Source organism: Pseudopipra pipra, chromosome 3 (genome assembly GCF_036250125.1).
Source record: "Pseudopipra pipra isolate bDixPip1 chromosome 3, bDixPip1.hap1, whole genome shotgun sequence".
Classification (NCBI taxonomy): Eukaryota; Metazoa; Chordata; class Aves; order Passeriformes; family Pipridae; genus Pseudopipra; species Pseudopipra pipra.
Genome location: NC_087551.1, coordinates 42945257 through 43089435, shown reverse-complemented (window position 1 = coordinate 43089435; position 144179 = coordinate 42945257). Strand labels below are relative to the sequence as shown.

The window sequence follows — 144179 nt, the reverse complement described above, 5'->3', positions numbered from 1 at the left end:
TTAAAATCAGGCCACTAGCTTAAGTCCAACACATAGGTGTCCAGTGTCATTTTGGATGTCTTCGGGTGTCCAGGACATCTAAGGAGAGATACACCCTTTGGGAGTGTGATTTGGATGCTAGGTAGATACAGAGAATTGCACTCTGTGTACGTACCTCATTTCTTCCTCCCTCTCAGCCAAACTACCAGCCTCTAAGTAACCACATTTGCTTTTCCTACTCTAAAAACATTGATATTGTCTTTTAAAAAATACAACTGTACCTCAGAATAATCTTATTTTATAGACCTTCTACAAGCCCTGATTAAGCATTTTCTCAACTGTATTACTGCGAAAAACAGTAAATACCAAGAGGGCAAGCCTCAAGACAAAACCGCAGAATCCAGCTATGGAGCACCCAAAATCCCCATCCATTTGACACCAGTCCTTTTTCATTAACAATGAACTTTTCTCTGTCAAATCTTTAAAATTCACAGTACTCATAACAATGTCGATTATTACTTAGCAATGCATGAGGAACCAGGGATTGATTATTGCAATATAACTTATCGCCAGCTCCCTCTGCTAGGGAAAGGGAAGCATCTCTGCTAGGGAAAGGGAAGCATCACTTAAAAAGCTGAACACTGTGACATGTGGACTGGCAGGGGACAGTCTGGCTGCCTCTTGCTTAAGGTTGAGCTGACTGATCAAGTATCACACCCAAGGTCACCCTGCAGACCCATGGCTTAGGAGGGATTACAGCACAGCGAGATCCTTAGCGACACCCGCTCTTGCCCTCTGAACTCCAGACCCTATGGCTCCTCATCAAAATGTGACCTGCTTAGATAAAAATATCCAGTATTTTTTCGCTCTGGAGCAACTGGTATAAAAAATAACTACAGCCTAGTCTTGGTTTTTTTTCAGTGAGCAGCACAGGCTTTCTGCTCTGTCTGTGTTACTTTCAACATGCTACTACCGGTAAAATTAAATAGCTAACTTGCTAGCCAGGATCACTGGAAATGAGAATGTGTCCAATCAGTATATATTGACATAAATATACCTCATCATATCACATTTGGTAAGATCAGACCAGTCAATCCTTTCACTTGCATCCAGAAAAATCACCATCTCCCTGAGAGCACAGGAGGATACAGGCAGCATGCCAGGCCCACCAGAGTTCGTGTCTCTCAGAAAGTACTGGCTGGGCATCACAACTCATGTGCGTGTGTGGTGAACAAATCAGGTTTTGTGAGCAAGCAGCTCAAGGGTTCAGACACACAGCCTGTGTGCGAGGCTTATGGAATTGCAAAATGTCAGTCAAACCTCTGTAATTGTCCATGTCTGCATTTTTAATCTGTTTCAGTTTAAGCTTCTTTCAACAAGTTTTCAGCTAAATGGCATTACCTCACATCTAAGGCAGACCAAAACCATACATGGCAAACAGCTACCAAGGTTGCCACAGCCCAGCTGACACGTGGTGGCTTGCTGTGCTGCTGCTGCTTGCTCATATACAAGAGCACTACATAGAGGAGAATCACACAATCAGGTGAAAATGCAGAGTGATGGGTGAAAACTACCTCGGTCCTTTAACATTTTCTTTCTGAATGCACGGAAAGTTTCTTAACAAAGTAGAGTTTTGGATGGGAATCAATCCTCAGTTTGCCTTATTAAGCTGATGCCACTGAGATATATTTTCAGTGTGAAGTCTTTCACTGAAAGTTGTGCTGCCTAGAAGTAAAGAAACCTAAGAACTGAGTATGAGTAGTGAGGTTTTCCCTGACTCAAAGCAAAGCACAGTTGGTGGTGTCTTTAATGATGTTATAGGTGACCCTTACAATGAAATCATAAACCTAAAGTCACTGAACATTAGGGCTGCACAGTCCTCAAGATACACTCATGGCTGATTACAGAAAAGAGCTGATGTCATGACATTTCCAAATTTCTCAATAAGATATTGAATATGCTCGGTTTTAATTAAGCCTGTAATACAGCCTATGCATCATCAGTGACTTCCTGCAAATGAGGAATATTCATGGTAATTCAAAGCTCAAAAAAAAGCCGAGAAGTCTGCCAAGAGGAGTTCAATAGAAACATGCTGCTATCTGAGGACAAGGGAGTTGGGACAGGCCATTTAAGCTGGAAGGAGATTGACCATATTTCCAACACAAAATGCCTAGGACACTCGGACGTGGAAGTCTCCTTCAGTTTCATTTCCCATCAAGTCTCACTGCAGTCACAGTTCCACAGTACAACTTCAAGCATTTGATTTTTCTGTATCTTGACACCCTGTCTCTAAAGAAAAGAAGTAACTCTAGAATTCATCACTGGAGGTCTTCTCAGATTTGTTTCATGACTGGTCGGCAACTGAAGACCTTCAGAAAGAAGGTGAAAAGAAATGCAAAGGAGCTTTATTTAGTATTTATTATTAGTATGGTCCCCAGGGATGAGAATATCTTCTGCTACAGAAAAAAATCTCTGCATTTTCCAACTGTTAATACTTGAACTTGCGATGTAGTGTGGAGCTGCCGGTTTTCTCAGCAATTAACAGCTCAGCAACATTTCCATGATGGAAGAACGAACACAAGCACACAGTGCTTTACCAGCAGCAGAGGAAGCATTTGCAAGCAAGGCTTAGCACACTAGGCTGAAAATCTACTTGATTATACCAAGACATAGTAGTGTGATAAAGACATGTTCAGTAACTGAAACAAATGGTCTTTTTTCCATCCCATTTAGGCCTGCCCATTCCAGTGACAAGGAAGTCATTTGGGATGAAAAGTGTCATAATTGGGCCTTCATTAATTTTGGATTGCTGACCATTCTATCACTCTGTCTCTTCCCTAAGAGAACAATGGGGGACTAGCCCAGACAGTGGGTTGTGTCACAAGTCAAGTGTTTGCTAGAGAACCTCAGGTATACTCCTGCAGCATCCTGAGCTGAGGACTCTGCTGGATCTAGTTGTCCAAGGCATCAAAAAGAGATCTTTTATCAAAGCACCTGGTTAGCAGACAGGTGAACCACCTTAATTCCTCAGAAAGAGCTCTTGAACACTGTATTGGGATATCCCAGTGTAGGTTTCTGTCTGGAAATGAAGTCACGGTTTCTTTATACCTCATCAAAAATGTGGCCTCGTGCCACCAACGTTGTCAATTGTCCTTTTCACTTCAACCAGGATGGGCTAAAACATGCAAAGAACCTCTGTTCAGCCACTCTCTCTGCCCCTCTCTGAGGTGGTCACCCACCTTTTCAAGCATTTCAGGAACACATTAAGTCATTCTAGACAAGCCTTGCTATGCAGCTAAACAAATGACCCTTTCTTAGCATCAAGCAAAATAAGGGCTTGGAAACAATTGGAGGAAGTCAACCAAGCAGACGCTCCTTCAGTGATTATCAACATTCACTTAGGGAAGAGGGGGAGCAGGAGAGCACCCAAGCTAGGACCACCCTCTCCTCTGAGGCTGGGATCTGCTCTCATTGTTCTCACCAGAAGCCATACCATCACCTCCAGTGGAAGCGGGACTGGATCTTTTAATCCCCATTTCCTCTTGGCCAAATGAACTGCAGTGTATGCCAGTGACAGCTAAATGAAAGATTCCTTTTTCCAGAGAACCGGCAAAAGCTCTTAACTCGTAAACTCAAGGTAATTGACATTACAAACAAGCTTTACCCACAGGGACCCCAGAGCAGTCAACAATTGTGCTTTAATGAGTAGGAAGGGAGAAGGGGGGAAGTATTTACACACTACAGTAGGACATTCTAAGAAAAGCTCTTTCCCTTTTCCAGGCAAGGCAATGATTAAAGTCTGTGCGCGAAACTCAGCAAGGAGGGAGGCCTTGCTGAAAACGCCTTTCTTCCTGGCTTTCCTGTGGAAAAACAAGGGGGATGAAAAATGGTTATTGGGACTTGAGAATGACAACAGCAGCCAGTTAACAAACCCAAACAATAAAGGAGGAAGCTAAGCTCAGATGAAAAAAGTTGAAGAACCCAGAGCTCTGGAGTTTTGCACACAGAAGACTTTTAACAGAATTCAAATACTAGGATGAACTGCAGCAGAAGGGCAGAGATTGGGGTGGAAATGCCAACCCAGGTATTACATGAACTCAACAACTTAACAAACCTAACAAACTTAAGAGTGAATCCTGCCTCATGTTCTCTCTTCTGTTCAGTAAAGCCATAGTCAGTTGGGAGGACTGCATCAGCGCTTCACAGAGTGACACTAGTCCTGATCACAGAGGTGAAATGGAGTAAAAGAGCAGTACACAAAAGCATCACTGTTTGCAGGACTGTGCTTGTCAGTGCTTATATGGCACTGCTTAATATTCACGTTACCTCTTGGGCACAAAATGGCACTCATACACCATAAATATATTTTATGTTTGAATGGCTCCTTCTTCTGAAAGTCTAAATTGAAGGCAGCTGACCCAGAAATTGATTAAACCTTTGTGCATATATTATGGACAGCATAATAGCAATTTATTGGAAAAAGAATGGCATAATGAAAAATCCTTTTATCAAAATCCCCTTTATCAAAATGTTAGTGTGGCTGATCATGTTTCTAATAGGAGATCACAAAGCCAATGTTCTACAAAGACAGTAAGTAAGGATGGGCCCTGCCCAGCCAGGATTTTCACTTAGATTACGAACAACAGGGAGGTACAGTCAGAGAGGCAGGGAAACAGAGAAAGTCAGGGGTAATGGGCACTGGCCTCAGCCCACCAGCTGCCCAACAGTTATTGCACTCTGAAGAAAGTGTGTTTTTCTGGAGAATTAACAAATATTCAGTCAGGACAAGCTTCACTGAATGACATAAGTTAGATCTGGTCACATCCAGGGGCTGAGGGGCAGGGACAGACCATGCAGATCGAAATAGCATGGGCTGTTTAAGGAAATAGGGAGCAATCCACAGCTAATACAAGTGCCGTGGAGTGGCTTATGGTCCCAGACCAATGCCGGACAACTCTGGTCAGTAACAACAGTTTTATGGGTTGATAACTCGTGGGGAAATGATTGCAAATAAGTAGCAAAGCCCTAAGATGGAAGAAAGGTGTTAGCCTGTCCCAAAAAACCTCTAGCAGAGGGTCAAAAGAAGAGACAGGAACAAGCAAGGGCTGCCCCTGGAAAGAGGCAGAGCCAGCTGCTGTCTCAGTCCCCGTGCACCTCTGAGAGGTATCCCATCCTCAGAGCGCAGAGCAAGTGCAAGTCCTAGGAGGTCGCTCTAACAAACTCGGGAGATTTTTAGTTTCTGTACACTGTTGTTCTTGACTGATTGGCTGTTTTTCTTTTATTGGATCTTTAATGTGGGACAGCTTGAATCCTGCATCTTTTGCTCCATAAATCTCTGGTTTGTGATGGTCCAGGTGAAAGGGACCATCTCACTGGTGGTCCTGACACCCAGTCACACCATAACAAGCAAACTGTGAGGGACTCAACAGCAGAGGAGTTATCTGTGAATCCAGCAACTGAGGAGTTAACACAGTTAAGTGTAGCACAGGTAAGACATTACCTGTGGGTTTGGATTATATTAAACTATCTGTCATATCCATGCCTTTGGTCTGCTTTAATAATATACACTGCCATAGCTGGGTCCCAATAACACTATTCAATGATGAAACTTAATCATTTCGATTGAGTTTGAACCTTTTTCTTTCATTGCATGCAGAGTTGTCAGTTTTTGCTAGTGGCGGGACCATCATATTCGCTGGAAGTAACTAGGGCTGATGTAACACCACTCCCTTGCTAGAAGTGTGCTCTTAATACAGTAAACCTGAGCAGGGCAAAACAGAGACAAATTTACAGAGTACAAACTGTTGTACAACATGGGCTGTGAATTGCCTAGACTGGAAATATCATTTTGTTTGAGACCTCAAGGTGAACCCAGACCACGTTCCCAACTTTGAAAGGCCAGTGCATTATCTGCTAAGCCACCCATCCTGCTGGAAAATCTTCTTCATGTTCATACAAAAGGAAAATAAAACCCAGGCTGCTCTGGGCTCTAAGCCAAGTCTGAACACACATACTCCCCAACAGGCAGGGAAAGTGCTGCACCAGGGCTTGGCAATTATGAACAGGCACCAACAGTTGCAAACTAGGCTTTACCACAAAAGTCTTTATGCCAACAGCCTTGGGTATGCTCGGTTGTTTGTAACTGCAGGTACATTTCCTTACTATTGCTATTGCATTCCTCCTGGAAGGGAAGGCAAAACTGGATTATGCTAGCCCTCAGCAAAGCAGAGCTATTTGCAAAGAGACTCTTGAAATGCAGAACATCACTGTTTTTTTCTTTTCTTCTCTGCCCTTCTACAATTCAAACACCTTTGTTTCACCAGAACATGTACAGAGAACAGCTAGGCACTCAGATCAAGATTTTCTCCTATCTTTTTCTTTACTTTGAAATGTCTGATCACTGCAGTCTCCTGTGAAACGTGTCCTACATTCCATGATGGAAACTTCCGCTTAGCTGATGTTCAGTTATTCTTCAAGAGTATGCCCCATGTTAGGTTTCATCACACTGTGGATCTGTTGCTACTGACATGTAATAATTTATTGTTTTGTTCCATGTCAAAGCCAGGCACCACTTATTACCCTTTATCTACATGCAAAACTCCCCCTGAGATCACCAAAAATGTGCCAAAATGTGCCTGCTGATACAGCACCAATGCTTTAGTTATTGGCTAATAGTTCTGACCTGCCACTTACAGAAATGGATTCTGAAGAAGGTCCCAGGGTGTCCTAGCTAACCCTCAAGTGCAAAACTGAGAAGTGACTTAATAATGAACAGTTCCCTATGTTAACTGCCCAAACTGCAAGAACAAGGTCAATAATGCTGATCCACCCCAGAGTCAGGGGTCAGGTTCATCACAGCTGGAAACATGGGTTTTAGTCTTCACATGAAGGTTAATGCAAGTATGTGAAGATGCTACTGTCTATCCCTGTCAGGACAATGAAGGAGTCCCACAGCAACGTCAGAGACTAGTTTCCCCAAGGAGAGTGACAGCTTCTCGGCAGCTGTGACACACTGAAAATCTATTTCGAGGGAATATTACTGGACATTAACAAGGGATTACCACAACTTCTGCTTCTGAAGAAACAGCCCCGTCAGCCTTTCTAGTGATATATTCAAGGAAAGCAGCCGCAGTGCTGAGGAATGGCAACAGTCCTGTGGGATAGTGCAGTGATTGCACTAGGCTGAAGGCAGAGCTCTGAAAATAAGCTGTCTCCACCGGCACCAGGGGATACCCTCTTCAAGGTCACACAACTACTTCTGATGGTATTTTTTTTATCATGGAAAGGCTTTTCTGAAAAAGTAAATAAGATGTATACACAGTGCTGGAAGAGAGCGTGACAGCATCACAAAAGATAGGACAGAGGGGCAATTTTTTTTCATCCATGAATAAAGACCAATATGGACATGGAAAGAGGAGGAGCTGTCCATGTCTTTGAAAGAACTGCAATGCTATTCTAAATTAATTATTTTTTACATTTATAAAGCACAGACATCCTGGGAGGCTTGAAAATTCATGTACAACATTGCACACTGCTTATCAAGAAAGCTAAGGACCTGAAGTCAAAATGCATGCAACAGACAAGCCGGATTCAGAGAAAAGGAAATTTATGCACAGTCCTTCTGAGTAAACCCCTACTTTTATAAGAAATACCACTTCTTCATAACAAACTGCTTGGTTTATCAGTTTCAGAGTGGTGGAAGGCAGTATCAGTTCTGCCTAGATTTGTATCTGAAGTCACAGAGTACAGAGATAAAACAAAGTTGTATTTAGACCACTAGGCCAATACTCTTACTCCCTTATTAAGGTTATTGGCTCTTTTACCACTCAGGTGTTGCATGGAAGAGATAAACTGACACTACTTCACAGAATCACAGAATCACAAAATGGGTCAGGTTCAAGAGACCACAGTTTGGTCCAACCTCCCTGCTCAAACAGGGTCATTCTAGAGCACATGGCACAGGATTGTGTCCAGGCTGTTCTTGAATATCTACTGAGAGGGAAACTCCACAACCACAATGGTTTAGAAACTATTAAAATGCACAATACTAAACATGGTGCAGCATCACTGAGGCTGTAACTGTGGACTCCTTGGTTGCACTAAAGGAGCAATGTGGTACTTTGAGGCTTGTTAGATGATCTGAGGTGCTTCCCAGCCACTTACCCTTGGAAGGGCAGTGAGTTTGCGTTTGGCAGAGTGAAAATCTTCCTAAGCCTTGGCATTTGGAAACATTGACCCTCAACCAGATTTTTGCTACTCACTGGGAAATAATTCTTAGCCACAGGAATTGCCACAAATTACTCCTCAAAGCTCAGTTCCTATTGGGAGTATCTTCAAATACTACCTTATCTAAATTTCTTGCCTCCTTGGAGACCAAGCGTCCTATGGGTGAAACTCACCTGGCCTAACTCTAGCCACCAAATCTGTTTCGTTTGGCCATGGTTCCAATGTGAATGCCCTGGAGTTTGAGAGAGCCCATAGCTCTTTGACCTTGACAAATCCCCAATCAGTGCCTCACTCAGCCAGGCCAAGCTGCCATCCTGGTCTTGCAGAAAACAGCAAGCTCTGCAAGTCGCTATGCCGCTTGCATGTACGCCCAGCCAGGCTTGAAAACAGTACCAACCCTCCCATGATGCAACAACAGACTGCTTTAGATGGGCATGATCATAAGAGAGGGCTCCCTTTCTTCTCCAAAATATGGCTTGTTCCATGAGACCATAGGCAGGTTCACAAGACTACATGTGAGACCACAAAGCAAGTTCTTCATCTTCATGCCCATCACTAAGTGATCCTGTGGTTACCTAAGAAAGGCTTCGATTTTCCAGACTCACTGTCTGGAATAGCCCCACTGTCTGCTCAGAATAATGTGAGCTGTAGGCACTCATCATATGAAACATATGGATTTAAGTGTCTAACCTTTATTCCCCATGATCAATCATTTTAACTCCGCCACGGTGTTTAGACATTTAGCTGGAGGGGGATGCAGCAACCAGCGATCAGACTTCTGTGGACTGTAGCCATGTAAACGTCTTCTCAGCTATGCAGGTATGTAAAACTGATGCAGACATTTGGACAAAAAGAGAGGAGCTTGAAATCAGTATCTTCTGCTCACCAGTTTGACTGGCTCAGCTCTGATGCACGCCCCACTGCTGCTCCATCAGCCACGAGACACACACACTGCCTGCAGCAGCATCTGCTATTCAGAGAGATGGAAGGAGCCATTTTTTTGTCATTAACAAAAGGCAGAGTGTCTATTAAAAAATAAAAGGCATCACAAAACAAACAAAATGATTCATTGGGATTTTAGAACTCACCTCCAGACACAGCAGGAGGGGAAGAGCCTGCCATTGTCCATTCTGGCTGCAGAATGGGATCAGCCCAAGAAAAAGCATGTTCCCACAGTAGAGAGTTTGAGCTTGTTTTGTCAGACACTGAGGTTCAAATGACCTTTCTTTTTTGGCACAAGGATTTTGGCAGCCTGGAGAGTGCTGGTGCTAAATAACAGTAACGCCAGCTTTTCCTTGAAACCACATACAGTAAACAATGCAAACAGTGTTTCAGGGACTTGGTGGGGTTGAGCTGCCGATTGGGATGCAGAGACAGATGAAACTTTGGTGAGAGAATGAATAGCTCTTATTTACTTGTAATACCCACCTTGATGGGGGGCACAGACATGCATGTGAGAGCAACTCCTTTTTCAAAAAGATTTTTCACCTTTCTTGTCTCTGTACTCTGCTTCTTCCAATACCTTCTTGGATGCCATCTCTTCACCTAATGTGTCATGCAGAAGAGGTATCCAGTCACAAGAACAATATTGAAAAACAAATGTACAGTATTAACAGCTACAGAAAAAAACAACATAATCCTGCACTGCAGGTTCTCTACCTCAAGTTACCTTTTAATCCAGCTATTTGTGACTTTGTGTCATTTTTTTTGTTTAAAAACTTTTTAATGCATAAGAAAATTTCAATGAATTTTGACAGAAGGATAGAGATATTTGGTACTTCACCTTCTCACAAGGTTTGTGAAAGGCTTTGTGAGGAAAGAGTCCCCCTTAAGTTCTGATACAGATGGACTCTGCTGTCTGGAGTCTCTCAGTCATTGTTAGACATAAAAGAATCCAAGCAGAGGCTTGGCTGGATTCCTTCTTTAGACCTGTCTGGTCTGCATCTTACTGAACGACACTCCACCTAAAAGAGTGAGCATGCAGGTATCTACAGCTCCCTTCAACTTCCTACTAGGAGCGGACTTCTCAGAATACCAATAGAAGACAAGAACAGACATTTCAGTTGGGGAAAAAAAAAAAAAAAGCAATCCAAAAAGCTAAGTATCACTATCTTTTGATCAGCTTAGCTTTAGAATCATTCTAGGCAGCAAGGCAGAAGGCTTGCAGGGAACTCTCAAAGATACAAGAAAAGTATTACAAGGCTCAGTATTACCTGGAAATGTTTGATTTATTTTCTGAAGGCACTATGCCTCTCAAATGCTCCAATAGGCTTACTTTCTGTCTGGCTGGTTTTCCTCTGCTCCACTCCAGACCATGCTGTTAAAAGACATCTTTCAAATTAAGTATTTTACACATTATTACAATATTTAAATGAATCCAGGTGGTAGTTTTCAAAGGAGCTGAAGGTAGAAAGTCAACATCTCATTTCCTTTCAGAACCTTTGAAAATCCCATTTTTAACTTCTATCCCAACTCCCTGCAGCAGTTAGTGTAGCAATTCATGCAGGGAGGACATGCAGGGAGAGTGCAGTCACCCACCAGTTCGAAAGATGAACTAAGCTGGTGGTCATTACTCTCTCGGAAGGCGCTCAGGTATGGTATCCATTTGGCAGGGACCTATGTCCTCTTCACTCACCAGAAAGGATGTGGTGACACAGACTGAGCTCCCACAAAAACATGCAGCTGTCCAAGTCTCAGGCTGCAGGGAGTGCCAGAGTCTGGCACTGGAATTGGATAACAGCAGAGATGACAGCTATGTGACATGCGAACAGGCAGATGATCTGCTCATCCTGGTGGCAGAGCTGAGAGAGGAGGTGTAAAGGTTAAGAAGCTTAAGAAGCATAAGGGACCCAGAGGAGGAGATTTACTGGTGGAGCCACTCTACACCACTGCTGTGGCAAATGCACCAGCCGACTGCATCACAAGAAGTATAGGATCCCCTACCATCTCACTACCAGGCAGAAGAAGGGGACCTAAGAGATGGGGGGAATGGAAATAGGCAGCCTACCTCATCTTCTCAGGTGCCCTTATACAATAGATATGAGTCTCTGGGAACTTGAGTTCCAGGCACACATCTGGATGAAAGTCCATCCAAGTTGGGCAAATTGCATAGGGCAAGTCAGCCTACCCCCTGAATTACGACCTCCTCAATAAAGAAAAAAAAGAAGGGTAGTTGGCATCAGTGACTCCTTCTGAGTGAAACAAAGGGCCAACCAGTCCCAACCCATAGGGAAGTGTGCTATCTCCCTGGGGACTGTGTAAGGGCACTGCCAAGAAACTCTCTTGTCTGGTATGGTCCTCTGATTATTATGATTTTTCAGGTGAGCAATGGTGAAGTCCAAACAAGAAGTCTGAGAACAAACAAGAGGGACATCAGGGCAGCTGGTCAAGGAATTTTGAGGAGAAGTAATATTCCCCTCTATCTTGCCAGTTTCAGGGAATGATGGGGATAGAAACAGGAAAATCATACAGATAAATATATTGAGGTGCTGAAGTGTGTCCAGAGAAGAGCAACAACAAAAGCTGGCGAAAAGTTTAGGGAACAAGTCGGGTGAGGAGCGGCTGAGGGAGCTGGGGTTGTTTAGCCTGGAGAAAAGGAGCCTCAGGGGAGACCTTACAGCTCTTTACAACTACTGGAAAGGATGTTTTAGCCAGGTGGGGGTCAGTGTCCTCTCCCAAGTAACAAGTGATAGAAGAGGAAATGGCCTCAAGTTTCACTAGGGAAGGTTTACACTGGATATTAGGAAAAATTTCTTTGCTGAAAGGATGATCAGGCATTGGAATAGTCTACCCAAGGAAGTGGTGGAACTACAATCACTGGTAGTGTTTAGAAGGCATGTGAATGTAGCACTTAGGGATATGATTTAGTGGTGAACACTGTGATGCTGGGTAAACTGTCAGACTTGGTGATCTTAGAGGTCCTTTTCAGCTTTAATGATTCTATGATTATAAGGGGGATTGAGAGTTTTAAAAGTTACCAAAAAATTGAAAATAATCCAGTATACTCTCAAAAATGCTAGAGCCTAGAAGGCTCAGTACTTGAGTCCTTGACTGACTTTAGGAAAGTGTCAGAGAACACAATGACAGCTATAGTCTGTCTGCATGTGGGTTTATATCCTGTTGTCTAAAGTTTCCACCTGGCAGAAAGATCACCACCTTGTATTTTTGGTTTGCTTTTGCTATAAAGTCACAGTGGTGTGAAAACTCAGCATCCTATGGAGTCAGTCCTGGAGATGGGACCCATAAGGACATACTCAGACCTCTTCTAGAGAGACAGACTGTCATCCCCACCATAGCCATCACCTATCCTCACACTTGGTGCCAAGATAACTTGGTACCAGGCAGTGGTTGCAAGACAGGTCTACCTTTCCAACAAAAGATAATCAGGGCCCTTGCCAGCTTTGATCAATGCTAGATCAGTGCTGATGACCTAATCTGCCAGGCAGAGTTGTCTTCCTCACACCTCACATCCTGGGACTCTGCTGCTTCAGACATACCTGCACATTTGGGTCTTCTGTGGGGCTTGGCAGCCGGAGATGTTTGCTAAGTGGTTTGTGACTGAGCAGTTCTCTTTATTATACTTTTTGTGTTGGGAATACATAAAAGAAATTATTTCTAGTGTGTGGTACTTGGACTTCTTCACTCTGAATTAAAAACAATATGGTCCAGCACCATCTGTCTGGTTACTTCTAGGCAGAGAAGAAAGCAGAAGCAAGGAACATACCAGCATCTTCTGCTTTCCATAGAAAAATCTGATATAAAAGTTCTTTGAAAGAGAAATTTGGTTTTGTATTGACCTGAAATATATTAAAAAACATGAGGAGATGTTTGTCTTCCTCTGAAAACTGATTTTTTTCACAGAAAAAACGTATGTGTTATTGGTTTTGATCTGTTCAAGTATAACAAATACTGACTTAACTTCATGAAAGCAAAAAAGTCAAGATTGAGTCAAGAAAAACTTGCACAGGATCAAACCCTACTACATGCTGATTAACATCTACTCCTAAGGAAGATATTTATCCGCAATATGAAACTATTTCTCCTTTTCACAACACAAAATTATTTTTCTGAGAATAGTGGGTGCCTGGCACTTTTTTATAATCTGACCATAGATTATCCTTCTGTATATCTTTCTGTCTGTCCATCTGCTGATCTATGTGGTTCTGTTCTCACCACAGAGATACCCGTAACACCTCAAATATAAACAACTTCAAATTCCTCGGAAAGGTGAGAGCAACATGTGCTCTTTCTTCATGCAAAATACCACTTTCTCACCAAGGAAATGAGGTGGAGCGCTGAACAGAAACATCCAGGGGTCCCACCATCAGTGGGAATCAGAAGAGAACTAAATTAAATTATTTATTTTCCTATTTATCTGATAGAATGCAGAAGAAGGAAAGGCCAGAGGCTACCTACAGGACCTGCATGCATCAACGCAGCTAGCAACAGGTATTTGATCACCTCAAGTAGAAATAAGTCATTTATATTTAGAAACATAAGCAAAAGCATCATCTGTTCAGAAAATATCTCCCTCATTTAACTGTGGTGGAGACACAGTGTGTCCACACAGATGTCAGTGGCACAAATCCTATTTTCTTGGGTCTGGTTAGATGAGTTGGGAGTATGAACAGCAGATTTTCAGAACCAAAGGAGTATTGGAGATGGCTTGGTCAGCTACCCGGGTATAAAGCCACAGCCCATCCAAATGCCAAGAGAGCTGTTAAATATTTCTTCCATTAAACTCAATCAATGCTACCTCTGCTTTCCCTGTGGGCAGATGGTCATACCACCCAAACCCAGCCTGATCCTTCTTGCACCCCTTATATCCAGCTCTGTTCCCAGCTCTCAGGCCTTTCCTCCTCACCAAAATTAGAGTTCTGTTTCTCTGCTTCAGCCTCTGCCCAAGGCAGTCTGCCTGGCTGCTACTAGTGATGCTCTCAGACTGGAGTGGATGGTGACCAGAGTTCCTTTCTGCTTCTGCACTCCTGGAATGAAGTGCTGCATCTTCAAATCTAGACAATGAAGTTTAGCACCCTGACCCTGCATTACGTTCTGCAAACGTCTATTAGATTAGTAAAACAGGTATTTAGGGACCAGTGCACTCATTTGAATGTTCAGACACAGTAATTTGGCACCTTATCCTGGTTTGAAAACTGGGTCAACTGTTAAGTTTCTCCTCTGATCTGCCTTCTTTCACTGGTGACAGTCAGCAAAAGCTACTTTTCTAATCTGAAACAGCCTTGCAGATTAATATGTCAGAACATTCTCAGAGAATTAGCATCTATTGGGCTGCGAAAGTATGTGGTGACTTTCTGAAAAGGTAGACTCTCACCAGCCTTTGTAGAATTACATCCTGAGAGGTAGGAAAATTCTCCCAACAAACTTACGTGTCCAATGTGAGGGAGCTCTAATGTGTCTTCAGTCCTTGAAAAGTTTTCATAGCCAAGGCCAGGTGATGCTGTGAGTGTGTTCAATAGGCATAATTTTCAGCTTCCCCTGAATAGATGCTTAAGTAAAAGACTATATGAAGGACAGCTGGAAAGACTGAACAGGGGAGTGTTTGTGAAAAATATATTCTATAGGCTGAGTGGATACTGAGTTTATATCAGTTTCAATTCTGATCACCTGTCTGCCAATGTATTAAGGAGGGCTTGCTGATGCTTATTTCTCAATTTTATTATTTTGTTGTGTCAATCCTGTACACAAAGCCGCCCACAACCTGAAAGCTTTTGTTTCTATCTATTTCAGTTTAGAAATTACCAAACTGAGAGCTGATGACCTCAAGCTCTTTGTTTACTAGAACAAACCCAAAAGTCTACAAAACCACATTAACTCACTTGGATCAGCTACACAGAAAAATCATGGTCAGGCTGGGCTCAGTGTTTTACTGGGCTGTGCCAATCCTGAGCCCCATCCACTTCCATGGAGCCTGTGAGAAGGGATGACTGAAACAGGAAAGCAAATCACAGATTCAGTCTTGCTGCCTTTCCATCAGAGAGACCATTGTGCCTAACCCCCAGCCCAGCTTTTCTCACCTGAAAGTGATCCAGTCCTGGGTGAACACACAAGCACCATCACTCTTTAGCGTAGTTGCTACCTGGGAATTTAAGAGGCAGCCTAGTACCCAGTGACATCTTTTCACCCTGATTCATTAATAATAACTTCCTATACACCATAATTGGTGGGAGTGACATAATTGTATCCAATCCCTCTGGTTGTTGTCTGCAACCTACCATTCCCTCTGTGTCATCTTGTGTGAACTCCTGCCAGTTAACCTTCAGTCCAGCCCAAACCTTCTGTAAATATTAGATCATCCTTTCCACCACACCAGCAACACCAACTGTGGTGAAAAAATCCCGCTAGGTTTCAGCCCATGCTGCAGACACCACCCTTGGAGTTTTCTGGCTCATCCTCAGAGATGGGACACTTGAAACCTCTGAGATCTCCAAAGGGAAAGAGATAGAGGTGACCAGCTGTTGATTGGCTTGATTGTAGCTTTGGGTATTATCATGAGCTGCTTACAGTGACCTTGTGCTGGCCTCTGTTATTCTCAGTATGCTGGACACACTTTAATTCAGATTATCATTTATACTTAGTGTTTCAGCATCACCCTATAAAATTCAAGTTCCCATTTTGAGCAGCATGCTTCATGTTTATGGTGATAAATCGCAAGACACTCATCGACAGATGCTTGTTGCTCAGGCTGGCAAATTATATCTGGGATCATGTGCTGTGTTTTGGCTATGATTTTTTTTAAGTCTCAATTCAAGACAATTTTTTGCCAGTTTTAAAGCATAGCTGAACTACCAGAGGGATTCATGCTTAGCTTGGATGTGTTTACTATCAAGTGTATCATTACAGCTCCCCTTTTTGTAAATTCACTGACCTTGTGCATTTCCCTTGATTAAGGAGCACACCTGACTATTTTTCTGTTTTGAAAGAGATGCTCAGGAGAAATGGGAGTTCCTCAATGCTCTAGTGAGACCTATCCATCTCCAAGCCCTACTTAAAGAAAGTTACCCTGAATACTCTCATGGTGTTGGCAGAGGCTGGCTCCAGCGGTGTGTCACCCTGGCCATCCCTCCCAATGATAGAGCCAAAGCAGGGAGTTGTGAGGGCCAGCTCCACAGCCAGGAACTTCCAACTAGTCATGTCAGGATTTCTCCAACAACACACAGAACTGGAGAGTAACAAAATACTGTGTCAGCACAGGGCATGTTTAAGTCTTCCAGAGAGTTTGTTTAATTTTTACAATTCTGCTAATATAACATAGGGAGTTGTTCACATTTCACATTGTTTCTTCTTTACTTTACTGTTTCTTCTATATTTTTCTTATCAATTGTTCTTCCCATAAATGCTGCTGCTGGAGAGGTGAAGTTTCTCCATTAAAAAAAATGTCATTATCATTTCTGCAGCCTGACCAGGCTCCTCTCTTTGTTACACTGTACGCCACTATGAGCTGGGAGGATGAGCTCCACGGCAGGACCCCCACTTCGAAAGCACTGGGGTGCGCACGTGCGTGAGCGTGTGCGCGTATGCAGAAAGGGAATGAGAGAGGGAGAGAATGTGTGTGTCCCTAGTTTAATTAGAAAATTTAATTGGATGGAGTTTGGGTCATTTTTCCCCCCTCCCGTTTAGAGCTGGCTGCAATAAACAGACTTTTCTCTTTCCCTTTCATCCTTCAGTGGTTTGTAGTTCTGCATCTGCTCTGCTGGCATTGTCTTTGCTAACGGCCATACCGATCAGGAAGCCAGAGCCAGGAGGCAAATGAAGGGACTGCATTGATACCACTGATCACTGAGCCCCACATAACTGGCAACTGTTTCTGTCTTTTACCTCTGGAGATGAGTTGAACAGATTGTGTAAAATTTGGTGGCTTTCAAAAAAGAAAGGGGGGTGGGGAAAGAGAGAGGGACATCTTATTGCTTCAGCCCTCTCTCTACCTGGTACCCAGGGGTCTGTTGAAACAACATCCTTAGCACAGGAAGCAAAAGTGAAAAATTCGTGGAAGTGAGCAAATCCGCTGATTTCAGGGAATGTTTGTACAAAAAGACTGAGAGACTAAACACACTGCTCCTTTTTCTCTGTGAGCAGATGCTGCAGGCTTGAGTCCTACCACAGAACCCTCCACCTCTCGGCTTTGGCTCTGCTGTGGCGAGAGAGCAGGCAAAGCCTCGCACCATATGCTTGGGAAAGTGTTCATCTTGGACACAGAGGAAAGTGCCAGGAACAGCAACTCGCATTCGAGAGAGTCTGAGGATATAGGACATTTCTTACAGATGCTGTTTTCCCTTGCTCAGCAGCATCTCATCACACAGGATATGGGCCACAGTCATAAGGTGAGATGGGTAGTTGTCATCTCTACCCAAAAGAAATGGCCTGAGGAAGATGACTGATGCCTTTCTTGCTCTCCTCAGCTCATCTTCCAAGCGAGACAGTGAAGATATTCTCCCTCACCATATTCTGCTACCTTTCTGCACACATCAGCAGCTCTCCTGATGTTTGCTATGTGTTTGAGAATGCAGATGATTTACATGGAGGTGGATGTTTGCCCATCCTTGTCTAGCATTGAGGAGGACTATGAAAAATAAACCTCTATTAGAGGATAAAGTTTTATGCAAACAGTTCCTTTCTCTGAATTTGAAGACTAAAACGACAAGGTGGGCCCCCACCATATCATCCTGTTGGTTCCTCAAGTGGATCAACTTCAAACACAGGCATTATATGGTCCACACACCCTACAATCTCTCTCTCTTTTTCTTCTTGCTCTCCCTGCCCCCTTGCCACCACATTACAGAGTCAGGCTGGGATCAAATTCAGCTTACTTGAATGTATATCATTTCCAAGTTGAAGTCTAATCTGCAGCCTTGTCCCCAATGAGATACTCAATTTACTACTCCTGTAACTAAAGCTCATTGTTACGGCTATAATAATCAAATGTATCACTTTCCTAAAGGATACTTCTGGTCAACATTTTGCATTTTTTAGAAAGTTCTCTATAAAACTCTTCTCTTTGTTATGCCACACGCAGGCTTCCTGCTCCATTCAACCTTTCCTTTTCTTTCTGTGTCCTATTCATTACACCAACGTAGAGGCAAAAAAAAATTATATTTCCCTTGGAAGAATCAAAATTGTTCATGTCTATGAGAGAATAATAGCATGACCAGGGGACTACAGATCAATGTTATCCAGATCAGCACTTAAATGGAAATCACTCTGCATGAAAAATTCACGATGCCCTCTATCCTTTACATGGATAATGGGGACATCTGGTTACAGCAGACAGAATCATTTTACGTACATATATATGTGTGTACGTATTGTGTGCTTTCGGTGTAATCCAGACAGTGACTGACATTGCCAGAATTAGTTATTTTGTAACTATTTTGAGGAGACTAATAGACCTTTTCCTAATGAATACGAGTTCCTAGTAGAATCATTATCAGGATAGGACAATGGGCTAGATAAGATCACTGCTGAGACCCCACGATGCCTGCAGGTTACCTGCTGCTATTTTTTAACTGATATTTTTCATATTGATAAAAGGAATGGTGGCCAATCCTCTAGTCCATTCATTTCTCCTTCTTTGATCTCAGCTCTGCTGAGGTTTCTGCAGCCCTGGAGCTCTTGGCATCACCTGCATTAAGGAGGAGGAAGTGCAGAGCCTCTCCACATTCCATGCACTTTGCACACTTCTTGCCCACCAGTGTCAAAAGCAGTTTATTCTGTGACAGCCTCATAGAGCAGCCAGGGGAAAACTGTGTCTTAAATCTCTGACCACCCTACTGAGGACTGTACAAACCACTCACTTATCTACCACACTGACTCCTCTTCTGAAGGCTGATGCCTCAATGTTTTACATCCTAGGACTGAACAGGACCCTCTTACCCTTTAAACACAACTGGAGGACAAATGTCAAGAGCTTCTCTGGCCTTATAATGTGGTGTACTTGGGCTAGAAAGTGGAAAACCCAGACTTGATCCCATGTTCCCACCAGTCTGCAGAGGGAGTGCCTTGAGGAAGAGGCTGGGAATGGCTGAGTGGAGACGCAATGCCTCCACCTCCCCTCCCAGAAGTGGCCACTGCATGGAGGCTTTGAGGGCCAGGAGAAGCAATGCCAACATAGCCCTGTGCTGCAGTCTCCACATTTAAAGGCAGACACGAGTCTCAATTTCTCAGCCCTACCCCACTGTGGATTTCACTTAACATAATCCGGCCTTTGGATGGAAGTTGCTCATTTTGATTTGTGATGGGGATATCTCTGTCTTTAGTTAGGCTTTTGAAAAGAACATTAGGCCTATATTGTATTTCTTCTCAAAAACTCTCACAGCTGCTTCAATTTTGCCTGTAAACACATCAAAAGTTTAAAGAAATCAGTGAGCTCCCCTCCTCTTTCTTGGGAAAGTCAGGGGTCAGTGTGCAGTGTTGCACAGCACCCCAGAGTCCACAGGGTGCATCCCCTGGCTATGCCCACTGGTAGCCAAGGCCAGAGGACAGGAGGGTAAGTCCAGGGTCTGCAAAGGGCAGCACCACGCTACTCACCAATGTGCAGTAGCATAAAGGATGGAAAGGCGGACAGCAGTGCTGCTTTTAATTGTTAGGCCTCAACATCAAACGTAAAGGAAGAGGCCAGCATGGAGAGAAGACCGACCCAAATGTTTTCAGGATACACATATACAAAGGTGCACGTATGTTAGCATTAGAGATTAAGAAAAAACCTCTCTTATACCTGGAGAAAAGACATGAGCAAAAGACATACAAGACCAGCAATCCAGAGATAGAAATGATAACAGATGAATCAAGATTATCTCCCATCACAAAGGAAAATCGAATAGTATATTAGCTGTTCAAGTTAATGATAAGTCAGCATATGCTTTTATTATCTATATATATTTAGCTGTCTTGGATAATATAATCAGATGAGATCAGCACAAGAGGATCCTATACTATGCACTTATATCCTAATAAATATGCACAAGAACTACTTCACACACTGCTCAGGCCAGAAGCTGCTCTCTCCATTGCCATTAATATTGATTGGTGTTTAAGTTGAACTCGCTGTCAGTCCATTGCACCAGCTCTAATGTGACAGCCATGGTTAGTGCAATTTCTGTTTCTAACACAAACCTTAATCTTTCTGCGCTTTCTCATTCCCTCAGCATCTGCTGTCTCCTCAGTTGCTGCCTCAATCAAATAAAGGCCCAAGATGGGGTTTACACGGAGGAGAATTTTTCGTATATTGAATATAAAATTTTTCCCCATCATTCACACAATTTTAAACATTCAAATGAGGAAATTAACTGTTGAGTGGTACAGACTAGATCTAATCTCATTAATCCTACAATAATTGAAATACAGGACTTCCCCTGAGGCCATGGATTAATGACCAGCTAGGTGGAGCTGCTGACATGAAGCACAGCCAAGTGCTATTAACCCCAGCCAGGCATTATTTGATCCCAGAGGAAACGTCCTGTGCAAAATTCGTTAGCACTTGGGCAAGAGGAAGAGGGAGGAGAAGGGTGCACGTGGGCTGGGTGGGTGGAGGACGCCCTTCTGGCTGTCACACACAGGGCATTCCTGCATGCTCCCCTCACCTCCCAACTTCCATTCATTTCTCCTGCATCTGCCCCAACCCATGCTGACCAGTGGACACATAATTAAGATGAATTAATGATCTGAAGCAGAAACTGTGTTTAATGAAGCCACACTCAGACTTGTGTGCTAATGCCAGCCCTGTTTGCCTACAAATATTTACTAACCCTCTGTGCATAAAGTGACGAGCCACCTGTTCTGCTCTCTCATTATGTCCCCCAAAGTCTAAAGGTAGCACTCTCTGGTTAGACCTGCAACTTCCAAGCCACTTGAAAGGCTCATAAATGTCTTCAATAAAGCTGAGCCAGATCTGCCAAGATCTGTTTGTTTCAGTTTCCCTCTTTTTTTAACTCCAGACGTTGTTCACTTCCTAGATGCAAACTCAAGTAAATGTTCTTGCCTCTCTTAGCATAAGAGATAATTTCCTGGCTAAAGGTTCCCACCAAATAATTTCTGTCTTTTCAAACAGAAATTGGAAATCCTTTAGGCTGTATAGGTTGCTCCCAGCCTCAACAAAGTGCTCCAAAGGGAAAGATATAGGCAATAAATAATATTATTAGTAGTAATAATGATACTAGTAATACTAGTAATAGGAATAGTTGTAGAAGACATAGTAGTCATAACAGTAGTATTTAGCATCACTGTAATGTAATTAATAATAGTAATGGTTTAATTGTCTAGTCTTGTTTTCATTGAACTAAATGGGAGTTTTGGGATTTACTTCAATGGGAACAGGGTCAGATCCTGAACAAGCAAGGGTTATCCTATGGAAAAAAAAAAGAAAAAAGGAAGCAGTGTAGGATTAAGCCTCCCTCCCCTTTCCACTCCAAGTAAAAGAAAACCAGGAAAGATTAGAAAGCTGTAAGGGAGATAGACAAGCAAGAGACAAGCAGAGGTTAAAAGCGAATGGAGCTGCACAAATAGCACTGGATGGTGCCCCCATTCACACCATCAGGGGACTGTCCACCTGAGCAGTCCCTTACCAACAGGAGTGAGGGACTCCATGCACAGTTTCTCTGGAAGAATTAAAATGTGCCTCACATTTCACCTCTCTGCTCAGTGGTTTACGCTTTGCTACTGCACTGAGGTGTTAGGTGCTCCTACATGCTCAGGCTACCATCTATCCCAACGCGTGAGTGTGGGAAACTCTAGGATTCACGGGAGGAGACAATGTTCCCACACAGGCAGGTAACTCTCCTCCTTTGGCACACAGGATGGAGGCTGCTGCACACAGACAAGCTGGCACACTGGTGTGAACAACCACAGCTTGAACGTTCAAGTGACACTAAACACGTCTTTCTCTACAGCAGGCCAAGTCTGAGCTCACAAGAGCCAAAGCTGAATATATCATACCCTGTCAAAGGTCAGGAAAAAGGGTCCTAGAAACAGCCCTTGCTCACTGTTCATCACAGTTTTTGGGAAGTTAGACCCAGAGGGGCACCTCTGGCTATGGAGGTAGGCTGAATCATGCACTCCTAGTTAGAGAAGGAAGAGTGGTTGTGAGCACAGATACACGCGACATCTTTTTTCCACCTCTGCCTCCCCTGATCCTGCCATCGGCCACAAAACTTTCTGTTTCACATCCATATTTTTCTGGAAATGCCATGACACAAAGCAAAACTCTGCAGTATTACAAGGTCATGAAAAAAAAGGGAAGGAAAAAAAAAAGAAGGTACTGCCTGCTTGTTCCTCCATCTCACCATAGCCAAACACTAACAACTGTTTGTTCCTTTGCAGATAGTTGTCTGCTTCCAGTCCTGACATGTGCAATTGCTTTCTGGTGTCCCACCTGACAAAGCACAGTGTGAAAGGATGTACACATGAAAGCTGGGGTAAATTCAAAAACATCAGTCCCAGCCTGCAAGGCAGCTGAATTCAAGATCAGCAAAACATACAGGAAAGGACAATGTATAATGGAAGTAGAGGGGGACAGAGGGGAGGGTGTGCAGGGGGAGGGGATAACATAAACATTCACGCATGAAAATATTAGATTATTCTTGTTGCACAGTGACTTGAATTCAAAGTATTTATGTGGTCATTTCCATTTCTTTTCCCAAGAGGGTGCTGGGACTGGCATGGCTGTCATAGGAGTGTGAGAAGATGCCAGCACAGGCAAGCAGTTTCCAAGGCAGAACTACAGCAATGCCTGATATTGTATTAATGTGAGTGCTGGCCATCTGGCCATTAGGGACAAGCTGCTGCCAGGGTGTCTCTCTTTTTCCATCTCGTTTCAGAAGCTCTGGAGCCTGGGACTGAGATCCCTAGGGAGATTCTGGCTAAAGATCATTCCAGCATCCACTCAGATGTTGTAGAGAAAGGGCCAGAGAGCTGATAAGGCAGGAGAATGTGCTCACACCCACACAGAAAAAAACAACAGAGAATAACACTGAATGGGGGGTTAGAGGCAGAAAGAAAATGAGAGCAGATGAACAAGGGAATGGTTTAAACAAATAAGAGGGAGGAAGCAGGAAAAGGAAAAGAAAAACAAGAGGCACAGCACTTACTCAAAGAAGCCTTTAAAGGAGGAGAGAGGAACACAGAAGAAAAGGTTCAATAAGGAGAAACAGCTATCATTAAAAAGGCAGGGGCTATGAAAGGACTACTAGCACAATGCACCTTTTCGGATTTTAACTACTGAGGGCTAAAGTAAAGGCTTTCAATTTGCTCTCTTGTCCCAGGAGCCTACTGAAGCCAGTGGTTGGGCTAAGAGATTAGGGAGTGCGGGTAAAGGTGCCAAAATTTTGTCTTGTCAAAATAAATGCTCTTCCTTATGATTATTTATCTACTTTTTAATGACCATTGGAGCTGCTTAAACTGGGAATTTTTTCAGTTTATAGAAAAATAAGTACAAAGCCCATAGTCACCATTTTATATCAATATGGAAAATTGCATTTCTGGAAATGTCAGTGGCTTTACTGAATTGCCGCTAAATCAGAAAACTGAAAGAAAGAAATGAGGGCATGTAATTCTTCTGTAAAAGACAGCAAAACATCTCCCTACAAAATAAATCTTGGGCTAATGGGCAAGGAAGTGTCGTGGAAGATCGAGAGTACTAGAAGGACAGCCTGTGAAGCCTCACTTTCTGCAAAAACTACTCAAGAAGCAGCGCTAGAGTGTGATTTCCTGAGTAAATTACTGAAAAGTAGGCATCATACACAACTGTTATTATTACTATACTGCTGTTATTTGGGTCCAAGAGCATCTGTGGGCAGATCTGGAAGTCTGAAAGTAGGATCCCTTCTGAGATCTCCCATTCTTCCTCATTTTACCTAATGTGTCTCTGATGGCATTTTAGGGATGTTTTTCAAGAACATGCTTCTGGCATGAAAACTGCGGCATTAACTCCTCACAGAGGAACCTAAGTCTATCTCTGGGTCATGCCAAACTAGGAGGGGGAATCTGAACTGCACTGTGACACAAAGGACATTTGGATCTGGGTGGTGAGTTTGGTGTGGGTCTTACAGCTTGGGGTTATCAGTAGCTCCAGAGGAAATGGATTACAAGAAAGGGGAACTGGGAGAGCATTTTTCACTGATGTGGATCATCCAGGAGTGGTCAAAGAGGATACCAGTGCCCTGTGGGTTAATCTGGTTGGACAAAGCAAACAGAGAGCCTGAGTCTCTGCTGCTCAGTGGGGCTAAAGATGAGAAATGAAGGTGTTCCCTTCTCACTGCAGATTACATGGAGAAGTACAATCTTCCCCAGCTCTGAGAAACCTGAGACCATTACTTCTTCCTCAGGGAGGTGACTTGGGTCACAGCCTGTCCTGGAGCAGGAGAACAGGGGATCTCTGTATGGCTCAGAGAGGTGACACTCAGCAGAAGGCTTCCTTGGGACACCACCTGCACACGTGCACTCATGGTGCTTTTGCTTGGTATTCTGAGGCCACCAGGCAGCCACTACTGCTCTGTGGCAGCAGTCATTCGGCTGGGGCATGGATACAGCTACTTGTTTTGCCAGGAGGGTATGCTCTTGCAGCTGTGGAGGATATGTCTCTTTCTTGCCTCATCTGCTTGAGACAATGGAGAGAAGTAACACAGGAAAGAGTAGGAGTGAGATGAAGAAAAAATTGTGGGAAATCAGACCAGGACCCAGGACAGCTGGCTTCTGGAGCCTTTAGAAGGAGATAAGAATCTGAATAGCCCTCCTGTAATCCAGGAGGAAACAGTTAGCAACCTGCTGAGCCACTTGGATCCCCACAGGTCTATGGGATCAGATGGGATCCACCCAAGGGTGATGAGGGAGCTGGTGGAAGAGCTCACCAAGCTGCTCTCCATCATCTACCAACAGTCCTGGCTCACTGAGGAGGTCCCAGATGATTGGAAGCTGGTGAATGTCACGCCCATCCACAAAAAGGGCCAGAAGGAGGATGTGGGAAACTACAGGCCTGTCAGCCTGACCTCAGTGCCTGGCAAGATTATGGAGCAGATCATCCTAAGTGCAATCACACAGCACCTACAGGATGGACAAGGGATCAGACCCAGCCAGCACAGGTTTAGGAAGGGCAGGTCTTGTCTGACCAAACTGATCTCCTTTTATGATCAGGTGACTCACCTGGTAGATGAGTGGAAGGCTGTGAATGTGGTCTACCTGGACTTCAGCAAAGTCTTTGACACCATCTCCCACAGTATAGTCCTGGAAAAGCTGGCAGCCCACGGCTTGGACAGGGGCACTCTGTGCTGGATTAGGAACTGGCTGGAGAGCTGAGCCCAGAGAGTGGTGGTGAACGGTGCTGCATCCAGTTGGCAACCAGTCACTGGTGGTGTCCCCCAGGGATCAGTGTTGGGCCCAGTTCTGTTTAATATATTTATCAATGACTTAGATGAGGGGATTGAGTCCACCATCAGCAAATTTGCAGGTGACACGAAGTTGGGAGGGAGTGTCGATCAGCTGGAAGGCAGGAGGGCTCTGCAGAGGGACCTGGACAAGCTGGAGAGTTGGGCTGATTCCAACCAGATGAGGTTCAACAAAGCCAAGTGCCGGGTCCTGCACTTTGGCCACAACAACCCCATGCAGCACTACAGGCTGGGCACAGAATGGCTGGAGAGCAGCCAGGCAGAGAGGGACCTGGGAGTTTGGATTGACAGAAACCTGAACATGAGCCAGCAGTGTGCCCAGGTGGCCAAGAAGGCCAATGGCATCCTGGCCTGTACCAGGAACAGTGTGGCCAACAGGTCCAGGGAAGTGATTCTTCCCCTGTGCTCAGCACTGGTGAGGCCACACCTGGAGAACTGTGTCCAGTTCTGGTCCCCTCAGTTCAGGAAGGATATTGAGGTGCTGGAGCAGGTCCAGAGATGAGCAATGAGGCTGGTGAAGGGACTTGAGCACAAGTCCTATGAGGAGAGGCTGAGGGAACTGGGGTTGTTCAGCCTGGAGAAGAGGAGGCTCAGGGGAGACCTCATCACTCTCTACAACTTCCTGAAAGGAGTTTGTAGCCAGGTGGGGGTTGGTCTCTTCTCCCAGGCTGCTATCAGTAAGACAAGAGGGCATGGTCTTAAGCTGTGCCAGGGGAGGTTTAAGTTAGATATGAGGAAGAAATTCTTTACAGAGAGGGTAATCAGGCATTGGAATGGGCTGCCCAGGGAAGTGGTGGATTCACTGTCCCTGAAGGTTTTTAAGATGAGACTGGATGTAGCACTTAGTGCCACAGTCTAGTAACCACGGTGGTAGTGGATCAAGGGTTGGACTTGGAGATCTCAGAGGTCCTTTCCAACCCAGCTGATTCTATGATTCTGTGATTCTATAGCCAGCACCTACCAAGACAGGAGTTTGCAATGGGCGTTTCACAGAGAAACCCTAGAAATGATCATGAGACACTATCAGTCTGGTTCTGTGATCTCAGCTAGACAGACAAGCAATGACACAGAAATCTATGTCAAGTTTCCCACAGTGTCAGTTCCATCAGGCTCACAGCACACGAGAAAGCTGAAGATCATTCTGCAGGAAAGCACAAGCCTCTACATCACAAGTAGTGTTGAACCCAGCTTTACAATATCATGATTATGATATTCCTTGGTCAGAAGAACAACTAGCTAACAATAATGGATTACACATGTTGTTTGGGATTTTACCATGTTTCATGAAGGCAGAAAAACTATGAAGGACTTATTGTTCACAAATAATATAATTCAGACTCCACAAAAATCAATCCTAATGCAAACATTTACAAATAAATATGACCTTTTTCATAAAGTGCACTTTGACGTTACAGTCTAACATTGGCATGTCCTGATAGACCAAGTTCTTCAAAAACTAAAGGTTCTCATTATCTTTCAGGACCAGTCCTTAACCTCAGTGTCTCCTTAATGTTCATATGGAACTTTCTTCCCTTTTTAGGCTTATTTTTGTTTTTAACCAAGAGCCAATTAGACAGATTTTGAATAAGGTTGGAGGACTTTTTGTTCAAATGAGAAATTTTTAGCCCCTTGAAGTGTAATGAGTTTTCAATAGAAATCCTCTCCTGCTGTGCATTGATCAGCTATTGATTGGTGAGAGTTTAAACTAAATTATCACTGCCAAATAAAAGACTTTCAGGATGAAGGAACTGAGCTGAGCACAGTGTTATATGAAAAGTAAGCCAATCCTTTGTGATGGAATCGAAAGGCCCTGGTCACTCTTGAAGAAAAATATGTTAATTGAAAAATTCCTTAAATAGGTAACAGCTCTGAAAGTCTACTTTACATAAAAGATATGAAATCACAATCAGTCGACACAGAGAAAAGGATCCCGCAGCTCAAGTGGTTTTTCTCTCTAAATGGTGCTGATTACTTTCCCATTCATGGATGAGATGGAGTGATGGAAATTAGTCATTTGAGAAGAAAGGACTAATGACAGCCAAACCTGTGGGCACTGGAGGAAGTCTGGTGATTGGCTCCTCAAGACAGAAAGTTAAAACAAAAAACTTCCTATTGGGTAGAAAGATTTATCCCAAACCTAGCAAGAAAACAAATACACAAGCTTGGTTAGGCTTCAAAAGATCTGGTTTTTTTAATTTTTGCTTTCACTAGCAATCACAAGAGTTTCAAACTTTGTCGAAAGAGCAATGGAAGAGAATTGTGTTGAGCACACACAATTGGCTACTAACAAAAAGAAGTTCCCAAACAAGACTTCTTCTTTACAATTTGGAAATTAAAAGAATAGATCTTGCTGATTATCTGAGGCAAAAGTGAGAGGTCAGAGCTCCATCCAGTTGTTGGAATTTCGATCAAAGATCTGATCTACAGGGGCACTAAAAAGCTTTTGGTAACCCCCATTTAAGTTAGAAGGGAGATCAGTATTCTTAAAGTCAGGGTAGATCTTTGAGAAGCTACCTCTAGATACCTGTATCTCAAAATGTGAAGGACTTCAGCATCTGCCAGGATTGCACCCTGCAGGAGTCCCAGAGCACTGCAGTCCAAGTTATTCCAAAGTTTCCAAAGCTGCATTCCCATATCCCTGCTGGAGCATGGAGATGTCTTGCCTTGGCCACCTCCATGCCTGCATTCAGCTCTGTCTCCATGCCACAAAGCCTACCTGCACAACCCTAGACATGGCTCTGTCTTCTCTGCTGGGAACTGTCTTTGCTGCCAGTCCTCAATATGTCTTTTTATGGACCAGGTAGCATGTATTTAATACTGAATATCTTTCTTATCATGTCAAGGAGTAATATGGAAATCAACACATTTCAGCATGTCATTTTACTACAAGCAAAGAAAGTTATTTCAGGAGAACAAATCTATAACAATATTTGAAAGATTTCAGTATCTCAAAATTCAAGATTCAGGACAATTTTTTTCCATTTCTGAATAGCTGGCTCCACAACTCAACATGGATTTCAGAACATCATCATTCAAATTCATATTTACAGGGCTCTGTTGTCTCTGGTTCAGGGATCAGTTTAGCTTGTTATCCAGATCACTGGAAAAGAAAAGTCTGGTTTGAACTCCACAAAAATTCATTTTCAATGTGGCACCTTGCACAACAAAATCATGTGCATTTCAAGACTTTGAAGACGTCAGAGCCAATGTGGTTGCTTGGTTTCTTTTAGTCAGAGAAACCATATCTATCCAGTAAAAGTACTTCCTTTGATTATGCTACTCTGTAGACATTTAGCTGCTGGTAGTTGTAAGCTGAGTGCTTGCCCAGATTTTTATACAAATATTTCCTCCAAAAAGAGCCAGTAAAGGTCTGCCATATCTTCTCAGTCAAGCAGGATATCACAGCAGTTACAAAATAAATATTTCTCTCCAATAACTTTGCCAATATCATAAATATAGAGGCCAAAGCCAGAACCTTAAAAAGAATAATAAAATGCTTCATATAATACTCAACATTGTAGCTGTAGATACCTTGGATGTTAGTGTTCCAGAAGAGCCTTATCATTCATAATCAAAGACTGGATAGCATTCATGTGGGTAATATTTTTATCCAAGCAAATGTCTAGTGCTTTTTCTTTATTTTTTTTATTAATATCCCAAAGCTGTGAATTTCATCAGATAATTTTGTGTGCATCAGGAGAGCACAAGTTATGCTTTAGGCAAGCATGCATTCAATCAGGCATGAGAGAAACATAACTGGGAAAAATGTAATTTTTTTCTGACAAACACAAGGTGAAACTAAATTTTCTAATTGTCCCATCTGGCTCACAGCTCTGTGAAACAATTTAGCATAAAAAATCATTCCCATCTCTTCATTTTACACCCTCTGCCTTTTAACTGAGAGAATTCATTTTCAGGAAGTAACATCTATCTCCAGTGCAATCTCCTGTTGAACACACAGATTTCCCCCATTTTTTATTAAATAATTACAACAGAAGAGTATACTGAATAATGAAAGCTCAGTCTTCTTACTGTTTCAGTAGGATGAGTCACCTGGCTTTAGCAGGAGAAAGACCAAGCCATAGACCCTGAGGCAAATGAATCTGATGATGCTGAAGATAGCAGTCTGAGAGAAGGAAAACATGTTCAGAGGAGACTGCAAATATTTTCTTCCCCTGCTCCGCATAAAATGTCTTCTTCATTCTTGCTTATCCTGGCATATTTATGCAACAGATAAATTTATAAATTAAATAGTGACTCCCTAATCTCCAATCTACCCTCAGTGTACAGATACACTGTGCTTCAAATCATAACTCAATAATAAGCATGAATTTTAGATTAAGAATTAAAAGGAAAACCTCTAACAAGGATGTGAAAGTTAATCATCAATATAGCAAAAATTTACCAAATTATTATAATGAAGTAGAATTCAGTGGTTTTATTGGAGGATTTGACCCACAACATGTTGCCAGATTCCCTGTTATGTCTCTAGAAAATCAGTGCTTTGGGTGGCGAGCAAGGTCCACTGGCCTCGAAAGTCAGGGTGTGGGGACAATGCTGGGTGTCTTCACAGAACACTCTGAACAAGCCTACAACCAGAGTTTCAAAATAGAAATTCAATAAAGGAAAGTCAGCTTTCACCTCTCCTGCACTTTGAATTTCAGAACCTACATTTTATGTGTCAACAGTTCAGGTTACAACGACCTAACTGTCAGACTTTGGCATCTGACATAACATGCCTACTGGGCATGTTTTTCAGACTCTGCAAACTCACTGGGAAATGAAGAATAATTTGTTTAACCATCCACACTACTCCTTTGATGCGGGTATAATGAAAATGTCTATTTCACAACAGAGAAAACTGAGGAATGGAAAAAATATCACCTACCTAAGGTGAGGAAAACAGCATCACAGACAATGCTAAACTGCAGATCCTCCAATTACGTGACTGTGTTCTCCTAATTGCCAAATAAACCCACAACCCTAGCAGTGGAATCATTATGCCATCATCACCATCCTGTTTACTCAACAATCCAGTAATAGAGCAACAACTGGGAGAAAATACATTTTGGTTTTGAAAAATTATCTCAGAGGTTTGACAAGTCCTCACACAGAGACCTGTAAAGAGTTCAAACCACTCTTAAAATAAAACTAAAATCTAAAACAAGCTTCTGAAAAGGAATCTGTGTCACTTTCTGAAATGAACTGTTCATTTACATTCCTTTAATGACCTGACTGTATTGAACCCAATGCACTGAGCAGCCCATGCAAGAAAGCTCATTTACACTTCCAACTTTGTTTTTCCAAGGGAGCTGTATTATTTACCTCCTCATTTCCTTTGGAACATTTACAACAGGAGCTATAAGCTAAATGTTTCAAGCAATAGATGGAAGATGAAAGATGACCAAATATATTCAAGCAGATAATAAACAGAGAGCATTTGTAGGTGAAAACAACCAGCTTGGCATGAGAGAGAGAGAGATAATACAGAGGGTTTAATAGGAGGCTTTTAACATTTCCTGTTCGGGATTGGCTGGCTTATTAATGATTTAAGCACAAATTGAATTAACCAAATATTGAACATATGTTCTTTTAAACTCTCTTAAATCTACCAGAGCCTTGCATGAGAGAGCTATACAGCCATGCTGTTCAAGTAGGGGGAGGATGACAAGGGGGTATTGAGGGTGACTGGGTAAGTAAAACATAACCTGAAGGTGGTCAATTTAATGCTGTGTTAGTGGCCTGAACTTTCAGTTCCCAAAGGGAAAGGATGATTAATGCCACTACCAAATGTATACCCATACCTGACCCTGATCTCATCAAATCCTGCTGCCACCATCTGCTGTTTTTAATTCCTCTGCAATATTTGTATTTGCTACCTCCCTCCTACAAAGGGAGGGAGGAAAAAAAAATGTTCGCTGCTTATGAATGGTGTGATCTGGTTGTACTGGCTGAACGCTGGCCAGGAGGCATCTGTTGCTTATAGTCCTGACAGCATCTGCTACTATTTCTCACTTTTCCCAGCATGCTGTGAGATATGGTTTCTCCCAAAGGTGGCCTTTGTATGCACCATTGTCAATTCCATCATTGTCTGCCACAGCCTGTTCCCACGATGCAGTGGTAGTTATTACCACAGTGCAAAACCTTTTTTTGCAGGCTATCTGTAATCTAAGATATTATGTGATTAAGTTATGCAGTTAACCCTTTTCCTATGCATCAAATCATTAAAATAAAAAGAAACAGGCTAGACCATTTTTGGTAGGAAAACCTTCAGAGATTGCAATGGATGGGAAAATGAAGCAAATTTTTTTTTTTTTGTTAAGTTATTTTGGTTTGGGTTTTTTGGTTTTGTTTTTTTTTGCTTTTCAAATAATGAGAGTGGCATTAAGTCGAGGTTTAAAAACAAAGAGACAAAAAGCAAAAAATGTCCTAACTAGTGGTTTTAATTCCTTTAAAAATACTATAAAGGGTGCATTGTTTTTTCTCCTGATTCCTGATACGGCTATTAAGCATTGTAACCAAATGTGTGTGAATGCTATTATTTATGTGTCTGATCTTTAAATACCTTCTGCTAGTGGGATACAGGCTGCGACTTCTGATGGACATAGGCGTCCCAAGCTGTCATTTTGCCTTGTCCTTCTGTCAAACAGTTAGTGTGTCAAGCGCTTCTCCTGGGAACTTTTAGAGTGAGAGACTGTAAGCGCAGAACAGTCCAGTCTCCAGAGAGCCACTTTTAACTCACGACAATATCCTTGGTGTCAGCTCAGAATAGCCCGCTATGGGGCAAGGAGAAAGAAAGCGCAACAGATGTTACTAGTAAAACCATGTTTACAATTCTGTAAAGTTATTGCCCTTATGTACCTTCTGACCAAAACCCAATTAAAAGATGACTAGGTTCCTAGCAGTTGGATTTTTAAGTCAATTCTGTTCACATAAATCTTCACATAGAGAATTGGTGCGATTAAAAGAGACATCACGTCTCTCATATGTATGTGTCCTTCCCAGTCCCCCCAAATAGTTTGTAAAACTGCGTACTTTCAAATAATATAGTTATCACTTACATCTGTATTTATGGCAGTATCTATATCCATATAAGCAGTGTAAATATCTCTTCCTAAAATACATAAATCACAAGTGATATTTTATCTTCCCAAATGCATTCATGCACCTTTTACCCTCTTTTTTCCCTTTTCTTTTTAACTTTTCATTAATTTGGGTCTACTTGCTACATATCGAATCATACCTAAATCCCCTCATAGCTGCTCCTACAATTTTGGAAGAGTTAAAGTAAGCAAGGTAGCTGACTCTGGAAGCAATAATGATGATTACCCGATTTTTAAAATCCATTTTAGAACAGACAAAATAAGGGAGAAATGGAGGCGAAAAAACAACCACGGACTGTGGAAGAAGTCTTTTAAAACTAAGCCCCCCCACTCCCCAAATCTTCATATCTCCTTCTGCCCAGTCCTGTGGAACTGTCAGGCAGTGCAACACAGCACATGGTGACAAAGCAAATATCAGAGAAGCATTTACAAGACTACATTTGGCTACTGTTCCCATTAGTCTCATTTGTATTATATAAAAACTGTGGTTTTACCCTGTCAGCTCTAATACAGCCAACCATAGAACCAACATGGAAGGAACCTAAAGGACAAATACTGTAAAAATGTACTACGCTCTTCAGTACCAGTTCCTCTTGCCTTCACACTTTTGCTAGTTATTCAAAGTCCATTTTCAGTGTTATCATAAATTTACATGAGCACATGTAAATTGGTTTATGTTCTCTCTGTGCATGTACAAGGGTAAGGAGAGTAAAGCACTTTACAGGCTAAGCCAGGTTTGATGTTAGATCTGCTGAGTTGCTGCTGGTTAAGACCATTTCAAATATATTGCTGAATCCATGACCACGGCCCTCTCTGCACTCTGAAATCCTTTTTCCAGAGGCAATGTATAATAGAAGGAAAATCATGGCTGGGTAACTTGCAGCTTTTCTACCACAAAATGGGATGAGCTTGGGGAAGCAAAGAGGGTAATCAGAGCTAGACCTTTGGACTTACAGCATCTAGTCTCCACGATGGCTGAAAAATCTGCACAGGCCCACTTTCATGGAGAAATTCATTATTTCTTTTTTAAAAAATGAAGGAAGATGAAGTGTGCATGTGAAGGAATACATTTGTGAAAATCGTGTGTGGTCCACTTATAAAAATTTTATATCCATAGGCAGAAATAAAATTATCCTAGCAGCCAGGTAACATGACTAGTGACAGAATCATTGAGCAGGATTATAATATACAAATGCTCTGAAGACAGATTTTCAGCCTACCCATTCCTCACAGGTTGGCTGTGGATGCTTGGTTCCTGCAAACCTATCACAGTTTCTGAGTCTGTACTTCCCTGAGGCACCACTGTATCCTCTGTTATTTCCATTAATATATAGGATCCTTTACTGCTATCTTTTACAGGAGAAGCTGTGTGTTTATTATTTCCTGTAATAAGGTGAACCAAGGTAAGACCTGCTATGAAGGGCATTATGACCTTTCCGAGATCTTCAGTACAGCACAGCAAACACCAGGTGTGATGTAAGTAGGCACAAGCACAAAATCACTACTTTCAACAAAAAGAGATTTGCACATTAATGGCATAACATGGCTTCAATAAGCCTCACTGGATATTTTTTCCAATTTCAATCCAACTGTAGCGACTCTGATGCTCTTTGTTTTCACCGCTCTCTGCTCATGGTCTGGCTGAAGTCAACAAATGGCTCCTGTGAGAGGTGGGGACACTTGGCCCCTCTGATGCCAGCCAGGGGCAAAAGCCTCACCCACATTAGGAACCAGAACTAGTGTCAGCCTGCCAGCAGCTTCCCTTAGTGAAGAGCAGCACTGGCATGTTTACAGACAAGCTTGTGTATAAATGTTTTCCCGAATCAGGAAATATTGCAGGGAGGCAGTAATGTTTTTTCTGTGTTGTTTCAGCAGCAGGAACAAGTATGGACAAAATTTCTTTTAGGATGGGTATGCAGTGTATTTAGGCGAGGAGCTGGTATTTAGGTGAGGAGCTGTTGTTTTTTCTCCGCTCTCCAGCATTACTGTCAGCAGATCCCTTTGTAAACCAGAAAAAATCTTCTGCTGCATGCAGGCAGGTTTGGATAGCAAGAGTGAGCTGCTGGTTATGCTTGCTCACCCACTCCCTTTTTGGTGTTGATTTAGCCAAGCAGCTACAGCTCCCACCCTGTGAAATTGAGACTAAAATACAGTGCAGTAGAGGCAGGAGAGGCCTGTACTAGATCAGGAAGAGGTCACTGGAGCAGCAGATCGTGGTCCAGGGTTGATTGACCACCCCGCCTCATCACCAGTGTGCTGCTAAGGTGCTCAGCCCAGGTCTCCCAGCCGTGAGCGACCTCCTTCCCATCACCTGTGAGGCATCAGCCCATGGCCTCTACCTAGCCACCCTGCATCCCAGTCCTCCTCCAGCCTCCTCTGGCCTTTCCCGGCCTTCCCTGGCCTCTCCCCAGCCTTCCTTCCCCGGCAACAGCGGGGCAGCAGCCAATGGGGCCATGCCGGGTCAGGGCGGCACGGTGGCGGCCGCAGCGGTGGCGGCGGCGTGGGCCTTTGTGCGGGGTGGCAGGTGACCACGGCAGGGGAACAAAGCAGGGTCAGGGCGGGAGCCGGGTCCCTTTTCTCAGGCCCATGTTCTCCACTCCTCACAATCTGTCTGAATTTAACTTGCCATTGAGGGCCCTGCCTGTAGAAAACAGCTTTATGTCGACTAATCCAGGCAGAAGTAAGGATAGACACAGAGACAGGTTTGAAGGCGGGGACGTGGCTATTCTGCTGCCTCTTTTTTTTTTCCCTCCCCCTCCCTTACCCTCTGCCTCCAGTGAAAAGTTTTCTGAACAAAAAAAAAAAAAAAAAAGAAAAAAATGGTGACAAGATTAATCAGCCCGTGGAGCTGAAACACATGCTTGACTTAAACAACCTCTTTGCTGTTATTAACAACTGCTCCAGCATTTCTCTTGTTATGCTAATGGTACAGATTAGAGTAAAATCTATTCCTTCTTTGCTGAACAGGCCAATTGATAGAGGCCGATCTATTTTTCTCACCCGTTTTAATTCTTTTTTTCTCCAGGCACAAGTGTTTGCAGCAGCAAGAACAACAGAACATGAGGAAAAAAAACCCTAAAGAGCACATAACAGTGACTAGCCCCCACACACACTAAAATCATTAATAAATACAAATCTATATTGGTCTCCTCTACAGCCTGGAAACAATGTCTGAGTATTGTAAGATAGGCTAACCACAAAAGACAGGAAATTCAACACAGTGTCTGATGTCCTGCCTTTAGCTCATTTATTTTATTTAACACACAGACACTGAGCGCCTAGTAAAAGAGATGGCTTTGAGTAGTTCTAACACCTTGCTGGGATGAGAAATGAAGGAGAAGGGAGTGTTGCTGGCAAGTCCTGGAGAGGGCAGCTTGACTCAACACCACACCATGTGCTGGAGCGTCATTTGGATGGAAGGAGACAGTCCTGTCACCAGCACAAGTTGTAAGGCCATTTGCTCTATGGCATCAGGGGGAGCAGGGTAGATGTCTGTGTGTCAGTCTGGGCTTGGTGGTTTGTGCCTCCTATTAGCTTGGGCTGGACCCTAAGAGCTCCTGAGTTTTACTATATTTCCAGTCCCCAGCTTTTAAGTAATCAAAGACTGGAACCTGTGTCACAGGTAATGGCAAAGATGACATTGCTATCTGAGTTCACAATAAGCAAAATATTTAAAGGCCTACTATGTCTGACATGTCAGAGAGGAGCTTTCAACAGGTAATAGCCACTGAATGAGAATGAATGCATCATCAACTTCTATGTGCACTGTGTATATAATATTTACATTAAATCCTGTATCACTTCCTCTGGATTTGAACTCTTCCTATTTAAATAAGTGGAAATACCATGATTCTGGTTCTGCATAATCCTAAACCAACTTAAATCAGTGAGACTCCTGCCATTGATTTTGCTGGTTTCTAGATTTGTCTCTATCACTGTCTCTGTCATATGTATACAGTCGCTGCCAAAAGGTGAACTGCTGCTGCCTACCTCCTCCTTCAGCCTACTCAGACCCACTCACAGCTGGTAGATACTGTAAACTTACCCAATTTCAATATTCCATTGCCTCAATGAGTCCAAAATTCACTTGTGATGCCCTCAGTGACACCAGGTTGACCTGCCCGTGTCCAAAGACATTAAAGACAGTCCTGGGCAAGCCTAGATTTAGAGATCAGCACTTTGCTAACACTAGATTTAATTGGACAGATTTCATAATTGCACAAAGACCACAGGGATTGTTAGATCATCTGCTCTGACTTTCTGCATACCATATGGCATCATATTTTTCCCAGTTATTCCCATATTGAGTCTAATAACCTGTACTTGATTAAAATAGATCACCCATCCTGCTCTAATGAGATGAAATAAAAAAAAAAAAAAAGGGAAACTGCTACCTCCTGTAGTAGTTTGTGCCAGTATTTTAATGACTCTTCAAAAACATATACCTAGTTTCTCATTTGAGTGGGCCTGGCATCAATGTCCATTTTTGCTTGATTTGGCTCTACTGGAGTAAAAAAGCCTTCCTGAACCTGATATTTTCATCTTGTGAAAGTATGTCGTATTCTTTGCAAATGTTGTGTCTTTATGTCTTTTTTTTTTTTTAACAATATAAACTGCTTAAACTCCTTCAGGTGTTCACTGAAAGCCACTTCCTTCATCTTTCTTGGCTGTTAACTGAGGACTGACTGCTTTCACTTGCTAATCCTGTGCAGGCACTCAAGGACTGCTTTGACACCTTTGCCATAGCCATGCTCAGGAAGCTTTTCCACTGTGAGTGTCAACCCTCTCCAAAATTGCCATATTCTAGGAGGAAACCTCACTTTTTCCAGGAGTGGCCCACCTACTTTGCTCCTAAGTATTCACCATTTTGCAGTTTTAAAGACATTTTGTTTGTCTGACATGATCACGTTGCCTCATATGACTGCTGTATCCTCAAGCATTCTACCAATCTTTTTATGTAAATTTATATTTAGAAGGGCAGTTTTTTTCCTCCAAGATGAACAGGATTAGGCATGCATCTGGCTGCTATCAAACACACTACGAACAATCTCACTGAAAGGTAATTACCCAGGGACACCTTCTTTTCCATACAGGCCAGTATCTAGCTATTAATCTATTTATCACATGATCTAGTGATATTTTAAAGAACTTTAGTCTTTAGTCTTATTTAGTGTCCCATAGCTTGAATGCTGTATGAAATATATTGTATCTTTGTAGTTATCTGTAAAAGCTGAACTCCAAATCTCATTGAAGGAGTTGGCAGTTGCTTGACAAAATCAGCTTTCCTTGGTGTCATTAATACCAAAATATATCAATTTTCTAATTCTTTATTGATTAAAATCTTTACCAGTCTAAGCATTATTTCCCCTCAGATAAATGGTGGGCTAACTGGGCCATTGTTATTTGGATCATCCCACTTGCCCTCTTGATTATCAGCAGGCCATTGGCACTCCGTACAGCTCAGATATCCTTGGTACTCTGAGATGAACTTAAACCGAACATCAACAAACTGGAGATTTCATCAGTCATTGGTTTCTGAACTTCCATGTATAAGTTACTGATCCCTGTTGTTTCAGAAATGATTATCACTGAAAGATGGTGTCTTGTTTTTCTTCCAGTAACTGTGTCTGAAAGGAGCTTCTATGAAAATAGGGGTACAATGAGAACAAAAAAACCCAAACTGTGAAATACCTCTTTTTCCACGTGCAAGGAATCCATTTGTGTAATCTCCATCTCTTAATATTTGAATCCCATCATTAGGATTTCTTTTGTGGCTACTGTAGATTAAAAATTCCTGTTCGTTGTCTTCAGCAAATCCAGATAGGGATTTATTAAACTTTGGCTTTCCCTTATCAATTTTCTAAATTTCATCCCTTGTTATATCATTTAATATGGAATTTAGCTTTTTCACTACATGTTCTTATTTCTGACTGCTGCTTTCAATATTTTGCCAATGCTTTGTTGTTTCTTCTTTTAAGTGCATAGTTACCATAAAACACCACTTCTATCCAGAGAAAATGTAGAGATGTATTGCAAATTGAGCATATCAACACTATGACAGACTCCGTAACAGAAACCTAAGAAATCACAAACTCTTTGTTAGTCCATGCAAAGCAGTCCTCTTTCCAAGAGGAAGGAGATCTATACCAACATGCCAATGACTTTGATGCAGCTCCAGTCCAAAGCTGAAGGCTGCACCACTGCGTTCTCATGACTGCATCACATTGGTAAGAGCATGCACAGTAGGTATCAAAACTAGTTCAAGAGTTCCCAGGTAGAAACATGGATGCATGTGGCACGTGGTAGGTGTGCAGGAGTGCACACCTGCAGTATTCTGTAGCCTGTGAGCAGTGGCCTGACAGCTGGCCAGAGGCACTGCTCTGCTTGGCCTGATGGACATTGGACCCTGAATTCAAAAGGGTCTGAGAGAGACAGGGTCTACAGCTGATTTAGGTGCTTCCTGGCTCCTTCTTATCACCCTGCAGGTAAACTTGGGTTCCCTGGATAATTCTGTGTGAAATAAGCACAGGAGAGACAAATCCAGGCATTTTGAGACACCTACTAGGCAAAAGGATTTCTTACTGCACTGAAGAAATAGTTTCCCCTATATATCCCTTAGTGAGAATTCATCTCTACACAACACAAGGCCTGTCAGTCCTACTATAGGACACTTTTCCCCCCTTTCACTTGGAATATGGATGATATTTTTATTTCTTTCAGTTTGGCTGGTGGGGAGCAGTAGGAGAAAAGTGAGAGGAGAAACATTTTGGGCTCTGATACCAAATGCTTGAGTTTGAGTTTCATGAAAACAATACCAAAATGCGGATCAGGCAATATAGGAGCCAGGATGCTGTACAGGAACTCCTTGCCAAATTTTAAATAAAACTACTGTCCTTGGAGAGGAAGCTATTAGATTTTAAGAAGAGTCACCACATTGTCCAGCACTAATGCCTCTTATACAAAAAAACTGCAACCCAACATAGTATTATAAAAAGGAATGAAGACAACTATTCTTTCAAATCAATGAGGAAAGAGTAGAAGTGGTATAGTTGCATTATTATTGTTATTATTACCACATCATTTTTATTTCTACTACTTCAGCAAGAGACAGTGAACTTCCTGTCACAGAAGATAGCCAAGAAAACTGAACAACACTATAATTTCAATTTACCAACATCCATAGAATTTGCTTTGGTCCAGATACCATGCAATCCCTGGTTTACCAAAAAATATCTTTGTAGACAGAACCTGTACCTAAAAATAAGCCAACAAGGGAATTAAACTCAGTAATAAAGAGATGTTCATGATATGTGTACATTTTTCAGAGAATTGCACAACATCTAGCAATAAACACTTTTCCAAGCTTTAACTACTTCATCATTTGTTGTGTGCACTGCCTCCTCTGTTGTTTATGTTTCTGTAGCATCACAGAGCCCTATTTGTGGACCCATTATATTTAGGCATCAGTACTCTGTTGAACAATACCAGATTTTGTGGTCTTGCAAACCAGCTACTGGTTGGAGAAGAAGAGATACAGACTCTGGAGATTTTCTCAGTGTGGGAGCTTTCTGGATCAGAGACTCGTGATAGCCATTCACATTTCTGTCAGTCATGAGGTACCTTAAGCATTCACATTTTAGCTGAATGCACTCCAAAAGTAAGATTGTTCCATAAACCAGCTCCTTGGATGGCTGATAGTGTACTGTGCTCAGGCTGGGAAGAAACTGGTTAGGCAGTATTTCGTAAAAGCTCCAGGGGACAGAGTTTTTGGAGTGAATCAGAGCATATTAAAGAAATGCCTAGACTCTGCATCACTATCTTAGGGTTTGGCTCCAAAAACCTTTGTAGGCTGACACAAACTTACTCCGCCCACACTCCAGGCAAGCACAAACTCTTTCTACCCTAGTCAAAACCAAAGAAACTTTGCTCTAGTGGCCATGCAGCTGTATTAGTGCTGCATGGATCCAAGGTGGTTTCTTCTGCGTCTCTCGACAGGACCTCTTAGCAAAGGCTCAGCCTTCCTCTAGCCACAACTTTTGTTTTGGAGTTGCCATGGGTCTAGTTACCTCACTGAACAAGCAGACTATCACATAGCATCATACAATAATGTATTCTCCATACTCTCATGTGCATGAGAGGTGGGCAAAAAACACTCAAAAGTCCATTGCGAGACCTCTCTGCAAAAAATATTACTGTACAGTCCACCAGAAATCAGAAACAATCTTGTCTAGAATTTGTTCTAGTTAGACAAAAACAGGAGTCAAAGTCTTCTAATATGGAAGTGAATTCTCCGGGAAAGAGACAAAAATATTTAGTCTAGCAATTATTCAAAGACAGAATAGTGTTCTTCCTAAGAAAAGCAACTGGTAAAGCCACAGGTACTGGCCCATGCCAGAACTGTGCCAGACTGCCGTTATTGTACACTCTTAATGAATGATGCCACTGCTGTGTTAATTTGGCTTGTATAAGAATATATTCTATTTTCATAAATATGTATAACATTATAGTCTATCGTATATGTTATACACATATATTGATGTTACAGCAGGTATTGTCAGTGTATGACAGTCCTATACTTAGCTCACCGTTGGTCTTCTGTGCAAATTTGAGTCTAGCTGTTGAAGCAAGATGCACAGAAATTGGAGAAAACCCAAAGATGAGAGAAGGCTGAACAACTTAGGGTGGTCACATTCAGAAAAGTCTGAGAGACCTTAGGATGACAGTCTTCAAATATACGAAAGGTCTCCAGTAAAGAAGAAGAGATAACCTGCTCTCCTTATCCACAAGTCAAGAATTCATTCAGACATTAGCAAAACTTTCTGACAGTCATGACAGTGAAGTACCCAACTGGATCACTGGGAGTGGTTGCAGGATCTGTGTCACTGGAGATCTAAAAGAAGCAGATAGAAAATATCTGTCAGGAAGGGGGATGATCCTGCCTTTGTGCAGTGCTATGGACTTGAAGACCTTCAAAGGTGCCTTCCAGGACTATTTTTCTGGAGTTCGTGTTTTCAGTTTCCCAAATCTTGGTTCGTGAAGCCTAGCCATGATGATGGTGTTTTCAGTATTACCATCTGAATGAAAAGGGCTCACTCTCAACCGTAGAGCAAGAATTGTCCCTCTAAAGATGCAAATACCAGTGTTAGCAAGCTCCAACTTGTAAATAGTAAAACCTTCAGAATAAGGTCTAGTGCCTGCAGATTTCTGTGGATTAAATGCAAGTGTCTGGAGGAATTAACTACTGCCTGTTCCTGATTTTCAACCATCACCCATGTACTGGAAATGCAACTGCAGACATGACAAAGAAGCAATTTTCCCAACAAAATCAGTTATTACCAGTGATTCATATGGTAATGATGGTGGTGAGGATGATGATGATACTGCTCAGATATAGTGAGGATGATAATAACCAGTGTTTTACGGGATGGATTACAGGTTTAATCAAAATGAATAGTTTATCACAGATAATGAATTTTACAGAGGAATATGGAATACAGGGGAAATGCCATGTTCTGAATGCCTGAAAATTACGTTGATTAAAGTAGTGGGCTACCATATTTGCACTATTCATTTAGGAGAAGAGAGAATGTAGCATTTTTATGTAGATATTCTCTGCCATCCTCAAAAAATGGGTATTTATGTCATGATCATGGTAAGGAGAGTCATTACAGAATCCCACATCCTTGCTAGTATTGCTTTTATAAGCTCTAAAATTTTGCTTAAGTCCCATTGATTTGTTTTGTCCCTGACATAGAAAGAAAAAACTATCCACATGCTAACATAAAACAAAGACTTGTGAGCATCTTGTGAAATTCAAAAGCAACAAAGATCATAATTCAGGAGAATGTTGACACTCCTGTTATTACAGTGGGACTTAAACACAAGCATAGATGAGAGGGAAGCTCTCTCAAACAAAGAATAAATGAAGAAGGTCTGGAACAGTATATTATCACCAAAAAATCCCAGCACAGGTTCTTTTTCTAATAATAATTTAAAAAAAAAAAAGGTTCGAAACTTCATATATATATATACTGTAGGGGGTGGCTAAGGATCAAAAAAATGAGAGACAATGGTGTGATAAGATAAAACTAAAGACTTGTCCATGTTTTAAAAATGAGTAGAGACATTTCCAAGCCAAGAGAACATTATTCAACAAACAAAGCAGATCTGGGCTACTGGTGTGTCTCCTTTCCCATTCATTTAACTTTTCCTTGTATTGCTTGAATGTTGAATTCTCTGTAAGACTGATCCTGATTCTTGTTCATGCTATTTTGCTACCACTGTTGATTTCAAACTAGGCTCTGCTTTACTTCACCAAATGCCCTCCAAATTCAAACAAGCTGCAGAAATGCTGAAATCAATACATGCCTCTTGAAGGATAGATGTTTTGTAACACAAAGGGGAGAATGACTAATAGATTACTGGAGCCTTAACAAAACCTTAACAGATCTCCATATGGTGCATTGCAACTAAAAGAGTAGAGAATGGATTTATAATTTTTTGGGTGGAGAAAAGGAAAAGAAAAGAAAGCGTTTTAGACAAGAAAATGAGTGAGATGGAGACAGAAGTGATGTGTGACCATACACCAGATAGAAACCCTTCTTTCTGAGCCTTTCATCTCGGGTCACTGGTTCCAATCGAGCCCAGGTCGATAGCGAACAAAAATCATTTTAATCTGATGGCTATTTGCTGACCTATGTGAAATGAATTGGTTGTGTCAGTCCACTTCCCAGCTGACAGCTCTCCCCATCATCAAGGCCATTGCTACAGGTGGCAGTAATTGGTGCTTTTTTGATGCTAGATCAGCTAAAAGGCTGAAGAATGGAAAAATCAGTAGGGCTGAACCACCTCCTCCTCTTGTTCAGCTGCTCCCTTCAGGTGAGTGCTGGGGGAAGCTGGAACTGCTGTTGCCTGCACCACATCTGCTCTTTGAGCCAACAAAAGACTTCGGGGCAAAGGGGAGCCCTCTGAAGTGGTAAAGACCTCTTGTGAACACAGATTTCTTGGGGAGGATGTGAGGTAGTAAGGCCCCAGGCCTGCAGTGCCCTGCAGGTGGATACCATTGTTTGGTGGTGGCCCTAGGGGAGGATGTCAGTGCAAGCACAGGGCTCTGAAAGGACCCATCAGGCTATTGAGACCAATCCCCAGGGCCTAAGGGTCTATAGTTACAATTTTGACTGCAAAATGAGAGCAAGGAGGCCTAAGTCCAACTTTCACTGCTGTCAGTGGAAGAACATCCGGGGCTCACTCACATGTAGATATGTCCAAAGGATTTAAAGAGCATTTTCAGAGAATTTGAGTTTTTAATGAAACAAGTTCATGTGAGGGGGGATCTGAGAAAGTGAATTGAATATAAGATGTTAAAATAATAATGAAAGAAATAAAATATGAACTTAGAGAGCTTAACAAAAAATACCTAGAGAGGACAGTTTTAATCTTTAATTTTTTCAGTGTTTCGCTGAACAGCTGATACCTCCCTTGTTGTGCAGAGATAATGTATTATGAATGGGATATTATGAGGAGGACTTTGAATTACACTTTAGGCCACAGCCACCTACCTTGTGTTCCCCAGATGCCTCCTGAAAACAATGATTTTCTTATGGGACACCAGAGATGCCAGGATGGTCTGGCTAACTGGGATGCCAACAGATGCTCCAAAGTCAGCCCACATGGTGCTGGCCAGTGATGTTTTCTACAAGGTAAATCTGTGCCTGCCCCACTGCAGACAAGAGGGAAAGTGGTGAAGAGTGTCATAACTGCCAGCAAAGCTGTGAAACAAAACCTCACAAAATGGGAAATCCACCTTGCAAGTATCTGTTTTCTCTTTCGGGGATACATACAGAACTATAAGAGGATGAGGTCCTATCATGTACTCGCCATGTGGAAGGATCCATGCTGTAAGTGGATTACCTGGCATCTCCCAACATTGCATTTAACAAGAAGATTACGTGATTGCATGGCTATGAGACATAAATGCATGGGATAGGCACAAGGAAGGAAAGAAGCCTGAAAAGATAAGGAGGAACCTGTGTTTTGCACATTATGCCTTGTGCAAGTAAGTCTTTGCTCAATGTGCTCCTCTCACATATACACAAATGTCCTTTTCAGCACCCACATCAAGCATCACCGTTATTTGGCAGACTGCACACTAAGGAAAGTAACACCTCAATTCTCAATGTAGATTCAAGAAAAAGACAAGATGGCCCCTCATGTGGTGCCCTCCTGAGCTCCCACCATTCCTTTTCTGTCATCAGATGGACTGTGGCTAGGGGCAGTCTGTGTGGAAGGCTGCAAGTGGTCCTTCCAGTCTGAAGAGGGGGAGTACTCAGGGTATCTTCGAAATCTGAAAGAAAGCTGCTGCCTTACTGCTAGCTGAAATTATTTGGAAGGCCATAGGAAGAGGTAATGCTCTAACAGGCACTGGTCTCACCTCATCCTGAGGAGGATGAAGTGCAAGCACTTAGAGGACTGCAAATGAGAGATACATATTATGACAACTGAGCTAGCTGGGCTTTGGCTGGAGTCTTGTACTCCCTAGGATCCCTTGTTTAAACAAAGTTAAGCTTGCTTTGCTCAGAGGTTTACCAGTAAGGTAGGTGCAAGATCAGTTTTGCTGCCAAGGATAAAGAGTTGGAATGAATGATCTGCCATGGGCAAGGAAGAGAAATGGCAGAGCTGAAATATTGAGTTTATGGAAGAGTCCATCTCCTTAATAAGCTGTGGGATATACAGTTTGTGATTCACAGAGTGGTGAGGATTTATATGAAGATGAATGTCTTTCATATGGCATTAAATGATAAACTAAAGCATCCATGTATGTTATATGATAGTCTTCATCTCAGAATACAAACCAGAACAAAATGTTCTGGGGCAGGTAGAAACATCATCCAGAGGTGAATTGTACCTGTGAGGTTTCCAATCTTCCTCTGAATTATTTGATCTTTTCATAAATTAGATCAGCTACATAAATTTTTCATATATTAGATGGGCTACAAATGGAAGAATGGTGTTTCAATTGGACACAGAGAAATTTCCACAGTGGCTCAGACCTCTGGTCCATTTAATTCAGTACTCCAGTAGAGTCACCAGCACATGTTTCTTCAAGTGCTAGAAGATATAGCTTAATAGAACTGTAATAGACAGTTCTGTGAGGATATACCTGTTTTGAGCTGTTTCTGTCTAAATACTGCAATATTGTCACCTCCTCAGAACTTGGGTGAGCCTCAGTGAATATTCGTAACTTGTAAGTTCTGGGATTTAGAGCATTGGAGTTTTGCAGTAATTGGGAATTACATGAGACCACCTACTTCATTAAAACAAAATGAAAGACAGAGTCAAAGCCAGGCCTGCAAAGGTAAACAGTGCATGAATTCACTGCCTCCATATTTAAAACCTTCAAAGCCTTTCAGTTAAAATCCTTTTCCGCTCTGGATCTCAGCATGAGTCTGGCTGCGGGGAGGTTTTTTGTGGTGGCCTGTCAGCTTCCATCTCCAACACAGTGAAATTCAACTAATTGTAAGTGCACATTGCTTCAGGCATACACTGCACACTGCCACTCGGGCCATGCACACGCGCCATGACCCCATCTACCTACTGTAGAATGTGGTATTCTCTCCCCACACACACACACTTTTCTTTTTTATTACTTGCAATCACTGAAAAGATGACAGCCAGAGCAAGGAGCAGAGATCCCTGTTGTGTTTCTGCAAAAATCAATATGGAGGGATTTATTCCCACAATTGCATATGTGCCAAGAATTGCAGCAATCATTGAATTGTGTCTCCATTAATGAAAAAGCGTTGGCTAGAGAGCACAGTGTGAGGCTGCGCCTGCCTTTGGGCTTTGATCTTACCTGCTGAAGCTGACCTCACTGCCATGTCAGGCTCTCTGCATTGCAGCTGAGGTTCAGAAATCATCAAGAGAAAAAGAGGAATAGAAAAACTGGAAAGACCTCACAGCTGAAGACCCTCCATGACCGAAAATGGCCTCTGTTAGTACTAACCTCAGTTGCTTGTAAGGTTCTGCGAGGTTCATAGGAATGGTATAGTCACAGATTATTGGTAAGCTGTCCCCAGCAGGCCTTTTTCATTCTTCAGAATTTGCCATCTGAACTTCACTGAAGTTATCTGAGCTTGTTTCTGTTTCTGTTTTGGATAGGCCAGGCTTTACTTCTGTCAAAGAAGGGTTTCTTCCCTCACTCCTTAGTCTAGAGTCTTTTTCAGCTATTTCACTTCAGCTATTGCTTTGACCATCACAGATTAGGAGTGATTGCAAGAACACCATCATCTTCAAGTGGACTCTCTTCCAAGGTGGGACAATGTAGGACTATGTTCGCCTTCCTCCCCCTGAAATTTCCTAATTCTCCAGCTGAGAGGATCATTTGTATCTGTTCTGCTGCTGCCAGTTAATCAGCAGTTATGGCTGCAAATCATACATTTTATCCTTCTATGCTCACTTTTTGTATATTTGTGTGCTCAGTGAGTAGCAATCACCTGCTCCACCCCAACGAGTATCCTTTGTACTGGTCTTGGGGTGCATTAAGATCCAGAAACCCTGGGAGATCAGTCTCGTTAGGGTACTCAGACAGAGCACAGATGTCTCCAAAGTTCAATGAGCTTGGAGTGGAGGCAAGGGCCTCCCCCCAGGATCCTAAAACTCCTGTAGCAGTGGGGGATATTTAGGGAACATTTTGATCCAAAGTTCAGAAGCTGCATGATGCTAAGTGTCTCCCAGCAATAGGCAACTGGGTTTCTGAATTAATCTCTTTGTGCCTTAGACTTGTTTAGTTCTTGTATAAGGTCCTGGAAGGGGTCCTTTCAATCCTGCCTTATGCCTTTATTGTGTGTTGGTACCTGATTTTTCAGTGGTGACTCAAGGTGCTACAGTTGAATAAGTCATGTAAATAAGATCAATATTTGGTTAGTTGTTATCGCAATTTTCAGGCTGATCCTCATAAAGTTAGGTTCAGTTCTGAGCAACCTTCCTGACGTGACTAGCTTTTTTTTCTCTTACTCTACTGCAGAAGTGTTTCTTGTCCTTCAGATCATCTGCTATCTCTGCTCTCATGTTCAGTTGACCTGTGACACTATAATTCAATGCTTCTTCAGTGACAATAACATTGAAATTCAATCACACAAGATCAACAATTTAAATAAATAATTCTGGCTGCTCTAAAAGAACTCATAATCCAAAAGGCTTTCACTGCCACTCACTGCTGAACCTCACCACTTACGCTCACCTAATTATACAACACTTTTCTTCCCAAACCATTGCACCTGAAGTGCTGATTATACTGTACTTGGAGTGCTGTGTGTTCTCTGAAGGGCTGTTTGCCATCTCTGTGAGGTTGCCACTTGGTTCCCGATACCAGTGATCCTATTGCTATTTCTGCTATGTTTTAGAGGGAATAACTGAAGTGCTAAGGTTCAGGGGTGAGTCCACAACACTGCAAGCAGTACAAGTGCAACAATTCTCGTTTTGGAGATGGGAAAGTAAAGCAAAGCAGTTATCCCAAAATCTTGTTCTCATTTCAGCCTGAGAACTATGATCCAGGTCAAGAGGACCCCTCTCCTGACTGTAAGAACACCCTTCTCCAAAAATAAATGCTAGTCATGGGAGCTCTGAGGAAGATAATAGCTGCCACTAGCTCTGTCAGGAATTCATTTGTTAAAGATAAGACAGTCTCAAAAATATTTGAAGGCAGAATTCAATTTAATTAAATAAATTTTAAAAGTCTTAGAGGAATTCATAGATACAGATATAAATATATATATGTATATAGTCTCACCCTAACCAAAGTACTCTCACTAGTTTTATTGCTTCATTTCTTTATTTCTGGATGCTAAAAAAAAAGTCCTTCCCAATACTAGAGTCAGGGGTGACTTTTTCTTGAACCTTTTGGTGTTGATATGGAATGTACTGGATTTTTCTAATAGAGCAAAGACAGCCTCTGCACATACAGACATAAGAAACACATTTGCCAGTGAATTCTTGTTTTGATGACTTAAATGCTAGGGACCTATGGCTTTTTACTGATCTTCTGCAAGACATGAGTTTCATCCACAAGGCTCCAAGAGGTAAAAAATGGCACCATAGCAAACTGGAGGCACGAGTGCACCTCACTTGGCCTTAAATGTCTTACCCATTTGAACTCACATTTCCAAGAAGAGATTACAACTAGGAAGAAGCAGATTAGATAGGATTGAGTGGCTCAGCTGATCCTCACATGTATTCTGATAGGTTTTGTGTTTCTGGAAGTAGCTATTCAAGAGAGTTAGAACTCCTTCCTTTAAAGGAGACTCTAGGTCTGTCATATCAAATGGGTTGTCTCAGAGCACCTCACCCACCTTGTGGGAAGTGTGCCAGTCTCTAACGCCAAAGCATAGGGAGAAATATAAGAAGCATGGCCCAAAGCAATGAAGAAAGTAAATTGCACGTCCTCACACATCCTTCCTTACACAGATCCTTGAGAAGGGCCAGACTCACTGTTCTCACAGATTTCTCGGAGTCCTGACTCTTGTCTCCTGCCTTAACATTGATTTCTGCAAAAGAATATTAAATTTGACCAACCAGGAAACTCTCAGAGGATGTCTTCTTCTGACAGCTGAGCCAATGCAGGGGAGCAAATGGTTTTCCACTCTGAATTCACAAATCTTCTGCCTATGGTCAAGCCTGGATTTTTCCTTGAGCATTCTGGATATGAAGGCAAAACATTTTCTCACAACAGGGCGAATTCACTTGCCTGTTCCTCCCTGCAGTTGCCCTATGGTTTCTCTGAGAAGTCTAAAATGCCTAGAGTGATTGCTAGTATGGTTGATTTTTTTCCATGTTGGCAGTAAGTGGTAGTCATTAGAAGCAACTACTAAATCCCATATGTTGTGTCTTTCTCCTATAGCTTAAAGATATTTTTCATCTCTGCCTTTCCTGCCATGCTTCTTCTAAGATTTCCATATAGTGCAAAACTCACAATTACTCCACTACTCTTCTATTCCTAATCTTAATAAGCAGTAATGGCTGAGGTATAGGGATTACTTTTACTGACAATTCAGTAGGAGCTGTTGGTTTGAATTGCAGCAGAAAATTGTTAACCTTCAGCTAGTCATTAATCCCCAGGAAATGTCTACCCTGCAGATATTTCTGCTCTTAGAATGAAAAGTGTTATATAAAATCAGAGTATAATTATGAGGTGGAAAGCAGAGGAAAAATTGTTTTTCTGAGAGTAAGTGACCTCCAAATTTTATTTGGTTTTGATTTCCTTTTCCTAACAGTGTTAAACACAAGCAGAATGAGTACTGGGTTGCTTTAAACTGTTGCTTCCCTCCTATGTAATTCAGTTTGTAGAGGCAAGGGGTTTTTTCTTTTTGTTTCTCTGAATACTGTTTATTTAAGTAATTGTTGGCTCTTTTCCTGTCCTTTGTTGACCCCAGGAAACAACTTTTTTTTATGTGTTTCCATTCTGGGATTTCTATTATCTACTGACTTGAGCTGGGTGTACCTCAGTGAACAGGCCCAAAAGAGAAGGAGAGAGCTGAAGTTACTCTTGAACTAAAGTCAACTTGTCTTCCTGTCTGAGGCCTAAGAAAACCATCACTTGAATCAAAGCACTCAGAAGGTAGTTTACAAGTGTACTTCCCAAGAACAAACCAGGATGCAGTGTTATCACCTTCATGAAGTTAAAGGAGGTGGTGTTATGACTTAGTGGAAAGAAGCCACGCTGTTAATTAGTCACATTTATTTGACAAAAAAGTGGAGGAGGGTGAAAAGGGGAAAGGAAGTTGGGAAAGCAAAACAGAACAGAAGGGAAAAAATCTTTATGATGAGGTACTTGGCAGGATGAAGGAACAAAAGGAAGGCTTTCTGCCTGTCTCCTGATATTTTCCAACTCAGCAAAAAAATCCATTGTGTAGCTTAAGGGGGAAAAAAAAGTTAAAGTTGAAAGCTTAGTGTGTGAAAGCAACTGCTCAACCATTGTGTAATATGGGCTAATGTAATGTCACTGTTTCCCCATGATGTAAGTTGCAATTTTTGTTCCAGTTGCTGTGGTCAATGTTAACGCTTTCACTTTTCAAAAGGGGGCAATGGGATGCATGGAGATGGTATTTCTCCTTACCCCCACTGCCCCTTCCCCACCCTGAAAGAAATACTTCTGTTAGGACATATCAGTGCTGACCAGATGTCACTGACTTTTTTTTTTTTTTTTTGCATGTGTCCCTTAACAGCTGGCAAGAATATCAGCTCAAATTATTCACCACAAGCACACTCTTTCTGTTTGTCTCCAGATAAAGGGATTTGAAATCCTGGTTGTCAGAGAGGGATGCTGAAAACTGTGGAATGGATTTCTTTGGGCAGAGGGAATACTTTTTGGAGAACTTTAGATTGATCGAGGAGAGTCATGACTAGCATGCAAAACCAAAGATATCCCTCAGCATTGCTACTTCATGTTTTCAGAAAAGGTTTTAGCCTGGGATGGTTTTTTGGAACCACTACGGAGTGGATTGTTCATAGCAATCAGTAATTCTAAATGTAGAGACACTCTACATTTGGTTATGTCAGATGAAAAAAATTTAATCTTAAATGTGGTTACAGAGGAGAAATACAATGGGTCAATGGTAGATAGAGTTCGCTGTGCATGGACACTCTGGAGTTGCTTGGGACTATATCCATATTTTTGCTACCTTGACCTACAATCTCTACATCTTGCAAATGGGCTGAGGGCACAAGGCAGTGCTAGGTTTGCAGTGGGACCACACACAGCCCTGGTGTTGCAGGGCTCAGGAGGCAACAGTGGTGATGCAGCAAGTGGCACCACACCCAGAACAACAGTCGGTGGGTACCATGGAGCACAACACACAACAGGGGCTGATTTATCCTCATAGATCATAATCTAATGGCCCTTGTCACCTATGCCAGTGAGGATCACTACCTCCTGCCTAATCGTAACCTTCTTCCATTTCCCTCTTATTTAGAATTGTGTCTGCTTTTCTCTTCAGAACTGTCATAGGTAACTGGTGTTGTACAGAATAGTGCTGTGTTCTCCCCCAGTAATGGCTCTGTTGCAAAATGAGTGTGTTTTCCTTATGTGAGCAAAGTTAGTTAAGTGGCTTGGTGTATGTAAGTCACAGCATGATAGAATTATTTTTAACATTATCTTCAGACAAGTGAAAAAAACAAGATCAGATGAAGATAACTAGGAATTTCTGAACACTCACAGGCAGTGGGGATGCAAATCAAAGCTCTTCAGCTCTTGTCTCTAAACCAAAATGAACCATGGTGTTTATTTCATACTGCATCTTGTCTTTGGTGATGGTTTTAAATAACCACTTTAAATAAAAGAAACAAAGTATTTCAATGAACAGCAAGGACAGAAATAAGCCTTGGAAGAGTATGACATGTCCCAGCTATCGTAATGTTGTGCATCAGCATATTAAGGCTTTTATTCTATTACTTATTGGCTCTGCTGTTGCTGTAGAGATCCTCAGTATAGATATGAACAAGAATGGTTTTCTAAAGCATGCTAAGCTCTTGAAATTGTGCTTAAGTTGTTCATAGATGCTGAATTCCACAGGTGAACTACATGTTGTGTTTCAAGTCCTCTTACTTTTGATTTTTCGAGCAAGCAAGTAGAAGCTGATTTACTGTTCCATGTATTATCATGTTCCATATTTACCTACCCCTTAGTAAGGAAACCCTAGCATTTTATCATGACATGGAAGCATTTCTATATGCCTCATCACCTCCATCAGTCTCTGCAGTCCATTCAATTATGAGCCTACCTGTTTCAAAATGCAGAGATGGGAACTGACTTTGGATTCTATCCATTTTAGGATGACAGGAGATGAGGCTCTAGAATACTGGAAAGGGAGTCTTGGGTGACCCAGGTTTCTGTAAGAAATTCTAGCTCCATCTGAGTCAATACCAGCATTACTATTGGCTTCAAAGGGGCCAGGATAACAACACCTGTGCCTTCATTTTTGTGCTAATAATAAGATATTATGGTACTTACCATTGTTTCTGAAGTGGTTTTAGATGCATGTAAAATTAAATTATTAATTAAGTATTAATTATAGTTATTGCTGTATTTTCCATATTATTTTCCATCACATTATTTTGTTTGCTTCTCTGATGGCCCCAGGGCACAGAACAGATGTTTTCACTGAGCTGTCCTCAGTGACTTTTAAATTACTCCATCATTGAAAAATGGCAACAGTGCCAGTCTTTCTCGTGACATTCAATCTCATTATCCTTCATATGCTTATAAAAAAATAACTTCAGGGTCAAATATACACAGCATTGGAACCACCATCTCCAGATACCTCTGATACAAAGAAAGAGGAACATGGAGAGGTAAAGCAGGGAGGAGGAGGGGGAACAAAAAAAGTGAGAGAAAACAAGAAGAAAATGGACAGAAAGAAAGAAATGAAAGAAAGCATACAGTAATTCATGTAATTGAGAAGAATTATAGTTTAGATTGTCCTCAATTATTGATGGCCTGACTCTCAAATATTAATTTAGCTTGATTCTTGGATCCATTTTGCCTTGGAAATAATTGGGTAGTACACTATTACAAAAGGAAAAAACATTCCTCAAATGTCTTACATTGGAGCATTACTGAAAACTTCTGATTCCCCCAACAGAAAACCTATTTAAAAAAAGACAAGTCATTAATCAGTAACAGCTGCTCCCAGCACCTGTTATTTATTCCCGTCATTAACACTTCCTTTAGCATTTCTGACAGAAATGGGTATCTTTCTTAACTGATAGAAAAGTGATCTTTGGAACATCTCCAGAACTTGGTGGCTACATTTGATCTACAGCGTGTGTTTACATCTTACCCCAGCATGGTATCGCAGCTTTTCTTTTTCACTTGTGGATTCTTTCTTTATTTTAGATGTAGGTTTAAAAGCACTGAATATCCCATATATTTTGCTAACTACTTGGGCGTCCTCTAATTTTTTTATATGCCCTGGTTAGTCAGTCACAGGGGTAGAGGCACACAGTAACTGTGGGGTGTATACAGGTGCCAAAGGATTCCCAACCAACAGGGGCCCCCACTGCCCAGTTCTCACAGAGGCAAATGGAAATTCAGAGGGCTTACGAATTGGTGTTTCAGTGCTACAGGTGTTGTAATGTTTTTGTGTTAGTTTTGTCTTCTGTCAGAGCCTCCATCTCCCTGCTCAGATTAAGTCCAATCACAGAGCTATGAAGGAGGTTCCTCACCTACCTTCCCCCACCTTACCCCTGTCTGGAGGAGCAGGGTTCCCCAGTCAAAACCATGCCCTGACCTACATGTTCCTGCAACAACCCTTGTCTGCTTCTTGCTCTTTCCCTGACCAGTGCAGGAGGCATCCAAACCTCTTCTCACGTAGCAGAAGAAAGCAAAGGAATGAAACAGCAACAAGCATTATTTAGAGGTACTTTTTCTTTACATCCACTACCTGTAGGCTTCCAGCACCAAGGTTAGTCGTGGGAAGTCCTACTTTCCACAATCATCCAAAACCCTCCTATGCACGTGCAGAAGTAAACTCTGAAAGTCCAACAAGCTCTGGCAAGCCTGTTTGAAAAAAACCTTATGGTAAACATTAATGTGTAATATAAAATAAGATATAAAAGATGTGTAGATGTGATGTCTGGAGACATGGTTTAGTAGTGGACTTGTCAGTGCCGGGTTGGACTCAGTGATATTAAGGGTCTTTTCCAACCTAATCAACTATGATTCTATACTTCTGTGCGTAGTTAAGCAAAGCAGCAGTGGAGAAATGCATGCATACATGTAATATTGCTGCTCTTTGACATCTTTTTCTTCTTCTAGCACTCTCTTTTTACCTAATAAATGTCTCTCTCAAATCTGTTTCATGCTTATTCGCAGTCAAAACATTGAGATTTGTACTGGTTTCCTACTACCTTTTGATAATGCTTTTCATCTGAAAGCCACTGTTTTCACTTAAGACTGTTGAAGCTGTGGCAACATTTCTGTTAGTCTTGGGGTTTATAATGTTGTTTTAGTAGAAAGTATGCATGAAGTTGGCTTTAGGAGAACATTGTTTCTTTAATACAGATAGATAAAGAAAGAAGTGTATTGTATTTATCGAAAGGAAATGTCAGCAGAACTTTATAGTCTGGTAATTAGATAACACAGATAAGTCTGCTGAGTTTGTGTACTCACAACTGCCATTCCAGATAACACTTCCTGAAGTCAATTAGAAGAACTTACACAATATCATACATTTTTCATAGTTCCTGTCTTTAAACTGATGAAAGGAAAGAAAGAAAGAAAAAGAAAGAAAGGGAGAAAAAAGAAAGAATTAAGATACAGACTACGACAAGCATGATATGTAGTTGTTCCATGTTAGTTTTTACTCTGAACAATCCCATTGCTTTAAGTGAGAGTAATGGGCATCTGACTTTTCCAAAGACGCCCACAGTCACAGAAGCAGCAGCTGTGCCAAACCATCACCACTGTAGGGCAATGGAGAATTCCAAGGGCCCTTTGATTCAAACTAAGGTAAAACCAGACTGAAGTGAGAAGCTTACATTTTTCAGACAGGTGGCCTTTGTAAATACTCCCGTTCACATGTATGGAAAACCTTGTAAGGAAGAATCTCTTAGTTCCTTAAAAAGATAGACACACAACTAATTGCCAAATTATCTTAAATGCAGAACTTGGATCATGCTGATCGCCTGACTCTCCTCCATACATTTTTTATTTTAATGTAGATGGGATATTTTCACTCTATGCCTGTTGAAAACATTTTAATTATTTATATTAATGGTAAAATATTATGCTAAAGGTTCATACCTCATAACACTTCTTGCCTCATATAATTAGTTGTTCTTGGGGATACCAGTTTTTCCTTATCAAGGCTACCATACCAAAAGTATTTTCTGATGTATGGCCAAAAATGCAGTTTGCTTATACTAAATACAACCTTCCTCAAGCCACCAAAGTGCTACTTAGGGCCAGAAAACGGGATAAGAGGGAGAATTTATCTTTAAATATGTTTATATTCTCAAGCAAAATCAAAAGTAAAATATACAACTTTTTAGTGAGACAAATTCTCAGATCACTTCTATTTTCAGGGGAAAAAAAAGAAAAAGAAAAAGAAAGGAAGTTTTCAGATAATTTATTGTCTACTGGGAAACACTTACTTGTCATTTTGCTATCATGCTTCACAAAGAAAGCGAAACTCATAAGAGTTTTTCAAGAGGGTATTTCAGTTTACCATAGCTGAAAAACAATTTCTCCACTGGAAATCTCCTTTGTAAAAATATTGACCTGTAAGTCTCGTGGAAAAACATCATTTTCTGGTATGTAAAAATTTTGATTAGAAATGATCATGAACTGCCTCCATCATCAACATCTTCGTAATGGTGGGAGCAGAAATGGCTCTACAGCAAGTGTCCTCCCTGCACTAAGGGCTGGTCAGAGTTGGCTATCTGCTTTGTCCTTTCCCACAGAAAGTGCTGTCCTCACAAAGTTCCAGTTTCACATTATGAAAAAGAACAGAGTTCATCCTGGATCTGATCCTTTCTCTTGCTCAGCCTTCAGCATCCTGGGAAATTACCATGTGGAGATTACACACACTAATTTGCTGTAAGTACTCAAACCTTGTCCCAACAGCCAGGTATTTTTTGAATGATAGGCCGCACAACCATGTTCTGGAGAACACAATGGTATAAAGTTGCTTTTACTAGAGTGCTATAGATAAATAAACAAGGGAAGAGAAGGTATCTGCGCTGATGTATGTGACCTTTCTTTCAATATAGCTGCATCCACACTGGCCATTCAGCTGGTATAGTTTTATACCATAAAAAAAATTGCCCCAGACATATATAACCCATGCATAGAGCATACTTTAAAGTAGGAAATACCAGTTGATATAGTTGCCCCTAGCAGGTGACATGGGTCACTGACCCTCACAGTTACGCCCACAGCTGATACACAGTGTTCCTCATCTGTGTCAAGTTGTAAGGTATTTCTGAACACGGCACTAAGATGCTCTGGATGTCCCTGTCCTGAGAAATTAAGCAGCTCTTGGTCTCTACAGTACAATGATTTGTATGGTTGCATTGCTGCGGTGGCCCCTGCCAAGCTTTTACCCCTACAGTTATCAGAGTCCCAGGCTGTTGTTCCTAGGCACAAAGCAGGAGCCATCCCCCACAGGAAGTCAGTTTGGAGGAGTAAGGCAGTTTGACACTATGGGTGCAGACCAATCAATACCGACTGGCTGAAGGGCCAGAGAGCAGCCCCAGCAGTGTTGAATTTATTGATGCAGGAGATGAGGCTGCAGCAGCCAGAGAAAAGGCCAAGGATGTTTCTTCCTAAGAAAAAAGCCAACCTATCATGAGGATGCTGTGACCTCCAGTCCCATCTCCAACACCTCCCCACCCTACAGACCAGGAAGCAGACTCTACATGGTGGTGGGTCTGTTGTCCACCTCTGCTTCACTGAGAGCAGTCAGATCAGCTATCGTGTTGTTACTACAGTAGGCTCCATGTTTCATCTGAAAATCTGCCTCACAAGCACATTCGGTCTTTTCCGGCCCAATTCTTGATTTCTCTGATTTGTATAGTAGGTAACACAAACTCAGGTAGAAAGCCAGGTCTTTACAGCCAGGTGAAAAATGTAGCTCCCAAGGAGGGAATGGAACAGAGAGGCTCCTCATTCACCTGACACAAGTAAATGTCAGGCATCAGAAGAGATTGGTTCTCAGTTTGGGATTTGGCTTAGAAATAGTTCTCAGGTAATTTTCTTCGAAATACATGACTTTGGATGTTAGGTTATAACAACAGAGTTTTTCCAGGGTCTGTCAGTAAAGAATTCCCATCTGTATCATTTCTGCAGCTTTCCTCCTTGACCCTCATTGTTCCAAGCTGAGTTTAATCTGTATTTCTACCTGTAAAATGGTTTTGCTGTAAGTCAGACTACCACAGCACAGAGACAACTACGGACCTTGATTGCAGGTGCTGATCTGCAAGAGAAGTCTGATGTCACTGTGCCCCCCCATGTTAGCACTATCATGTGTGGGTGTCCTTTCTGGGCCATGGACACACAGCTGTATCACATCCCCCCTGCACACACTGCACACACACTTATACCACCACAGCTGCCTCCCTCCCCCCACCATTTTGTCTCTTCACTGCCAGCGCAGGGTTTGCGTATCCTCTCTGAGATGATGGATGTTTCAATTGTGATAGGGGTCTCTATTCCACACAAGCATCTGAAAGCACTTCGCAAAAATAGCTCACCACGTCTCAGACAAGCAATCTGACATGCAGAAATAGGAAATAGCCTTACTTGCCTTGAAGGGTATTTTAACATTCCCTACCACTGTGCTATTCTCTCACAGGCACAAATGACCTTCTCCCTGTTAGAACAACCAGGAGGCCCCCATTTTCCTAAGGTCCTGGAAAGATTAAGTGACACAGGTCCAAGGTTGCACAGGAAGTCTGGAGGGAGCACTGGAAATAGAAGGGGGCCCTCCTGAGTCCCTCCACAGTGCTTTGACCACAAGACCATCCTTCCTCTCCCAAGGTTACACATCAGGTCTGTGGTAGAGACAGGAATAGCATCCAAGTTTCCTGACACACAAGCTGTCCTTCTGTGCTGTGTACAAAGTAAGCACAAATATCAATTTATAAACATGTGTCTTGCAATTAAACTTAAGACATGCTGTCTGAAGCCTAAGTTTCCTACGTATCAAAAGCTGTGACACACTTCATTAACAAATCCCCTTCCACAACCAGGGCAGCTAATACCTCCCAGCAGCTAACCTCTTCTGCTGCTTCAGTGCCTCTAACTTCCTGACAGGTCTTGTCTGTGCCAACAATGCAAATGCTGCTTGCCACAGAGACACAGGTTTGCTGGCAGAGGTGTAGACTGAGGGGCGCCCTTTCTGGCCACTGTTGAGACCTGCTACCGAACAAGGAGATCAAGTCCTCCCTGGCTGCTGCAGGGTGGAAGGGAGGAGATGTTGCAGGCTAAGGTGGGGGCATGAAGAGACGGTGCCAGAGTGGCAGCGTGAGAAGGGACCCTAGGCCCCCAAAGTCCTGGCATAGTGCATGGGGCTGGCACCAGAGGAATGAGTTGCCCAGGGGACAGACCTGGTTAGGCCAGCCACAGGCTTTCATATTCCCCACCCTTGGGGGCACACACTGCATCAGTACATGTAGCTTCCCTGGGGAGAGACAGAGATGTGCTGTGTCAGGGGGGGCACGGTGCCATGTGTCCCTGCAGTTCGCTGGAGCCTTTCCATTAATTTAATGGGCTTTGGATCAGGCCCTGAATTCTCAGCTGTCCCAGCTCAATGGACTCCCCAGGCAGGCTCTCCTCTCATTTTAGATAGAGGATGCCTTTCGGAGACCCTGCTGACCAGGAGGTTCCTGCCATTCTTTGGCAGCAGAGGTCCCGTCCTGGAGTGAGCACAGCCCCATCACTACCCCCAGCCCACAGTGTACACCACCTGCACACATGGCTCTGCACCTGCATCTGCTACCCTCTCTCTCAAGTAAAGACATGCACAACTTCCACCCCCTACCCAGAATCATCCATTTTGTATCCCAGGAAGGCCCAGATACAAAAGGCAAAGAGTGTGGATTCAGTGCTCCAAATTGCATACCTCAACCTTCTCTGCTCATCAAGAGCCCCATATACACACCCAGTCAGGTTTGGGGGACGTAGAAGAAATAAATCTTGCATGTGACAGTAGCCTCAACCCCGCTCAAGACAGAAAAGGAAGAAGCCATTGGGCTCATCTGTGTGCCCATCATTTCAGAATCTGCTTCAGAAGGGTGGAACCATGCCTTTCCCGTTGCCCACAGTATGTTTTCGCTCACTCTCCAAGCTCAGCACTGCTGATAAATAGCACATTTGGACAAACCGAGCTTTCCAAAGCTGTTTTATTTTTAAACAAAGATAGGTGGATGCCAGTGATGTGCCTCTTCACAAAAGCAAGAAGCTGCGTGCTTTTCCAAACCTTTACCTGACACTATCTTAAAGTAGTACTTGCTGTAGCACAAAAGACCTGACATTACAGAGATACTCAACCACCAATGGCCTTCCTTCCATTACTGCTATTTCTACAGCATTAAGAGGGCCCAGCTGAGACCGTGGCACTGACTGTGCAAAGTGCAGTACATCGTAAGAGAGGAGCCTGCTCCATAAAGCTTGAGAAGAAGAGGAAATACAGAGAAATAAAATTATTGGCCTCTGCTGATTAACATGCAGCATAACATGAAAGCAACTTAGTTAAGGCAAACTAAACTGAGGAAATTGCCTGAACATTCAGGGAGATGGGGTCACACTGTCCTACTATGAAGGCAACTGGCACCAGGAACAAAGCAGAAACCAAAGATGCAACTAATACTTCAGACAGGTACCATAGCAAGCAAAGTTGTGGCTACCAGTCAATTCATTGCCATTCTTTCCTGGAGAGGGAAGTGCCACTCCCTGGGAGGGATGACTGAGAGAGCTCACATCCCAGGGATGCGCATCAAGGACCTGAACTAGGGGCCCTCACTGGTGTGTCCCAAACTCCCCTGGACTCCAAACAAGTGTTTGAGGTTGCAAGAAATGAAGAGTTGAGTCATGACAAGCCCTATATCTGGATTGCAATGGAGTGCATTTGACTCTTGCTCCTCCTCAAGAAGTGATGCCATATGCATTTATATACACATATAGCTCAACATAACTGAGCAAACATTACTCAAGGTTTTGACATTTGTCTTTGGGGTAAGAGTGAGCAGAACCATGGGGTTAACAGTTCAGAAGGTTAGGAGGGAAAAGAATAGGGTCTACACACAAGTTGTTTCCCAGCCTTTGTAATAGGTTTCAGTCCTACCCAATGCACCTGTGAGTCCACAGAAGCCTGTCATATGCCTGGTTGCAAAATTCAGTCAGTTCATCACTGGTTATTGAATAAACATGGCACTCTGTTTATCATTAATAATATTTATTTTGGAAAAATATTTTAAAAATGAATTTCTTCATTAACAAAACGGTAAAAAAAAAATCAAATAACATTTGCACAATATTCCATAAATACATTTATATACAAAAAAATATAGTCACATAGACCCGAAGTGCCTTTGTACATATTTACCAAAAATTTAAATTATAAAAAAATGAACATCACAAAATACTCAAGCTTTACAATTATCATGAAAATATTTTTACAGATTAAAAAAAATAACACACTTTTTCTCACCTAGTAAAAACACATTTTAGTATCAAAAAAGACAATAAAGGCAGTGTTTGTGTCTCTAATCCAAGAAAAGACTGGCTCATGATAATCCAAAATATACACTTCAGGCAGTGCATGCTTCTTATGTAGTAAGTAAGTCCATTCATTTAAATATATATAGAAAAGCAACTGACCATAGTGCAATGATAAAATTCATAAAAGGCAGTGCAACAGTAATCCTTGAACACAGACCCTTGCCTGGTGTCCATCTTGTTTCTTTACTTTGCAGTCACTTTGCTAACTTCAGTAGAGAACCAGCTCAAGCCTGAATTTAGTTTCTCAGCAGCAGTCAGTGAAGGAATCTATCTCCCATTCCTCTTTCAGCAGCATTCATTGGGGCACGTCTCCTCTGAAATTGTTCTGAACAACCATTTTGCCATATCACCTCTGTTTTACACCTGGCAAGAGAAAACACAGAGATCGGGAGAGGTTAATGAAAAGCACAAAGAGATTTGTAAGGTTGCAGAGGGACAGAACTCTGAATGAAGCGCACTAAGAGGTAGGTCAGCAGACAACAACCACACTGTCGTTGTACCCTCATCTACAAAACTTGTCAAACCCACAACATCCACAACAGCAAGTCACTGAGCTTGTCTTTACAACATCCACAGCATGGCAAACTCAAGCTGGCTGGATTTCAACAGGTACAAACCACTATGGCACCGTGAAAAATTTTAGCTACCCTGACGTGTTGGATGACAGTTGTGAACCAAGACTTTTCTCTACTGTTCCAACCACCAGGCAGTATACTAACCTCAGTTGCTATAATGCACTCATCTTTCTCTTCTGATATGACATACACTGACTGGTATTTTGTGTCCTTTGAAGTGGAATATACTGAATCTGGTCGCTTTCTTTCAGAAGAATCACTATTGAAGACAAAAAGAATAAGAACAGGTCAGATGGCTGTTGCTTAACGCTACCCATGAGAAATACACACCCCCCATCAAAGTCAAGCTGCACCCCATGCTCAGATGTGAGATACCTCTTTAGTTGTACTGCACTTTTCTCCTCTGCTTCTGAATCATACATTTCACACTTGGCTTCACATTTGCTGTGCTCCTCCTTAACAGAGTCCTCATTCTTGAGTTCATGCACCAAATTGTAATCCACTGATGGGTATCTGACTTTGTAGCCATTTTTATCAGAGTTATCGCTGTGAAAGTCTACTTTCTTATTTGTGTTTTTAATCTGAGTGGCACCAATTACACTTATGGAAATGTCCTTCTCGCGCTGGCAGTTTGCCAGGTTATTCATGGTCTCAGTCTCACTCCTGCAGGCATCAGGCTGGTGGTGCCTCTTCTGCACTCTGAGCCTGATGCAGACGACCACAGCAGCACACCCCAGCAGCAGCATAAGAACGAGAATAATTCCAGCGCAGACGGCAATCCAGGGGAACTGGGAGTTCTGGCCTTCCGTGTACTTCTCAGTGAAGTCAACGATGACCGGTCCCTGAGGTGGCTCAGGGAGCAAAAATTGGCAGTTGAGCCCGCCGTACCCCCGGGCACACTCACAGACATAGCGGTTGTTTCTTTCATGGCAGGTGGCCCCATTGTGGCAAGGGTTGTGCTCGCATCTGCTCACCGGGGTGCTGCAGTTCTTCCCATTGTATCCCGGGGGGCAGGTGCAGGAATAGTCATTGACGCCATCCTGGCAGGTCCCTCCATTGACGCAGGGAAAGGAGGCGCAGTCATCCACGTTATCATCGCAGTGTCTCCCAGTGAAGCCAGCCTGGCACTGGCATATATAGGAGTTCCCCAGATCGACACACTGGGCTCCTGCAAGACATCAAGGGGGACGAGCACTGAGTGGTGGGCAGCCAGACGCAACAGCTTCCCACTTGCTGTTTCAGGGCAACTGTCACAATCAGCTGAGGAAAGCTTTCTCTTTGAGAGTTAGCTCAAACTTTGCCAAATCTGATCTACCACAAAAAGTACATTTGTTTAAGAAAGATTCTTTTGCAGATTTATTTTTCATTCTCAGTCCTATTCCTTTTTTAATATTTCACTTTGTTTTGGACAACAAAGCTGGTCCAGGTCATGTTAACACCACAGTCTCATGTTACAGAGTTTGAGTGTCAGTGAATGAGGAGGACTATAGTAAAGAAATTCTTCACTAGTTTAATCAAAACAGGGAGATTACTGTTACCAGATTACAAATAATAAAATTTAACACTAGTTTGGCATTTGCATCCGCAGATCTCAAAGACTCTTAGCGAAACATTTGCAAATATAATCTTCCACGTTTTCATGCATGAAGCTTCAGGCCAAGTTACCCGGCCACAGCCATCCCTTGAGAAAATGCAATCTGCAGCAGTGGCCCAAACCACATCACTGCTTTCTTAGCACAGATCCTCCACCAAGTCAACTACTGACATGACAAGGATCTTTTTACAAGAGCATATAGTGATAGGACAAGGGGGAATGGCTTTAACCTGAGAGAGAGCAGGTTTAGATTAGATATTAGGAAAAAATTCTTTACTATAAAGGTGGTGAGGTACTGGAGCAACTTGCCCAGAGAAGTGGTTGATGTCCCATCCCTGGAAGTGTTCAAGGCCAGGCTGGATGAGGCTATGAACAACCTGGTCTAGTGAAAGGTGTCCTTGCTCATGGCAGGGGTTTGGAACTAGATGTTCTTTAAAGTCTCTTCCAAACATTCTATGATTCTATGATTGATCGGCCTTGTTACGAATTTCAGAACAGAAGCCAAAGTAAATCCATACTCAAAGTATGGTCTCCTTTCAGAAGACTACTGTAGCATGTTTGGCCTTACCATTAGCACAAGGGCTGGAACTGCAGTAATCGATTTTCTTTTCACAGTTGAACCCAGAATAACCCAGTGGGCAGCGGCAGCTGTAACCCCCATCAGGGTTATCAGTGCATCGCCCACCATTGAAGCATGGTCCGTCAGCACAAGTCATTGCACTCAGCTCACAGTTTTTCCCATAAAAGCCTGGGGGGCAAGTACAGGAATAGCTGTTCTCGAGATCCTGGGGGGAGGAAACAAGAAATTATCAAAATATTTATCTGAAGTTGCTCTGAAATCCAAAAAGGGATTTTGAAAATTAGTAAGACTGCCATTAACTCCTCTCTTGGAGTTTCAGATGACACAAACTACTCAAACTTACAGTACAGCTTCCACCATTCTTGCAAGGGTTGGCGTCACATTCATTGATTTCAATCTCACAATTGGAGCCTGTGTACCCAGGGCGGCAAGAACAAGTGTAGCTCCCCTGACCAGTGTTGGTGCAAGTGGCACCATTCTTGCAGGGCTTGTGATGGGTGCAGTAGTTCAGGTCTGAAAAAGATATTTTTTTTAAAAGAAAGTAGTCAAGATACTTTCTACTTTGCAGGGCTAGCACAAGGGTGGGTGAGTTAGAAATAGCCACTGGCTTTCTGGGTTTTAAAACAGACACTGAGGGAAGAACTGAGAACTCACCTTGATTGCAGAAAAGGCCACCCCAGCCTTCCTGGCAATTGCACTGCCAGGGCTGCTGACACGTACCATGGAGGCAGCCTGGGTATCGGATGCACTCATCACAATATCGCCCCTGCCAACCCACTCTGCATCTGAAAAAAAACGACAACAAAGTCTGGTCAGATTTAGATTTCTCACAGTTGGAAACCCTATCACAAACTCTGCAAACACATTGATGTCAGGGATCAAGTTTCCTAAAAGCCCTCAGTGCTCCTTCATCAAGGAAAGTCACCAAGTCCAATCGTAGCATCAGCTTTCATTGGTCCCAGCTATTTCTTCCACTTCCTAAGATAGAGCCATGGTTCCAGATAATTTGTTTACTCTAATAACAAACAGCTAAACCTTAGGCACTGTAAACTCATTAGGTTATTATTAATAGTACTGATGTTTGACTTCTAGAATTATACTTTGATCTGGCATCACCTGGATTTCTCAGATTTCCATTTAATATGAAGAAAGGCCTTTAAACTGACCGTTCAAGTGTTCAGTGGCTTACTTAACACCAGAGCATCAACATTAAAAGACAAAGAAGAAGGCAGGAGGGGAGCAAAAAACTTACTTGCATTCCCCAGGTTTTTCACAAAATCCATGTTGCTCATCACATCCAGGCAAACAAATTGCTGTAAACAAACCAAGCAGGGAAAGACATCAGCACTGGTGCCAAAACAACTCTCTTTTACAAGTCTGATTAGGAGAGCACCTTGTGGGTGGGGAGCGAGTCCCTTTTACTAGGTCGGGGCAGTTAAGCACAGCTGAATTAATCTCTGGAGTCTGCAGGAGTATTGATCTCGCCCCGTAACTGGGCACTTTACTTATTACCGGGGATGAGCATTCTTCTTAATACAGTTGCACACAGACAAAAGAGGGCTCACAATTGCTCCCTTCCCCACAGCCCCTCACCCCCCTTCCCTTCCCAGTGAGGGTCAGAAGTCCTTTTTTCCAATTCTATGCACACAGCTCCACCTCTTAATATCCCCCGAAAGTGTGTGTGCAGATAAGAGTGGACAGCTGGTGTGCAGGGTGCCAGTGCAAGACAGCTGCTCTATTGTCTATTCTCTCCCAGCAGCTGCCCCACTGCAACAATACCCCGGCCCCGGAGCCAATGGGGCCGTCGGCCGGCGACCGGGCAGCCTATCCCTGCCCACAGCTAATCTATGGCACGCGCGTGATTTCGCTGAAAAAAAAACTTTTTTTTTTCTTATTCAAATAAATAAGTCTAAAGTTCTTCCTCCCTCCTTCCCCCCTCCGGCCCACTCCGAAAAGGGGCGGGCGGGTGGGTGCAGCCCTGGTAAAAGAGGTAAGCGAGCCAGCGGGAGGGAGGATGAGAGAAGGGAAAAAAGGGACTTCTGCTCATTACTTCGCCTGGTTATGGAACTCATTAAGCAGGCACTGCAAAGTTTTAATTCAACAAAGCCAGCCGGAGACAATGGCATGCGAGGGGAAAGGCGGGGAGGGGGGGAAGAAAAAGAAAGAAAGGATCGGCGCTGATAATCAGATCGCCTCCAAGTTGGAAAGAATGGAGCTAGGGGCAAGGCAACGGGAAGCAATCTGCAACTGGCTGCTCCACTCACTAACGGCAAAACATTCTTTTTGCATGCACACATAAACACATCTCCCCTGCTAGTACGTTTGCGTCGGTGTTATAATCTGTTTTTTTGTGAGAGGGAAAACAGAGAAGAGTGTACATAATGAGTCAAGAAAGATGGACAGCCTTCTGCTTTGCTGTGGGAATAGCAGAGGTATAGAGGCATCTGAATGTGCTGACAGCCCCAAAAGAGCTCATTATCAAAACGCTTCCTTTTCCCCCACCCCTTGACACAACTGGGCTGGGCACTTTTGATCATGGGAAAGGTTGTAGCTCCCATTTAAAACACTATCAAAGGAAATGCAGCCCCTCTGCCTGCTGTTTATTGTGAAACATTGTACCATGAACTGCTAAAAGCATCCTAGCAGTCACTAACGGTGTGAAAAATCAATCTGGGATTGTTCCATACCACAGTGTAGGTGTGTTTAAACAGAAACAAAAAGACAAGAAAACTGAGTGGCTGCTTTACAGCCTGTAAAACTGTTTTCTCCCTTCTTGCCTGGCCCTTTGATGACTGGAGAGGAGCACTCGCCCAGTATGTCATCTGCCAGCATATTTCAGATCCACGTATACACACAAACAGAGAATGCCATCGCAAGCTGCAGCAGGAGCTCTGTGTGCACATTTGGGTGTACACCTCTGTGTATCTACAAAGGGTGGTAATCTTGTACAACCTGAAAGAATCTGACATCCCTGACTATCCTCTCTGTGACCTGACTACTGTCCCAGATTTTCCTTCTGTATCAACACACCATACTCCTCAAAAACTTCAAGCTCAGGAGTATGTTTCCTGTCCCTCACTACTTTATTAGTAGCAACAAACACAGCAATGGCAGAGAAGAGAGATGGAGAAGTTGAATGTTTTTATGGCCCCAGGTGCAACCATCTCTGTTAGTGGCAGCATATGAGTACCCCAAAAGACAGTCTAGAAGCCACAGAGGAATTATCTTGGACCTCCCAATATTTTTCTCAATACAAAGATCAGTCTGTAACAAGCCTACCAATAAGCCTGACATATGGATATTGTCAAAGCCTACCTCCCTCCCCTGAAGCCATGTACCCTGCAGATGGTCATATCAAAGTCACATGGTTGAAGGGGTGGATAAGTATTAAAAGTAGTCCTGATATATTTTAATAAACCCTCAAGCAACTGCTGAACATTTTGTTATCCAGGCTAAAGCAAATGAGCAAGAGTGTAATGTTGACACCAACATCTTTTTGGCTTGAAAAGGGGCAATGCTGAGGATCTCCCATGCCCCACACTGGTAAGGCCTGTGCACAGAACCAGACTTCAACAACCATTGCTTGATTCTCCCTCTCCTGGGAGGCCTGGGGGCCTGAAGTTAAGAGAAACATCCTCTCTCTGCCAACCCCAAGAGCTCAGGGGACACTGCTGCAACTGGTACCCAAGGAGACAAGAAAGCGGATACTCACGCTCAGTGCAGTACTGGCCTTTCCAGCCCGGGTTGCAGACTTTCTCGCCACGTTCTCCACAAGTGAAGTGACCAAAGGCATCATCCCGGGGGCGGCAGAAGACAGAACAGCCTTCTCCGTAGTAGTGCTCGTCGCACACAAAGCGATAGGAGTACTTGAGGTCAGTGCGGCCACTGCTGTGCAGGTCCTGGGACCACTCTTCACCCACTGCCAAGTGTCTCTGGGTGGCCAGGCGGCTGATGAGGCGCTCGGGGTTTTCTGTGTGAAAGCGGAGAGGAGATGAGAGGAATGATTAGGGAGCCCAAAGCAGGCAAGGGCATAGGAAGACACTCAATTAGGGTTGTCTGATGGGAAGGGAACTGCAGAGTCAGGATGACACTGGCTGCATGCCAACAGGTTGACCTCTCTTGCCATGGTCTACCAAAGAGGAGAATGTGCTGCACACTGCAGAGAGAGGGGCCAAGTAGGGCTGCAGGGCTGGGATTTTTCTGGGGAAAAGTGTGTTTTGGGACACTTACCTGTTGTGAGGTCATCAGGTGAGTCCGTATGCAGAGCCTCAATGATGAGCGAGAAGGTGCCCTGTGGAAGGAAGGAACAGAAACAACCCACCAGGAGAGCATGAGAGCAGGTAGGCCCAAGGGGCAACACCACCAGTCCCCGGGAGTTATCAGTCGTTTTCTCTCTCCTACCCTGACACTTCAAAGGGATTGGTAGCCCCTTGGAAAGACACTTTCCCAGCTGGGGTGGCCAGGCACGTGGGATGGGATGGGATGGGATGGGATGGGATGGGATGGGATGGGATGGGATGGGATGGGATGGGATGGGATGGGATGGGATGGGACGGATGTGTGCCACCCCCTCCCACATCTCCCCCGACTTACAGGCCAGGTGAAGCCGAAGGGGAAGCGGATGGGGTTGCTGAAGGCAGGGTCAGCGCCGCCCGCGCCATCGGGAACGCTGAAGGAGTTGGCGCCGAGGACGGGGGTGATGGCGCTACCGTAGGTGCAGGGTGGCTCGGGGGAGACGCTGGCCTGGTAGTGCTTGAGGCAGACGCGGAAGAAGGTCTTGCAGTCGCACTGCTGGAGCCCGCCGGCGCCGGGGCCGCCCCCGCGGCAGCAGTTGCGGTTGCTGAGCAGCCCCTTCTTATTGACAAACTCCTGCAGCTTCAGCTCGAAGACCCCGGAGGAGCCGACCTGCGGGGCAGTAACAGCGGCCGTCAGCCCGCCGAGCAGCTCAGTCCCCCGCCCTACCCCGACCCTGACCGGCCGAGCAGCGGAGGGACTGGAGTCCCATGCCCCTCCCCGTTTCTCCCGGCTGCAACAGACAGCGACAGTCCCCGGCACACCCGCGGGACCTCCCGGTGTATGAATCCCCCCGTGCAGGGATCCCTCCCCGGTGCAAGCATTTCTGTCCTCCACCCCGCGGGCACTTACCTGGCAGCGGCTCAGCAGCACCGAGAGGAGGGCGAGCGTCAGCAGGAACCGACCTCCCATTTTGGAGGTGCAGCTCTGGTGCCCTCGCTTTCCTCCCCCTTGACTTCTCGTCAGAGAGAAAAGGGGAAAGTGTCTCTCGGAGTAAGGGAAAAAACACAGCGGCCAAAGCCGCCTGCCCCAGCAGAGCTGGAAGAGTTAGTGTCACGGTCTCCTTCTTTCAGGAGTGTCTCTGACTTTTTTTTCCTCTCTGTCGATACCTCTAGGTGTAGCCTGTCGGCAACTGACAGATCTTTCGGGTGGCAAAAGAAAAAGAAAGGAAAAGAGGACAAAAAATATTTTTAAAAAAGGGCTAAGATTAATCTGTTAAACTCTTTTTCTTTCGCAATCCACGATGCTCCTCCTTTTCTCCAGGAAGAAAAAAATAAAAATAATAAAGTAAAAGCAACTTAATTCCCAACAGAGGCAGAGAAAAGACTTCCCAAGGAAGATTAAAAATTGGCGATCTGGAAATCCCTGCAGAGGCAGCGGCGGAGGCAGCGGCGATAATTCCCGGTGCGGTGGGATGCGGGAGCGGCTCTGCGCGGTCGCGCTCGCCCTGCGCACGTCGGGGCTGGTGGGTGTCAAACAGCAGCGGCGGCGGGTATGTCACGTCGGAGCCTTGAACCCCTTCTTTTCTTTTCTTTTTTCTTTTTTTTTTTTTTTTTCAAAGGAAGCGAAGTTCTCTTTCCTTGTTGTGGGTTTACTTTTGTTTTTAGAGGAATCCCAGCCAGCAAAAATAAACTCGTGTCTCAACAGCAGCGCACAGAGCGTGTCTGGGTGTGCTCCTACGGGGGAGGGGGGTGCCTGCTCTGCTCTAGTCCGCTCCGGTCCGCTCTGCGCCGAGCGAGAGTGGTCTCGGCTCGGCTCTGCGGCTCTCTCCGAGGGTGAAGCGCTAAGGATCTGCCTCTCCTTGGGCGCCTGCCGCCCTTATATCCCGCCGGCCGCCTGCATGCCTAATGAGATGCAAATGAGCAGCCCCCCAATCTGGCTAGAGCTGTCACAAAGGAGCCACTTTTCCAAACCCTCCTCTCAATGGATCGCCAAATGGTCAGTGAGCTGTAAAATGTGCAACCCTCCTCCCCCTCCCCTCCGCACTCACAAAACGTGTTCATTTACATTCCTGCAAATTTGGTAACCGCAAGAATCCCCCTTCTGCTCCGGGGAGAGAGTAACACCCCCTCTGCACCGGAGAGAGGCAGTGCAACACGCTCCCGCCACAGAGCAGCCCCGGGGACGGCGGGCTGTAATTGCCTCTTGGAACGTGCAAAGCAGCCGCCGTGACCCCAAAAAGTGACTGGGTGATCGTGATCACTCCAAGGGGCATATCCGGCCTTAAAGGGACGAGGGAGGTGGACGCCAGCGAGCCACAACGAGGGGAGTCCCATCCCATGAAATTCACACCGAATCTACCCCGGCATAACCGGGGTAATTGGGGAGGGGGGCAACGAATGTAGGCGAAGTGAGCCGAGGCTCGCTCTTGCCGTCACTCCGCTCACGGCGTGCATTCCGCCTGCGGAGGGACGGGGGAATTCCTGAGGGTCCCGGCGTCGGGGGAGCGCGCGGGCGGGTTGGCGGCGGGGACCAGTGGAGGGGACCCGTCTGCGGGGCTCCGCGGGTCTTGTCCCCGTCACCACTGCTGCCGGAGAGAGCGATTCACTCCTCCCGGGTCCCGCACCCCTCTATGATTATTATCATCACCAGCAACCTCTCCCTCTCTCTCTCTCTCCCTCTCTCTTTTTTTCCTCCTTCAGCTTAGTAAAAAGTGAGTTTGGTGTGTGTCGTTCGCGTGGCTGTCATTAAGGCCGTTTGTTATTGTGTGAGGGCTGAATCAGTTAGTTCTTTGTGCTCTCAGCTGTATGGTAATGTAGACAGCACCTGCTCCCTGCACAATGCGAGGGAGAGAAAGAGCTCCCCTCGGCGCACGCTACTGCCTCTACAACAATGTCCGCACATTTTTTAAAGAAATCCCTTCCAGCACTTCCCCCCTCCGTAACACACACTCTCTCTCACACACACACACACGCGCGCACACACACACACACAAAATAAACCAGGCCAACTTTACACCAGCCATCACCTTATTATTTTTTTTTACATATCCACCAGACAGTACAACTTTTGTTTTGATCTCAAAAGCATGGAAAGGAATTTACTGATGCGGTGAAAGGAGGATAGAGACTATTACCATTTGAGTAGTTTTTAAACGATGGGTGGAAGTGGGGGATAAAAGTTGGAGGGTGACTCTGGCATGTCATTCGAAGCAATTTTTCACTTTGTTTGGGCCCTCTGTTTAAACACCTTTGGTAGGCGCAGGCGCATTCATTAGGATGCAAGGTGTAACTGTCTCTGTAAATGTCATTTTAATTGTAACAGATCATTTCAGCACAGATTAAGCTTGTATGCGAAAGGAAAGGGTTTGGCTACAATAACCTCACTGTAGGTATGCCATGCTAAAAGCCTTATTATGGTGACTTTATTGGGTTGAAACGTGCATTTGCATGGCAAAATGTGACTTTCATTGAAGCAGATGTCTTGATCACAAATTATCTTACAATGCGCTAGAAAAAAAAAATCTTAAAGACTTCTGAAAGTAAAAGCATTGAGCAATACCAATTAAAAGAAAATCACTAATGAGTTCATTCAGCTCAGCTCTTCTCAACTGTTCCAGGACTGTAGCTGCCCACGTTCATTTAGTGGGGGTTTGTGGCACCTACCCCAAACCCAGACAGGTACCCCCGGCACTTAAACAAGCATCCAGATATTTGCAACATTTCACCACTCAACACGTGTCTTTTATATCTAATTGTGGTCGAACGAGCCATCCACATCCAGGTGCTCTTTTCCTCCCCTCCAGTCGAAGCATAAGCGAAAGTTTAAATGTACAGGAATGTTTGAGTTTATTGGGTTTTTTTATCCGGGAGTTGTATCTGGGCAGAGAGGGGAGCAGCCATCCCGCAGGCACCGCGCAGATGTAGGGATGTACGGAGGGAGGCCCAGGAGGGAGCGGAGCCCCGGCCGTCCGCCCCCACGGTGCCCAGCCTCGGCAGCGGGAAGCGGGGAGGCGCATCCCGCAGCAGCGCCGGTTTTCACTGCACATTACTTTTGCCACCTAGCGTCAACATCTTTTCAAGTGGCCTGCGCTGCTTCGCAAACTTTGCTGTGGCGTTAGCGCCGGGAAAGGAAGAGAGACAGGAGAAAAACATCACTTCATATCTAGTTTACTAAGCGAGTGGGGCGGGGAGAAGAGAGCGGCAGAATCTGTGTTGAAATTTGGGGGTGGCCCATCGGTGGAGGCGAGAAGTGATATATCACCGCGGATCTTTTAATCTGCGCGAGATAGAAACTTGGTCCACTAGCATTCCCTTCCTAAAAAAAAAAAAAAGAAAGAAAAAGTTACACACGCGAGGGCTTTAACTTAGTGATAGGGGGGAAAAAAAAAAAACAAACCACCAAACCACAAAACAACCGAAAAAACTTGCCCCCAAATTCTTAACAACCCCCCTTCGGTACCGGGTATTTGTTAAATTGACGTGGCACAGATTTCTCGATTACCGCTGCTGAGCGTGACTGAAAGGCGCCGTGAGAGCCGGCAGGATCCTGCCCACGGCGCTCATTCTTCTCCGGCTTAATTTATGCCACGCGATTCTGTATTGGGGAAATCAAGCAGAAAGCTCCTTTTTCTGCTTTTTTCCCCCCTCTCCCTCTCTCTTTCAGATGCTGGGCTAACGGGGAGACTGTTTAACTTAAGTGTTTCTATAGGAGGCTGTTGTAGTTTAACTCCTGCCCACCAGTAGCTGAGGCGAACAAAGGAGGGACTCGAGGTCTAACTATTCATCCATTCTCTGCACTTTAATTTTCATTGATTTCGAAGACAAGGGGAGCCCTTAGGGATTCTCGCTGAAGGGGGATGACACGCCTTTAGACGCGATCAGCCCCCCAGCCAGCCATCTGCTCCCAACCAAATGGCGCTTTTTCGCTCCCAACCGCGTGTCTCCGCACCGCGCTCGCCCCCGGCCCCGCCGCCCCCGCGCTGTTAAACCGTGCCCGCGCACTGACACCGACCCCCGCTGCCGGGGATGGACGGACGAACGACCGCCCGCTCGCTCCCGTCCCGTCCCGTCCCGTCCGGCCGCCCTGCCCAGCCGCACCCGCCCAGCCGGGGTGAGCCGGCAGCGGGACCCCCAAAGGAGGGCGCGGAGCCCTGGGCCCCTCCAGGGCGCGGTGACCCCGCGCGGCCGGGACGCTGCGGGCCCGGCCCCGCCTGCTAGCGGCTCGTTGGGGCTGGTGGAGCATTGTGCTTGCCCTCCCTGCCCCTAATTGTTACCCTTCCCGCAACGCCGGCCCCCCTCTCCCGCCCAGGCAAGGATTTACGGTGGCGCCGCGCAGCAGCGCCTAGAGCTCCCCATCAGCCGCAGCTTTTATTTCTAAGCGAGCCAGATTATGGGAAAAGTCACTTCAAAAGGGGGAGTGTGGGGTGTGGGATATGCGTGTGTATTAATTAGGGCTACGCGCTACCATCGCTGGCGCGCAACCTTGATTTTTCCCCGGACGGAGGGCTCCGGGCATATGGCGAACGGTGCGTCGGCGGAGGGACGTGTACGTGTGGAGCTATGTGTAGCCGAGTGTGCATAATATTTTAATTAGGTCTATAGTCCCTACGGAGGTATGTGTGCGAGGCTGCCCTCCCGCCGCAGCCCTCCCCGCACATCCCCTTCACCTGTCCCTCCGGGCCGGGCCGGACGGGAGGGGATGGGAAGTGGGGGGAGGGCAAGCAGGGTGCCGCCGGGCCTGGGCTCTAGCTCACCCGTCGGCTCCAGGCTCGGAGGCATGATCGGGGTGCCGGCGCTGCCCCGGGCCCCGCCGCCGGGCGCCGCGACCCGAGGTGGGTGGGTGGGGGGCGCGGAGGTGCCGCGGTGCCGGAGGGGCGCTCCGCCGCCCTTGCCGTGTGCGGGGAGGGGGATTAAGAAGTTTAGCGTGTAGGTTAGCCCAAAGTTGCAAAGGCATGTGCTGATTAGAATAAGAAAGGGCAGTCGCGTGGCTCAGCTGGCACACAGCGAGACCAGATGATAGATAAGCAGCTCTGGGTCTTCCCTTCCCCCCAGCCCCCTTTTTCAAATCGCAAATCATCTGCTCCGGCCCTATCCTAGCCCCTCATTTTCATTACAATAGTTGTGTGTTTACCTGTGATCCTGGGACGGGGCATTCCTTTGTCTCCCGAAGAGATTACCGCAGCCAGCTGCTCTCCAGCCCTTCCCTGGGCAAATCCCGAAGTGGCCCCTATATGTGTTTTACAGATTGCTCACGAGGAGAAAGCAAGCCCCCCCACTTCCCCCCCTCGTTTCCCTACCATACTTGTTTGTTTGGGTTTGCTCCCTGGCTTGCTTCCGACGGGATTTTGCTTGTGGGAAACTACGAGGGATAAAATTGGTCACTCGTGTGCGTGAGCTGTCGTTGCTCCCGAAATGGGAAGGGTGCAGGGCTTCGTACTCCCGCCAGAGGGGCAGAACCACAGGGCGTCCTGGGGATGACAGGACATTAGGGGCTTCCCCCACCTTACCTTTCCCCGGCCCTAGAGTTCCCCTCGGTCAGGGACAGTACTGTCTCCCAAACCTCCCGTGGGTGCCCTGGGCCAGGCAGGTACCATTGTTTCCCTCAGGCCCTGCTCTGGTACATGGAGATCCATAGGCCCTCATGCCCATGTTACTCTGAGGAGCAGCTCGGCCTCGCATTTGGAGTACTGGCATCTTGGCCTGCCTAAAAATGAAGGATTCTCACAATCTTCAACATGCTAGAAACCACAGATTTAAACTAGAAAACCTTCTGAAGTCCCTTCACACATGAAATATCCCATGATCCTGAGATTTACCCTGTGCCTCACATCCCATTCACCCTGTTAGCCAAGCCTGGTGTAACCCCATGCAGCGCTGTGGCCTGGCTTGTCTTGGCGGGGGTGTCACAGACAAGGAGGGTGAGTGATAGGGCTCAGATCATGTACACAGGATAAAAAAATGTGACGGCACTTCTCAGAAAAATGCTTTTGCATTCTGGCCATAAGATTTCACTGGATGGCTGGAACGATTCCTTCCTGCTACCAGCTTCAGTAGAAATATTCACTGCCTTCACCTGTTCTCATAGGGAAACTCCTTCTTTTGCCCAGCTTTATTAAGCATCATCTTAAGCCAGAACTCCAAATAGTAGCTGCAAACTACCGCTCCAGACAGTAGCTGCCCAGACCTCTCTCTCCCCGTGACAGTAAGCACAGCATGTTGCTGTACTGCACTGCATTTCATGCATGAAGGGTTTTTCTGTTCCCCTGTGGCCTGCAGCCCCTTCACACAGTGTGTGCAACTTGTGCATTGTATGCTGACTGCAGCGCAAAACCTGCTGCTAATATACTTTGGAGGAGGAGAAGGGGGAGCAGTTTCATCATATGTTTTCAGGGCTTTCCAAGCCACTTCCAATTTGCACAGCTTTTATTTCTTTCTGCATTTTCTTCCATGGCAGGGAAGGCAGGGAGGAGAGAGAAGGTGGGGGCAAAAACTCCTCTGCAGAAGGTGATTATGAGAAAAAGGATGGATATGGATGGGGCGGGCCTGAGCTTTTGGAAATGCTGTCCCCTTTTCTGAGAGCATCTGCCCGGAGACGAACAGATGTGGGCACCTGCGGTGACAGGCCACATATGCTCTATCCTATTCACAGGCATTCAGACACGGCTACAATGGTGAGGCTTTGTGCACATGGAGTCACCAAATATATTAATCTGCGCTCCCCAGAGAACCGCTCTGTTTAATTTTTCACCGGCAATAACATCTGATCTAATCTTCCCATCGGCTCTCCCGTGCCCCTCTCTCCCCTCCCGGAAAGATGTGAAGTTATTCAGGTCCCCACCTGTTGCCGGCGGGGTGGGAGCGGGCCGTGTTCTCGGCGCGCCCGCAGCCGAGCCGTTATCTCCAGCCCGGGATGTGCGGCGGGTGCGCCCGGAGGAAAAACGGGAGTTCCCCTCCGCCGGCAATCGCCGGGCACAGCAAAGCGAACCCGCACCCCCCCCCTTAGGTAGCGCTGCCAAAGAGCGACATAAATCTCCGGTGTGCGACTCGGGGGGGTTCAAGCGATTTCGGTGCGCGACGCTTTCATGTCCCCACGGTCCCCCGTCCCCCCGCCCCGGCCAGGTTTGCTCGTGGGCACAATGGCCTCTCCGGCCCCATCGTGGCCGTACAAAGCCGGGGGACCCCATCCCGCGGGCGGGAACAGATGCAGGTCCCACCAGCCCGGCCCCCCTCCCGCAGCCAGCCGTGCCCGACGGGGATCGGGACCTCCCCTGCCCGCGCACCTCCCCTCCCCTCCCCGGCACCGCCCCCGCCGCCGGGCGCAGGCGCGGCCCCGCCCAAGGGAAGCGGAAGCGCCGCTCGGGTCAGTGCGGGGCGGTGGCTGGCGGGACTGGGGGGCCCGGGGGGCCCGGGGGGGTGGGCGCGGACTCAGCCCCAGCCCTGTCCCCGTCCCCATCCCCAACCCCCTCCCCAGCCCCCTCCCTGTCCCCGTCCCCTCACGGACCCCGGAGAGGCGGGGTCCGGCCCTGCCGGGGCTGGGCGCAGAGGCCCCCGCAGCTCGCGAGATCTTTAAAGGCCCCTTCCAACCCAAACCATTCTGCGATTAAAGAGGGTGGCATTCAAAAACTCTGTCTGGAGTGTGTTAGATCTTTAAACTCCGAGGATCCGGGAATACCTTTAAAAGCTGTCAATTCACAATGTGGTTTTTTTTCCTTTTTGAATTCCATAAGCACGTTTGGGGTTTTTTTTAATAATAAGAAATCTATACTCATTTTTCTGCCTAGACATACTTTTCTAAAGGCTATAAATCTGAAAATTTTTGTCATATTTATGAAAACCTTTTGATATTTACTTATTTCTCTGATATAAAAACCAGGAGTGGAAAGGAGAATGAATGAGTACTTATGTCTGGTTTGTTGATGGCAAGGAAACTGTTTCAAACTGTTACAAGGCCAGGACAAGGCAACAAGCTATCAGCAAAAGCAGAAAAACAGCAGTTCAGTTTCCAGGCTGCTGTCTTTTTTTTGCTTGCAGAATATCTTTATGGTTTTTATTATTGCATTTTAGAACGTTGTTTTTATTTTTCTTCTTTCAGACTGCAGTGAGTTTTGGAGAGAACAGCCATGGGCGTTAGAGGTTTGCAGGGATTTGTGTCAAGAGTTTGCCCTGATGCGTGCAAAACAGTAGATCTGAGAGAAATGGCAGAAAAACATCGTGTCGATCATCCTGATTTCCCACCTGTTATTGTAGTAGATGCCATGAGTTGTGTTAGATACTGGTACACACCAGAATTTTGGGTGTGTGGTGGCCAGTGGCGGGAGTACCTTGCCGTTTTAGAGGATTTTGTTAACGCTTTTATGGCAGCTGGTATCAAGTTGGTGTTTTACTTTGACGGAGTGGTAGAAGAGAAAAAGAGAGAGGAGTGGATCAAACGGAGGTGGAATAATACCAAGGAAATAGCTAGACTATTTCAGTTTATTAAGACTCACAGGAAACAACCAGGCAGAGAAATGTTTGTTCTTCCCTCAGCTTTGCCTACTTTTACACGTTATGCCCTGAAGTCACTTGGTCAAAAAACAGTATGCACGTTGCAAGAGGCAGACTTTGAGGTGGCTGCATATGGTTTGCAACACAACTGCATAGGAATTCTGGGGCAAGATAGTGACTACCTCATCTATAATACATGTCCCTACTTTTCCATTGAGAACCTCCGTTTGGACAGACTGGTCACTGTTATGTACTCTCGAGAGGAACTTTGCAATGTGTTGGGTATTAGTTTGACACACCTCCCTCTCTTTGCTGCCTTGCTTGGCAATGATGTTGTTCCAGAAAGCTTGTTGGAAGGCTTTTGGCACAAATGTTTAGCCACCAGTCCCCACAAGAACAACAGCTACAACAGAAGAACAAAAATACTTCTAGGTGTAGCAAATTACATCTCAAAAATTCCATGCTCATACAGCAGCCTGAAACATTTGGAAGACATGCTACCTCTGGGATCAGACAAAACCTTGCTATACAGAGGAGTAAAGTCCTATCTTTTACCTGGGCAGCAGTCTCCATGGATTCCTCCCAATGTAACAAATTGTCAAACGTTATCTCTTCAGCAGCAATCAGCCATCTGTCAAGATAAAGAAATCTTTCAGGTAACTTGTTTTCTAAAGCTTAGCGATCACTTTATTGCCATGACAACTTAGTGGAAGTTGGTAATTAGTACACTGAACCTATTGAATTAAATTTGCTTGTGCAAAATCTTTTGTCTGTTAAGTAGAGCCATGGTTAGGACTATTGCATGCATCACTATGAGGGGAGATGCAGCACATTTAGTAAAAAGTGGTTCTCTTTTTGAAGCATCAAGCAGGTCTAATAATGTGGAGCAACTGCTGTATAGGCCAATAGCTGGGCGTAGAGATGTATTTCCCGTGTATTACATGACGTATTGACTTCCTTTTACTTTGAGAACCCACAAGTCAGCCATGAGCTGGTCAGTGGTTTGCTTGGCTGTGCCTGGCACATGCAGTCAAGGTGCCAAAGAAAGCTGTGCTAAGAATGCAGAAGTTGAAATTGTGGTGGAAACTTCGTACAGAATTGTATCTTAGAGTTGTAGAATGGCTGGGGTTGGAAGGGACCTTAAAGATCACCTAATTCCAAACCCCTGCCCTGGACAGGGACACCTTCCACTAGACCGGGTTGCTCAGAGCCCCATCCAACCTGGCCTTGAACACTTCCAGGGATGCTCCACCACTTGTCTGGGCAACTTGGGCCAATGCCTCACCACCCTCACAGTAAAGAATTTTTTCCTAATAACTAATCTAAACCTACCTTCTTTCAGTTTAAAGCCATTTCTCTTCGTCCTGTAACTACATGCCTTTGTGAAAAGTCCTTTTCCAGCCCTCTTGTAGCTCCCTTTAGGTACTGGAAGGCTTCTCTAAGGTCTCCCCAGAGCCTTCTCTTCTCCAGGCTGAACAACCCCAACTCTCAGCCTGTCTTCGTAGGAGAGGTGCTCCAGCCCTCTGATCACCTTTGGACCTGCTCCAAGAGGTCTATGTCCTTCCTGTGGTGAGGAGCCCAGAACTGGACACAATACTCCAGGTGGGGTCTGAACAGAGCAGAGTAGATGGAGAGAATCTCCTCTCTTGACCTGCTGGCCACACTGCTTTTGATGCAGCCCAGGATGCAGTTGGCTTTCTGGGCTGCAAGCACACATTGCTGGTCAGGTCAAGCTGCTTGTCCAGCAACACCCTAAAGTCCTTCTCTGAGCTACTCTCAATTCATTCTCCATCCCACCTGTACTTGTGCTTGGGATTGCCCAGACCCATGTGCAGGACCTTGCACGTGGCCTTGTTTGAACTTCATGAGGTTTGCACAGGCCCACCTCTCCAGTTTCACTTATGGCTTCCCGCATGGGCAGGGACGTGCTGGTGTTGGGGTGAGAGATGGCACGTCAGATTGAGTCACTCTGGGACATTGGATATATTAGCTTAGGGTAGCCTACCCGGCTAATAGAATATGAGCTACCTTGCATCAGAATTTATGCAATAGTAGTAAGTCTAGAGTACAATTCTGTAAATTCATGGCATTTAAGATAACATACTGAGATTTAAAAAAGGAAATCTGTACAAGGAAGTGTATTTTAGACCCTATATTAGCCATCTGTCACTTCCTATTTTATTAGGTTCTCATAGACTTCATAGAGCCTTTGTCTCTCTTACTTATCTTGAGCATTTTCTTTAAAACAATTTTTCTGTTTCCTCATATTACTTCAAAGTAATCATATCATTTAAATTTTCCTTTAAAAAGACTATAAAACTTTTTATAACTACCTTGTAACCTATGCAATGCTCATTTCAGCTAAACTGCAGATATATTTGGGCTTTTTTTGTTATCCACACATAGGTACAATGCATGTCACTTTTGACTGTTGTAGTTAAATAGAAGACATTTTAAAAATCAGCAACCATACATCATAATATAATGGCCAGTCTTCGCGAGCGAAGATTTTGGGAAAGGTCATTAACCCTTCCAGCCTGCGCAGTGGATTTTTTTAGGTGAGACACAGCGTGCGCTGAACTGAGCCCACCCTTTAGTCCTGAGGTTCATCTGCCGGGGCCGAGCAAAGCTTGGACAGTGGCAGTGAGGTCCCCAGGATGTAGGTTTGTTTAGAGTGACCTTCTCTTAGGTGGATTGCCTACCAAGGCTGATGAGCTCCACCTGCCCAGGGGGCCGGGAATTGAACCCGGGTCGCAGCGGTGAGAGTCAGGCACTCTAACCACTAGACCACCAGAGGCCCCATACATCATAATAAAGTGTTGAAAAATACTGTTTATGCTTGAAGTGAAAGGAAAAATTAGCCAGAATGTAATTATCTACATTGGATTATGGCCAGGACAATAGTGGCAATATCCTTATTCCTTAAAAGAATGTACCATGCAGTCTTTATGACAAGTGGTCATTATTTCTTAGCTTGATCTTTCATTTGAAGAGTTGCAGTTCTCTAGCATCATGCTGAGCTACTGCTGTAATAAAATAATAATGGTTAGAAACTCCATTTAAGAATGCCTCTTCAACGTTGCTGCATAAATCCTATGTGAAGACAGTCCCTGGGCCAAGGAAATTAAAGTCAAAATGTTAGACATGTTAACTTCTCTTTTGTTTTTGTTACAGGTGTTTAAATATTTGTATATGTAATGTGTGTGCTTTGCTTCGTATTTTGAAACCCATATGTAGTTCTGCTTACATTGCACATAATCTGAACTGCATGCAAATGAGACACACTTCTCAATTCCAACTGTGAGGACGTAGCCTCGTGTTGCTCTTTCAGAAAAAAGAGCACAACTTTCTGGCTGACTGTAGGTATGAATCAGAAATATTTTTCAAGATACAGCACTGAATACAGCAATACTTCTGAAATCAGTTTGTATTTTTTTCAGGACATGAGGATATGTAGATTATTGGCAAATTACAATAAAGCAGTATTTTTAAATGACCCCATATCTGTGACAATGGTTTGTATGAAAAAGTTTAATGCTTCATTCAAATCATGCTTAGAAATACTTAATTCTGGTTTTTATTTTATACAAAAGTAGACTTGGGGGATTACATTGTTTACGCATATTAGGAACACTAAAATATTTCTTTCAGGGCAACCATTAATTTATTGCTATAAGCAAGTGCTCTGTTGACTGGCATTGTTCACAGAAGCCTATCATTGATTCTACGCTCATGTGAGAATTTCTTCTGAAAGTATGACATTTCAGTAGAATTAGTTTTGATCAGCAATGACCCAGTGTCTGACTGCAGCCTTGACCCGCTGAGTTCACAGGTTTGCAGATACTGGAATTCTGCAGAAATGGTGAATGGTGAACTCTGACCAGTGGTCTGCTAATTTGACAGCGAAAGAGGCGGTGATAGCTGCATGGATGGCACAACCCAAGTAATACAGATAGTGTGATACATGCAGGGAATGCAGAGCAGAGAGACGTCAGTGCCTGCTCACCATATGGCATGGGTCCTGAAGAATTTATTAGTGGCACCACATGGAAATAATTCACTCCGCTCAGCTGTTTGAACACCCCCATAGTTTTGGTCTGAGGTAGTGAAGTAGAAAGTCTGTCTGGGTCTCCACTTGGCCAGTCCAGGTTGCAAGTGTTACTGGTTGAAATTCTGCGCTGCCTACGAGCAGCTTTGTTGCTTTTGCATCTAAGCCACTCCAGACCAGCAGATCCTGTTGGTACCGAGGCTTCTGTGAGCCTGCTGCTGTAGCCAGATGTATCTGCATCCAGTGCGTGGTTAATATGCAGCCTGGGTGATGCTGTTACTCTACTTTGCAGCACCAGCCTGTAGACCTGGTTTTCCTCACTGGAGGGGATTGCATTTCTGTTCATGGGGAAGAGCTATTGCAAAGTAAATGTGTCATGAAGTTAAATATTCTAATTTCGCCAGAATGTAAACTGCACAAAGTCAGCACAGAGAAGAAATAGAGCTGTCTTATGTAGTTCATCTTGCAATAAAATTAGAAGTTTGGGGTTTGTCATGCCTTCACTCACTGTTTAAAGAGAAAAGATACATTTTCAGGTGACTAAAGGAGGACAGATATGTCTGAATTCAGAAATCATTTTAAGAATAATTACTCTCTAAAAAACTGTCATTCAAGCTCCCAAGTTTTAAGAATTAAAAGAGGGGCTAAGAAAGACAATAATAGGTTTCCTGGGGATTCCTGTCTATTAAAAGATAGAGGTCTGAAACTACAGTATACTGGTGTTTTTTGAAAAAGGACTTTTTCCCTCCCTGGCTATTTCGTCTATTGTCACTGATAGAAAAAGAACTATTTCTTCAAACAGTGAATACATTTTGTTACATTTTGATCCTTCTTATTTTTGGAAATAATGCCTTCTTCTTTCTTTGAAAAAACAGTTAGCTAAAGAACAACATATCCAATCTGAAAATTATTCAGTCTTCAATATCCTGAGTAATGGAGTTATTGAGTGCAGCAACTCTTTGGAAGATGATTGTGATACAGAGATTCCTGGACAGTCACTTATCTACCGCCCTGCTCGTCAGCATATTTATTCTGTCTTGTTGGAATCTGGAAAAGGTAAGAATTAAACTACTTACATAGTTATTCAAGCATATGTTCAATTTTGAAATATGAAATCTTGAATTCATTTCTTCAGTGGCTACATCAGCATTTAGGATAAAAGGCATTTAGGATAAAAAGTGCATTTAGGAGAAAAACGCTGGGCAGCTGAAGTGTACTTCTTATGGAATCAAGAGAAAATGTGACAGTGAAATTGTGGGCTTTTTTCTACATGCTGTTCCATTTCACTGCTTTTAAAGTGATTTTAAAAAATTGGGGATTCTTTCCTTGTTAAATGGGAAGTTGTGAAAGTAGTTAGTGATCAAAAGATTGAGCAAAACAATGATCTTTAGAAGATTTTTGAAGGTTTGAGAGTATATGAAACCTTATGTTGCTTTGGTAAGCGTGGCTCCTGATGAATTAGTGAGTTGTAATACACTTTTGCAGAAACAATAATGCACTGTTAAAATTTTATGTTCTGTTGATTTTAAGTCTGCAATTTTAAGACCAGTCAAATATAGTTACTGTAATAATGCAAATGCAAGTAGTCATGCCAGCGATTATTAGTTCTTTCATCCAAGTGCAAGAAAATATGATTTCTTTATCCGGCGGTATAAACAGAATCTGTAGCAGGTACATATATCTGTGCTTCTATTCATCTCCTCCAAGACAGAGAGTTCTTTATTCACATCCTTGGAAAATTTCGTGTTCTTAAGACTTCCATTAGTTAAATGTTATCTTTACAGTGTCTTTCAGGCAGTGAGTTGAAAATAAAATGTGTACTGAACTTTTGTTCTTTTGAATATGTTGATTTCTCCACAGTAATCACTTTACATTTTATTGATGAAAGTGCACCGCCACCAAACCTAATATTCAAAATATTTGCTTAGAAAGGCACAGAAAGGTAATTAAGTACATGACTTCCTTCAGCAGCCAGAGGTTGAAGTTGTGCCATAATAGGAAAAAAAAATAGGAAAAACTGAATCAGAGTTTACATAGTCATTTGGAGACAGTAACAAAAATCTCAGCAGTAATCATGCATATCTGTCATTTTTCATTTTTCGGCCTGCTGCCTCTACATTTTGTAGACAATTATAACTTGATTGAGTTTTGTTTATTCCTCTAAGCAGCAGGATATTCACTGATGTTTTCAGAAACACCCATACCAAAATTTCTAATTAACAATTTTTTGCTGTGAGATGTCAGGGTAATAGGCAGATCTACATTTGTGTTACAGTGGGTTTAGAACTCCAAGATTAGAAGTGAAATACAGAAACATTAATTTAGAATCATACTGAAAATTAAATTTGAATGTGAAATATGTCTTCTTTTAAGAAAGTGATTTTAGAATAAAACCACATGTAGCATGTATTATTTATTCGTAGTTCAGGCTTCAAATATATTTGATTTTTGAGATAATTTTTTAAAATAAATAATAGTGTCCCCTCAATCCTTAACCCTTCCAGAAAGGTAGGTAGAGTGTGTCTGCATAACACCTCTATTAAATCTGTGTTGGAAAATGATCTCCTTGCAGTTTGCAAATCTGCTTATTTACTGTTAACTGGCAAAGCAGCCAACATTTAGGTTACAGTTTTAGTAAAAACAGGTTAAATATAATGTAAACTGTTTCCTCTACTCTGAAATAAGATACTGTTAGTTTTGAACATCTAGGGTGAGATTTCCAAGGGTGCCTAAGAGACCCACAAATCCATAGGAGCAGGATGTCCTTTGAAACCTTTGATATCCTTTGAAACCATTGGCCTATACCATGCCACTTTGCCTGAAGCCATAGTGGAATAAGTGTTTCTTTTCCTGCCAGTGTAAGTAATTCTCTTGCACAGCCACTCATTTCAGTCTCTGTGCATCCTCTCAGTTGTGCTGGTGCAGCTGTTTGTGCAGCTGTGTGGTGGCCTAGTTTGAGAAACTGAAAATAGCCTCTCTCTCTCTCTCTCTCTCTTCCCTCCCTTTCTTGCAGTCAGGTAACTAACCTGGTTTTGTTTCCCCATCTGACTCTGTGTAGCCACATATAGCTGTGGTGAAACATCCCAAGGGAATGGCAGAGTGTTGGAATGAGCAAATTAGCGGCCTCCTGTAAAAGTTAGCAGTGCTGCTGAAAGAATTGCTCATGGCTTTGGTATAGTTTGACGTACAGTAAGCATGTATGTATCTCTACTCATGGGAATGTTGCAGAATCACAGCCTTAATTTTGACCCTCCAAAAATAAATAGGGTGCTGATGGTGATTCTGATAACGTGCCACCTCTTGCCTATTTTAAAAGTACATTTATGATTAATTGAGCTATTTCTGATTATTACCTGAAATATTCCATATAGTGATATAAATTGTCAACTTTTTAGCATCCTTCCTATAAAAAGTACTTTTGGAAAAATTCAAGTAGGAGGGCAAAATAACAATAAATAATGCATCTTGATAGGCCAGCCAACCTCTTTCTTGTGTGTGCAAAGAGTTCAGAATAAAGCCAGCAGGTTTTGGCACTAGCAAAGTCTATGGAAATATCTGCACCTGCATGACCGTTGCCAATTAGGACATTATGTAATGTAGCCTAAGCCCGTGGCCAGCTCCTGGAAGTCCTGGCATCACTCCCAGTTCTAACATTAGCAGGCTAGACTGATTCTCACTTTGACACGGTCAAAAACATTTCACTAGCAGAATTTTTGCCGGTTATCACCAGTGACCACTCAGGAGGGCTGGCATTATTGCAGGTGTAGAGGAACACATGTAGCAGCGTTTTCCAGCTGTCTTGTGTTTTGCACATAGTTGAAACTTTCCTTAGGCTGCCTAAGCATTGCTTCCACAGGTTATTCAGAATCTATTTAAACAAAGGAACGTTATTTCTTAAATTTCACTGGTGATACTCTTTATGTGTGCTGGGTGAAAGGGTTAGGGATTTTTTTCCAGAGATATTTCCATGCAGAGAGGGTTGGCATTTCACTAGTATTTAGAATTAAGACACATTTTGATACGTTTCTCTGTGAACTGTGGAACTCACAAAGAGTGATGCTCACTGCCAGTTTCCCCTCAACAAAGCTTTTCTATTTCCGTGCTTCTTCCCAGCATCTTCATTTCTCCTCATGTCCTTGACAACTCCCTTGTGCAATATATGGTGTTCCTAAGCATGTTCTCTATTGCTCCCTGCTATTCCCAAATCCTATCTACCTTTTTTTCTCAGCTCTAGCTTTTTTACAGCTACTTGTGTATTGATTTACCCTCTAGTCTGTTTGGATAAAACAGGTAAGTTGTCTTTCCTGCCTTTCTTTCGATTGGTGCCCTAATAGGATCCCTCTGTCATCTGAGTCACCAGTTTCACAAAATATTTAGGACTTTAATCCATTTGGAATCACTTCTGCTTTGTCAAATTTAGTTGAAACAGAGCAGTGCATCGATGAATTAATTATAAGACAGAAGTCCTAATTTTATTAGGTTTGCTTCCGTAAGAAACTAGGCTAAAATTTAGGAGGCTGAATGAGCTGAATAAATACGTACTAAATCTTAAAACAATGCTAAAACATCAGAATGTTTCTGAAAGTGACTTTGGGATATTAAATTGGAGGGGTTTGTGCATGAAATAGCATTATCACAGACAATGATTTATAATCAAAATATGAGACTATTCAGCTACTGGTATGTACAGTATTTTTTCCCCAGAGTAGGCATTTTTAATTTTATACTCAATGTCATCAGTTTTTTAACAGTGAGGCGTGGCAAGCCAGGTGTAATACTGTCCCTCATAGTCCATCTGTTGGTTCTTCAGTCCCTCCTCACCTTTATTGGGAGTTTGTGCTGCAGGTCCGTGGGTAAGGAGGAAAGGAAGAAGAAGCAGGGGTTGTAAAACAGATTTTGTCATGTTCTTTTCCCTGTCTCTTATCCCTGACACTAGAATTCCATCTGAGGAATTTCTGCCTTTGCACTACAGCACACTAGTCATTCATTCCTGCCAACAGTCATCTCCAGCACTGAGCTATAAACAAGATCAGGAAATTCATGTGACAGAACTTTTTTTTGGGTGGAGAATGGAAGGTCAGTCTTGGAGAGATTTGTTTGGTTTGTTTTAATTTGGTGAAGTTTTTGATTAAGGTCCACAACATGGCATCAGAAATACTTGTGCAGTAAATTGCATGGAGATTGGAATTGATGATAAAAAGCAGGAATTTTTAAGAACAGTGGCTTCAGCACAGGGTGAGAGCTGAAAGGAATTAGAGATGCAATTCTGTGAACCTCAAAAGGACAAGGGAAGGAAAAGAAGAAAAGATTTGAAACACTACTCCAAGTACCCAGGACCAGCTAAACCTGTTTAAGTTATACTGTTTACCAGACTGTAGAGAGTAGAAATTTAGGGCACTATGACATGGTTACCATAAGCAAAATCTGGACAGAATACAGAAGCACCATTTATAAAAACAATGATTCTGGGTTTGTTTGTTTGTTGGGTTTTCTTATGGAGACCTGCGGTGGAATGATTTTGAGCTGACCATTGTAAATTGGATAGACTGCATTTCAAAAATGGTTAAATTTTTGATTTTTATCTGAGGGTATTTTTTTGGTTTGTAGTTTTTTTCCCAAGCATCAAGTAGTTAGATGCACAACTCAAGTACTGACATTTTTAGTTTAAGATACACCCTACTCTTTAGTGGGGGGCAGGGCAGAGTTGAGGTTAGGGACTAGGAAGCCACTTGAGCTATTAGGCATAAACAATCCCTTTATACTAGATAAAAGGTCTGGAACAATGGGCTGTAAAAGCTCTACATCTTACGTGGGATGACTCCATCGTTTCAGCTTTCAAATAGCCATCAAAGCCTACTTATAAAGATTTTGGCTCTAACCCTAACACAGGAGATGTCAGGGGAAGTTGGGAGGTGATCGTATTAAGCACTGCCTGCATATGTGGCAGTGTGACAGTCCTGAGACTGAGGTAGCTCATGTAGGTCCCTAAGCTATGCCAGATGCCTCCAAAGCTTCCTGAACTGCCTCATAATGGGAAGGCCTAAAGCAGTTTTCAAATGCTTTCTACAGACTCTTGTAGTTATATTTTTGGCTGCAGTTCCCAACTCCGAACTCATGTCTATAGTACATGATTGAAATTCTCTTCATTTGCTCTGATTTGTCATAAAGTTGCTAAAACTTTTTTCTTGGTCACAACTGCTTACTAGTGTCAATACTTGTATTTGACTTATTAATCCAATTCTGTCTTTTTTAGGTGGAGCCTATCCTTTGGTAAAAGAGTGGTTTGTCTATTGTGGGAATCCTCTCAAGCAGCCGGAGCTAATACAACCTGTACAACCTTCTGTTCCAGGTAGAATAAAAATGTGTTTAAGTCTAAACTAAAAGAATGACCTCACTAAAATGGTTAGACAATCCATCATCATCCTTTTGATATAGAATCCAGAATGACTGTGGAGAACAAGGAGCTAAAGTGCTGCATGCCTGTAATTGCTTTTTGTAATTATAATAGGATTCAGCTTTGAGATACATGTTATTGCTGTGTCTTGTTAAACCCAGTGCTAGTTCGAACATCAGTTCTAAACTTAAAACAGTTTCTTAGGGGTTCTAGATACTGCTCTAAGGCCAGGATAGGTGGTATGTAGGGCCATATTAAAATTTTTACATTAACCTATTTGACAGAATGTGTTAATGAGACTGATGGAGAATGTAGAGAAGAGTAATTTTTAGATCACCTATGACAACTCAAAAAGAGATTCCAGCTTTCAGTAAAAGAAATAGTTAGCTTATCTGTTTATGTGAAGCTGTTTCTATTGTCTTAAGCCTCAAGTTTTGTGTGGTTTTGTCTTCTTCCCTTTGGTAAAAAACACATTAATGAACACTCTTAGTGAAATTTTAGTGATGAGAAATATATTTATGAGAAAGTATAATACACTTAAGTGAAAAGATTGGGCACTGTCTATGTCACTAAATGGTATCATGCAATACAAGTTTAGGATTGGAAGTAAACAGTACTGTAACAATTTTGTTATTTCAGAGGGAAAATTGTTGTGATTGTTCATTTGTCCGTGCTATTGTAGTCACCTTTACTCTCACAGCTCTCTCTCTCTCTCTGTCTAGTCATCTGCTATCACATGGATCAGCAGCACGAAAGTTTTTTTTAGTCTCTTGTATGATGTGATTTGTTCCATTGATTTACAATAACATTGATATCTTGTTAAGAAGAGTAATCTACTCAACTTTTTGAGAATAATCACCAGCGCTTCTTCCCTCAGCACCAGAGCTTTCTGTAGTAGTCCTTGTTCTGTCTGCTGTAAATCCAGATTCAGAAAAAGTTGAAATACATGCACTTTTTTATAAATTAATAATAAATTTTCTTTTAAGGTATCCTAACCCATATATTTAATGAGAGTCTTCACATTCAAGGATGAAAGAAAACCAGTTGCTCTTTAGATATCAGACTTTTCAAAATCTTTTTTAAAGGGCTGTTTGGAAAGAAATAATTTATATAGACAAAGTACAAACAAGTTTTTATTTGATATACAGTGGTTTCACTGTCCAGTACCCCATATACAAAATTAGGACAGTGATTATCTAATTGGCTTTGTGATATCATGAAATTGCTGTGAAATTTTGCATATGGATAAGAATATGCAGGGTAAAAGCTGATGAGTCTGTCCTGTACAACTGTTTTATTTCAGCATACAGTGGTCTGGGGACATGCATTTGTAAAAGAAGGAAACAAAATTTGACAAAGTATAAACCACACCTACATTTCAAATTGCCTGGCAAATATACTGTATTTATTGTTGTGAAGTTTTCAGTCCCAGATATTATACTTCCTTCCTCCCTTTCTGGAGAGGAATCCACTTAATCTCATGTACTCTGGTTCTACAGCTCTGCAAACATGCTACATAGAACCCATCTTTATGTTGACAGTAAACAGGATTTAAAATCACTGTGTTTGTTTGTTTATAGCAACCACATAAGTGGAGTTTATAAAAACAGAATCTTCTCAACCATAATCTTTGCAAATTCAGTAATGAAAGGCTGTTCAAGCAGACTATTAAAAGAGGGGAGGAGGACTTTTAGTGTTTATTTTTAGTCCTCTGTTGTCATTCCTTCAGCGAACAAATATTTTTCTAAAATTTTTACAGTCCATATTTGTATGCCTTACATTCACTCATGCATCTTTGATTTTCCACAGCATGACTTTCTAATTCACCATATAAGGTCCTCAACAGCACATCACATTTTTCAGACAGGGATCATATTTAGAGCTAAATTTAAAGAAGTTGTTATAGGAAGTTAGAGTTCAAAGCTGTCAATCAAGATCAGGTTACGCGAAAAGAGGAAAAAAAACTTTACCAAAAACCTATTAGAAAATTCACAAGTATACTTAATTTTGGAAGGTTCTTTGTTTTATCTTTTTTGAAAAAACTTATAACCTTATCATCAAAACTAGTTTAGAGCTGTATTGAGTATATATGGAAAATCCTGACTCTTTTGCATTTGATTTAGATTAAAAAGTCTGAAGAAGCTATTAACTTTGAACTGTAGTTACATAACAATAAATATTTTAAATTTTGCATTGATCTTTAAAAGAAAGGTAGAATTTCCACTAACTTTTTATATAAAACAGCCGAACTGCCTTGTATCAGGAAAAGTTGCAGGTGATAGATTGAATGTTAGCTCTTCGTTTTTAAATAAAATATCAAATCTTAAAGGCGGTATGGTAAGTAAGATGAGGACTTAAAATATATTTAAAATACCATATATATTATATATATGTTGTTGGGTTTTTTGAGAGACAGTCTTCTGAATTAACATCTGTGCTTGCTTGCATTCTCTGTATCTCTTTCTTGCTTCTGGAATGTTTCTTTTCAGTTGAATGTTTCTTTTCAGAAGATCTGTGATCCAGGAAAATACTGTTTAACATCCATATCTTGTGAACATAGCAGATATATTGGACATGTGTGCGATTTATATGGAACAGAAGAAATTCTAAAGTCTTTACTGGAAATATATAGATTCTGCTGTTCATTTAATTTCTGAAAATGTGTAGGATATTGTAGCTTCATACCAAAGAGTTTGGATGTACTTTCAGTATTTTAATCATTGCCTCTTACAGGAATATGACATGAATATGCTTAGGTTCAAAATGCTGTCTCTGGAATGCTTATTTAATGATCAGATTTAACTGGCATTTGGGTTTATGGCATCTTTAAAATTGGCCACAGTTGTTGAGAAGTACATTTTTATAAGCTTATTTTTACTGCTTGGTATTTACATGCGTGTGTAAAAATGAAGAAGTGTTAAAGTTCTATTACTGATGTTATAAACTAAAATTTCAGTAGTCAATACTTCAAATATACATGAACAGTTAATATTATACATTTATATCTGTATGCACAATGATGACTTGTTTAAAGTTGGTATGAATGTAAGGATCGTCTTTGTAAAAGCCTTGAGTTAAACGATCTCATATAATTAATGCATTCCACAACTTTTGCATGTATTGCATATTCATAAATCAATAATTGAAATTCAAACAAATTAAATAAGTAGTTATGTATTCCCTTGAAGTGCTTTTGTTTGTCATGCTGCTTTCTGTATGACAATTTCATTAAATGTATGAGTATACAGGAAAAATATAAAAAGTAATTCAGTTCATGCTTTTTCTTTTACCTTGTTGGTTGTGTGTGTTTGTGTGTGGGCAAGTAGTATCTCTTAACCTGCATGGAGGTCTTTGTGATGCTCCTCTTCTTGAAGTTCCTGAGGACTACAGTTTACATTGTAGTGAATATGGTTTTCACACAGTTTTTTGTGTGTTGACAATAATTGTAAGCATATGCAGCATTTGAGTAATTCATAGGAACTTTGGTTCCTACAACCAGTAGGATAGATAATTTTCTCATTACTAATCTTTACAGTAAAGATGTATCAATAGTATATATCTAAGTATATTTTGCTGTGTTTTCCTTTTGTTATTGGTTGTTTTTTAGGTTAATTTAGTAAATATCTAGACATGTTCTGAAAGTAAATTATTTCTCCTGCCTATCCAAGTAAATTTCTCTTTCAGGAATGTTTTCTAATTACTGTAAATTATGTAGTGAGGATGTAACCAGAGCAGAGAACAGTTTTGGGGGTCTACTGTGTATGAATCCTTGAATCTGCTGTGGACTTTATGTATGATGGGAAAGTCATTAAACTTTAGGGTATTTCTTTCTTTGTTTTACTTATCTTTCATTTAAGAGTTAATAGATCAGTCTTAGGTACTACATGGTATTTTATTACTTGTAGAAGAGATCGTCTCAGAAAAATAGCACCTTTGGTTGGTGTGTTCCAAAAAGAGAGAGCATCAAATTTTCTTTTCCAGAGTAAATAACTCATAATTTATCCATACTTTTTTCCAGGCACAAGTAGATGTTTCTGAAAGTGTAAGGAATTGTTTATGGAAGAGATGTCTTGAATTTTTTGTTGAGTTCTCTCAATATAGATATGTAATCTTAAATATTGATAGAGTTAATGGTTTTATTCTGAAGAAAGAAGGATTTCTATTATTAGATATAACCCCAGATGCAAAAAAGAACTTTGCTTTAACTGATTTCTGGTGTATCTCTTCGTATGCAGAAACCATGTACAAATTGTCTCAGACTTGATAGGAAAAGTTTAAAGTTTGTTCTGTTTTGGTTTCCTGCATGCTATATTTGCTTTAATTCCTGGAAGTCAGTCTCTGTGGTTCTTTTTTTTTTCTTAAGGCGGCAATTACCAATATCAAAACCACTAATTTGAGTCATTTTGGTGCTGTCTATACTGGCCCACTCACTGCCGCTATTTGAGTTATCTCTAACCTGCATTTCTACCTACAATCAAGCAACTGGTCCTTTTCTTAATAAGGTTAGAGACTTATAGATTTTATGGTAGTAGTTCTTTACATGGTTAAAACTTTTGACAGGAGAGTTAGTCTTAAAAGTAGTAAAAAAAACATCCATCAGGGAGATAAAGAAAGAAAGTCCTAACTTCTCTTTTAGTTTCCCCCTCTCCAAAGAATTAGTACCATTTGGTTAATGGGCTTTCCCGGCTAAATAAACATTGCCTATGTAGATTTCAGCACCTTGTCACTTTAACCATTTATTATCACCAAGTGTTCTTAACTGGTCTGCAGCTGCTGCATGTCACATAAAAAAGGAGAAGGTGTTACCAAATGTTGCTTAATTAGTCCACATTTAAAATTCACACCTCATTTTATTTAAATACAGAAGCAGCAGTACTTTATGGTACAATTCTGTCTTTTATTGAGATTCTCAAGCATAACCAGTTAGCTGTTCTGTTATTTCACGTGCATTAGTGTTTATTTTGATAACAGATTAAATGTAATTTAAATGAGGAGCAAATTTTGTATTCATTCACACATGTCACAAGCTGGGAGATGGCAACATGAGGTAAATATTAAGGATTTAGAAACAAGCATGAATGATAGTATAGAAATTCTTGAAAGATACATTTTTCATAACTGATGACGGTTCTTTTGTGTGTGTTTGCAGCAGTGTTTCATACAGTAGCCTACGGAGTGCAAAATACCAGATCACCTTGGTTTTTGTTCCCAAACTGGAACCTACTGCAGAGGAGTCATACCAACACAGTGTTTTATGGAGAATACCTGTTTGCCAGCAAGTGGCATAGGTGATCAGTTTGTTCATTAAAACAGATGATTATAAGGGAGACAATGTGAGGATCCTTCAGGTATACACCAGTTCTAGGAGAGACAGAAGAAAAAGATCTAGTTGTTTTCTGCTGAATCGCTATTTGTGATGAAGTGAACTTCGTTTAATGCTCTGGATCCCCAAGGGAAAGAACACACTTGCAGGCAAACTTTGGTTTTGCATAGGTTAAGTGCCTGCTGTCTCAAAGTTTCTATGTTGTTGTAACTATTTAATTCAGTCCATTCTGCTTAAACATGCCTGTATTCAATAAATTTTGTTTAAATTACAGGCCGTATTTTTATGTTATTTTTTTTCCAATGCAAGTTTTGTCAAATACATTTTATTTTCAGCTCTGTGATCCTTGCAAGTACCAAGAGCAGATCAGTTGTTTCCTTTCAGATTGTAATGAGGTAGACGTGTTTTATCTTGTTGCTGCCAAAATAATATAATGGATTTCCTTTGTAGGTGGACCACCTAATTTGAAAACACTGTGGCTTGCCAAAGGACCTGATGTGGAAAAGCAACGATATAGTACGTTTCTGGCATGCTTTCACCTTCAGGATGAGATGGAAGAACTCCAAGCTCTAGAAGCACCTGTTGCAGGATTCTGTTGCTTGCTGACCTATCTTATGATGCAGGTAACTGGGACAGTTGCTTTTTCTTCCACTGTCAGCTGATAGATGTGACTGACTAATAAACTATTTCTTGCTAGCCTGTGCTAGATTTTTGTCCTAATCTTTACTGTAGGCATAGTTGATCAAATATAACAGTACTGCATTACAATATTTTTAATTACTCTGCTTAACATGCACCATCCTGCTCAAGAAATACTTGCGTTTTTTTGGTAGTTAATCATAACTCTCACATGCCCATGACAAAACCCCTTGGGCAGTTTAACAGAGAGAGTATAAACTGAGGGATTTCCCCTGTTTTTTGGGACCTGTTTGCAAACTAAAGCTGCTCCTTTTGTGTTTCCTTTGTGTCATCAAAAGAAGACATTCCCTCAGGTGACTATGCAGGCTATGCAAACAGCAGTATAAATATTTAGTTAGCTCTCACTGCTTTTTCACACCATCTTGTCAATCTACTCATTTTCAAGCTAGAATGGAGAATATGGCTCTTCTCATTAAATTCTGAGTAATGGAGGATCATTAGGTAGCAGTTCTGTTACAATTCCAAATATTTGGCAGCCTGAAGATTACCTTAATTGTAATAAAAAGGGGCACAAGATTAAATACCATATTGCTTCATTGTTTACTTTTCTCTTAAGTATTTAATATATTGTCTGTACTTGCCTCATTTCAAATGCTGATCTCACAAGCAGATTTTCCTCTCTGAGGATGAGAAAATTATAATGCTTTTATCTAATCTGATAAACTCTGCTTCACTTGTGCCTACACTGAACTGCATTTTGTCTATTGTTCTGCTTTCTCAGACTTCACTTTCCTCAATAGCAGATTTATACTGGCATGTGATACATGAAAACAAGTTCTCCTTTACTTTTCCTTTCTTTTTGTGTTTACTCAAATTTAAATGATGCATCGAGGAAATACATGTGGGAATTATACAAGTGATTCATATAGCTCTTTTTTTTCTTCTTTAATTTTTGTATCACAGAATATAAATTGAAGGTTTTTTGAAGATGAAACTCATTAAACATCACTTCATGCCTTGCAGTTTAAATTCAGCCAGATACATATCATGTACCAAGCTTTTAACATACTTGAAGTGTTCTTCATATTTGGATATGAAATTTATTTCATTTATTTATCTGTTATCACTGTTTCATTTATTTATTGTGCTATCCTGCACAATCTTTCATAGCATGATAACTAAAGTGTTTGAGAAGGGTTTCTTTAGTGGGATTACAAAGAGGAGTAACAGGAGGGAATACCTACAGAAATGTGGATTTACTGACCCTTGATCACAGCATATTAGTAAAATAAAAAAATGCTTGTCAGGGAAATGGGTTTCAGAACTCATTATCCAATGGCTTCTGTTAAAAACAAAGGTGAAAGCAGTTTCACAGCTCTTCTTTTCAACAGCAATAATAGCAGAGAGATCATGGAAAGGGCTTAGTTTGATGGAAGGTTTTTCATGGTGGTGCCAGTTTCTCAACATCTGTCTGTCCTGTTTTTCTGATTCTCTTCTGGTCTCTGAGTTGCCGTGATACAATCTACCCTATGAACGAGCCTAGGGAATCAATTGGGATTTAAACGTTTTTCATTGCTGAGTTTTTTTAAATGTTGCTTATTTCTCTAGTATTGTCCATTTGTTCTCCTGGGGTGTTGGAGAGAAAAACTTGAGAGCAAGAGTGTCAGCAGCCATGCTTTGAGCTGTCCATATTGCTTCCATTTGTTTTATAGCTGAGAAAACAATGCTTGTCTAACTGTGATCTAATTCTTGTCTTTACACTTTAGTCTTTAATTTCTATTAGAGAAGGAAGGTGGATTGTTTTCTCAAAAATTATTTAAGTTGACCAATTGTAGGTTGCCTTGAAGCAGGCTTCGAGCTTTCCTTCAACTCATGTGAGGGAGAATAAACTTAAAAATTCCATTCCTCATTATTCAATCTAACCTAAAAATTAGGTTTTTATGGGAACCATCATATTGACCAACCCATCTGGCTTCCTTGAAACTTATGTACAAATATTTAATGAAAACTTCATTTTTTTTTTTAAAGTAAGAAAAAATATAATAAACAAACCTTAAATATGTAAAGAAAGTGTTGATTTGAAAAATATTTTTTTCAGTGAGGGTACTTTTCAAATATCCTCCAAATTAAGAACAAAAATTTATGAAATAACAGATCTGTCTTTAAAGTTGGGAAAGGAGTGAATGAGTTCAAATATCAAAATGTGAATTCTGCAAAGAAAGGAGAAATATCTCTTTCAATCTCTTATGGTTTTGAAATAAATCTGACAGCGGAATTGTGGTAACTCTCCAAGTTTGGTTACTGAATAAAATATTTCTCCAAAGGAGTGTTTGTACATTCGTAAGCATTTTGGCTCCTCTGCTCTGTTAGGGGCATTTTTTTGCTGTTGTACTTGCAAGCAATATTTAATTTCCTTTTCTTAGCACAAAATTGTGCAAGTACTGAGAATTATTGTGTAGATGGAAGTCACTTTTCTGTTACTTCAATATATAAAATGTGCAGGTTCAGTAAAACTCTTGTTGCTGTCTACACAAAGGTGGCACCTGACTTGAATTACAGGGTAAAGTAGGGCCATTATCAGATCTTAGCAGACAGGTGGAGTTAATGAATACCAAGGAGCATTTTGAAAGCTTAAAATATTTGTAATATCCCTCCCATTCTTGTGCTTTATGCAAGATTTAGCAGCATCATAGAGGGGAAAGTATTTTACAGTGCAAAAACGCAAGGCCTGACTTTAAATTTTTTTTTTTAAATTCTCAGTAGTGGTTAGATAATTTTTATCCTGAGGAGGAAAGAATGAGTTACTCCTCCCAAGCAAATAAATGAATGACATAATTATAGATGGCTTCTTAATGTTTGGGGGTTTTTCCTGTTGATTTACATTAATACTTTTTTGTTAATTTTTCTCTCTTTCATTTTAACTCTCACTAAATAGAAGCTCTTAATGGATTGAAATAGAATGTACAAAACATTCCCCCAAAATTAAGCTGTTTAAAGAAAGGCAATGCAGAGTTTTAGGCAGCCTTTTAACTTTTCTGTAAGCCCACAATGCACATTTCCACATTTTGCAAGAGAAACCTTTCCTCAAGTTCCAATTGATAAAGAATTGTAATGTTTTATGGATCTTACTTTAAAGCCCTTTTTATAGCCTCAACAGCTGTAACAGATATGTGGTCTTGATGTGCATAATGTTCTTATAAGAGGAAGGAAAGGATCAGAACTGAACTGGTATTGTCATAGGATCATCCCAGCTGGTCTCAAGGCACTGTCTTTCTCCTGAGGTGACCCTGTGCCTCTATAGAATGTCAGAACACCTTTTCACAGCAGAAAAAGCTCCCATTCCCCCTTCACTCATAGAAGTATTAGAGTGAACTGTTACATGAATTTAGAATTTTTCTTTATGTTACCCCACTTGAACATTTTAGATTTACTTTTCTCATAGTTTTGAGTTTTCCCCACTTCGATTTGTAGCCTAAAAATCCTGAAATTCAGGTAAAAGTAGGCAATTAAATATTTTAGATTATTTTTAAAGTTTCCAACAGATAACTGTGTAAGCATTTGAAAAAAACCCCAGTGGTCATCACATCTGTGGCTCAGTGAAGAGGGTGGGTTTTATCCTGGATATTAATTATAAAGCAATTTTTTTTAATCTCATTTTTTTACTATGCTTGGTGTTACAGAGATGAAGTTATTTCCTGTTACTAAGAACTTCAAGGGAAGCGGAAAAGGGAATAAAGAGGAGTGGGCTGCTTTTTTTTTTCTGTGTGGAAATCCATGTATATACACTATACACGAGTATTGGGATATGCATTTCTTTCAAGTTGTGAAAGAAAGTATTTTGTTCCCTGAAAGTGTGTTTTCCTAGACAATGCATTCGTGATGGTCATAATTCCATGAGGTCATTGATCTAAGTTTGATGTGCTTGAGCAAGAGGAGTCAATTTTCAGGAGAGTTTCTCTTCAGAGCCTTCAGATAATGTGTTATTTTTTCACCTGTTTTAGGTCAGTAGCCTCTCTCTGGAAGACTTAAATGCATTTGTGGCACTCATTCTCTGCCTCAAAGGGAAGTCAGCTGCTCAACTGGCAGGTCTGCAGGTATGGACCAGAATAATTTGTTGCATAAAATGGTCATGAAAAATATTTTGGGGGAAAATTGTTCTACATTAATTTTTTGCAGATATGGGAACTAAGGATCATGGTAAATACATAGGCTTTTAATGTGCTGCATTTCATGTGAATACTTGCATTTGTTAATCACGCAAAAAATTAAGATGGAAAGGACATTTTCTGGTGGCTGTGAAGTAGCGTGAGCAAAGTAGTCTTAGATTTCTTCTTTACTTGGCTTCCAGACTTCGATCTGATTAAAAATTTTGTAGCGGTGAATCCTGTCTTACAACATTGCTACATTAGTTTTTACTGAGGAGGATTGTGTTTTGGGACATAGGTTGTATGAAAATCACTACATTAAATCAAATTTAAGTATACTTGAGGGAGAATATAAACATAGTATAAACCTAACCAGAAAAATTGTTATGTGACCGACCCACTGTAGTGAAAACTATTTGGATTACACCATTCTATAATTAGTCACGAGTTCTTTTAAATATTTTATATACGCCATGCAAATCTGGCTTTTTCCTTTCCTATCTTCTTCAATCCACATGTGGAAAGGCAGGTTGCTAGACGATTATTGCAGTAGAACCATTTAAATTTATCTTCTTGCATATGGCATTATACAGGAGTATTTTCAATGTCACCACTTCAAGTTGTATTCAAAGTATTAGCAGTGTAGAGCATAGACTGTACGTGTCAATGGCCATTTGAGTTGTGGATTTACGTAGAAGTAGGTGGGAAAGGATTAGAAATGGTTAGAACTTTAACATATCTTCACTCTGTAAATCTCACTTATATTTCCAATAAATTCTCTGTTGCTTTGAACTGTCCATGTGAGAATTTTAAAAGTACTTTTTGCTGATAGCAAGGTAAACCAACCACTGCTATTACCATCCATTTGTTTCTAGTGCACAGGGACCAAATTAACAAAACCAGTGTGCTTCCAGTTTCATTATTTGATTCACTGTAACAGATAAAGTCCAGTCTCCTATCATTTTTTTTAAAATTCATCACAAATTTGTTCTGCAGCTGATCAAGTGTAAGATCTGTGTAACAAAAAGGAAGCTATGAAATGAAGACAATACGGAAAACAGCAAAAATGTAGGATTTATTTCTGTCAAAGTCATTATTGCACATAGTGTTGCACTCAACATTGGGAGTATCATTACTTTATCAAATCTGTGTGGCAGTCATTCAGCAAAAGCATAAAGGAAACCAAGCTTAAGTGTTGAAACAATTTGTTTATAGGTGCACTTATATCTTACAATGTCTTCTACATATATACGTTAAGATACACTTAGGTATTACTACAGAAGTATCTGAAGTGTTTGAAAGTTTATTCTGTTTGAATTAGAGGTCTTTGTGTGCTTCATTCGTGTTGTGATTCTACGAAAATAGAAGTCTGAGTGTTGCAAACATGTAATATTAATCAATCTATGCTACTTATCAGCATTGTAGTAATTCAGAATTGTTCACAAAATTGTATTATTTTCCCACAAGCTTATGGCAGAGAGTTATGAGCATAAAAGTGCATGAAATGTGAAGCTGGTCTTACACTGTCTCATGAAGTGGACAGCATGTTGTTGGAATTTACTTCTGTGTGCTATTGGCAGGTCCTTTCCAAAGTTCTGTCCCTCTGCTGTGTAAGAAAGCACTTCATGCACTGTCACATAATGCTTTCTGCTGTGCTAAAAAACAACAAAAGATTCTATAATGCAGTTGAAAATTTTGTATCAAGCTATTTTGTAGAGCACTTCCTTGTCTTATTCTATTAAAATTCACAATAGTGTCTTTGGTAATAGTTTGAGTCAGAATAAATCCCTCTAAAGGGAATAGTGAGGAAAGATTTTGGTCTCTTTCCCTTCTGAGTTTGTGAATAGATTAATAACAGTTTCAAACCTTTCCCCCGTTTGCCTTCAAATTAACCTCCCTTCCTGTGTTTTAATGATGTGGATTTCCTGGTGGTAAACAGTTGCTCCTTTTCAGTTTCTTGTATAGCTGTGTCTTGTCAAGCTATATCAAGAAAAGATGTTATGTTGTATTAATAGCCATAAAAGTACTTTTTTTCTTCATATATAAGCCGCCTGTAATTTTGTGAAAGCACCAGGATCAGTTTCAAGATTTATATGATGTTACTCTCACTTCACAGGAAGAGTAAAAAGTGGTCTGTTTCCTGTTTCTGTGCTTCTGAAATGTGGTGTGTGGATGAATTTAATTATGTCCTGGGAATTTTCTTTTGAAAGAGCAGTACACTAAATAAATAGAGTACCTTATGTAAGTACTCTAAGAATAATGATCAAAAAAGCAAGCTTTCTGAGTATTATCATTCAAGAATCTAATTTTCAAGATTCCACCTCAGAACAGCTTAAGCTGCTTTTGCTCGTTACTGTGTTTATCTGGTCATTTTACAAATTTGAGATAGACTATTATTTTAATAGTTAGTAAATAGGTTATCAGTAGGTATTTAACAGCTTAATGTTTGTGTTTAAAATCAAATGATCCAAGTGCAGTGAATTACACTAGTACATAACTAATTAATAAGTGGGGTTTATAGTAGGAAATCAGGAATAGAGTTTAATCTGTTTACCATACTTTTTATTCTCCACTGAAAGGTTAAAAGTGATCCTTAGAAAGACTTACTAACAGAGCTTTGAAGGAAATTATGTTAAACTTAGTCAACATCTGCAAAATTTTATGAAGTTGTTTGCTCATTTGCCATTTTGGACTCAACACTATAGTATTATTCTAAATGTAGAAAAAATGTTTACTACTTGTAAACAATTCTGTGAAATACACTAATTTAATAAAAAAAAATCTGTTTCTGTAAAGGACTCCATTAGCAAGTATGTTGTAGCAGAACACTGAACTTCCACTGTGAAATATGAGAGAAAATATAGAACCTGTTCTTCTGATAGAATGAAGAGAGCCTTTCATCATTGACTTTCAAATCTGCTTTCTAATATGCTGTCCATATTTCATAGTTAACGAGATCCATAAACTCACAAATCTCTGAAACAGAAATGTCTATGGTTTGAATAAAGTGGGTTAAAGCCATAAAAAATATAGTTTATCTCATGCTGAAAGAAAGTGGGCTGTAGACATGTAACTACATTGTACATTAAATATTACTTTCTGAGAATAACATAGTGTTTATACATGAAGATTTGATTATTTTTCAAGATCGATGGTCTCATAATACCAAAATGTGCACATGATAGAGAAGACATTTTTCTGGTAAGTTTTTTTCTAGTTTTCTTGTGCTGCCCCCCCTTATATGGTAGATTAGCATTCTGCTTTGCCCAAGCCTCCCATAGAGCTGATACATAAGGTCAGAATTAAATTTTGGACCCCAGGTTGTCTATTTCTCTTCTTTCTATTTTAATCTGGTGTGTGGTGTTGGCAAAAAGCCCAGAGAGCCATCAGGCTAACTTTGAGGCCATTGCAGAGAAAAAGAAGCACCAGCAGTCATGCTTCCAGTCTTGATTCTTATATTGAGCTGGCCACTGGTTGTTCAGTGTTTGTCAAGCACTGAAGTATATTCCTTTAATTTTTAAAGTGCTTTCAATTATTTAAAAGTATTACTGATATGAAATGAGCACAGTCATTTTAGATCTTAAATTATAAGCTCCAGAGAGTCTTTGCAATTTGATTGCAAATGAATTTTCACAAAATATGTATTAAGTATTATTTAATTAGCTTTTGAAATAATAATAATAATAATAATAAATACTCAGCAAACTAGTTAACTAGCTTGACAGGTGGAAATAGCTTTAGCAGGAATTGTAGTTGTGCAGAACCTTTGAGTATTTTCCATTGTACACTGTCATGGAAGCAGAACTATCTTAGTAATAGTATTATACCAATATTGCACAAGATATTTTTCTCCAACTATTTTCCTGAGGAATACTCAGTCACATCCATGCAAAATAGCAGTATGTTTTAGAGTAGTAGGTAGTAGTGTAGGTAACCTGGTTAACAGTGTGTAAGTATCTTGGTTAGGGTCCCTCAAATTTAAAGAAGGGCATTGCTAAATCTATTCTGTATTTTTAAACTCCATATTCATTCTTCTATGCCATGCAGACAGAAAAACATAAATAATGCCTGGATTCTGAACATTCAAGAATTTTTTACCTGTTTGGCAAGCCAAGCTACATTTGTCAACACCATGTGATATTTTTCAAACAGACTCCAAACAGCCTTTGTGACCTATCTATATTTTTCAAAATATATTTGTGTAAAAAAATTCTTTCTTCCCCAGAGAGTGTATGTTTATTGTGCCCCTGTGTCTGTTTCCTAATAAATATTTGCTTTAAGTCTAATTGGGTTGAATGAAACATGAAATGCAAGTAAGAATATTGTAAAGATTTCACAGATAACCCCCTCTTACGTACAAGGACCCGCTTCTGTGATGTATGTTAGTATTAACCAAAGTGGAATTTGAGTGTATTCCCAAATACTTTACTGAATTGGGATTTATATTCCCTCAAAATTTGCATCTGTCAAAACTGGTTTTAAAATGATAGGTGAGATTGTAACTGCAGGGAGTGGGGAATGGGGGGGATTGAGGTGGTTTATTAATCTTGGCATTGCTTCCCAGCCCATTCTCTTATCTGCAGTCTTTAGATTTTCTGGAACAAAAGTGCCGCAGTATGGGATGTGATTTCAAGTTGGGATTGGTTCAAACTTAGAAATATAACTTTCTTCTCATGTCCTCAAGACAGTCTGAAATGAACTAGTTCAAATAGAAACAGTCCACTTACACAAGTCAAGCATTAGTGCAAAGACAATTATCTATCAGGAGCTGAAGTTGTTCACTGCTTACAGCAGTTTTTGAAAGGGCCATCTCTAAATCTGTTTCTATTTTCATAAGAGTCTTTTGAAGTTCTGAAGAAATTCAAGTTTTCTCAGTCCTGTTGCATTGACAACTGGCTCTACCTTTCTTTGCTGCTCTTGGTTCATAAACATATAAAAAAAATCTTAAGTTAACCTATTCAACTTGCAGACAAGATTGATATTCTGCCCCACTCTCCCCATTTTCTTCTTGACCAAATTTGGTATATTTATTAGTATTATTAGAGCCTATTTCCCTGAACATTTTTTACATTTGACATAAGCTCTAGTATCAGAATTCACATAACTGTGGGAATTCCGTTGTGTGTCACTGGCACAAATACAAACCACAGTATAACTAGATCACAGAATCACAGAATTGTCAAGGTTGGAAGAGACTTTCAAGATCATCTAGTCTGACCATCAACTCAGCACCACTATATTCGCACCTAAAAACATCCCCGAGTGCCAGCTCCAGATGACTCTTGAACGCTTCCAAAGACGGTGACTCCACCATCTTCCTAGGCAATTTATTCCAGTGCGTAACCACACTTCCAGTGAAAAAAAACTTTTCTATATCTAACCTGTACCTACCCTGTTGCAATTTAAGGCTATTTCCTCTCATCCTTTCACTTGAAGACATGGCATAAAAAACAGACCCCCACCTCACTACAGCCTCCTTTCAGGTAGTTCTAGAGAGCGAGTTGTGGATCATCTCTTCTACCTTCTGGAAAAAAAATGTGTTCATTATTTGGATTCAGTTTGCCCATGGAGAAAATCTTGACCCAGATTTTGAGCAAGAGCCTTAAAAAGAGGATTTATATTCCTTTGAGGAAGATGATCTTGCGTTTTTCTGCGTAATTGTGTAAGTTTGCTCAGCTTTTCTGTGAGTTTTCCCCTTTACTGTCCTGTGGTTCATTATTAGCAAGGTTTCAACAACACAGAAATAGCAGCAGTGTTTCAGTTATAAATTGCTTTTAGACTGTATATAGCATAAAGAATATTTCAGGATGCTTAAGGTAAAAGACGCTCAGGTGTTTCAGATAACAAAATTGCTGTTAATTTTTTCAATCCATGCCTAATAATGTAGCAGGAAGTGAAACATAGTTATTAGTGAAGGTAATAAAGCTCTTGCAAAATATTAAGCAAACAGACAGCTTTAAAAAACTCAGATATAACCTATTACAAAGAGGGAAAACAAATATTTCTGGTATCAACTGACCTTTTCCTGCCAAGTTTCTGTTGGTCAAAGTGTACGTTTACTTCTGAGTTAAATAGTTTTCACTTCCTTGCATATTGTATGCTAGAAGGAACGAGCAGTCCATGAGGGTTGGAGGTGGTGTTTGCATGGTATAGGCGGGGTTGCTCTCCATTGCCTTTAAGGGCTGACCTGTGTCCCCACAGGGCAGGTGACATGCAGGGGCTGGAGCCAGGGAGGGAATGGAGCGTGCTGTCAGGAAGCGGTGGCACGCGTGCACCTGCCTGTCATCTGCTCAGGGCTGCCTGCACCTGCTTGCGTGCCTCTGTCACGCCTGAGCAGGAATGCAAGCTGCACATCTGTCTAGGCTTTCCCTGGAGAAGCAGATGGCTATGTGTAACTTCAGAGAAGCAAAAATGTTTTCTGAAATGACCTAATGAGCCATTTATAGGTGGATGCATTTATAGGCATATGGTTACAGTCCTTTGTTGGATGTACTGGAGTTTTTCAAATTACTATAGTAGAAGCGTTCCTCTGGAAGATATCAGAAACAGCCAGGCTAACCGAGAACTGATTTGTTCCCTTTCTTTTCAAGTGTATTCTTGATTGACATGATCATTGGCCAGGGGTTAAAAGTCAAGATGGTGTCCAGTTCCTATCAGTTTGACTTTAGTCAAATTGTTCGGTTCTTTTTCGTGTTTAAGTTCTTGTTTGTAATACTCATGCACCAGTAGTCTCAATGATAGAAGTTCTTTAGCCAAAAATACAAATGCTGTATAAATGTGAACTTGTAATACATTAACATTATTATTGGTGTTGCACATATATTCTCCTCCCCTTCACCTTTATTTTTAGGTAATTTCATTTGATGTTTACTGAACAATAGCTAAGATTTCTTTTATAAAGAAATGGAGCAGTGTTAAGAGAAAAGTGATAGAAGTATGTTATAATATCCCTTATCAGCATTATATTTTAGCATCTCAAGACATCACCACTTAAGAGAATTCTAATCCTAGTGTTATAAGTGAGGAAAAAACACGCGGGGACAGTAAACACTAAATGTGTAAAGATATGTTACCTCCAAAGAAAATTAGTGATTTATGGACAGATTTAATTGTTTAGTAATCTCATCATCACGTCATGTCACACCAGCATTAGTAGGAAGCATATGCACATTAACTAAAAAGGTATATTACATTCATCTAGGTTGCTATATATTCCCCTGATAGATTTAAAAGAAGAGGCATTCCATTGTTCCTTGCCAAATACAAAGTTATGTATGTATTGGTTTTAGCAAGGGCAGTTAATGCATACCTAAGTATTCAGCAATAGTTTTCTATTTACTCTCTGTGTATAGAATACACAAACACATCTTGGCAGAAAATGTTTCTGTGCTAGGACTTAAGTTCCACAAGTTCCTACTAAAGTCAAGGAGAGTTTTACTTCTGAATATAATAAAAGCAGAGCTATGCCAATACACTTTTAAAAATCCATCCCTCTCTTCTGCTCAGTGTTTTTTACTTTTTAGCAAAATTATACAATTGTATGTTGTATTTGTACCCCGAGGCTTCAATACAGCAGGGGAATATTTCAGGCTAGCAACAATGGCAAGTAATATTTTTCAGTTATAAGAGGTTGAAAGTATAGTGGTTCTGCAGGAAGTTTATTTTGGCATTGCACGACTGGAAAAAAAAGGTACCTTTTGTTTTAAAATGGCTGTGGATCAATTCCTGAGGCTGGAACATTATCAACAAAGCACCTGCAGAGTCCAATGCTGGCTGAAGGGCTGATATCCCAAAGTTTGGCTTATTACAGAACATACATTTTCTTTTAAATGGCGTTGTTCTCTGTGTTAAATACATTGTTAAAAGTGGCCAAGTTACTCTCACAGAAACTCTTTCCCTATTTATTTTTAATTTACTCTGACATAGTGGCAGTACAAGAAAATGTAGAATATTACATGTAAGTAATTTTCTTTGAAACCTTTGTTTGTAGTCAGTTCTTTAATAGCTCAGAAGACCATCTTTATCCAACAGCTATGTGCACCAAAAAAGGGTTCTCTAATTTCTCTGTATGTGTTCATCTAAACCCCAGCACAAGGTTGATGTTCTTGTGCCAAAAGGCAGCAGCTTTCAAGTTGTGTATGGCAGTTTTCCATTTCAAAAGGAATAGGTATTCTGGAAGTGATTACTCTATTGCACCTTAGTAACAACCAAATTCCTGATCTCTTGAACATACCTGATCACAGATTGCAGGTTGTCAGTTCCTTTCATAGGTCATCTGAGATACTGCTGTGTGACTCATAGTTCAATTTGTCTTGGACCTTGGGATTGTCGTGAAATAGAAGCAGACCAGTTCTTTTCTTCCTCAACCTGTGGACTTAACACCTAGAAAATTCCCTAGCTAGAACTGTTTACCCTGGACGTATCACTTCAAAGGGTGAACCACAGTATCAACAATCTTATTGTGCAGCTGCTTTGCAATACAAAGAAACCGAAGGAGAAAAAAGCTCCAACAGAAGCTGTATTGCACTGGCAAACAGTATTTGTTCTCCTGGAATTCTCTGCACTAACCATCACGGTTCAATGACTGTTGTATTTGAAGAGCTTATATACCAGACATGACATTAATAACAGCTGTCATGATGTTTCTGGAAGCTGCAGTGCTTCAGACATGCTAAATTTTGCCTAAACTAATTCTACTGAAATTCAGTGGTCTTTCTGTTGGCTTCAGTGGGAAATATCAGGCCCTTAAAAAGCATAAACTCAAAACAGCTTAAGAGAGAAAATGGTCATACATTAGGGCAATTGAGTAGATCTTGAACATCTATTCTGCCTCTGGGGAGGAAAAATAGTAAACTAATTTTTAAGCTTGGCTAATTAAGCCTTCGACAGTTGCCAATATATTCCATGACTGTGGAAGCACACGCTGCATTATCAAAGGCAGCCAAGCATGCTCTGCTGAGTAGTTCTGTTGTTGGCAAAATTTTTATTCCTAAAAGTTTGTTCCATGGACCAGTCCTATGATTAAACAAAGAGAAAGCGCTGGGTTAAGATGTGAATAAGGACTTTAGATCAGGAATGTGGTCAAGATGCAGGTAGCAAATGAAGACCCTTGTTTTAAAGATTTTGGTAAAGGAGCTAGTCAGTGTAGAGTAGACTACAGAAATACATAGTGAGTGTCAGAAAGTAAAGGAGTGGAAGAAGTTTAATGTTTGAAGGCTTACAATGGAAAGTTACTGGAAGAGAAGTGACCTTTTGCATGATTTTTAATTTTTTTCTTTGTGTCCCCTAATAACTTTTGAGTATGTGGGCTAATTTCAGCCACGTTTGACAAAGATGTAGGAGTCAGTGAGAGAAATATGTTAATGATGATTGTTTTAATTAGACAGCAGGGAAGATGTGGAAGGCACTCTAAATTGCCCAACAGGAGGAAACTTTAATGATATCACCTTATTAGGGCATCCATATGAGAGGGAGACATCACTACAGGCATGGGGAAGAAAATTCTAATAATTACTGAACCATTTCAGATGCCAGTGACATAGCAGAGGCAGGAGCCCATCAATTCATGGTGCAGACATACCAGGAGTCTGTTGGCGGTTTGTCCCCCATAAACTTTATTAGTTGCAAGGCAAGTGAAGCTACTCATACTTCTATATCTCATAATTCCACAACATGTAACTGTTGTATGAGAAAAAAAAAAAGAGGAAGGAAAATCAGATTACAAGAATTTTCAGAGTCCCAAACAAATAAAATATATTTTGCTACCAAATAAATTCAATATTATCTGTATGATGGAAAGGTGAGGAGGTTCAAAGATGTCACCAAAAACATGAGCAAGTATTTAAGACGGTAAAAATTAAAATCCAGATGAATCCATTCACTTTTATGGAAAGGATATGACTGCTGTCTGGGCTACAGTCAGATGGTTAGCCTGATGACTATAATTCAAAATTGATGTGAACATTCAGTAAATGTCCACATATATTGTAGACTGTCATTAGCCTAGTAATCATTTAGATCAGAGTTCAGCAGTTGTGGCTAAAATAAAAGAAATAATGTTATTTCAATCTTTTTACAGGTGTTAATGCACTGTCCATTGCATAACTGTATAAATAAGCTGAGAGGGCTAAACTTTTTAACTGGTGAAATTCACTATCACAGAAATGTAATTTATGCTGGAGTTTGTTGTGAATATGATTTAAAGTTCTGATAAAAGTGGCTATATTTGAAAATTAAACCAGAAATTAAATATTATCTTTTTGTAACTGAAGGACATTTTTTTCTGGTTGCAAATTGGTGAACAGTATTAGGTTTTTTTTATTTTATGTAGGATGCTTAATGGTAAAAGCAATTTTTGATTTTTTTTTTAAGTTTACTTCTGTGGTGGTTTTGGCTTAATGTAAATAACAGTGTTCTGCACAGAGATATCATTTTACATCAAAGTCCTGATAAAACCTGGTAAATAAACTTTGCTGAACATATAAATACTAAACACTTAGGTTGTTTACTGCTAAATATTTACTTTGAAGCCTTAGAAGTGTTTAAAAACTGGTTTTTCTAGTTTCTGTTGCAGCAGATTCCCTCATAGGATTGCTTTTCAATCCCTATTTTCCTTTGCACACACCTTGTTTAAGCAGGAAGAGCTTAATTTAAGCTCTTTTATTCTTTATCAGAATAAACCTTAGTCTGTTTTCAAAATACTGGTGCTCCTCCCCTCCCTCAGTTTGACAGGTCAAGGAAGCAGATGATGCACTATGCTCCCAGCAGCTTATTGCTTAAAGCTGACTGATGCCAAGTAAATATGCCGTTTCACCAGCCCACCTCTGTAGGTTGACACTCCTGAAATTTGTCACCATTACACCAGTTTAGGTTATCTTTGCTCAAAAACAGAAAATACAGCTTCAGTGCACAGGGCCTTTAGCATCTTTTGACAACTCACACTAGGAATTCACACTAATGGCTGAAGGCAGGAAGATCTGGTCTCTGTCTTTTGCTTGAAATTGTTTAGCGATGCTTTCCATTGCAGAGAATTTAACTTTACTTAAGTTGTCATCAGTTGACAGTCCATCTCTCTGTGTTTGGAACACAGTGTGCCTTAGCACTCTCAGGCAAAGCTAAGCCTTTCTGTTTTAATGACAAGTTCCTGAGATAGGATCTACCTGCTGCCTTTATTGCTCAAGCATAAATTGCCTATGGTTAAATATTTGATCATTTAAGGCAGAGGTGGCTCTTGGGGAGTTAATGTAAGAAGTAGCATACTGATAATACACCGAGTTCAAATGCACGTAAAAAGAACTGGTTAAACTAGGGCAGTACGATTTTAATCAGCACCACTTGAATTCCAGCAGTTTATTGCTTGGATCAAATTACATTGATTTGTAACTATTGTTATTGAATTCTTAATTTTAACTAGAAATCATCAAATACTAACCTGTCCTTGAGTATTATGTTTTCCCTTTTATAATAAAAACAGGTATGTTCTTTTGTGGGTGGGTGGGGTGGGGAAGGGAGGAGGGCGAGAAAAGCCTTATATGATTTTAAAGTTATTTCTTTTTAAATTTGTATTTCAAAATCGTCGTATCTTCTGTATTCAACTTTATCACAGGAAGAAGGCAACAGATTAGGAAAAAAAGTAAATGAATAAGGACAACTTTATTGTAAATAACAATTATTAATACAAAAAGAGCATCCCCAGAATGTTGTTGAAAATCCTACTAAAGGAACAAGTTTTTAAATGAAATGTGGTATTTTACACATTGAGATACAGAGGACATTTAAAGTAGCACAAGTAAAGAATTGTAAAATTATTATTATATCTTTACTTTTCTCCTTGGTTTCTAGAAATTTAGATAGTGGGATGCTTTGCTGGAGGGAATGGTTCTGGCCTTCATTTGTGCCTGCTGACATCTGGCACGTTCAGATACTTATCCTCACATTTCAACTGTCATAGAACCTATTTATTCTTTTAACAGAATATGAACCCTTTAAGCTCCATACAGCTGAGGGGTGAAGGACTTGTGGGGTTTTTTTAGTATATTCCTGAAAAAAGTTTGTGCAGCTTTCAAAATGCATAGCGTGAAGTTTACACCTCTATCAAAAAATCATTTGTGAATCCGCAAAGAAGACTCAGAGGACTAGTAGTATTTCCTTAGAACGTAATGTATTTTTACATCCTGATTAATTTTTACTATTATTTCATTAGATGAAATTTGAACTCAAAATTTACATTTCATATACAAGATTCACGTATTTTTTTCTTCCTGTAAGTTAAAACTGTTCAGCAGGATGTACAGTCTCTGGGTCCTGTGAGCAAACACTTTCCATGTTGGAAAGCCTCTTTCTGTGGCCGATGAACATGCACATGACCACAGAGATTGACCTGAACTTGTGGTCCATGGGCCAGAGCCCTGTGTCCCTAGAGCAGAAAAAGGTGTCATATAGGTCTGTAATGATAGCTTTTCTAGAAAAGACATTTCTAGAAAAATATTTTATGCATAGTGTTGTGGGTGCTGTAGCTTATCCAGTTCAGATTGGCATTCAAAGCATGATATCAGTAACCTCTGCTGAAGTGGTGCTAGAGGACTGTGAACTTTTGAGTTCTCAGCCTTCAGTTAATGCTGGGAAATAGGAAAAGTAATCTTTTTCCCCAAGTGTCAAGACAGTGGGAAGCTGCTGTTGGGAGGGGCAGCAGCAGGGGCACAGCACAGGCAGCTGGTGCAGGAGGAGCAGTTCTCACGCACTCTCTGTCTCGCACTCTCTGTCTCTCTCGCACAAATGGCATCAGCTGGTGGTAGGAGTAGCAGCAGCGAGATCACGGGGGTGTATCTCACATGATTCACTGGGGTCCTGAGTTTGTAAATGTAGTAAAAAGAACAGACACAATTTCTGAAAGAAAGTAATCTCTAGGGTTTAATGCCCTGCAAGACAAGACTCCTTTTCTTTTGGAATTTTGTACTCCTTATAGGGATGTCTTAACATTGCAGACACCAAGCTGTTGTGAGCATTCCCGTGGCAAAGCAAGTCCGTGGTTTGCCATGCACACAGCATCATTGTTACAGACTCACTGTGCTTTCATTTTCTTTGGTTTTCATTGCCAGACATGGAAAATAGGAACTACCCATTAGTGAATGTATTTCCTGTCCTATTAAAATAAAGAAATCACTGTTGATAGTTCTGGCCTTGGTCTTGCCAATATTGATTTCCATTAAAAATACAAGCCTTACCTGATACCCACCACACACAAACACACACATACACACCTTACTCCACAATACTTTACTGCTTTGGAAAAGTTCCGGATTGATATCCCAAGACAATGAAGTCTTCTACCTGTAAAACCTGTCACCAGCAACATTATTTTATCTTTCTTAACCAATATGTCTGAATTGTAATTGAAAAGAGCATAGGTTTTTTGGTGGCTCAGATTTCATACTCACAGAAGTAACAGCATCAATGCCAGTATTACGCTGATCTTCAGCTTGAGACGGCACTCAAAATACTCTTCTGTATTTTACTATTTTGTGCATCACCATCAAATGCAAAATTTTTCAGATTCTCACTTGGACATTGTTCTACAAATACATATGCATTTGGTTTGCATTAACTTGAATGCCATCACCAAAGAAACTTGGGTTAATCACATTTCTATTGGGTCTATGCTTAGAGTTTTCAGAATAAAATAAATATATAAAAGCTTTATTTTAATATTTATGGCCCAGATGGCATCCAGCATTCACACATAGTATTAATAATCTGTTATAGCAGCTGTTTTATATCCTTGATAACAGTGGGATTAAAAAGGACAGTAAAAGCATCTTACAGAAAGGTATGAACTAATAGTCATATGGTACACATCCACTAAATTAATAGATGGGAAATTGCTTGCTGCGGGTGACAGCTTTTACTCTTTCATTTTCTTAAATACTTGTTTTCATTATTCTTCATGAAAGTTTGTTTTCAGCATTGAATCTTTTGACATCATCAGTACCAATAATTCGGTGACAGAAGATACCAATTCATGTGACTGTGAATTTCAGTCTGGTTTTGTACTGATCTATAATAAAGAGACTTATTTGTGACATAAATCATATTGATATAAATTTGGCCAAGTTTGATTCAGCTGGTTGGTGTGCTACCGTCACTCTTGACCTCTACTGCTAATTGTAGCTTACCATGTCCATTTTCATTGTAGCATAAGGGCAAACCACTTGTCAAAATGTTCTGAAGTGTTTTATTGAAGTTGCTTAAAGTTCAATTTATTGTTGCATCGAGAACAAGACCCAGGAGTATAAAAGCTGAAAGAATTCCCTAGAGTTCTGAGGATTCCCAGCAGTTCTTTTTCTTTTTACTTTCCACTCATAAAGTCTTACTTTGTGATCACAAACCAAGCAGATTCCATTTTAAAGCTTGTAATGATGTGGACTCACTTCCTTAGCAGATGTTAGAGTTTGATCAAGTGATCAGAAACAATCTGGTAAATGCAATGTAAGAACCTTTCAGCTGCAACATGGTAACTGACTGGGTGCAGTCTTGCAGTCTAGTTTAGTACAAATAATACTGGTTCACTTAAACAACATTCCTCTTCCAAGTACCTTTCAGCATTGTTAGACATTTTGCAAACCCCCGCTTTACTTGCCAGAGCAAGAGGGTTATGAGTGTGCATGTAGTTATTAGGCTCAGCTGGCAAAATGATAGCTTACATCTGGAGGCAATAGCTTCCTGAAACTCAATGGCCTGCTCCTGTACTGAAAATACTTATATTTTAAAGGGAGGGTATAAGAGAGTCTTCCTTACTCGAGTATGAAGTGTCACAGTCAGAAAAAGATGGACCTTTCATTTTCTAAATGACTGCTCAAATTCTAGTTGGGAGGTGTCCCTGCTCACAGCAGGGGACTCAGAACTAAATGATCTTTAAGGTCCTTTCCAATCCAAACCATTCTACGATTCTATCCTATTCCATTTCTGGTATAATTTATACTGTAAGGACACAACAGCTGCCACGGATTACAGTATTGATGGCCACACTATTATGAATCTCTTCTGGTCCTGACAAACTGCTTCAGCATAGACTGTGAAAAAGGCATTGCTCTCTGAGGAGCTATGTACTGTTTACACAATACTTAAAATCACAGTTTTACCCATATTGGATTCAAAGCTTTTGTGTTTTGCTATGCTCTGCCACAGCAGGCTGTTAAATTCACCCATCAAGTTTACTTTTGCTATGAGTTTTACTTGTCTTATTGAGTTTCTCATTTTACATTTTCTAGATGCTGTCACACCATTGCAGTATGTCTTCTGGAAAAATCCGTGTTGAAGTGAAATAATTTGACTTTCAGACTACAGTCAGAGGAAATTTTAGAGTTTTTAAAATAAAAGTTTGGATACAATAAACTTTATTCTGTCAAATCCTGTAATTTAAATGACCTCTAAATGCTGTAGCATTTCCGGGGTAATCAAACTCCGGAAGGTCAATGGATCACTGTACACATCAATTTCTACTCCCAGTTCATGTTTTACATTCCACTAACAGAACTTTTTCTGGAGAACTGCTGATGCTTGAAAAATACAATGGAGAATAGCCACTTATTTTGTCTTTCCATTTTCATTTTGAAAGTATCTATCTTAAAAACTTGAGTGAGATGCTGTGCTTGTTAAACTTCACTTACTGAATAAAACTAGATCCAGAATCCTTTGACCAATTCTGCTGTGAAAGAGAGGACCATCTTTGTCACAACTGTGAGACAATTTATCATTTTCTCTGCTGTTCTTATGGTTATATGTGATGGTAACATTGCTCATATTCCCTGATTTGTGAGGCCTATCTTTTGTGTGTGTGTGTGGGTTTACAGCTTGCAGAAGTAGACTCCAGAGCTGTACATCTTGGCGCTGTCTTGGTTCGTGGCCTTACAACGTTGCTCATGGCCAATAGCGCCTGTGGCTTTCCATTCAGAATGGATGATTTGATGCCTTGGACAGTGTTTGATGGAAAACTTTTTCAAGAAAAATACCAGCAGTCGCACCGAGGTTGCTCTGTGGAAGAGCTTTTGGAAGGCAATGTGAGTAACCACATCCTTTTAGACATTTCTGTATTCTTTGAAAAAATGTACCTGCCCATTTACTTCGTTGTTTTAATATTCATGTTTACACTGTTCCCCTTTCTTTGTATTTTTCTTCTCTCTCTTATTCCTTTTTCAATCTCTCCATAAAAAATAATTAAAAAAAAAAAGTAGAAATACTGAGCCTATGAAGAAAACTGTAATTTTACCTTTATTTTTGTTTCCATTACTCAGAAAATAGTATAAGGAAAGTGGTTGTCAAGTTCAAAAAATGAAAATGCCCATAAGGTTTCCTAGTACTGAGATATTATTGAGATCTTTTTCCTGTAAGATTTTAGGTAACATATTAAGAACATCTTTAAATAAGCACACTGGATATAATTTTTAAAGTATTTAAGAGTGATATTTTTAAAGGCAATAAAGAACCTAAAGTTTGAGGTGAAGGTTTGGTAAATTCAAAGAGGAACTGTAAATCAGAAGAAGGTGTATATTTAGGTATTTTTTTAAACTCTCACCAAGTACCTTCCCGTACCTCTGAGTACTTTGGTCCTCAGTCCCACTTCATCTTACAAATCTGGGGATTTGTAAGATTTACATGCTATGTTACCAAAAAAACAATGTGACTTCAAACATGTCTGGGCAGAAAGGTACTATCAGAGTCCTGCTCAACACAATGCATTGCAGTGGCATTATGTCTAGGCTCAGAGGTAGGGTCTGCTAGACTGGGTGCAAGACTGTATTGATGCGTGAATGAAGTCTCAAACCAGACCTGGCTCATGCCCCATCAGCACAGAATTTGTGGAGAGATGGTTGGGTAGGTCTGTACTCATCAGTGAAGGTAGCTCTGAAGACCTTCAATTAATGTGCCTCTTTTCATTGTGGACTTGAAAAACCTGTATCATTTAATTACTTTTGAAAATCTTACCTTTGAAATGTTTTAATCTGCTATTGAATATATCACTTGAGGTTAAAATAAAGTAATTAGAGAGAAAAAATATTTCAGTTTTGATTTATGTTAATCTCGTGCATTCAATGCCAGTTGTTGAATAGTTTTCTTTTATAATTTTATGTCCAATTGTATACCGTGCTGGTCTGGAGTGATGAGTGGAACACTTGTGGGTGGGTGGAATGAATGTGTTTTTAGCATGAAGGAGAAGAACAATCCTTTCCATATGTATTCAATCATAGGATTAGGACCATAACTTCTTTCCAAGTCCTGTGGTTCCTATTAATTGGTTGGTTGATTTCAGTAGATTTTGGATTGGGACAATGGTTCACCCAGTTTTTCATGCAAGATTTTGCAGAACAATAGATGGTTTAGAGAATAGACAGGAAAATATAAAAAGTATCCAGATCTCTGTGAAATTGATGCTTCTTTTCCATTTGGATAGAATTCAGGGTAGTGGATAGTTTTGACAATACATATCTAAATCTGTATAAGACATATTAATTGAGATAGGTATTTTTAAATGTGTTAGGTAGTATGTTTTAGCTAACATTTGAAAATCTTGGTGCGGTAATGTTTGAGCTGTATTTTATCCTGTTTTATAACAAAGATGAAGAAAGATGATTACTTCCCTAGAACAGAGTTAGAAATATGCTTGATCAACTAAAATATCTAGGTTAGGGTTTTTAAAAGCCTAGTGCTCTGTTTTACACAAACCCCAGATAAAGTGTTCTGTTGGGAGGAAAAAATACTCTAGCCACGTGAATTTTTAGAGTAGTTTAAATATCTTTTTCTTTTTTAGGTACAATTTTATGGTACATATATGGCAGAGATATGTACCCAGACTAACAAAATAGCTTTCCAGTTTATCAGTTTGAGGCAAGAATCTGTTTTGAGGCAAAGTGCCAAGAGATGCCAGTTTAGCTGGGAACACTGGCAAGGCAGCAAGCATATGTGATTGGTTTTTCCTATTAAGTTCAACTTTAATAAATAAAAATGGTACTTAGTTCCTGGCAGAGCTTAATGTACTGCTGGAAGCCAGGATCTTTCAGCACTTGTTTGTTAACAATCTACCCTTGAGCACCATAGATATAATCTGGTGATAGTGATAGCATTGTATTCAGAAAAGAAGTTATTCTGTGTGGGTTGTTTTGTTATAGAAAATATAAATAATAGGAAAAAGTTATTCCTTTTGTTGTTCAGTGCTTGTCTCCTAAGGTCCCTTCTCTATGATCTGGACAGTTACATTACTTTGGGAACTTCAGGCAATCTCAGAATAAGTGCTGTTTTGACTACAATGGGCTTAAAAACAGTTAATAGCATTCTGAAAATTACGGTGGAAATACAAATATTTACATGTATATCAGAAATTTTGAACATTTTAGGATTTGCTTCCTGCAGATTCTTGTACCCAAAGAATGTATACATTAAGTACAGTTGATATATTTGTGGGCAAGTTTTTGTGTGACTCAGCTCTTTGTAACCTAGCAGCTGTTAAAGATAAAAAATGGGCAGCTTTGGATAAGAATAAAAAAATAGAGCCATCTTGCTTTTTTTAAAAAATATGCTAAGCTCACATTATGCTAGTTCTCTGTTTTTCAAAACAGTAATCATATTAGTTTCTTTATCCACACAGAAAATTGGATATAATAGTCTCATAAAGCAGTGAGGCAATGATATTATCACTTTATTAGCCCTTTTATTGTGCTTCTCACTAATGAGTATGTTTATAATTAAGTTTTTTAAATTAAAACCAAATTACATAATGGGGTCATCATAAGTGATATGTTTTGTTCTTTTCTGATCATGCCTTTCATCCCACCTTCGTAAACATATTCTGAATTTGTTCTCCCAAGAATAAAATGAAAGATTTTTCCCATTAGAGGGTGTTCTTCACAAACTGGACTCAGCTTGTGTGGTAAAAAAAAAAAGACAAACTTGTGAGTTTTGTTTAAGTCTCTGTTAACTCAAAAAATGTGGTTGGGAAGTTCGCAGCAGGGTTCAGGGATTCAGACTCTACCTCTAATTTAAGAAACCTCTTTAATTGCTGCAGTCTTACTACCTATTGGATTTTTTACCTTCTCGCATCATCTTCTTCCCTCCTGCCTGCTCCGAAAAAAGGCATTGTTATCCCGTAAAAATCTGTTCCGTTTTATGAAAATCACAAATTGCCCTATCACTCTAAAATCTCTCTTTTCATAATTCTCTTTACTGTATACTAAAATCCCACATGCCCAGTACAAATCAGGAGAAAAGAAATACATTCTGAGACCTGTCACTTTATCAAAGCTCACAGAAATCAGAGCAAGTTAAGGATATTTCACATCTCTCAGTGTTGCATCTTTAAATAGTTCAGCTTTTCCTTTTCACAGTAAAATTTTTCGTCACATGACAAGGTAAACATTTTTATTTAATTCCTCCATTTCTCTTTAGACTTAGTTCTATTTTATCAGTCAGGAGTCGGGGCTGATGTATTACTGTTGGGTTAAGTTTTGTTTCTAACATATGAGATTAAGAGACTTTGATTTTAACTGGTGTATTTTCCATGAGTTCATCAGTCCTTATCTGGAGTCTTTAACCATCTCCTCCTGAGGTATTGCTGATAGAAGTCTAGTTAAGTATATCTACATGTACAAGGTAATAGCATAGGAAGGCAAGTGATTTACAGACATGAGCAGAGAAGAAAAACAAACTTCACTGAGAAAGCAGGAAAACACTTCTTCTGCACCCCTACTCATCTCTCCGAGTATCCACTTTTAATGTTAAATGTTTGAAATTTACTTCCTGAAAAAATGTGAACCAGATCTACCACCTTCATGTATGCATGAATGTGGCTAAGACAAGTCTTTTAGTTGTTGTGTATGTGTTTTATTTGTGCTACACTTGAAGAAAGATGAGCAGAACAGTCATTGATTTTTAACCCTGTTGTTTGCAGGAGTCTTTGTATATGCCCTTCCAGAATCTGAAGTCTTTCATTTGCAAGGTTTGCATGGCAAAGAAAAGAGTGATACAGAGCAGACCAAGAGGGAATGGATTTAACACAGGTTGGTATTGTGTTAATTTTCTCAGTAAAATTAATATATTGAGTTCAATTATCCTTCAACAGCAGCATCAATTACATAGGCATCCCATCAAGCTAAGTAAATTGTAAGGTCTTTCTCCAAGAAACCAAAGGATAGATCTTAGAAAATATTTCCCTTTTTAACAATTCATGTGAATATAATTAACCAAGTTTAGATAGAATAATATTTCCATCTAGCTACATAGTTAGTGAGATATATGCAACAAATACCATTCATTGAGAGAAAAATAACTATTTGCTCTGAGACTAAAGTTATTTTTATAGGAAGAATTAAATGACTCAGACCTTTTTCTCCCATTCCCTCAGGAGAGCTATTTTAACATTGATAGTTGAAGGTCTGAGTAAGGCAATGAAGAGAGAATACTTTTTATTGGACTCAGTGATATGGTTCAAACTATAAGAAAGCAACCTGGAGAACTGTGTTGTTTTGTTTACAGCTTTGCTTTTTTCCCCCCAGCTTTATGGCTTGGTTTGCTAAAGACATTTGCTTTCCCTATGTGATCTACCTGACTTTCAGGGGGAAAAAAACCATCTGAAAGGTTTTTAGCATCAGTCACAGATCAGCCTTAATATTGAGGCTTTTGAGATTTCAAAATAACTTACCCCAAATCTCATTGTTTATGTTTATATTATGTTTATTACTTGCTTAACACCTGATCAATTATAATGTCTGTGAGGATAAAAATTACCCCTTAAGAATTTCTTGACCAAATTACAGCAGACAGAATGTTTTTCTGCTAGTTCAGTACTTTGTATTATACTTCTGGTGCGGTACTACACTGTGCTGGTGCTGGACATTCAAAATTAAGGATATCTGTTGGTGATTTATAGTACCAGACCTTGTTAGCATCTGCTTTTCTTTGAGAGCTATACTTAACCATTTTAATTATGATTTGTGATTCCAATTTGGACAGAGTTTTCTGTTTGGTTTAATGACTGCATTCTCCAAATCTATGTCATAAAATTTTGATCTGGTTTCTAAATACACTTGTTAACAGCTTGTAATCGTGATGAGCATAGATGGAAATGAGGACAAGAACCACACTTATTAGGCTGACTTTAGTTTGGAAAAATCATAATTGTGCATGAGTATTTGGCATAAAACTAAGAAATATTGTTTCCTGAAAAATATTGTTTCTTCATTTGATCCTGTATACTGTCAGAGTTGCTTAATAAATACTGTTTTTCAGGAAGAGAACAAAGAAATTTTAATCCCAGATTCCAACAACCACGCAGAAGTCATTTTGTTTCTCCATATCATAACCAGATGAGGGGGTTTGTACAGAGAAATCCTCCATCACAAGGTAAAAAACATGCACATTTGTGGTTTTGGAATTGTCTCTATCAATAATATAAAAGCTCTGTGTCTATATGCAGTTACCCCATGGCTACAGCAGTCAATAACAAAACTTGCATCATATTTGTGCACTACCATCAGGAAAATCTAACTCTACAGGGTGAGGTAGAGTGTAGCATTATCATCTCTAGTCATCTTTTACTCACAGTGTTCTGGGAAAAAAGCTTTCATGTGGTATTTATAAGTTTCATGCTTGGTCTCAGCTGAACTGTGTTTAAAATTGTAATAGTTCTAAAGCAAATTGGCACAGCTGCACAGAAATGTTTGTCTGAAGTCTTTAGCTGCAGATTTTTGTTCATACTTCAATAAAACACTTAAGCATATGAATAAAGTTAAATACATTCTTAAGTGCTTTTCTAGGTCAGGATCTCAGCTTCCAGGTCACTCCCTGAGTGAAACAAATGGATGTTCTGTCTTGCCTTGGCATTAATCTTAAGTCATTCACCAGTCTCACTTCTTGAACAGACATTTCAATGAAGCATCACTGTGGATAGCACTGTTGAGCTGACATAATTCAGTTCTACTTCCTCACTACTGTGAGTTGAAGCACATACACATAGATTAAAGAAAATAAACAAAAGGAAGTGGAGTGTCTAAGAAACATCAATTGTTTTATTAAGTATGCAGAGCCTGGATTTCTTTTGTGTTTCCAGGTGAGGTTTTCAAAGAAGATTGATGATATGATTGGGGAAGATAAATAATAAATAAATACACTGAAGTCTTTAATGTTTTTCAGCTGCCACTGTTGAATACTTGCGAGTAAGATGCTACCATTTGATTCACAAATAAGATTGTTCAGTCCTGTATGTAAAATGTAAAGCTAAAATATAGAGCATGTATGCTGACCATAAGCAAAACCAAAACTGGTCATTCTTATGAGTTCTTGACCAAGAAATCTAATGTTCAGAGGTCAAATCATCTCTGGCCAGCTCCAGAGATGTTATAACTAGGTAGATTCCACGAAGTATGTTCCAGAGTAACTGTGCTTCAGTGTTATAAATGTCTTTCAGTAGCATTATTAAAACATCATGGCTTCTTCTACACTAGCCCTATTTCTTACCCTCAGGACGCTCTTAAAACATGACCCTATAACTGCAGTTAAATTACCTCTGTTAGAAGTTAAACAGATTTATTGGGAAAATTCATCTGTCCTTACAAAAGAGCCCTGCAATGCTTTAGAGCTCCTTTTAAACTGATCTCCCAACATGACTCATTTTAACAAAATTCCTTTTTCCTAAGTTGGCTAATATTAGCACAGGTATTTGGGTTGTTTCTTTATGTAGCTGATGTCTCTGCTGTATGTGTCTCACCAAAGAGAGAGAAAAAAGAACAAAAAAGTGGCCATTTTGTGTTCATGGTAGCTTATGTTATAAAACTTCCTACTAATATTACTTATATCTGCATCTCCCACTCTTTATATACCTTCTCATGGTATACTGTTATATGGTTCCTGCTGTTCCATATGATATATCAATCATTGGATTAAATACATTAAAAAGTAATGGAACAGTAACCACAGGACCCATATCTTCTGTATCAGGAGAATAATAATGATTAGGCAGCCTTTGCTCTTTCTTATCAGTTAATGTTTAAGAATTCCATGACTGTCTCAACTTCACCAGTAAAGAGTGCTTTTACAAGAGAGCATCAACCTGAGAAGCACTGGTATTTCTCTGAGAAGATGGCTTGAATCCCCTCAGGCAGAACAAGAATTGCATTTAGGCATCCCTCATTGGATGGTGAATAGTAAACACTGAGCTGCTGTAATTTACAGCTCATTCTCTAGTTGTATTTTGAATGTAGGGATTTCAGCTGGGGGAGGGAGTTGGGTTTTGGGAGGGTTGGGGTTTTTTTGATTTGGTTTGATTTTAGTCATTTAACTTCTCTGTAAATTTCTTGGCTGTGTGTTACAAAGGGATAAGAGCACACCCGTGTAATTCAGAGCAGGACAACTAAGCCTCACAGGGAGGTAGATTTTCCCTTAGTATTTCTTGTTTGATGATTTACGGATTCTAGGTTTGTGACTGCTGCACCACATCTCAGGCCATATAGACTATTGGTAGGTAAACTTCATTAATTAGACGACCACTAAGTCATTTTTTGCATCACATTGTTATCTCATTCTACAAAAACCTAAAAATAAACTGAGCATTAAGAACTGTGGAAATCACTGTGAATTATCATGTGTCTTTGCTCTCTTCAACAGTCCAACTGTTAAACACTGATATTTTGTGTCATAGCATACAAATTACCACTTAGATCTAAATCAGCATATAAAATATAACAAAAAAAAGAGACTGAATAAGTAAATATAACCTTATCCATACTTTTATAGCTATATTTTAAAATTTCTGTGATGTGTGCAATGGTTCTCACACTAATATTTTGAAATCTGCCGAAAAGTGAACTGGAGGCAAGGGAATGAGATAAGAGAGAGAGTGTCTGTGGGTGTACCTATAACAGCTACACGAATGGTTAAAATCAAGGATACCCTAATAATTTAGAAATAGTAGAGGATGTTGGAAATTATATAGAATTTCTGCAAGTGGTAAAATAAACATCATAACTCTCTGTATGAGGGGCTCAAGGGAGGGATCATAATGAGTAAGAGCTTGCAGAGTGCTAGAAGTAAGGGATGATAATTGTAGCTACCAGTCATCTACCACCAGATTCATAAACAGTGAGATGGGGACATCATGAAGCATTCTGACAATTTCATACTTGCATTTAGACGTTGTTGGATTTTGGGGGTCAACTCTATTCTACCTAAGAAAATTCTGTTCTTTAAAAAAAAAAATTAGTTTTGCTTCTTTGTTTCCATCCATCTTTGCTGTATTTTTCTTCCATCTTTCTATTAAAAAAAAAAAAGAAGAAAAGTGGAATTGGGCAACTCTTGTTTTTAAATAATTGAACTTAGGAAACATCACTTTTCCAAAAGTAATTTATTAAAAAAAAAACAAAAACAAAACAAGGTCTTGAAGAAAAGCTTTTATGGAGCATTGAAAGCAGTTTTTTGGGGGAAACAGAAGATGAGTGTCAAGGAAAGAGGGGAAAAAAATTGTGAGAGGTGTGTCTCACTGAGAGAAAATCTTTTGTCCAAGACAAAAAGGAATTATCAAGATTTCCATTTCTTCACAGAATGTAATTGCATCAAGAGGGTACATTCACATCAGTCTTAGCACACTGTAAAACATGTAACAGAAGACAATGCAAGCAAGCTCTCATTTGCAAGATATTTAGTCAAGGCTTCCACACTTGTGTTGCATGCTCTGTGTTCAGTCATGTTTCTGATTAATAGGATTTTGATAGAACTGTAATGCAGATGGAACTTGGTAGAACTTCAGTGCTGAAAAAAAAAAAGATATAATTTACAGTGTACTACTTTGCTTATAGGAATCTATAGCTAAAGCAGAATTGTACACAGGCACACTTAAACCAGTATGAAAATATCTTTAAATATAGCTCTGATGTCTGGTTCTAAATAGTGTGTTTTCCTTTCTTGAATTCATACAGTCTTATCTACCAGCCACAGTGTATGACCTGTATGACTCACTATCTCAACCCATTAATTGGTCTAGATTTAAAAGTTACAGTCACCCAAGAGTTTTAAGAAAAGCAATGACATCATGGACTTTATCCTCCAACATCTCAAAATGTTAGACAGAATTATACACCAACTGGACAGGGACATGTACTTTTTTCAAGATATGTATAAATGTAATTTTTTTGGGGGGCTACCTGAATAAGCTCTTGTTTTCCTGCTTTAATGTTCATTAAAAGTGTTTAATTCATCTCCTCCTTTCTCCAGGTGGGGGATCAGGACACCCAGACCGGAGGAGATTTCACCTTCCTCCTCGGTAAAGAATACATGTCTACAGGTGGCAAACTGAGATGATGGGATAGTTACCTTTGAGATAATTTTTGTTTATGAGAGCCTCTTTTTATGAACTTTGTACAAATAACTGAACCACATAATTGTGGAGGAAATCTCTCAAAGCTGAGGCTGTTCACCTTATTAATCACTTTTCATGTTTGCTCTCTTTTTATGAGACCAGAATCACTAAAACTTAAGTTACGGGTACCTGAGGCACATTAACATCCCAGTACAGCTACATGGTTTTGTCCATTAGATAATTGAAAGTCTGAAGTGTTTTTTACAACACTGTTAGATATTTCTGAGTGTAAATTTAGGACCTAACTATGATTTTTGCATATTTTTGTTATATTTGTTTATCTTACAAGACTTTCCCCACTGTGAATAATGTGTCATGTTCGTGCTGTATGTGGTTTGTGTCTTAATTGTGGATTATATCTGTATCTTAAGGGTTATACCATTGTTACTGAAACCTGTAGAAAAGTTTGAAACATGCCATCACTGATGTAAGCATCATCTGCCAGTGAAACAATATCACCTTTTTGTAAAAATGTAACTTTCTTACAAGAGACAAAAATTGCTATTACATTTGGTACTTCCAGTTAAGCTACTTTTTCTATCTTTGTCAACTGAGGAGAGAAAGAATCTGTCATGTTTTACTTCTGTAATGAATAATACTTATGAGAGCTCGATATTTATTTTCTGTCCAGAATTCTAATTCAAACACCTATCTTCAGAATTATTTCTTAAAAATTGATAAATTTCACTTTGTGATTCAATTTCAGTGATATATGTATTTCTTTAATTTTAAAATTAATACATTTTGAATATTATTAAAATGAATTAATTTTAAATAGAGTATAAACAATACTAAAGAAATGTAAAATAACAGAGCACGTGCAATTTTTATCAACATATAAGATCATAGAAAGCATGTGACACACTTAGAACTGTGTTTCTTTCTTTACTGATCTGCATCTCAGTTGAAGCACCTCCATCTACATAGACTTCAACAATTTCATGCTTTTCTTAGATTTCTAGCAAACTTTGAACAGAATTGGTTCAAGTGGATGTTTATGGAACTGTTGGGTTTTCATCTGTGTATGTGCTTTGTAATCACGTCTTCAGTTTTGTATTTCAACATTTTCAGTACATTAAATTATATGGTAACTCCTTCTCACATGGGAGGTATATGATGAAAGAAAAACAGGAAGTACAAAAGACGCATGGAGCTCCTGGAGCAAGTCAAGCAAGAACTGCAAAGATGATTAAAGTACTGGAGAATCTCTCTCCAAATCAAAGGTTGAGAGAGTTGGACCTGTTCAGCCTCGAGAAGAGATGAGTGAGAGGGGACCTCATCCATGTGTATAAATATCTAAAGGGGGGGTGCCAGGAGGATGGAACCAGGCTCTTCTTGGTGGTGCCAACCAACAGGACAAGAGGCAGTGGGCAGCAACAGATGCACAGGAAGTTTGAACTGAATACGAGGAAGAACTTCCTTACTGTGCAGATGACTGAGCATTGGAACAGGTTGTCCAGAGAGGCTGTGGAGTATCCATCATGAAATATTCAAGAATCACCTGGATGAAATCCTGTGGTATGTGTTCTAGGACAACTCTATTTGAGCAGGGAGGTTGAACCAAATGACCCACTGTGGTCCCTTCCAACCTGACCCATTCTATGATTCTGTGATTATTTACTTAATATTGTTTCTTTGGCCTTGTGCAGGTAACTTCTTGAATCAACCCTCAGTGGAACTTAGTTCCTGTTTAGTATACATTAGGTCCAAGTGAATAATATTGTCAGAGACACATAACTCCATGCTATGATTTCCTTGCATGTATTTTTCTGTTTGTAATCCAATAAATACATTCTTTTGTACTTAGCATACAGCAACAATCCAACTAAAGAAATAAGCAATACAGGACTTCTAGTTCTATTGAAAGTTTTAACAGACTCAATTTTTATACAACACAGTGTATAAATCCTTTGCGTTCCAAGGATCTCGCCATGATGGGGTATTCCTGCTTCCTTTTTTGATTGATTTGTCACTGACTGTAATTGTACTATCATTTTTTTCTTACCCTCCCCTCACCCCTGAATCTTTTGGAATAATGTGCTCTGAGTTTTATGGAAAGTTCTCTAGTTTCAGAGATCTCATGATGTATAATGGTATATTTGAAAAGAACGTGATCGTGTGCCAGAATTTGTTGGTAATTCCCCCTTCAGGATTTGATATGAGAAAAGTTTTCTGTTGGCCTCAATAAATGAAGTTAAATACAGCTAGAGTGGGAGTTTTGCTGTGCTAGCTGTGGTATGCTGTGAATTGTTGGTAATAATTACCCTGACTACTGAAGAATTGATAGTGTCTCTGTGAGAGTTTTTTCCTTCCTAATGTTTGACCATAAGCAGAAGCTGCTTATTATTATTTCCAAGCCAAAATATTTTTTCCCACGAGGAATTGTAGAGTGAAAGCATAAGCAAGAAGTCGAAACATAGAGGTGCTACTTTCCTTTCTCACTGAGCTTTGAATTGTTCAGAGTACCATAAGGCTTATGGACTCTAGAAGGAAATCATAGACAAGAACATGACCTTAGAGCTCCAGTCTTTATCCAGTCTAATAGGATTTCCTTAAATGTGGACTACAGGGTTGTTTTGAGTGGTTACAGGACAGGGGAAAAACAGACGTGGATTTGAAGTGATGTGTGTTTGTGAAGAAAAGCATTCTTGTTCAGCTGTACTGCTTACACTCTTCCCTAGCCTGTGCACTGGGTAGCTGTCATCCAATGTTCACTGAAATTGTGGATTGATTTATTAGCTTTATGTGTTCCCCTTCAGGAAAGGGAATCAGAGAATATTCTATAACATCAATAACTTAGTCAACTGTGACTCAGCAAAAATTGTAACATAATCATTGTGAGAGCAAGAATGACAGGAAGACATTTATCAACTTTTCTCTTTTTATGTATTATCTATCCTTCCTCTGACACTACTTTACTCATTTGTGAAACTATTCCACTGGGAATCTGAATCTGGACTACAGAAAACATGGAAACACTGAGATAATCCTATGATGCTGTGGAACTGTAAGCCTCAAAACATAGTTTATGCCTCTTTTATAAAACAGGAAACCACAGTTTTAATTGCTTTGCTACCTTAGCAAGTGTTGTGCTGAGATGGAGGGGAACATCAGTGTTAAAGCTCTACAGATCTTTTTGTGCCATGCTGTCTGAGCAAAATTATAAGGACACTGAAACATATGGTATTATTTTGTAAAGGTGTTCTTTATTTAAATGTTGTGGAAGAAGATCAAAAGTTTACATATTCCTATTTAAACATTGACTCCCTCTTGTCAGCTAAGCTGGGAGGTAAGCTAGTATATGTCCTTCACTAGGAAGTTTGATGGGATATTCCTCAGCAGTGCAGAGCCTCCTTAGAGAGTATCTTTTGTTGATATAGAAGCACGGACAGCTCAGTAAATAAGCAGAAACCTTTGGCATGTTTTTGCCATATAGGCATCTTGTGCTTGAGAGTGTAGGAATACCATGGCAGTTTGTGAATCTGGTGAGGGTGCCGTTTTGGATACATGTTGATGACCTAGTAAGGTTGCTCCTGAATGTAGGTCATTCAGACTGGCTGAGGTTGCTCAAGATAGGGCTCAGTGATGGTGAGTATACAAGCACCAGTGTTTTCTGGTGTCCCAGGCGCAGAGGTGCCTGATAGCTGAATGCCTGCACCCCTGAATGCACTACCAGGTTCTTCTCCTGTCCCTCAAGGGGTCTGGCTACCTGCAGCTGGGTAACCTTGGATCCAGCTGGTGTGTGAGAAAGACCTGTGTAAGAGATGTGAGAAGTCTCACAGGAGTCTCATGAGACCCTTGGCTCAAGAGCCCAGGGTTCATTTAAGCCCAGGTCCTTGCCCTTGGTGCTTGGTTAATCTACTTCTCAGGTATTCCTGTGTCCTGCCTATCTGATTCCACCTTTGCCTTTTTGATTTGACTTCCTTGTTTGACCTGCATGTCCCTCATCCCCATAGACTTGTCCAGTGACCACAGGAATATTATGTGAATCCGGTTACCATCATCAGACCTGCTCTGCAGTTCTACTGTGGAACTGAACCCTCACAAGTCAGGTCACTGCACTACATTGCCATGCCATGATTGGCTTGCCTTCCCCTGTGGAGCAGGCCACCCTTGCTGCCCTGTGAGCCCTGACAGCACAGGGGGTCAGAAAGTTCAGCTGAAACTGTCATAGTAATTGGATGGTGTCAAAACAATAGATGTGGTCTGTGGGATTACTTGCTGCTGAAAACAGCTTGAAAAACTGAAAACGGCTACAACCAGCAAAGTGTCTTTGTGTATCTCTATACAATTAGGACCTTGCATTCATTGCTCTCCTAGACCTTGCTGCTGACACCCAGACCCTTCTTACCCATAATTAGGCTACTGAGTACACCATGTTTCAACATTACACATCACAAATCTGAAGCTGCTTCAGAACATGGAAGCTTATTTGTTAAAGAGTATGTTCTTGAAACTGATAATCGTAGAGCTCCGCTGGCTTGTACCACTTTTTAAGCCCTAGGTGGAAGATCAGGTATTAAGTTAAACCTACAGTGTCTTGACTAGGATGTTTTACGTGGAAGTATGTAGTTGAGATAACACATGATGGGTTGAAGAGTTGTATTAAAGACAAAGAGTCTGCTGGCAGGGTATTCTGTCTGAGTACTCACTAGCCTAAATTTATTTAATCTTACTACAAAATTAAGGACTAGTATTTGTTTGTGATTTTGCAACTGGGAAAATAGGTCTTTATTGTATTAAAACCCCTCAGCCTCACAGTCTGGAATATTTGTTTATTCAAGTAAGGAAACCAGTTACTGACCCTGATCTTTTATGGAGTGCTGCTCATTGCCCAGGTAGCAGTTACAGTAGTGCACAACTTAAAATTCATTAACACTGTAGACAGGATATCAGTTGTAGTAATTGCAACTTCTGTCTCCCGTATCTCTATATACTACAAATAGGGAGGTAATTGGGGCCAAAGAACTGCTCTGACTACAGAATTTCAGTTTCATACAGTGTTGTATTCTGCACTGCGTGTTCACATTTGATATCAAGTTGTATCTTGTCAATAAACATCACCAAGAGACTCTCCTCTCCTTATTGATGATCTTTGTGACTGCTGCTTACCACTCTTTTGGAGATGAAGGACTGGATTTGCTGATCAGATGCAATCACAAACCTGAAAGTTTCACAGGCCAGGGAAGCAAGGACAAAACAGAATGCTAGGGATGGATGTATACAACATTTAATATTTCAAGGCTTTTAGCTTTGTGTTGGTTCTTATTTTCCCACAGTTAATCATTGGATCACTTATCGAATGACCTTTTATTGGTAGTGGTCACACAGATAAACAGGAATATATTATTTCTTAATGTAGTTAATTTAAGCATGATATTTTATATACGTTGATACTTCAAATGTATTAATCTGCTCTTTTTCATGCCAGAAGACACAAGAAATACTAGGCACAGGAACCAATCCCAGATATAAGCTCTCTGAAAATGTTTGGTAACTGCAGGCTTTTTGAGTATAGTGCCCCCTGTCTCAAAAATTAGGTAGCCAAGTGTGTGGCTGGCCTTTGGACTCTTATAGAGCAAAACTGTACTGAAAGAGCTGTTCTGATGTGTTTTCCAAATATGCTTTAGGGAGCTCAAAAATTCATTATTCAGCGAAAGCAATTATAATTTTTAGAAAAGTGATGAGAAACTTGCGTGTCATTTATGGTGTTTGGAAAACTTAGGTCAAGGTAACCATTCAGGAGTTACCTTCATCACATCCAGCTTTATTTTGGTCAAGGCTTTGTTTGTTAATAGCAGAGGCCTAAATGGCTCTGTTTTATTTTCTGATAACACTTTAATTTTCATTTGTGATGATGATGCAGCTCATATAAAAGGATGTAAGTGTATAATGTGCTGCCTTCTGATAATCATCTTTGCCCCCTAGTTTAATTACCCAGCAAATCTTTTAGTCCTTCTGACCTACATTCTGCTGGAGGGTTTTAAATTTCAGTGAAGTTTATCAAGGTTTGAGGCATGCTGGTGATAAAGCAAGACCTCTTGCTACATAATACACATATGAAAGATCACCACATTTAAATACGGTGATAAGGCTGCCTCCGAATCTTGACCATCTCTGGGCAAATTGCAATACTTCTCTCTTCAACAAAGCCTTCATTTTGTAGGCATGATTTAATTTCTACTCTACCTTCCCTATGCAGAGGGGGGAGACTCCACAAAGGAGCAAATGGGAGAGGCTCAAACAAACCCACCGGCAACCTTGCATTTCCAATCAAAAGCGGGCAGCTACAGAGCTGATGCACAGCAGCACACAGCAAAGGTGGCCAATGCATCCAGACCAAAACTTCTAGGTTTTAAAAACAATTCAGAAACCTTGGGCATAGTGAATGTCCATCATGGTTGGAATACACTTAATGAAGGTTTGTTTGGGGTTTTTTATTGACTATCTGCATACCTAGGCTCATTTGGTAACTGTGTGACATCTCTGCAAGTCTTGACAGTGATTGTGGTTTATGTTTTAAATAAAGGCTACATTTTGAATGATTACTGAAGTTCTTTTAACAGAAAAAATAATAACCTGCAAATTCAGCCTTCTTTGCCTTCTTTTACTCTGATGAGGGAATTCTTTTACTTCTTTGCATTACTGATTGCTATATTAATTCTTGGCAACAAATAGTGCTGTAAGAAACTTTTGCTTCAAGCAAGTTAAAGAATAGCATCAAAGAAAAAATATTACATGCTAGTAGGAGACAGTTTGCATGTCCTAACACTTACTTGTTAGAGTAGGAAAGAAATCCAAATTTGTCATTGTGCATTTGTTTACACTAACGTGTTATTGCTTGATATCTCCACCATCCCTCTCCCTGACAAACACCTCCATCTGTCTGTAGAGAGAGCCAACCTAGCAAGGCTGATAGCTTATTGTTATAGAAACTGGGGGGGGGGGAGGGTTGGGGGGAACAGAGAGGAGGGGGCAAAAAGAAGAAAAGAATTAAAGCTTTTCTTCTCTTGCTAGTGATCCAGGAGTGCAGTGATTCAGGGGTTGTTAACTGCTCTGTGTAATGCTCACTAGAGGCTACAGCTGGTGCCACCTCACAGCATTTAGATTTTGAGAGGACAACTGTCCAGCCTGCTGGAGGACAAGATGCCTTTCTGTGTGCTGAATACATCTATCCTTCCAGTTTCAACCCCAAAACAGTTGTACTTTTAAGCATGTGAGGGTAGCATGTGTGAAGTTTCTGTGAGAAATTTTGTAACGTTTTTCTCCCGTACAAAGAGTTTTCTTGCTCTTATATGACTTCAGTTACATCCCTGAAGGGCCAGACAGAGGTTTTCTTCCACTGAATTCTGTTGATTTTAAACTGGGCCCATCAGAACAGAAGTTATATAAGTTTAAAAGCAACTTTACAGAAGAAAAATTAAGATGAGGCCAGAGTTGCTTAAAAAAAAGGAAATTAAAGGCTATGTTTTGTCTTAGATGGCTTGTGCAACTGACTTCAGATGAACTGCACCCTTTTATATGTGTTAGGCTGACAGTGCTGGGAAATTAGCCCAGGCCTTCTGACTTCTGGTAGCTTTCCTGACTGCTGGACTACAAACTCACATGACAGATTGCATCCAGCACAGTAGGCTGCAGAAAGTAGTTAATGGAAAAGAGACTGCTTTGATGTTCACTTCTGGTGGGCTGATCCTCGGTTTAAAGGCTAAACATCTATTGTCCTCAGTAGGAGTTTTCTTTATGAAAAAGTTTTCACAAAGTCTGTAATTTCCCATTTTGTTTTCTGAGACTGTGGTTTGCTCTATTTCTACATTCAGTAGCCAGCAAATATTTTCAAGAGTGATTTGTAACTTTTGGGTCTCTAACTTCAGATGCCACAGACATGGCCTTATTTCTCAGAAGTAAGCTAAGTATCTGTCCTCTTCTGCTAAAGCAGATGTCTTTAAATTATTTCCATCAGAGCACCAGAAATTAAGGCACCTAAACACGCTGTCTACTTTGCTGAACAATGAGGCTAAGCACTGCAGAGATGCACCTTAGAAAGCAGGCTCAGCTAGAATTAAAAAGGGGGGGAGGGTGAAGAGAGTGAGAGCAAATACAGTAACAGCCTGTGATTAGAAATCTTAACAATGACAGTGAGTTCTGTTTAATTTCTAACTGCTTAAAAGCAGGCCTGGGGAAATGCTCTGCTTAGAAATGTCATGGAAAGTGCAGCTGGTCCATAGGCTTTATCTTGAAAAGCAAAGGATCTTTCCCATTTTGCAGTAACACTGCCATTTACTGGGCCATACCACTAGCAATTTGCAACAATGGGAGGGAAAAAAGCTGCCATTTGACCTAGAATGCAATTTTCAACTAATTAATAAAGTGACCATTAGTGCCCGAGGGGATAATAACAGGAATAAGAACAAATTACTGTGGGGTGCAAAGAAGGCTTGGGCATTGTATTGCAAATTTCTTATGGCACTATTCTTTTTTTTTCTCACTAATACTTTTAAAGTGCCCCCACTCAACACTTGCTCCTTGTAGGACCCTTGCAAACCACATAAGAATTAGCCCTTCAAAGATCAATCAGGATCTAATTGTTGTTAACAAAGTGCCACCTGGAGAGAAATGTTACAATATACCTTCATTACAAAGCATTCAATCTCTCTCACACTCACAAGTCCTGGCTACAGTACAGACAAAAAGAAGCAGTTGCTAGCATTAAGATCAGGCACCTGCAATTGCTTGTAAGACACTGCCAGTCCCTGCACAAATATGCTCCTAACATTGCATAAGCCTTGCTATAACTGCTCTGTTTATGCTTCCTCAGAGCAAATTTTGCTGGGATCTCTCTATTTGCAGTGCTCTAACCTATCACTGGGGCCCTCATGTTGGTGGTGACGCTGGGCAAAGCAGCTACACCATTAGCCCTGCATTTTCAGGATATAACCTAGGATATGCTCTTAGTAAGGATTGTTCTCTATTTTATGACCCCTGCTCTCAGTGTCCCAAAGGCAAATGTTCAGGAAGTCCCCAGTGAATTGGCCATGCCCAGATTTCATTTCTCTGCCCTGAATGAGATTTTACTTGCAGGTATATCACATCTGATATAGGTCCTGCCTGTGGTCGTACTTTGCAGCTTTGGTGGTTAAAATTCAAAACAAGGCCCACGTTGCCCAGTGTCTGTCACTTAATGCTTGGACACGCTTGTGGCTATGTGTCCACAGAAGCTGAAGTCAACCGATATTACTCTCATCTGTCCTGAAAATCTCCAGTTTTATAGCAAATTGAAAACTACTGTCCACAGACTTGCTTTGCTCATGCCTTCTTTACACAGTCAGGGAGTTGGCTTGACTGAAAGCTAACCTCCTCAAGAAACCAAAAATAAATGCTAGTCTTTGATTAGTTAATCAATCTGTCTGCTGTGGCCAGCACAAAGGAGGGACAGAAACTGGTAGTTTCGGAGCAGGTGAGGGAACACAAGACTTCCCTTTAGGGAAAGGACTTTCTACACACAGTGAAACCAGTCTCTCTTCCCAAGAGCATTTTGTAAAACCTTTTTATTTTTTTTTTTAAGATGTGGGGGATATGGAATCATAGAACAGTCCAGCTTTGAAGGGGCCTTATAAGATCACACCTGTCTCAAGCTTCCATTGGAAAGGGAACCCAGAGGAGATTATTTAGCCCCCTGTCCAGTTCTCATCCAGGGATGAGGACCCTACTAAATCCCTGCAGAGGCTGTTCCAGTGAATGATTTTTCTCACTGTAAAGAATTTTTTTATTATATTGAGATGAAATCCCTTGTCTTCTCCATATGGCTCCTTGTGAAGAGAGAGTCTCTGTCCTCTTGTACTGGAATACTGTGATGAGATTCTCTCTGAGCCTTCTCTTCTCCAAAGAGACTTCTTCAGCCTATTCTGACAGTGCTGGTTTCCAGCCCTTTGATGAACTTCACAAACTCCTTTGAACCCTCTCCAGCCTTTCAGTGAAAGACTCTTTTTTCTCTTTCTTGAATTATGAGGACCAGAACTGGACGCAGTACTCTAGGTATAGCCTAAAAAGTGCTGAGTGGGATAATTATTTCTCTATCTCTGCGGATGTAGCCTAGGATCCAATTGTTGCTGCAGCAGCATACTACTGACTCCTTTTCAGCTTGTTATCCACCAGGACCCCCAGTTCCCTCTCAGCAAGATTACTCCTCAGCCACACAGCTCCTGGGATGCACTGGGTACTTGGGTTGTATTGTCACAGGTGCAGGACTTTGCTCTTGTGTTTGTTAAACTTTGTACTGTTTTTGCTATCCCACCCCTCCAGTCTGAAGAATGAGGGCAATGTATAGGAGAGAGAGATAACTTTTATTTCTGTAAACATTAACGTCCTGCTCATTCTGAGGATCAGGAAGTTGGAGAGTGAAGTAGAGGTGGAAACAATCTTCTCTCTTCCTGTTCCTTGCTCAGATTATTTGTTCAAGTCCTTATCCATACTGCTTCAGAAAACTGAGGGACTCACTGGAAGAGAATACTCAAGTACTTTGTCCACTTTAATTTTTTAATGGATGTACATGGAGGCAGGAACTTCTGGAGATCTAAACAATGTTAGCATCCTTAGGCTTCTGGTCTTCCTAGAAAATTTACCTGTGTCCAGATATGTATATGGGGAGAAATGGCACACTCAGGACCTGTCCTGTTGGATAACTAGTCCAAATTACCTACTTGCCTCATATTTTAGAACATACATAGTGCAAATAAAGATACAGAATTTTTTTTTTCTCTAAAGAGCACATTATACAAAACCAGACCAACCCTTGTGGATTCTGAAAGACTTCATTTGTTAAATGTCATTTCAAATGTTGGAGCACAGCCTGCCCTCTTTAGAAGTCTCTAGGAAGCTTAGAGCCATGGGAACTGATGGCTGCAGTGCATGGCCACTAAATGTGTGGAATATTACCCCTAATAACTCTGCAATGCTGAGGCCAGATACTGAGCTGTACAAAACTAGAAGCTACATGAAAATATCAGTATTTGACTCCCTGCACAACATTTTGCTGAAAGTGGGCTGATGTTATTCACCTCTGAGAGGGATTATAGTTTGAACAAGGGCAGAAGATCCTTATGTGAATCAGGCTATACAACTGCATAGTATCTGGGTAAAGCTTCAGAGAAGAAACTGTGTGAATAAACAGGAGGGCTTACAGAGGGGGTTATCCAGACTGCAAATCTCTGATCAAATTCATGTCCTCCGAAGAAAGCCACAAGGAACAGAGATGGAAGGGTTTACCATTTCCAGAACAGCTTGGCAGTCCCCCAGGACTGTAGACTGGCTTCACTGGAGGGTCTGTTCTGCTGACACGAGAGATGTATGTACATACAAGTCCCATTAGCATTGAAGGGAGGTGCCTGCTAAACTTTCCCACGCCTTAGCAGAGGAAAAGACTTCTGAAGGTATCTCACAAGGTAACAGAAAGCTGCTGCTGCACATGTTGCATTTCTTTAATATCTGCCTGTGATACAGCTGTACACTTACATCATTTGGATGTATCTACTTGATATCTTGCTATCTGTCACAAAGAGGCATTTTGCAGCCATGCAGCATGCTTCCCCATTATCCTCAATGCAAGTCTATAAATATACAACTTGTGTGTAACTCATTTGCATACTGATTCTCTGTGTCCCAGATCAATCTGCTGTTGATTCCAAGGACTATAGTCACCTTTGATTCCTAGTTTTTTTTATTGAATGCTCATCAGAAGAATTATATACTTTATTTTTTTTTTCCTTTTGTGGCTGTTTTTCTGTCTATTGTAGAAACCACTAAAGTTTATTTGTGGGCTGAGGAAAGTTATACCCTTTGTGATAATGTGTTGTGGTGCTTTATTTAATCCTGTGGGGTATTTGGGTGCATTTTGTTGTGAGAGGGATGGAATAAGTAAAAGAAAAAGCTGTAGAAATCAGAACTGGAGATCTAGAGCCCTAGAAGGTGGCAATCTGTTAATTAGTTCTTGGGAAAACCTGTCTGTGGTGAAAATAAAGCCCCATCGTTAAAATCCACTTCATTTTCCTTTTCTGCCGCTGAATGTTTTTAACAATGTTGCACTCTGGTTAAGTAAAAATCTAAAACTGCAGTGAAGTGTTAGTAATCGGTTCCTGAGCAGATTCCCTAATGCTATTCACTTTTCCCTGCTAATCTTCCTATGTGAGTTATAACAATGCAGCACCAAATGAGAAGGAAATGTCAGGTTATGTTTCAGGGCCAGCCTCCTGCCCACCCTCCATCTGTGCTGATGTCAGTGCTTATTGGAACATATGCTGCCTGTTGCTCACTGACCATCTGTTAGCTGAGCTGATGAAGTGTTCCCGTTGCTGGGACAACCCGGCCCTTGATTGCCAGTGGCACCGCAAACATTTTCCGCTCAAGTTTCACTTTTATCTGTGCTCTGGAATGGCAGCCCTGCCGTGGTACGGGTTACCCCATCCCTGCATTTACCCTCAATCTGGGGAGGGAGCGCAATCAAAATTCAAGGTACAAGTTTTAGGACAAATTAGTAAAAGGCTGCAGCAGAGCCAATGTGCCCATGAATTAACTGTTGGCATTACAGGCTCGGACACAGGGGTAGGCATACTTTCCAGTGGGAGCCCAGGGATGAGAGAGCATGTCTGGTAGAAAGTTTGTGTGATGAGACTGTGACTGAAACACCCATAGCCCTGAATATATGCGGGATTTCTGGATCCAAGCAAAGGCAAGAGATGGGCTACTTTTCCCTTGGTTAAGAATCACTTGTTCTGGAATTGCTGTGTGTTGTAGTTGTGCCTGACAGCCACAAATCTTTGGGACATAACTAAATCCAAATGTAACTATTTTTTTCATGGTGTAGGCCTCAGTTTGTAGAGTAAAGACAATGTTAAGCCATAGCAGTGATACAACCATTTGCCTGCATGCAGCCATTTAGCAGCTCTGTCTGGTGAGCTTTCCCCCTCTCTTAAAAATGTCTACAGACATTAATCAATCCTCCTGACAAGCCTGTGGGGCTGGCAGGTGGTATTCCCGTTTTACAGAGGGAGAAGCAAGTGTGAGAGCTGGCACGAGACGTGTGGCATGCCCACATCCCAGCCCTCCCCTGCTGAGATCACTAGACCAGATTGCCCTTCACTACACACCAAGAGCTCCAGCTCTGCCATGGTGCCAACAGGAGCTGCATATCAGACACAAGGGCTGAGCAGACCCTGTCCTGTAGTTCTTTCCATCTTCTGTGTGAAGGGAATAGAGCAGCATCTGACAAATTAACCAAATTGTTGGTGAAGGTGATCACAATAGCTAGGGTAAAATGTGACGGCCGTTAGGATACAAAAAGTCTGGATGCTCCGTAGTGTTGAATGCTCTAAAGTTGTTAAACTTCTCGGTCTTCCATTTTCTGTGTTGGTATTCCTCGGTGTTTTCCCCACTGACCCTGGGGTTTTGTTTCCAGAATGACAGCAGTCACCTACATGATCTCTCAGCCCTAACTTCGGAACTGAGCGCTGTGCCATCGTCCTTCAATTTCTCTCACTTCCCTTCCACTCAACCTTGCCTCTTTCATGTTTTCCCAAAATTTTTTTTAGATATGTTGTCCCTTTGCAGTCCTTACATAAGAAAAGCAAACTTTTTTAGTCTTTCTCTCATCCAGCCTATCCTTTCTCTCTCCTATCACAATCCAGTTGTTCCTGCAGCCTGGCCACTCAGCTGTACTCTGATTGGCCTTTCTGCCAGCGTCCCTTGCTTCTCATGTTTCTAAAATTCTCTTTTCTTCTGTTGCTAGTACAAAAATCCTATTCCCATTTATTAATGTATCCTGTCAGGTATCTACACCATCTTTTCATAAAGCTAAGTTATAAGCTTTTCAGAAAAAAGGCTCTTTATTTTTCATCCTATGCATCAATTATTGTTTTAATTAAATGACTGAATAGTATAATAATGCATGCTCAGAGACTACATGACATGTGGAAGAGCTGGATAAGGTTTGATCCATACTGACGTAATCCTAGGTGTTAATAATAATGTACAACTTCAGCATGTGTTGCTATTTCAGGATGTTCTGGCACAACAGGCTGGTTTTATTCACCCCGGGGATTTACATTGCCTCATCTGCTTTGTGGTAAGTGCCTGAGTGTTGGGTCTTATTTTGTGGCACGTGTGAGGTAGTGCCCTGTGCTTGTGTCGAACAGCAAGTCAGGTCTCTTACCTTGCCTTTATTGTGGTATGATAAAAGCATTTATCTGATCTTATCACAATTACCACAACGGAGCCTGAGCACTCTAAATTCAAACTCTCTCTTGTGGCAACTTGCTTTGTGCCAGTCTGCTTTTAAATCCACATTGGTGTCCTTGTTTGTTGCCAGAACCATGCAAATGTGCCGGTATGTAGATGAAGATTGGGCTGATCTTTTCTCTCCTCCAAGAATGTCATAGAGCTTGAGGGTTTTGGTATCTTTACAGACCTGGACTACTATGCATTTTGAATCAAAACAATGCAGAATTTAACACTTTGCTTCGAGGTTTGACAACCTGGTTTTCCCTCAATCAAAAAGTGTAAAGGAAAACTGGTAGCACGAGCCACCATCTGTCCAACCTCCAGAAGGATTTGCAGTTCCCAAATGAAAGTGCTATTTTTACGCAGGACAGGACCGCATGTTTTGTGGAGTTTTTAGGCTCAGATTAAATGATGGCACTGCTTTCTGTATGTGGCTGAGAAGATAGATGACAGTGTGGCTTAAGTGAGTGGTATTTAAACAGTGAGACTGGTGAATTAGAGAGTTTCAACACTTTGAGATGCTAATAATAATGTGAGATGAGGCTTATAAACATACTTCACTAGAAATTTGTAATGTTTGCGCATTTCTAGGAAAGTGTAGCAGGTAAAAGTCATTTTGAAATTCCAGATAGTGATACCCTTGCTGCCATCATGGGCATCTATTGAATGATTACTGTCCTCATCTTAAGCAATGTCAGAGTTCTGTACTGCTGTGCCTGTCTACAGTTCTGGAAGGCAAACTGTAGATGACTTATTGCAAGCACATATACAGGTGTCTGAGGTGCATACACATGGCCTCAACTTGCAAAAGCAGAGGGGTGGATATGAATTCCCTGTTCATTGTTGCTTAGACAAAGGTATCAGAACCACTTACAGAAGCACTGTTGGGCTGCTGGGGAAGTTCCCTAGCTGGGTGGTATCTACTGACATCATTAGAGAAATGTTGAGTTTTACCAGCCAAGAACCTGATCTCTGCTGTGGCTGGAGTGTTAGGCATTCAGAGCTCTGCTTCATCACAGCTTTAACACATTTCCTGAGTCTGGATGGCTGGATCCTGTAAGAACAATAAATGCTTGCCCTTCTGTGCTCTAAGGTTTGCAAAGGGGGGCTGTTGTGTGTGACTTTGTGAAAAAATCCTTCCCTCACCACAGTGCTGGGAACAGGCTGCCACTGACATCAGTCGCGTGAGGATTTGCTCTGTGCTGCCCGGGTTCTGGAGATCACTCTCCACACAAATTAATTAAAAGATGCCTTAGGTAGGTGTCCAGCCGGCACAGAAGGAACCCAGCTCTGTTACTAGTCTGCAATCCCCAGTTTTCCAGCTGTCACTATGTAATATGGTCTCCCCCTCACGTAATTCCTTCCTGTAGTCCAATAGAAGTCCTTTAAAGAAGAAAAAAAGAAAGAAAGAGGAACAACAAGCAAGTAATCCTGTCATACGATCTGCCCCAGTAGTTTGGGGCCTGTTTCTCTTTCAGGGGCTGTGAGCATGCTTTGAGGTGCACAATAGAGATGCCTTCTCCATTGACTGGGGAGCTCAATGAGCCAAACTGGGCAGCAGCCCTGGTAACAGCAGCAGCAGCAGCAGTGGTGCAGCGCAGTAATGGGCCCAACTGTTAACTGATTTAACACTCTGCCAGCTGCAGTCCCTGAGCTCAGAGAGGAGCGGTGGGCCTTTGAATATTACCTTTCAGCCAATTAGACATATGTCACTTTCATAAAACCTTTCGTGTGCACTCCTGCCGAGGGGAGGATCTGCTGGGGAGAAGGAGGGAACTGCGTTACCTGCCTCCCTCCTGAATGCACCACCTCTCCCTTGAGTAGGAATTTCTAGTTGTTTCTGGTATTATTTTCAGTACCAATGCAAGTGCCTGGAGTGGGGTATGAGGGAAAGAGAATAATTGTACCAGGAGTTTTTCAGACAGTCTTATAGGCTGCCTGGGATAGTAGGCTTCTACAGCAAAGATGGGTTAGGGTCATTAGATTGAAATGAGACCTCTTTCATCAGCTGAACACTGAGAAGGTTGACATCATCATCTGACTCTGCCTGAGGTTGTTGCACATGTAAAAAACTCTGATCTCAAAGAGACTGTGGATTCAGGTGGAGCAAATGAGTATGCAGATACCAGAGGACCGCAGGTGCTGAATGCAGAAGTTTTGGACTATCAATTCCACAAAAAAAAGTGCACATAAAGTTTTTACTAGTGAGCTGTAGCTCAGGGAGAGCACTGCAGGCTTCATGCCTTGTCCAAAGGAGCTGCAGCAGCAGCCACTGTACCACTGAGTCAGCAAACACAGCCTGGGCTACCCACCACTGCCAGGGTCTGGAGAAGTGGGAAGTACATGGGAAATGAATGTCATGGATGTTTCTTTTCAGAATCAGTATGCAAGGTAAAAGTGTTTATGTAGGCCAAAGAAGAGATATGCCATTTTTTATTACTTCAGATTGATTGACTATTTTTATTTCAGTAAGGCTGAAATTCTTATTTCAGTCATGTCTGTTTCTTTATGCTTTTTATATTAAAACACACAAAAATGCAACATTAAAAGGTGTATTAAATCGTGATAAAATATGGCAGATTATAGTAACTTTTAAAACCAAAAGATTTAGTAAAATGTGTTTAAAATAATTTAATTACAAAAGCCAATTTAATAACAAGTGAATTGAAGCTAAGAAGTTGTGCCAAAATTAATAAAAATGAAAGGATAAAGATTGTAGTTTTTTTCATAGCAATGTAAAAATCCGAGCATCCTGGAGATGGAGGCTCTAATGGACAGAAAAACATTTATTTTAAAATCCTGGCCTAAAGCTTTCAAGCTGGCACTGTTAGTGAATAGAAATGTGTAAGCCAGATCTGTGTGAAGAATGTTTGTTTTTCCCACTGAAGATGAGAGACCTGCATGGGTTTTGCACATTGTCAGAGCTGGACAAGAAACTTCACATGGCGTGCAAAAAAAGAAGGGAGTTGGGGAATGGCTATCACTTCTGTAGCTTGGGAAAGGAGTGCTGAAACTTAGTTAGCTAGGTTGCTCTCTGAAAAAGTAAGTGTGACCAATTTATTCAGTTTTAAGTTTCCCAAGTTTATTCTGCATTCTCCTCCTCAGTCTTTTAGATCACCTTCCCAGTAGGATGTTCTCTGTTTTAAACTTTTGGTGCTCAGGACTCAGGCAGTAGTGCATGTAAAGGGCAATGAGACCAGATGTATTTTGGTTTGAAGATGATGTTCAATTTAAATGTGCAAGAGTGGTCTCCAGGTATTCAGTCCTTTTCACACCTGAAGAAAGGCTTGGCCTTAGTTTTTGAAAAAGAAATTTGCTTTTCCAAAACACTGTTCCCTTGCAATGTTTTGACCGGCTTTAAACAGTGATGACAGGATTATGGAGTGGTAATATATAAGCTGAAATGAGAAGCTATTTGGAAGAACTCAAGATTGTAGACAGACAAATACTTTAGGCCAGCATAAGTTGTCAGTATTGATAAAAGCAGTAGTTCCACACTTTCTCTGCTACTGGCTGCTTGTTCTCTACCCTTGTACTATTCTCTTCCTTCCACTATATTTTTATTAGCTTAATGGTGAACCAGAGCAGATTCAGCTGCAGTTGAAAGAGGACAAGGGTGCACCTGAATCCATTTTCCCCAGTCTAATTCATTGCATGGATACAGAAACCCTTGTTTCAGTAGACAGGGCATGGTACCACCAAGGATGGAATTGAGGATCTAGGAGAGGGAGAGAGCAGGACCACTTTTCCCCTGTGCTAGCACAAGGTTTTTGTCTCCACTGAAGTTTATTTTCCCATTTAACGAGGACAGCTTGCCCATTTTTAGTAGCTGGATCACTTGCCAAAAGAAGACAGTTGAGATCTTACAAGGCATGAGTGTCTTGTCCAGCCAACAGCTAGTGAGTCAGGCGTTCTTCTTGCCGATAATTCCTGTGGTCAAAATTCTTCTGAAGCTCCTTGCAGGTGTTCCTACGTCTAGACGTTGTTTGGATGTGATAACTTTCTCAATGGGGTAGTTCAGTGCTGCTAAGCATGTTTCTGATGACAATCCTCACTTTATCAGAGTACATAGTTCTTGGATAAAAAAGAGACTCTGAACACAAGTAGGGAACTGATAATTTTAAATATACCATAAATAAACAACATTGTATTTTCACCCTGTGGAATCATGTCAGATATTTGCCTCACAGGTCTTGTATAACATGATTGTTCTCTTTTTTATCTTTCTCTGCCAAATCTTCACTGTAGTGATCTTGTAAACTCTATTCCTTTTCACCATTAGTCATTTACTTGATATGGCTTGGAACTTGCATGTTGTTGTGCATTTGAATCCATTACTAATGCATAAGCATTCATCAGTTTGGCAGGAATGGATGTTACACATCTGTAATTCATAAGTTTCAAGACAGTTTTGGGTGATGATGATTCAGGCATCCACTGAATGTCCAAATTCCCTTTGGCATCAGTTGTCCAGCCATAACTTGCTGGATCCAGCAGAGTGGGTTCACATTGCAGGAATCATCTCCAAATTCCTACTTAATGGTTTGCATGCAGTTCATGCTGGAATAAGCAATCTTTGCATGGGGGAAGCTGGCTGGAGTCAATTTCATCCCTTTTGGCAGAGAAGGTTTGATAATGGCATCAGTTGTTGCACTTTTAGGGACAAACAGATGGCATGTGAATTCTTGTAATTTCTGAAAGAAGCCTGATGAAAGCTCCCAGGGTTGTCCAAACACTGAAACATTATATTGATAATGGCATTTTCTTTGCATGAGTTCTAGGGCTCCCAGTTTTCCTTTGTCTGAAAAAAAACACTAACAGCATTGCATCCCCAAAAGACATGCAGGCCAATCAGTACTCTGCATGCGTCAGTCCCAGGGGAGCACGCTATTATATTACTGTCAGTGAGTGATGCTTTGTGTCTGTTTTCTGACTTTCTCATGCATTAGCCAAGATCTATAATTCTGCTGGGTTTTACCCATTGTTTGAGCATGCAGTGTAACACATATCTTTCTTCTTTAATGATCCTTTGAGAAGTCCTGTTTTCTTGTGGTGGTCTCTGGTTAGGAAGAAGGAGAGGATCACAGTTGAATTGAGATGTGATATACTTTACCTTTTTGCTTTACACACAGACACACACACTCCATCTTTAAAGCAAGAATTTGATGAGGTTTGACTTGCTGATGGGACAAGAGAAAAATTTGTCTCTTATTTGAATTTCATTTCCTGCAGTTGTGTCCTTGAAATAAATGCTGGTAGTGGATCTTCTTGGATTTCTCGCTACCTTTTGTTGTTATTGTCTGATAAATGCTTAACAATGTATTAACTTTATGACTTTCTGCACCTTCGTATAGTTCAAATGAGCAGAGATGCCTTGTTAACACCACTCAGCCTTTGAACAAGGCTTTGTTAATAATGCAGACAGATGGGATAGTGATGGTTTTAGGGGGGCTTTGGTGGATTGGTTTTTTTCCCCCATCTGACTAAATAAACTAAGTCTTAGTCAAAGAGGTTTATCCATTGCTCTGTTCTTGCTGATGGGCTTAAGTCTTCCTTCTATCCTGTTAGCATTGTATGAAGAAGCCATGTGCGTTTGACTTAATTCATTTCTGAGGACTGAAAGGGCCACAGCTCACTCTCACTGCATACTTTGATGTGCGCTGTCCCCTGTAAAACTGCTATACACAGCACCACTTGGATGCCTATTGATTTTTATCTGGTTGCTTTCAGCTCTGTGTTCAGCACTAAATTATCTTTGGCAAGCATATCCATCAACAAGTTGTCTGGATACGTGATCTGTTTTTCCTTTGCCACTCTGGCTGATACATACCTAGTGTCTTCTTCAAACCTGGTCTTTCAAACTCCAAAGGTTTTGTTTCTCAGTTGAACTATTATTTATTGGGTTTACTTTTTCTATAGAACCACTCTTGCTTTGAGACAAAAGTTGCTATCATATCTGGATTGACAGAGACCCTTTATGAAAAATGCAGAGATCACTTCATATAAAAAAGGGTTTTTTCCTGCAAAATATTCAAAATTTGGATTATCCATTTGGTATTCTTCAGTGCTTTTATTTCGACTTCTTTTGCTTGAAAGCACAAATAGCAACACCACTAGAAATTAGTGAATTCTTGCAGACACAATTTATTGAAAATGGCAAGGATCCTGGTTCTTTGCAATGTCCCTTACTTGGGCATCAGCACATGGTTATTCCATTTTATTATTTGCTAGTCCTTTGTCTTCTCAAGTATGGTGGGGGGGATGTTCAGGGGGGCTGTATCTTTTTTAAGTTTGAGGCTTTTTTCTGGTGGAAGACACATTCATACTCCTTGGGTCCTTTTTCTTCATTTTCCTAGAAGTTTCTCCCTTTGCAACCATTGTTCCTTAATCTTTTAACCCAATGACACCACAACAGATCTATTTTTGGCCATGGTTATTCATACTTCTCGTAATCCCGAATCTGTGATGCTTCACTTTTGTTCAAGCCTTCGACAGTATCCTAAAACAGAATCTGGTTGCAGATTTAGGCAGCTT

General features: G+C 41.2%; 2 protein-coding genes and 1 long non-coding RNA gene across 3 annotated transcripts; 1 reads left to right on the top strand and 2 right to left on the bottom strand.

The window, feature by feature from the left end:
• Positions 1-60625: 60625 nt before the first annotated feature.
• DLL1 (delta like canonical Notch ligand 1) lies at positions 60626-69818 on the bottom strand. Its single transcript, XM_064648872.1, has 11 exons — positions 68863-69818; positions 68311-68622; positions 67948-68008; positions 67430-67687; positions 64970-65030; positions 64372-64502; positions 64061-64230; positions 63706-63922; positions 61919-62711; positions 61688-61802; positions 60626-61331 (listed from the first exon to the last, which is right to left on the bottom strand). Exons 1-11 carry the CDS (start codon positions 68920-68922, stop codon positions 61326-61328), a joined length of 2184 nt encoding a protein of 727 aa, XP_064504942.1. The 5' UTR covers positions 68923-69818; the 3' UTR covers positions 60626-61325.
• Positions 69819-71238: 1420 nt separating this feature from the next.
• On the bottom strand, positions 71239-76167 carry LOC135411404 (uncharacterized). The gene is made up of 3 exons (XR_010429137.1): positions 75790-76167; positions 74083-74178; positions 71239-72267 (listed from the first exon to the last, which is right to left on the bottom strand). It is a non-coding gene; the product is annotated as an uncharacterized LOC135411404 (long non-coding RNA).
• A 90-nt stretch (positions 76168-76257) lies between these two features.
• Positions 76258-125580, top strand: FAM120B (family with sequence similarity 120 member B). Its single transcript, XM_064648873.1, has 10 exons — positions 76258-76311; positions 77044-78091; positions 82359-82539; positions 87737-87832; positions 93651-93823; positions 97841-97933; positions 113833-114039; positions 117921-118029; positions 119258-119371; positions 123233-125580. Exons 2-10 carry the CDS (start codon positions 77072-77074, stop codon positions 123283-123285), a joined length of 2046 nt encoding a protein of 681 aa, XP_064504943.1. The 5' UTR covers positions 76258-76311; positions 77044-77071; the 3' UTR covers positions 123286-125580.
• Positions 125581-144179: the final 18599 nt, after the last annotated feature.

Coding starts and splice junctions, on each gene's coding strand:
- DLL1 (XM_064648872.1), bottom strand. CDS start 68,922: ATGGGAGGTCGGTTCCTGCTGACGCTCGCCCTCCTCTCGGTGCTGCTG. Junction 68,623..68,862: donor TGCTGCTGAGCCGCTGCCAG/GTAAGTGCCCGC, acceptor ACTGCCCCGCAG/GTCGGCTCCTCCGGGGTCTT. Junction 68,009..68,310: donor CCTTCGGCTTCACCTGGCCT/GTAAGTCGGGGG, acceptor TTCCTTCCACAG/GGCACCTTCTCGCTCATCAT.
- FAM120B (XM_064648873.1), top strand. CDS start 77,072: ATGGGCGTTAGAGGTTTGCAGGGATTTGTGTCAAGAGTTTGCCCTGAT. Junction 114,040..117,920: donor AAGAGCTTTTGGAAGGCAAT/GTGAGTAACCAC, acceptor TGTTGTTTGCAG/GAGTCTTTGTATATGCCCTT. Junction 119,372..123,232: donor GAGAAATCCTCCATCACAAG/GTAAAAAACATG, acceptor TCCTTTCTCCAG/GTGGGGGATCAGGACACCCA.